Genomic DNA, 126,856 nt, shown 5'->3' with positions numbered 1-126,856 from the left:
GAATTTTTGACCTTGCACACGTCTGAGCAAAACCGCTCTACTATTTTGTAAGTTATCGTGTATACAACGAAAATTAAAAATTTTCACGACGATCGCTATACTTTCCTTCACACTTCGTGTGTGGAAAAGTAAAAACATATATATCCGGAGCCATTGAAGTATAATATTTCATGTTGAAAGGAAATAACCAATTCAACGAACGATGTACTTACCTATATAATATCGAATTAAACGATTTCCACCGACTAAACGTACTGTTGGACCGTTCGAAGATTTTGGTTTTTGAGTTGGGGTTTTGGGTTGGAAACTTCTAAATGTGTGAGTGTTGCCTTTAATCCCGACAAATATGTTAAGGCGCGAGCGACTTTTCACAAACAAGATTTACTGTATCAACGAAATGCAATTTCAATGGGGTCACGTGTCTAACAAACTGAACAGGTACATGGTACAAATAGAGAAAGAAAGAAGGGAAGCAAAAAAAAAGAAAGCAAGAGACGTAAAACGTATGTGCTTCACTACACATTCTTTCACGTTTCTTCACGTCCCATTGCCTTGTTATACAAAATGATAGTACTTAAAGCTTCGAAGAAAAATTTAATGAAAAGAAGCAAACAAGAATTGGAGGATCAGTGAAAATACACATTACTTGCTTTGAAAAATAGTGATTCGCCGGTACGAGCCACGATGATGACGACGACGACGACGACGACGACGACGACGACGACGACGACGACGACGACGACGACAACGACAACGACGATGGCTACAGCAGTAATGAATCTGAAGGTAAAATCATGACGAGCTGTATTGCGCTTTATGAACTGACAACTGAAGTGCCAAAAATGTAATTTCATTTCTTCCAGTCGGTTGCGCACAAATAATAACCGATATATCTAATATCATTATGCCCGAAAACATTGTAAAGCACCGATAAAGTACACTTCGAATGTGAATCACAATCAGCATCGGAATCCAGTTGGATGGAAAATTTCATTTTTTTTACTTTTTACTCCGCGGCTGGTAGCAACACCACCACTACCAACACCGCATGGTTGTATACATGTTCCTGACACTCGTCATTGATCTTGTTTTACTATTGTGGTTATTTTTGAGCGCCAAATGAGTGTATGCGCTAAAGGGCGCGCTTTGATTCGTGCAAAAGAGAAACAGACAGAGAGAAATGGAAAAAGAGAACCGGAGTATTGATGTCGAACGATGCTAATCTATTTATGCTTCAAAAACCACTGATAATAAACAAATGAACTTTATATTTGCATTTTGATCAGATTTCTTTCACTTTCCTGCTCCCACATAATCAACATCCAATCTGTGCACACACTTTTCTCGCTCATGCAAGCTAATTCATTTTCCGTTGTTCGATTAAGAAAATGTGCAGAGAGAGAGAGAGAGAGAGAGAGAGAAGAGGAAAAAAGAAATGTGTATATTGTCCAAACACCGAATAAACTGATGATTGTCACCACACACTTGCGCTGCAAAACATTTTCGGCGTGAAAAGTTAATTTATTTCTTTTGTAATATCCAATTAGAAAAACAGACATTTTTTAGCGCAACCGCCATAAATTTTGTCAACTTCGGTTGTCGCTTGTCGCTGAACTTGTAAAAATAATTTATCTGCCGACAAGCGCCAAGCTGTAAGTATATGGTCGCCAACAACAAAAAGCGCTGACTCCGAAATCAACGTCTTTGGTAAAGTTTATTGTCGCAGTAATGTTCAGTGTGTGTGTACGTGTGCAAAGCCAAAAAGCTAACGCCTTTGCTTCGCCTGCACATTACTGTATTATGTACTGTACACATACACAAGTTAACGGTCTGCTCGGTGCTCATATGCTTGTTATGCGAGACAAAAAGCCAGCGAATGCATACCGATATTCGTATTGTTATTAGAAAGAGAATTTTCCCATATGTGTCTCAAAAGGAAAATTTACAAAATTCAACATAATTGCAACATGTTGGGATGAAATAATTTCACCGCTCAATATTTTTGCGTTGAACCATTCGCTCATTGCGAATCACTTACACCAGTCTCGAGATCTCTCTCTCTCTCTCTCTCTTTTTCTCTCTTTCTCTCTTTCTCTCTCTCTCTCTCTCTCTCTCTCTCTCTCTCTCTCGCTCTCTTTTTCACCATGTGTGTTAATCTCTTCAGCGACACATTCATGCATGGAATTTAATGTTGTTTGAGCGAGAAGAACAAAACAATAAGATGAAGAGGAACAACCAGCACTTCTAACGGATGGTAAGGAGTTGTGAGTCAGTGTTTCATGTACAAATTCAAATCTGTGTGCTCATAAAATATACGTGCACGAATTATGGCCAACGGATTCGCTGGATTTCGTTTCGTTTGGTTCGGTTCTTTTTGTAAGTGCGATGAAATACGACATTTTGCCCTATTTTTATCGATTTTCGGTATTTTACCGCAGCACATTTGGTATTTCAATGTCTCTTGCAAAACTATGCATGTACAAAATAAAGAACACCAACTCACATAAATTACAACACAAAACATCCGAAAAGCTTAGGCTTGATCAGCGAAAATGTCGGATGGCAAAGATTGGTGTGGCTTATCCAGCAGCAGTAGCAGTAGCAACAGCATACCATCCCATATTTTCGGTTCGGCCCATATAAACCGTCAACTTGAGTTTTAATTGAATATTATGCCAGAAATTTTCCACATTAAACGATTTCTTATTAAATAAATATCAAACAGTGAAATACTCCAACGAAAATAGCCGAATAGCTCTTCAAACAATCGATTGTATTTATGTTTGACTTTATTGACAATCGTTTATTATTTATTGTTTATTGGTTGGCTTTGTTGTGGACGACACTCGGAGTAGCCGTAAATGTCATCGAATGATTGCATGTATACACACCATAAATAGCTTCAGGTCAAAATGAGATACCGAGTGCCAATAACGATCGGACTTTTTGGAATTGCATGTGCTTTAATTTATGGATTATTTTGTTGTTCGGTCGCATAAACCAGGACATAACATATGCCAATAATCATAATCTAATGACTTTATGTCGACTCACACACGATAAACGTTGATGAGCAGCAACCCGTGACAACATTTTATGATGTGCTCTTTGATTCGCCCAGCATGGAGCGGGTCGGGTCGCATATGCGTTCGCTCGCTCACTCGGTGTGCGGTCAATGATAAACTTTTGCAAACTACATTTTAAATATGTTTCATCAAATTAATGTTTTAATCTTCTTCGAATACTTTTGCCATTTACATTTTCTTAATGGGAGCATTGAGATTCCCATTTCACTATCACAGCATTGATCTGCTCTTCTCTGCTCTGCTAATGCCCGGAAATTTAAGTTTGTTATTTTGAAGGAAAACAACTTTAATTAAATAATTGTTTGATCAACCATGAAATGGTTAAAATGGCTTTATGTGACTCGTAGGTTGTTTCTTCGGATGACTTGTCATTGGTCCCACAAATTCCATCCCGTTCCGGTTCCGTATGTTCAATATTTTGATTTGTTGAAGAGCTACACGATGAAAAGTTCTTACATTTTGTTCTACAATTCTTATTTACAATAAATCAATTTGAAAATGGCAAAAACTATGTTTCAAATTTATTGACCATCTCAATAAAAAAAACTACGCTACAAATATACCGCGTGTATTCCCTGCGCACGCTACGTTTATACCATTTTCACGCTTACGCTTATTTTTTTTACATATTTTAATACAGAGTCGAAGGTATATTTAAGGCATATTTTTAGCGTGAACCGCATGCAAAGCATACGGATAGAATACGCCAAGTCAAAGTATTCTATCCGTATGCTTTGCATGCGGTTCACGCTAAAAATATGCCTTAAATATACCTTCGACTCTGTATTAAACTATATATAAAATAAGCGTAAGCGTGAAAATGGTATAAACGTTGCGTGCGCAGGGAATACACGCGGTATATTTGTAGCGTAGTTTTTTTTATTGAGATATTCGACATCAATTTGTTGTTTTGTTTCGTTGTATTTTATTGTTTACATTGTATTTGATTTAATCAAATAATGATGAAGAATTGATAACAAGAATGAATTTCTAATGTGTATTTTTCCAAAAAATAAAATAAGCATAGAATATTTTTTAAAAAATGGAATACTACAATCCAAATCCTGTGAATCCATGGATCAGCCAAAGCGATTCAATGGCAGTGAAATATGTAGCCAAAACTGTAAATGAATTATCGGAATAACGAAATCACAAAACCGACACACAACGGAACGGAATTTATGCGACTAATGATAGTCCGCGTACAGCTCATTCGGAACATACACGCTGAAATCAATGCCACATCAATGGTATTGTTGTTGTAGTTTGCATTATTTCAACTTTTGGTCAAATACAATCCCATTGGTTTTGAAGCAGAGCTAGTGTTTCAGATTACTGAATGCACATAACACAGCAAACTCAACGCAACGTATGCCTTGTGATGCGACTATTTCCTCGGAATTTTGGAAATGAATCTACAAAGCATCTACCCACACCTTTTTATAAAAACCAATTTCATTTTGCGGAGAAAAACACCATTCATTTAAATCATGTTGATGCGTTGGTCGAAAAATTAACGACGCAATAAATGTATACCGGCGACGCAATCAAATTCATCGATCGCAAAAAGGATCCCAATTGGATGGTTTGTGTGTAAATATGTACATGTGCGTGCGAGCGAGTATGATGCAATGGCCACCGATGCAACCATATTATTCCAAATGCAATGGATGAGAGTAACAAATTAATATTTCATACGATGAGCCCGGAGATAGACGAATGATACTTACGAAATATATGTACATAAATCATGATAAACAATTGTTGGAGTTGAAATTATATACATTGGGAGATTCGGAGATTCCACGTTGAATACATCATTAAGTGAATGCTTTTCTCTGAGCTGTGGCTAACAGTCCAGATTTTATGTTTCGTACATGATAATCGCAAGCTTTGATTTGATGGAGGTGCATAGACTGAGAGATGTGTTGATAGATAGAAAGTAATTTCGAGGTTGTCCAAGATGGATTTTATGTCATTGAATCCGATTCATTATTTTTTTTATTACATCAATAATATTTTCGAATCGAATTTAATTCGACTAGACTGAAGGCATTGCAAATGTTATGATATTTCAGTCACATATGAATAGGTCATTTCATAATTTCGATGGATGTTGATAACGGCAACGCTGTTGATTTCATCATGGCCAATCCATCAATTATATGAAATATGATAGTTGTTTCCTTGGTTAGCAATTTTGATTCACTCTCTTGATATTTTTAATACAAACCCATGATGAAACACGAAACTGTACTCTCCAACTAATTATTTTCGTCTAGTACAATTAATCATTTGTTATCTGAAATACATATTGATGCACAGGGAGGCAGGAAGGACGGTAAGCCAGGTTTACCGCCCCACTAAATTTGTGATTCTCTTTTCTGAAGAGCCATTTCTACACTAGATAAAATCGAAAGTGAGGATCTTTTCTAGGTATTTTCCCAAGCTATGAACCGCCCCTTATAGGTTCTAACCGTGCATCAATATGCTGAAATATCAATCAAAGAGCACATTAGGTTTGTGTGAGTGTTTTTTTTTCCACATACGTATGATTTGTAATTCTATAAATATTTATTTTTTTTAATAATAATAATATCATAGTAATTTTTTTTTGCTGTCGCCAAATACATATTTGATTAGATGTAAAACAGTAGGTATATGTTGTGCCATAAAAAATCAATTAAAAACAACGGCTATTTAAAAAAAGAAGAAACAAGTTTCGTATCGATAAAAAATAAATATCTAATGTTCTACAAAGGATTCATGTTGTTGTTGATGTTTTCATTTTTGTTTTCATTTTTGTTTTTGTTTTTGTTTTTGTTCAATTCAATAGCATTTGTTTCGAGAAACTTGGATTATTAATTAAGCTAAATTAACAACTTCTTATCTAAAACATTCAGCGTAGCGTTGGGAGTGGCGATAGTCCCAAACACAGCTATTTGCTACTTGTTCTCGTTTATCAAATTTCTGCTAAAAAAAGGTGCATTCCGTCATCAGTTTAGCTGGCAAAAAAGTGATTGATGCTATTCTGATATCCTTTCATATTTCGTCGGTTACTTTATCGCTCTTGTGTTTCATTTCTTTACTAAACATCAGATGCAAAAAATATGAAATGCCGTTTAATATCATGTAACATAGCTATACCTATTCATTGATAATTTTTAATTTTTAATTCTTGTTTTTTTTTTGTTTCGTCTAGCTAAATATCTGTTCGTTTTTTTTTTAATTTAATTCAAGTTTGTCGTTTTTTTTATTCTGCTTGTATCCTGCTTCAATTTGTCCAATTCAATTTATTTTTGTGTCATCATCGTAACTGTTTCTGCTGTTATTTTCTCAATTTATCCAATCCTTTTGAAATCAGATGCACTTGCAATCAATGCATGAATAGTCAGACGAATGTTCCACTTTCAAATGTTCACTACCGTTTTCTATCTAACAAATGTTATTTTTAGTTGCTTTTTTCCCACAAGAAGTTTGCTGTTAACTTAGAAGTGACTGTAGCTTAACAGTGAAGTGTCACAGTCACAGTGAGCATACTAACGAGCATAACGCATACATACACGCACACTCAATAGCTTACTACGTGTACGTGTATGTATGTGTGCGTTATACCCGTTCGCATGCTCACTGTGACTGTGACACTTTACTGTTAAGCTATAGTGACTGCTAAGTTAACAGTGAATTTTATTGTGGGTTGTTTCTCTTTTTTTGCTTGCTTTTTTTCCCTTTGAATTCGGGTTCATGTGTGCAGATTGAGAGTACTAGATATATAAACCGTTGTGTATACTTTATAAAATTGATTCCGAACTACAAATTGGTTTAAGGGGGGGAGACTTTGTGGTGTGTTTTTTGTGTGTAACTGTAGTTGTTGGTTTTTTTTCCTTCAATTTTTTGAGAATTAGATTTAAATTGGATATTAAGACAATCATTGAAAGAGAATATAATATTTGCTCGTTTTTTTTTGTTGGGTTGTATATATTTTGGTTTCTATGTTATGCACGTGGATTTAAACTTCGCTTACTTGAGTGTTAACAAACAGAAAAAGCACATTCATAGTGTTGTGTGTTCTGGGTGTGTGTGTGTGTGTGTGTGTATGTGTGTATGTCGTTCACACTGTTGTGAGTATAATGCCGGGCTCATTGATCGAAGAACGAAACAATGGGGAAAAACCGTTTGCAGGCATTGATGAAAAACAAATGAATCAGAAATAGACAAATGGAGCCGGGCAATTTCTATGGAATATATATCAAAAGGTGCATATTTTCATGCACAATCACCTAAAAAGTCTATTTCTAACTAGGGGTTTTCACTGTTTTATTGTTTTCTTTAGTGATTTTGGTGGCAATGAAACGTTTAATCACTAGCGCAAATACTGTGAAATTGTATATCGTGTTCAGTAATTGCAACTAGTGGCTGCTGCTAGGTTTCTGTTGTTGTTTAATTATTTGTTATTTAATTCAAAGATGGCTCTTTGGAAAAAGAAAACTTGTACGATCTTACAAAAAGCATTCTAGAGAAAAATACGATTTAACATAGTGTTCGAATTTAATTGAATGGACTCGATTTTGTTATCTGATCTTTGGTTTCTGTTCGCTACACATTTGTTGTTGAAACTTGGTTTATGATTTGAACGAAATTTGTCGTCGTCTGTCTATTCGTGTTCCCTATGCTTACGGTAATATAATTCTTAGTTTATCTACCATATAAAAATGGAATGGATTTTCTGTGTGAATGCCCATGATTTAATGTCATTTTTGTTGTTGTTGTTGTTGTTGTTGTTGTTGTTTGTTTTGTTCGTTAATTGGAAAGCTTGTTAAACATTATGTTTCTCTCTAAACGCAAAAAATGATTCGCATTCGGTGTTTCACACTCTGTGTGTTTTTCCCTTTTCTCGCACTCTTCCTTCTTATTTTGGCTAATTTCCTTCCTGTCACAGCACAGTGACAGTGTTTCTCGGACGATTGTTTCAATGTATGACCGAAAAAAAATCGTATGGAAAATAACTACATTTATCCTCTTGAGTAAAGTATTCAAAAAAGCTGAATATAAGTGAGACGGCGATGATAATCTAATTATAGTCTTTAGCATCTGTATCGGTTTTTGTATCTAAACACGGTTTAGCTTGATAAAATTGGTTTTCTTTGAATCTATCGGACATTTTGAGAGATTAACATGCTTGTTAAATAATTTTACTTTGAGACTATGCCAAATTCACAATTGTGTATTGTTATCGTGAGTGGTTTGCGTGTGCAGATTGGACGGCAAGCCGGAATCCAGTGTTGTTGTTGTTGCTTTTTTTGTTCTTTTGTTATGTATTTTATTTTTATTTTAAATTTTAATAAATCGTTGAAGCCATAAATGGTGATCGAAGATGATTAACCGTGCATAAATTCATATTAAACACATAAAATTGACAATGCAACGAAAGACAAAACACTTTGGATTATATTCGTCTAAAAATAAAGCACGTATATGTTTTTTGTGTGTGTCTTGTATTTGAAAGCGATTATGATATGACCATACATCAAGCGATTTGGCATTTGAATTGCAACATTGCCAGCGTGTGGGTGAAAAAAAAGTATGAGTTCAAAGCAAATGTCATTGCTAAATTCATTTGAGTATTTTGTATGTGAGAGGCAAATTGAAAATGAAATATAATCAAGAAGAATTCACACTCCTATAGTATTCCGTTATAAATTCTTATACGTTTACGGAAGCAGCAGTTATTGGCATTTATGTCATTTTATAAATATAACAACACTGTTGAATCAAACGTAAAAAAAACTATTGTGGAAAAAAAGTATCAAAATCACAAAATCTCTCAACACACGTGAAGTGAAAACTCGTTGAAAAAAAAAATGATAACGATTGAACGAAATCGGATCGCTTTTGATCTTGTTGGTGAAAACAAAAACCAAACGTATGGATGAAGCACCAACAGTGCTCAAGATCTTATTCGCCCAAATGTTCGAAGAGTTCTTATTGCATATGGCTATATGGAATGCAAATCCCGAGCTGATGATGATTTTGGTTTTGGTATTTTGTATTAAGCCATCTCATTTGCATCGGCCGTGGCAATGGCGATCGCTTTGAACATACATCAAAATATCAAGTGTGAAACTGTCCATAATTATTTATGTTGTGGCTTGTTTCATTGTCTAAACGTTCACCGCTACGAATATCATTTCTTGTTTGCTTTGTATGTTTAGCTGCTTTAATTGTTTTTTTTTTGGTTTGTTTAAATTATTATAGCATTGAATACGTGATGATATAAATTCAACAACGTCGCATAGTTATGTTTGTTTATTTTTCTTTTCGTTTATCTCATCTACCCTGTTTGTGTGTTGCACGTTATGGAATTTAGATTTTCTCCTCTTCTTTGTCTTTGTTGCAACCCCAGAAGCGATCGAAGCGGTCACGGGCTTCATTAAGATCGTCGGTAGCGGCAGGGCGTTCTTTAAGTGTTGCCGCCGTAACATCTAGTGCTGTATCGAATACTGGATCGTCCAAACGACGTAATGTCGAGCCTGGTATTGGTTTGTCATACGGCGCAGCCGATATAATGCTTGTCGTATGCGCTGGCTCTTTTATCGGAAGTGTTTCCTCAAGCTTTTCATTTTTCCATGCTGTGAAAATTAAATTTATATTTTTTTTATCTTTATCATAATGTATCAAACACAGATGATGTTACACTATCCACCTAAATTTATACTGGTTAACATATTGTGGGTACAACAAAGAGAGAAGGGGGAGTCAAAGTGTTTTTATTTTACAAATCTAATAGATACAATACCTTCCATTTTAGCTTGTTCAATAACATTTGGTGGTGCTGAAAACGGAGCCGATGGTGGCTTATCGACCGGTGTTGAGACTTTGAATTCACTTTGTGGTCGTGCAATTGGATCGCCTACGATTCGAGAATACACATATTGTTTTTTTCTTGTTGGTTGGTTGGTTGATTGGTTGGTTTGTTTGTTTATGTTCAGGGTGGATGGGTGGTTTGGAAACAAAATGTGGATGCAAAAACAAAAACTGTTATCTACTCACCGTTGCGAATGTTTTGTGTAACAGTAAACGTTTTGCCAGTATCCAAGGGAACCACCCAGTTCACTGGATCTGGTGAACGCATTAGAATTTGTTCAGGCGATTTAACGCGAGTCGGCTCTGGCGGAGATTTAACTATATGTTCGTAAATTTCGTGAGCTGGAATTGGACTGGCACTTGATAGAGATGTAACGCCATCTTTATCCGTGTCATCTTCATCTAAATTGGTGGGAAAATCAATCAAAAGAAAAACACAAATTTTCAATAGAATCATTTTGCGCGCCGGGAGAGATAAAAAAAAACAAATAAAAGATTCGTTTCACGTCGCGTCAAATGTATGTATGATGAATCCATGCACTTGGATGGAACAAATCAAATAAAACCAAGAAAACTAAAATTTTGAAACACATCGTCTTTGCCACATAATTCGCAGTCTTTGGTTTTTGTGTTGTATTGTATTGTGGATGTATGTCGTCAATGTGTGTATTATTCATTTTCATTGTTTACTCTATTGATGTGTAGTATGTGTTTTGGGTGTGTATGTATATGTATATGTTAGATGAGAAGCGACAATATGTCCAGATAACCGATAAGATGCTAGTATTTGATGCATGTAATGTGTGTTTAATGTGTGTTGATTCGTTTCCTACTAGACAAACCATTTGCTCCTTGGATAGTAGAACAAGTTACATCATTCGGAATATAAGGTAGAGGTCGAAGGGATTGAAGCGAATTCTAACGAAAAGCCAAAAATCATTCTGTTTCTGTAAGCTATGAGTGTTGATGAAAATGACGAGAAAAACCAAATCGATATTTACGCAATACGTCCACGGAATTCAATGAGAATGTAATAGAAATTTATTGCTGCCCGAGCTCCTTATTTTCCTCACCTCAAAATCAACTCCGTTCAACGCTAACTATTTCAAATAAAATAAATACCTACCAAAATACGCGTGCAAAAATCGTGAAAACAGACGCACATTTTCCCAGCTATTGCCTTTCTCTCCCCCTCCCCTCACACACTTCCGACTCTCGTCTGTTTTGCGAAACGATTTTTGCAATTTAATTTTTTTTTTTTTTTTTCATTGACATCATATCGCAATGCATGAGAATGAATGAATCTGTTGCAATGCAATGTTTACGTAAGTAAATTAAGAAAAAAAAGAACAAATTGTGTCAAAGTATGAGTGCAATGAAACTAAATGACAAAATTCTAGAGTAATATATATTTAATTGAATTTCAATATTATTTTGTACATGATTTTAAATGCGTAAAACAAATTTGTGTTATTTTTGTTGTTGTTGGTTGGTTGGTTCGTTTTTATTTCTTATATATTTATATTTTATAAACATTATGCTAAAAAAAATTGCAATTTTTACCGAAAATGTTTATAAAAGAGAAATATACAATGTTTTAATTTTAATGTTCAGCTTAAAAATGATGGTTAAAAATGGCATTTAAAACAAAACAACAGAAAGCAATGTCGTTATTTAGCTTATGCTATGCAATTTGCGTAATGAAAATGTTAAACTTTTTTTTTTGTTAATTTTCTTTCCTCTTGAAGAAAGTTTCAAGCACATTTTCATGGAGGGAAAACGAAGCTTCGCAGAAATCTACAAATTAAAGCGTGTGTGGTATTTTATTTATATAGACTAAATGAGAAGTAGAAACAAGAAGATGAATAAACGAACGAAAACGGTTCTAAAAAGAAAACACACGTGGTCCACGATTTATGACTTGGTCATCATGGTTTCTTTTTTCTCAAAATTATACCGCGGTTGGTTTTGGTTTCGCATTGGATTTAGCTGTTTGGGGCCGTATCCGCGCACTGTCTACACTTTTATTTGTTGCTGTGGCACTTTTCAAACTCTGGCTATTTCGCCCATTTGAATGCAGTGGATTCGAAGTAATGGACGTGGGCTTTTTCGTTGGAGGAGTTAATTTCGATCTGTCCGTACCTAAACGTGGTGTTGCATTTCTACTACGTATGCCACTATTGTGCGTTATCGGTAAACTTGGTTGAAACCTTGGGCAAATTTCTCTCACGAATGGTTTCGGTTTTGGTCTTTCTTTCTTTGCTGCCAAACCTACTCTATTGCCAATTCTAGTCGCGTTTGTATTGCTCATCGCTTGCGGTCCTAAATTAACAAATTTGTTTTTTTTTTAGTTTACACAAAAAATTATTATATTGACCAGGACACAGAAAAAAAAAATCAATAAATATTCAATTGAAAATGATTTTTAATTGAAAAAAAATAGAGAGACTTTTTTGCCACTATGACAAATAACGTTCACAAATAAATTATGCGATTTTTGGCTGATTCATTTTATTTCAATTGTTTTCTCTTGTTATTTTTGTTATTGTTTAGTTGCCATGTATGAATGAATGATGTGAATTGAAATGGAACTGAAAAAAAAAATTCAAATTAGACCGAACAAAAACTGTGTTCTACTTTCCATAAAAAAGCAATACCAGAACTTAAAACAAATTTGTCTAGTCATGTTTGTGTGTGTGAGTGTGTGGGTGTGTCGTGAGTATGAGTGTGTTGGTTTGTGGAAAAGAATCCTTGAATTTGGATTGATTGAGTTGCGATTACATTTCTAAAGAGTGTGTTACGATTGTTTTGTGATAAAAAAGAACAGATAAAACCATGAGAACAGTTCCGATTGAAGAACATATATTTTTCTTTTTCTCTCAAATAAAATATAATGCCAATTCCGATTGCGTAAGGGTGCAGTCACATTGATGACTGTGATAAATACCAACATTTTTGGGGTTGCTGTTTTGTTTTTGTTTTTGTTTTTGCAACTACAGAATATTCATTGTGTTTGTGATCATCATGTTGATGTTCGTTTCTTCAATGGCAACTAGCTCATGAGATTAGTACAGTGAAGTAAATATTTATAGACAGTAAGCGAAAGAAAATACAAGCAACTTATAATTAATTGGTTGTTGTTTTATTTTTGTCTATGTTCAAGACCATATTACGAAATGTGTATGTGTGTGTGGATTTTTGATCTTGCTACACATCTATATAGTTGTGATCAATATATGTGTAGTTGATCGCTTCATGAGACTGATTTAAGCCAATCGTGTGAATCGAATGAGTTTTGATGTGTGTTTGTTTTGGAAGAAAAAAAAAACTCAGTTGTAACTAAATAAAACTGTCGAAAAGTAAGTAGTTTTCATTGATTTTTTTTACGATTTAATTTCTTTTCTTTTTTTCATCTGGTTGATTCAATCAATTGAAATTATGTCCTTTTGATCTGTACATTGTGTACGCGGTGTTCAAAAATTGATTAGTGTAATGAGCAAAATAAATAAATGCATGAACGAAGTGAAAAACAGAAAGCTAAATGAAGAGATAGAGCACGAAAAAAACTAAAACGAGTAAAAATATGGCGGCGACCGTGGTTGAAAATCGACGAAATGTCTGACATACACAGAAAAAAAAAAGTCAAACATAGACAAGAAATTCGATGGAAATGAAACATTGATTTCCTCGTGAAAAGAAAAAAAAGACAACAAAAACGCCATGACTCTTTGTTTGATTCCACACAAAATGATATTTGGTTTCATTTTCCTTCTATTTTCTAATTGATGAAATTGCTCTACAAAATTCAATGCGATCGAACAAATGCACTTGGACAAAAAAGCTTTCATATGCGTAAATTACAAACAAATTTACACATAAAACAGAATGAAAAAAATAACAAGACACATCGATTCGAGAGACAAAACCAAAGACAAATGAAATTCAAATAAAGAAATGTCGCTTTGCAGTTTATTTGTACACTATCAGTGCAACCGGGAGCCGAATGGAAGATGCAATGAAACATCCTTGCAATTCAAAATTCTCATTCGAGCAAAAAACAAATGCAAGTAATTCGTGTTTGATTGCTCCATCGTGGCTCCACATCGCACAAACAGAAGCGTGAAACAAATGACTAACAAATTTGGTAAAGCTAAAATGTGTCACAACACCAAACACCGATTTCATTTTTCTTTCTTTTTTTTTTGAATTGGAATGAAAATGACTGATAAGCAAAACTTAGAAACAACGCAAACAAAACAAAATTCAAAACGAATGGAAAAACCGAAAACAATTCCCTATCCAGGTTCGTTTTTTTTCCTGTCATATGTTCTTTTGTAATTTTTTTGTTGTTGTTGTTGATTTGATTGTTTTTTTTTTTTGGTTTTTGTAACGGGAGAGTAAATTTGATCTAATTGGAATTACTTACTTCTCGCAGTTTTCTTGTCCTGATTTGTGACCTTTTGTGAATCGTTAAATATAATAGTCGATGCAGTCATTGGGTCGAATGTACCCATCACAATAGCCGATTGAGGTCTCTGTTTTGTGGTTTTTGAGGGGATTCTCTGATTGGGATTTGATGGATCAACGGGTATTGTGTTTTGGGATGGTGATGAGAGTTTTTGTGTATTGTTTGGCGCAAAATTTTGAGTTTGATGAGAGCCAGGAGTAGTTGAATGAGCTCTACCGGTAGGCGGTAGGGAACTACTTTTAGAGCGATAATGATTGGATGTGGAAAGGGTTGCTAGAAATATTTTCAGAAATTAATGTAATTCATCTACCAATACAAACATAAATATTAAGTTGTTGTTGTTGTTTTTGAAACATTTTTTTTCTTTTCACTACAAAAAAAAATGGAAATTTAATTTGATCAGCCTGTTTAGCGTGTTGAATGTGTGTCGAATTAAACTTCCATTTGGTATATTTCTCATTTTCGTTGCTTATCTGTTTTAATTTTCTATTCTTTTTTTTTCACTTGGAACAAATGGGTTGGTATTTAGGTCATTTTAAAACAATTACTATGGGCTAAAACTTTTGTATGAATGTTGTAAAAAAGCATTTGAGACGGAATTTACACGAATTGCCAAACACTTTGAAGAGCTTCGGCTGAATGCTTAATTGAATGTATCGAATGTTAACCAATCGGTTCAAAGCTATTATTTTGGAAAATAGAAAACATTTTGATTTACCCAATATTTATTCCAATTTATTTGTCGAAAAATAAACGATACCCGATGATTTGTTTTTCTTTTCGTCTCTGTTCGGTGTTCAGCTCTTCTTAAGTAAAATCCAATTTAGTGGATTCACGTAAAATGTAAATATTAGTTTTACTTGATAAATTGATCCAATTTACAACTGAAAGCGAAGTAGAATTCAACAGGAAAGAATATTTACATAAAAGAATTCAAAAGTTTTAGCCCAAATTCGGAAAGCCCGAATGTGTATGTATGTGGTGAGCGTGTGTGCGCTCGTGTGTAGCACACTATATTACCAAAATTTTTTTATACACAAATAGTATTTACAAACAATTTGACATTGCTTTATGACCACACCAATTAACCTTTTCACATTTGCTAAATGATTTCATTTGGCACTTTTTGCGTGCACAGCGATTCGAACGAAAACGAAAAATCCAATTTCAATTATTGATCTAATTCAAGTAAATATATCGAATGCACATAGATATTTATATATAAAATAAAATGAAAATGGAACACAAATCGTTCTGAATATGCTAAAACATTGATTTTAAATATGGCGTCTAGTCTGCGACTATTTGAACCCTAAGTTATTATCATTGTTTGCTGCCATAATTAATAAATTTTTAATTGGTCGAAATCATGCGTTTCGTAGCATGCTCTGCATATCAAATAGTAATTAATACACAGATAAATGCACACATTTTTGTTTTGTTTTTTTCATTTCAACAGTATATGAATGGCCCAATAACTACGAACAATTTGTTTTCTTCAAATATAAATGACGGCAAACACAGTGTATGCTCGTGTACGAATATTTAAATTGAAAAAGTTCAAGTTTTGGCTGCAATATGCAATGAGTAAGTTTGTCAATGCGATTGTTAAACCAGAGCAACCAAAGTGAGAAAGAGAGATAAAGAAAAAAAAATTAGCATTGAATGCAGAAAAGTTCAAGTGAATTTTTTCCCATTTTAATAAATGTTAATGAGATAATGCTGTAGAACGTTTAAAACTCTTTGTATTTGACAAACTATTTATGTGTTTTTTTCTCGATGTATTTAATGTTGAGGGTCGAAAATTTTGGAACTTAATGCCCAAAAAGCGAATAAGCCGTTTTGTTTTTAATGGAAATTTCTATTCGAAAATTGTACACAATGTCTATGAAGATGCTAATACAGTAGACTTTCGGAATCATCAAGTTTTCGACCATCATTAAACGCATTTAAGCGTTTTTTTTTCTTCTTCTCCTTAGCAGCGTTCGCATATTTCATGTCATTCAAAGTTACATATAGCCCAGAATACAGAAAACATTTCGTTTTTTTTTTTGCCTTATGCCAACATGTTGTTCTACGGGTCTTATAATATAAACATATGATGCGACATAAATATTAATAGATATGTATATATCAATCAATCATTTAAAAAAAACGAATAAATTAAGCAACCCATACCAATTACTTTCCAAGATGCAGAGCAAACTTATCGTTTAAGATAATGAAAATAAAAACAAACAAACAGAAAAATCCTGCGTTTGATGTTCAAAGAGATTACTCAACAGTTTGTTTTGAATAGAGTATTTTTTTTTGTGGTTGTACGCGGTTAGATCCGAGCATCTACTGTATATATTCATACATGTTTGTGTCATTCATATAAGAAAATAAATTGGTCTGTACGAGTAATTATTGTTAAAAGTGTGGATTAATTAAAGAATTTCGTTATGACAAAATGAAAAGAGAATGTATTGTAAGCGTGTTAAGTGTCTGAAAGAAAGTATTTATCCACATTGTTGGATAGAATGCCAGTGTCTGTGTTGGGATATTTATATTTATATAATAATGATTCAGCCAATTCGATCGTTTTGTTGTTTTTTTTTTCGTTTATTTTCGATTGTGACATTTGTGCGGAGATGACTTACTTGGTCGAGGGCGTCGTTCCACTATTGTTGGTGTAGAAATGGGAGTTTTCTTGGCTACTTTGGTGCTAGCAGTGGTGGCTGGTGCAGCGCTACTTGATCGAACCTGTCGCTTTGGAGAACCATCGACATTGGGCCCAACCGATTGCGATCGATCTGCTACATTGGGAAAAATGATGAAATTGTTTTTTTTTATGTATTTCATTTACTAGCCTCGAAGCAACCGCTACTTATTATTCAATTCATTCGAATTGGGCACTTACTTTGTTTTATTGTCTTCTTCTGCATCTTCTGGGGCGATCCTTTTTGTGGGCTTCCATGACGCGATATAGCACTCTTTTTCGGGCTGCCGCGTTGCGAATTGTAGCTTTCATCATCTTTTGATTTTGGAATTGTTGGCATAAGCTTATCGCGTGTTGGTGATGGCAAAAGTGCACCATCCTCCATGTCTGAAACCATTTCAAGTGTCAATTAACATGCACAACAGAATGAGAAGGTAACGCATATGGAAAACGAAAGAAGAAGAAAAAAAAACACTCACCCAATCCGGTGGTGCGTCCCAAATGATGACGAATATAAAGAGCACGAGCTGGTATTGCGGCATCGTGAATCAATTTATTGTCAATGAAATGAATTTGGCTCACATTTTTGACCGAAACATTTTTGATGGGTGATTTGGCCGAAACATTCTTGTTGTTGGCCGCTTCCTTTTCTTCCTTGGTGATTGGTTTATGTACGGCAGATGCCAACGATAGTGCCGATAAGGAGCTACGGCGCGAGACCTGATCCCATAAATCTTTTTGCTTTTTATAAAGATCTGGATTGATTTCGGTACCCCAGCCACGATTCTAAATCCATGAAAATAAACGTACCAACGAATGAATAACCTTTTTCAAATGAGTTATCATGAATAATTTCGTGGCAATAATACACACACACTCGTGCATAACAAACCTTATACTCTTCCGCTTTTTTACGCAATTCAACCACATCACGGTACCATGTTTGTGCTACGTGTCCACCATTGAATAAAGTCTTGTTATCAATTTTATTTTCATCGTCGCCAGCAAAGCCAAAGTTCTCCTTTTCGGTACGGCCATGCTTAAACTTGGTATCGTATGCATACTGCGAAAATGGTCGTACCGATTTCTTGGCTGGAAATTCGCTTTTCCTACATAATACAAGCAAATAATTAGTTGAAATGTTACGCATTGTGATCGGTTTAGATAAAGGTATGTAAAAAAAAGTAAATGATGCATACTTTTCGGGTTTCTCTTCGGGACACAACGGTTCCAGCTCTTGCGTGGATGCTGTTAAAATAATGGGAAAAAAAACACACACATACATTCATGAATATCGACCGTTTCATTTTGCTCATTGTCTTTTGCAAACATTTGTTATTGATCAAAGCTAAAGTTTAACTATTATTATTATCATTGCTAGAAATCTATTTACAAATAAAAACTTCAAAAAACCAACCAAAGAACAAATATACGTGAGTCACTGTATTTATAATAATAGTATTAGTGTGAACGACAAACGAAAATAGCGTTAGAAATGAACGGAAAAACAAAATAAAGAAAATTTTGGTACTTTGTATTGTGAACTATTGTCAAATGAAGTCACAGACAATGTAAAATAGTGGAACCAATTGCATGTAGTTAGTAATCGTCTTGTAGATCAGAGGCTTATATTGTTTTTAATAAAATATTTTATATATATATATATATACTTTTGATATAATATGTTTGCATGCAAGGAGACATAGTAAAGAAATATGTATTTATATATGTATGATTGGATAATAACATTCGAATATTTTCCCAGCAAAAAAAAGAAGAAGAAAATGTAATACCAATGCCTGCTTGCCTGCATGCACAAACTCTGTCGGCTTTTCGCCAAATCTGCCATTCATCTCTGATCGCTTTACCTCATTCGATCGAACAAAAGAAAAAATGAATGAATTTTGCTCTTGTTTTTGTACATTGAACCTTCGGATAGTGTTGAAAGTGTAATGAAATGCGTATTTGAATTCGATACATCACATTTCAATGAGTGTATACTATAAATGTGTGATTGGATCATAAGTAATGCATACACTCTCTGAGGAGAAGGTGATTTATTGAAAAGTGGGCGAAATCGAGAGGAGGAGAGAAGAAAAGTAGTAGCAATGCGCTATCATTTGAAATATTGATGCGGAAAATGTGCATGTTTGTGTAGAATATTATTGTTTTGCTCGACATTATAAATTGAACCAACAACAGAAAAGCTGCGAATGATTGGATTTGTTGTGTATTTAAAAGCTTTGCTGTGTTTTTTTTTACATTGAATTCGTTTTTTCTGTTTCAATTTTGTGTTGTGTTCGTGGTAGTTTCGTGTTGTCTTTTCCGACCAACAGAACATGTGTGTATGCTATTTACTTTTGTTTTTATTTGCAGCGATTCCAGTCTGAAATTTGCAAAAGCAAGATTCAGTATTGGCGTTAACACATGCTAAAAATTGACAAATGTCATGCACATGATTCGGTTTGTATGCGAAACATAGAGAGAGAGGAGAGAGGAGTGAGAGAAAGAGAGCGTGTGAAAGTTGACAAAGAAAAGAAAAACGAGCAGAGAGAAAGAGATAAAGAGAGAGAGAGAGAGCAGGGAATGAGACGAAAAGATATATTAATGCACTGAAAGATATGTATGGCTGTTGTATTTTATGATATAAAAATAGAAGAGGGGAACGTAACCATGCAATCCTTATTTCATACTCATAGTTCTATATTCAGTGGAACATAATCCAAACAGAAGAGAGAAAGAGAGAGAGACATAGCTTTTGACATGTAAATGACTTTTAAGTGTTTTTTTTTTGTTCTGATGAAAGTTAAATGTGGGTTAATTTTGGTTGTTACTGGTTATTGGTACATCAATCAAATCAAACTGTGTAACAATAACAAGGAAAATATAGTGTAGTTTATGAATGATATATGTAAATTGATTTTAAAAACATTAAACAATATCAAAAATGAATAAAACCTTTGAGCTACGCATTTCGATAAAAACGATTTCGATACAGAAAACGGTCTCTTTTTTCGTTTTGCTTTTTCATGGTAATTTTTTCTTTGTTTCAAGTGATAAAAGTAAAATTCACGTATAAAATCAATTTGGGGTTTCTTTTTTTAGTAATCGTTTTTTTTCTTCTAAGAGTGAAAATACTTTCAGATGCAAGAATTTCATCTGAAAGGGGAACAAAAGAGTAGAAATTCCCGATCACAATTGTTGTTGTCAAATTTTTTTTTTCTTTCTAGTGGAAATAAAATGTCGTTTTTCAATTGGGTTCGAACGTAAAAAAAATCGAATTTTCAAATTGGAAACGGAAATCATACGAAATCATTTAAAAAAAACAAATGAAGAGAAACGAAAACCGTAATTTAATAAAAAAATCAAAAACCAAATAAAAGCGACGTTAAGTCGCACCTTCTTTTTCGTAGATTGTTCGCTTTTTATGTACGGTAGGCATCGCATTTGAGTGTGCTGCCTTAATAGCACCCATTGATAAGGATTTTTTCGGAATATCGATTTCGTCATCGCCTCTCTTTCGATCTTTTCGCGTGTGCGGCCAAATGAATTGTATTCGATATTCTGTGCTCAATTTTGATATTGTTTTTCTGAAAAGTCCGTTAGACTCACCCGCCTGCAAATAAAATGTTGGAAAGAAAATTAAAATGATGATCACACTTTGAGATACAACTAACTAAGCTAATCTATATTTCTTTTTTGTTCATGGAAATGAATAAAACGAAATCGATCAGATTTATCATGTTGGTATTTAGAGAAAAAAAATTGTTGTTATTTCATGAGAATTTATTAGCATAAGTGTTTTCTTTTGTTTGGTTCAGTTTATGCAGAGAAGTGCATGCCTGGATTGGCGCCTGGATTTTTCAGAAAATCATTTTGAATGAAATGTGTAAAATGTATGGTAATCGATTGGTTATTGCGATTGCATACCTTACTTCCTGTTTTCGGATGACCATTTGGCTTATCCACCGTATCGCCAATGGGATAAGCTTCACCATTCGGAATTCGATAGGGACCTTCTGACTTACTTCTTCGTGACGGTGTTCCTCCTCGCTCTTCCGACTACAAATATAACAACGATTCAGTACTTTGCGTTCCATCGTAAAGCTTCGATTTGTTCTAAACAAGACAAATGTCCACTTGAATTTGGAACACAGTTTTGTTGTAGTACAATGTGGAGTACCATTCGGTGTGCGTTTTCATTAGATTTTCGTTCACGCTTTCCGATTCAACTCATAATGATTTTTTGAAAAGTGAAAATACACAACGCAAGAGCAAAAAAGAAAGACAGAGAAAAAACGACAACGATTGTTACGGTCAGTTGAGTGACCGCATCACACTTACCCTTGCCCGGCCGCTATACGTGCTGGCGTTTATATCATTTTTGGTTCTTGTCTCACCAGTTATGAATTCATGAGTTCTATATGCTAATTCAGGACACTTTTTACGTCTTGGCAATGGAGGTTCGTTGATTACACCTGGAACGGGAATGAATGAATGAAACCAGCAACAACGGTAATTAATCAATAAGAATGAACAAGTTGAAGTGGATTAGTTTTGTTGTTGGTGTTGCGTGGAATGGTTGTAATGAACAGTCACGAAGAGTGAAATAGAGAGAGAGAGAGAGAGAGAGAGAGAGAGAGGGAGAGAGAGAGAGAGACAGAATGAAAGGAAGCATTTACACGATTTGCAGCTTTTCTGCGGCGCGTTTAAAGTAATGCGAACAAAAGTAAAATCAGAGAGAGAGAGAGAGAGAGAGAGAGATAGCCGACTCCAATTCGAAACCATAAATATTTACGATTTTTGTTGTTGCTGCTGTTGCTGTTGTTCTCGTTTTATTTGAGCAACGCAAAGATTTCAACATTTTCAATGGAAAATAGGGTTTCCATTCAATTATTTAGCATGGATTCTTAGATATAAAATTTAGTATTAACAAGCTTGTTATGGGCGAGTATGTGTATAATATATACATCGGTGCATTGAATTTCTTGCGAATGTACTGCCATTCGGAGGTTTATTCTTATTTTCGCAAGAAATACTTCCACCACCTTGAGCACCAATATCATTTCGTATGTAATCAAATATGCGATAGTCTTTTTATGTGCAATGTTCATAGGAGGAAAAAAAATGACATCTAGTAAAAATGTTGCGCGATAATGATGATCGATTTTGATTTTGGCTGTTTCATTTTTTGTACGGATTAAAATCACCTTCAACATGACGCTCTTCCTCCGTCGACTTGGAGAAAAAATGATCTGCAGAGCTGGCTGTTAATCGGTGCATGTTATCGATTCACAAATAAGGTAAAAATGGTTATAAATTAAAAAATAACCTTGATTTCAATCAAGAAATAATGCGATAATGAACTCCATATCGCAAAGTGGGAAATTTGACGTGAACAAAAATTCCGAACTATTTTCAATTTTCGAAAATTTTCAACAAAGAAACAAATTGATCCGGATTTAAATTTGTGTCTGTATTGCTTGTTGTCAAAGCCATCAAAAATCCCACAAAACATCGACAATCCATCGAATGTAAAGAAGAGAAGAAATAAGAAGAAAAACACAAGGGAGAAACACATTAATTATTAACTTACCAAATTGATTAGTTGCTGGCGGCTTTTTAATGACTTCCGCTCGATTGTTACCTGTATACTCATGCCAACGATAAGTACTACGGTATTCCGAATGGAGCTGAAAGACAAAGACAAAGAGAGAGAATTTTGAATGAATGAATGAATGAACGAGGAGAAAAAAATTGAATGAAAATCAAACACAAATTGAATGTGTCACTTTTAAATGGTTCTAATCGAATTTAATTCCACCAAAAGTGGATGAAATAGACTGGAATGAAATAAAAATCAAAGGATGGAAAATGAAATGAAGAAAGTACTTGGCGGTGCTCGTTTTATTTTCTGTGGAAAATTTTATAAAGTTACTTCGCCATTCCGGTCGATAGTTCCGTTCTGAATGGGATACATGCATTTCCTGCGTCCTATGTTTATTTCATTTTCACCTATTCGCCCCGAATAAACACATACACACACCGACACATACAGAGAGGTAAACCATACGCCGCACATTTCGAAGCGGCAATTTATGTAAATGGCCCGTCGAATATAAACACGAAATACCACATGAAATGCAGTCCTTTCAATTAATTTTCATGCTTAACACACATATACACATACACATACATACAGCCCGTGTGCTTAGCGTATGTATGCCTTCGTTTTGAGATAACTTATGGTTGCCTTTGCCATAATCATTAATGGAAGTTTATTTGGTTTGTCCTCGTAATGCGGTATTTTTTTTTATGGCTAGTTTATTTTTTCCCGCGATACACGCCGCTGTTGTATTTTATTTCATGCATTACATCATTTTGCTTTCCCCACACCATTCACACAACGGCGAAACGGAAAGAAATCGTTTCACGATTCTCGACGCTGACATGGAGACTAATTGGCGAGACATCAATCAATCCCATGCGGATGAAGTAGTGAAAAATTAATCAAAACGATTGATATATTTCGATGCAATGAACAATAAAAAAAGAATTAAATTGGTTTCATTGCAAAATTGACGTATGAATTGTTGTAATTGGCCCCACGGAAATGGCAACGACCAATTCAGGCAAATTATATTCCGCAACACATTAGATCATCGACCGGATTGGCATATAAACTTTGTCAAGCCTCCAAAAAAAATTGAAAACGAACGAGAGAGAGAGAGAAAGAGACGCTTAAGGGACAACGGCAATTTGTTGCAACAAATCGATTTGTTGTTGCCTCATCGAGATAGCCCTCAACATACGACAAACATACTAAATGAATTGCGAAATAGAACCTTATTTTGCTCAAATAATAATTTTAGATTTATGGATTTTACAGACATTAATTTGAATGACTCTTCTGTTTTTTTTTTTCTTTTACCCGAAATAATTCTGCCAACATTGAAAATAACATATGGCGAAATCAAACTAACACGAAAAACGACCAGAAACACAATTGCCTGCCAGGGGCAACGCTCAGTTCTATTCCTGATTCTAGGTTCTATTTTCAAGGGTTCTTACATATTAACGCGCTGTCTATTTCTAATTTAGTTACAAGTCGTCATCAAACTTCCTATTTATGGACATGAATAATGAAAATCGGCAAACAAAGCAAATGGAAATGAAAATGCAAAGCAAAGAAAGGAACAAAGAAAGAACAAAAGGCAATGAACTTCCGTTCAAGAAAAATGCTGCGGTTACCTTGTCTTCAGGCATCGATGGGCACGCTCTACACAAATTCCAAAATGATCCAATCATAAGGATGTTTTATTTTCACTATATCACTCACACACAAATATAAATAATTTAATTTTTTTTCTTCTAATTGATGTGAAAATTTAAAAAAAAACAAACGACGATTTAGGCGTTACAAACAACAACTTTGGAATTCTATTTAGACTTTTTCCTTATGCATACAAAATTTTTATTTTCTCCTGGTATATATATTCAAGGCGTTCACGGATCGTAACTGTGTGTTCTGTAAAATAAAATAAAAAGAAGAGAAAAAATCTAGTTGATTATGTTTCCTTGAGCACACGAAATATAAGAGTGGAGCCGGTTCAATGTAAAAAAAAAAAAAAATATCGATATTCGTAGTAATACTCTGGTCAATTTCTCTTTCTGTCGGACAAGAAATTTTTCCAAACGAAAAATTCACACCGTGAACAATGTTTTTCCAGTCCCGGAATCGGATTGAGCACACGATTCACTGAATATTCCGCGGAAAATTTTCGAATTTATCCGAAATGTGGAAATTTCCCAAAAAATTTCATATTGAATTCGATAAATGACAACGAAAATATAAAACCCCAAAGAAAGAATCGTTCACCGAGTAAATTATTTTACGTCTGACCTTTTGTGAAAAGTCTATTTGTTTGAAAATAGGGGAAATCAATATTTGTGACTTTTATCGAGGGTAGTTTCACGACGAGTAGCGGTTATTTTTTTGTATGCGTATGCGTACAGAGCAGTGTTTGGTGGAAAATGACATTTTCCAAATGGTTTATCGATAGCCAGCTGTCGCCTCTTTTCCTACTCAATATTACACATCATGTCTGCAAATTGCCACACCAAATACACGGCTCTCAATCCACTGATTTTTTTTCGGTTGTCATTTTGACCAATTTTGACCACAAAAATTGGAATTTTTCATTAAAATTTCGATAAATTTTATGATGAATCTAAACCCCGCTTTTCCGCATTTTCCACGTATAGAGTCGATGCAGCTTTCGAAAATCGAACGCTCTCTCGTTTTTACAATCGATTTTATGTAAACAGCTGATAAATTTAATGGCCCCGAGATGTCGCTAGCAACAAATTGCAAACCAAATACATTGATTGACCAAAATTCCATTCAAATATTCGATTTTTTTCTCTAGAATATTAGAAATAAAACTATTTCCATTCCATTCAATTCATTCAAGTTTTGATGCAGTAAAAAATCGACGAAATGAACATTTCTTGAGAATTCGCATTGAATAAGGTTGTGACCGTTTGTGCGCTATGTATACACAACACAATTTCGAACTGTCAAACTTTTATAACACACAAAAACAAAACACAAACCAACTGGCAGTGCCAGTGTGTATTTTGTCATCATCAAATCAAAATAAATGCATAAACCACTTGAAGCATTTCGGCGAGCGTTTGTTGGCTTTTAAATTTTTATTTTCTTTTTACTTGTAAATAGCTTACAAAAAGCCACATACACGAGCGCGTACACACAACTATGTCGAAACGCTGCTGTGCTGAAATGTGTTTCAATTCGCAGACGATAAACAAAAATGTTTCCTACTTTGGTTTCCCCAAATACGAAGAATTGTAAGTAACCGATAATTTTCAATGGAAATGCATTCGCAGAAGAAAATCTCTCTTAATCAAATGTTGGAACATTCATTTACAGTGCTGTTAAATGGGCGAATGCCGCCAATCGAGCTGATCTCCTTGAGAAAAAACTGAGCTGTATCACCAAGTACTATTTATGTTCAGAGCATTTCAGCGATGACTGTTTCATCGATCCACCACAAAATACACGTCTGAAAAAGACATTTTATCCCCTCAGTATACCCGTGCCAACGATATTCAAGTCTAACATTGAAAAGTATATTCCGATCGTAAAGAGGAATGCTAGTGGCATTGAGTCTTTTGCCGAAGATATGGAACGATCAAAGCGAACACCAAACTATGGACCAATCAATGATTTCTCACTGATGAACCGAAGTTCCAAAGAGGGCATATCAATGGAAAGTCTATCGGTGTTTCATGATCATTACAATTACCCGGACATATCCGGTTCGGCATCGTTTTTCAATGACATTGCGGTCAGTATAAATGATTTTTCCAACGAGAACTCATTTGATAACATCGCTGACTGCCCATTACCCGATATAACCGAAGAGATTCAGCACTCGTTTCTGTTGTGCAGACTATGCGCAAAAACATTCTCATCCGGTGAGCATCTCAAAGAATTTTCTACAGAACCAGGCATATACGAAACACTGGACACCATCTTACCAAATCAAGTGAGTCAATTGATAACGGCTCATATGAATGTCGCGTATATTGAAAACTATGAACTAATGAAAAACTAACGTTTTTTTTTCTCTTTCTCTCTCCATTTTCCAGATAAAAAGTGACGATAATCTATCTCAATTAGCTTGTACAAATTGCCTAGACAAATTGAATACGTGTATAAATATAATAAATTCATTCAAAGAGGCTCAATTACAAATACAGATCGGAATCAATTGAATTCCATCCACGAAACTGAATACAGATTTATTTTTTGAATAAAAAAAAAACGGAAAACGAAAAAAAATCGTTTTATTTTGATCAAAAAGAGTTTTTCGATGTTTTGCATTCGTATTAACAGAGTTCGTTCGAATAACAAATCTCAAATGCAGTGTGTATGCTGTTCGAAAAAAATTCGAACGTCGAAAAAAATTCGAACGTCGAAAAACAAAAATTGGTTTCGTTGTTATGACTTTCGAACATCGAATTCGATGTTACATTTTGACACATCCCAGTGGCAAGCGAAATTTGTACATACTTGCATTTCTCATTTGATTTTTTTTGGAATTTCTTTTTATTTGTAATAATATTTGATTGTTTTTGTCGGATTCACGACTAAAACATTTTGCTAGCCGTCGATTTGTGTGGTCAATGCAACAATTTCGGGAGTAGATTCATTGTGTCGGTCATTTGAATGGGAAAATAGCAAAAATACAATTAACAAATAATGGAATTACATAGACTAGATTAGAACATAACAAATGAGTGCAATGCAAAAGACAAGCAGTTATGGAAGGCCGAGGAACACTTTTTCGTGAAATTCACAAAAACACATGGTTGAAGCGAGTGATTGCTGACAATCGAAAGATTCCCGTTGGCATTAAGGTATTTTTACTTCCGTTCGCTCGTTTCTTTCCCTTTTCCCTCTTCTTCTTCTTCTTCTTTTTCTACCTATTCCAATTTAGTAAATAAATTGAGTCATGCACACGATTTCATGATTTGGTGTGTGATGTAAGGCGTTGCAATTATGAAATTTAAACATTTCGCAATGGCAATTATTCAAAATGTAAACAAAAAAACAAAGGCACATCGAACGTTTTGAATTGCAACAAATTCGCATGCTATAATTTTTATATTAAAAAAATAAAATAAACCGAAATAATTCGGTCGATTGGAGAGCTATTACAGGCAGTCAGTGTATCTAATGTGTAGTAAATTTTCTCTTTTTTTTTCTTTTCTTCCATTTTTGCTTTGTTTGGCGTGTAGAAACCCGAGAAATATTGGGTAGTTTTTTGCGTTCACGATGATGCCGAAGGTAATTGACGCAATGAATTTTTATTTCAATTCTATGTTTTAAATTGCTAACAAAATATGCATTTATGATCGGTGTAGCATTGTTGGAAGGTTATGCGGAGCCAAGAGCCGCTGCTTCGCATTCGCCCGACTGGACGGTATCGCTACAAACTACAATTCATATCACACAAACGTTAGTGCCATCCGAAAATGAGTACGAATTTGTAATTGCGCTCGCCGGCGAGACACTTCGATTCAACGCATCTTCATGGTAAGCCCTTCACTTTGATTGAGATTTTGTATTGTTCACCGTGGCTAATCATGCATTTTAACATTGTCATTGAAAAAAAACAACAGGGAAATAATGCAGGAATGGGTGGATACGTTGCGCTTGAAATTGCGCGAAATGAAAATTTTGTCGCCGAAAGAGAATCTGTATAGTAAACTGCCCGAAGTTCGACAACCTCTGCTGCCAACAAGAGATCCGACCAGAGATCCGCTACCTGCCACACCACCTGTGCCAGCCGCCCTCGTACCAGGAGTGGAGCGAATTGTAAATACAACACAAACTAGTCGAACTACAGCTTTGCCTATGGCCGTCACCGCATCCAGTACGTCTTTGAACAGCAACGCTTTGCATGTGGCTGGCAGTCAACCATCGCAGCCAATTGCAAGCACCGCCGAAGCAAGCGAACGAAATCAAAATCGTCGAAATACACCGCCGTTACGAAACCCACTCGAAAACGAGAACGATGAAGGCAGTGAAGATGGTTTCGCCGTTGAGACGGCAAACACTACGTCCACACCATTGTCGTCGACATCAAACACACTTTCACAGAATTTGATCAAAATGCTGTATCCGCTCCCAAATTTCAGCCATCCAACCAACGATACCATTGTTTTGCCGAACGATTTGGAAAGCGACGAATCATTTGTTTCCGAAAATGTAACACCCGAAAACATCAGCGCAACAAATAATGATGAGGCAACGGATGAAAACCTACACTCTTTGGCACGTACATTCGCTGCTAACGTTTTATTCGATCCAAACACTAGCTCAAGCTCGAAACGAAGTCAAAATTCTGCATCCAATTCGACCGCAACACAATCTGCTGCGCTGCCCAAAAACAATCGTGATGTGGCCGAAGGTAATTGATGCAATGAATTTCATATCAATTTTATGTTTCAAATTTCTAACCAAATATGCATTCACTTCGTAGACTCGATCAGTGTCGATTCATCCGTTTATGAAACATATCCAACACCTGAACCAATCGTCATTCCGAGGTAAGTTTTGATCTTTAGCTCAACTTTAGTTTTAATGCTATGTTCACTCATAAACGAAATTAACCATTCCGTATTTTTCAGGCCGCACACAACACGCGGTTCGACTGCAAAGCCGAAGAAGGTTGAACCGACTGAAACTCAACCGAACGATGCTTCGGCTGATGCTGGTCCAACAAACATAACAATAATTCAAGTATCCAGTGCAAGTGTGAAGGAGAAATTGAATGCACAAAATGAATGTGTTGAGAAACCTGAACTAAACTACATGAATAACGTCCAAATTATACCGTCCAATTATGCACCGATCGATCAAAATGCCGTCACTACCGTTCAAGTAACGAATGAAACGAATACTCCAAGCCAAAATAAAGAACCAGCTGGATTAGCGTCGGCCAATAAAAGCATTATGCCCACGCCACTTGAGCCCCATGACGATGTGCAGACTCAGGCTGCACGTCAATTTGGTGCAGTGACGAATATATCGATTGGTGCCAATGAGAAACAAGCCTTTCAACCAGAGCAATTGCATTATGAGCAAGTGTTTATTACACACACGCCATCCGGAACGTCTATTTCAACTGGCGACACAGAGCCGAATGAAACTCAACCCAAGATAAATCGAATTAAAGTCGGTTCAGCCCAGAGGCTGACAGATGATCCAGAGATTCGTCCATCGACGTCGACATCAAGCACAGTAACATTCTCGGTGGCTGCTGCTGCCGCCTCCGCTGCCACTTCCGATGCAAACATATCAACTTCAGTAACAAAATCAAAAGACGCGACCAAGATTAGAAACGTATTAGAAAATAATCATGAAAATGATATGCTTTCATCGCGGCGACCGCTTTTATCAAGAGGTGTAACCGAAGCTGTCATTATGAGACCCAGTCGAAAAGATGTTAACATGCTACTGAATCGAATCAATCCCCAAGGAAATCATGTAAGTTGCTTCTGCTTTTTTTTTCTCGCTCAAGAATGTAATAGACGTATTTCAATATGTTCTTTGTGTTGCCTTGTTTGTCAGTGTTCGCCTTCTGAATTTCACACCAATTCACAACAACGTGATCCGGCCGAACAACGGAAACGCAGCTCATCCACATCTGATACACAAAGAAATCGAACTCGATCGAACAATAACAACGTGACTCCCAGTGGAAATGCTTACAACAATAACAACAGTGTGAACAATAATTCCGGTGCGGTTTGGTTTGGTTTTTTTTTTCTATTTCAAATTTTAAATGTCTGTTTTCGTAGGCCCTACTGACTTTATTTCTTTCCACTTCGATTCGCAGAGTTTCGTCGGCCAACGCCACAGCAACCGAATCAATCGTTTCGGCAACCAAATGTAGATATTTCGTTGCGTGCTTCGGGTCGATTAACGTTGCGCGAACAGCAAGTAATGCAATTGAGAAGGGAAATGATGCATCCGGGTGGAGTTCGAATTCAATTACGCAGAAAAGACTGTACTAGCTCAATTGCGTTCGTTGATGCGTTTGGTGCCGCTTGGTAAGTTAAAAAAAAAACACCATGCCATGACGAGGCAATTTCGTTTACATGTAAATGATAATGAATTGTGTGTTGCGCTTGCTTAGGATATCTGGTTGGAAACAGAAAGAGCACCCAATGCTGTATAATGCGCTGCATATCGGTGATCAAATCATATCAATTGGCGGTGTTACTGTCACCAATGCCAAAGAAGCGAACAAAATCATCAACAGTTCCACTGGACAATTTGTAAGTGTCTATTTCCTGGAATTGTTGACGATGTGAAACTAACGCATTTCGAATGCATGTCTTTAAACACACATTTTCAGATTGAGTTCATAATCAGACGTGTTCCATTCGGTCGAGTGTATGCGATTCGGAGAGAGATTGATCGACAATGCCTTGGTTTGATAAGAGATGGAAACACTGCTACTATAGTTGATGTTGTGCCAAACAGTTTGTCAGCAAGACATGGACTACCACCTAAGGTACGTATGCAATATTCGTTGAAATAAAACCAAATTCGCATTTGTATCATACACTTTTCAAATACTCAAAATAAATTTGTTTTGAATTTTGTTTCCAAAAAAAAAACGAACAGGCTCAATCATGTGATGGCCTTTCATTAACCTTCTGGGTTCTAACGGAGATCAACGGAAGGCCGCTCAATCTGTTTTTCAAGGAAAATGAAGTGAGGGATCGGCTAAATGCCGTTGGTCGTGACATTTCCATTTTGGTTCAGCCGTCCGATCTTATATCGAAACTGAAGAAACAATTGAAATCCTTGCGACATTTTAAGGAATACATAGTGCAATAAAATATCTAGAGATATGCATATAGTCTATAACATTTCCCTTGCATGTTATCATTTTCGAACGATAGGTCATGTTTTTTTTATATCCGCATACATAATAATATAATGAGCAAATCCAAGTAGTTTGTAATTAGCATTCCAATTTAAATGGCATCGTCAGAACTGGCAATGGCTATTCTTTCATTCCAATAAAATGTACCTCGTTGACTGTCACCAGCCAGCCGGTTGATATTATTTTCTAAAAAGAAAACGCGAAGTGAACTAATTAGATGCAGTCGAATGGACGGAATATCAATTTTTGAGTGGATTTTATACAATTTGCAAATGAAACAAAACAAAAAAAAAGGAAATACACAAAACACGATATTTTTATAGATACAATTTGGAAACGCTGGATCAATATTACTTTTGGACAAATATATATATACAGCACGCTAGTGTCGATTGAACGACTAACGGCGACGAGTTTTTCACGTACATTCATACATTTTAGATTTCGATACAGATTTAAGTCATTTAGTCACAAAATTGATTAGCGCATATATATATATACCTTTTTTCTGATGAACAGAACAGTTTTTCTTGTGTATAGGTAGGTAAAATTTTATGAAATGGTGAACTGACAAAGAGAGCGACGTGATTGAAAGATATAGCAAATTTTGTGATTTCTAGATTTTGTTTTATTTTTTTCCCATGCGTAAAATTATTGTATTTTTTCCTGTTTTTTTATTTCTTTCTATTTTCCTTCGGTCGTAAGTTATTAGTTTATTCCAATTTATTGATTGCTCCATTATTTAATTTATTGACAATATTAAATTCAAAATTCTTGATAATATAGGAAAAAAAATGTAAAGAATAAAAAAATAAAAATCTCAAACCAAAAATCTATGGCATTTCATTTTTTTCGTGTGATTGAGTCATTCAGAATGACTAAGAAAAGGAACAACATTTTCGCTGGGGCAGTATTCGATCAGTGATGTTAGTAGTGGTGGTGCCCACTGCCTCGTGACTCACTACATGGAGTATTTCTTACGAGATCATTTACATTTCCACGCCAAAGCCGGAAGTTGTATTCGTTCCAGTTCATTTGAGAATAGATCCACCTTGGCAATTCATTGGTGTACATCCATAAATTTCCGTCACGGTCGATCTGAAAGAAACGTTTCTACTTCAATTGCCCTCAACAACAAACCTCTTGCTTTAACTCACAGTTAGATCACTTGGATAAATCATGGTTCGATTGTTCCCGGTCAAAAAGTGGAAATTTTGCGGTGTATATGGTTTGTTTGAATTCCAACAGCCCACACCATTTCGATTGATTTGTGTGTAGAAAATGACTCCTGATCGATCAATATCATGCATTGATGACTGTGTGGCTGGTCCTCTCTGACCCAGGAACTGTTAATTAATTATTATCACATTCAAGATTTAAATTGAATTCGTTTGAAATTCAGCTTTGATTTTTTATTCGTCAAGAAATATTGAACAAAAGATAAAACACAAGAAAAGTTGTACCTGGAAATCGATTCCATGATTTGAACGTCCTGCGTTTTGTTCATTCTGCAAGACTTTTGTTGATACTGCAAATTCGGAAGTACTGTAAAAACCAACAAAGAAAAATTAAATTTTACTGTGGGAGTAAAGTGAAAAAAAACTGGTCGTTACCTCGCCATTGGGTGGAAGAATGCGGTACGATAGCCGTCGGATTTTCGGTTGCCTAATGTAATTGAAAAAATACCATCGTTCCATTGGAAGGGAATGCCATCAATACTGAAATCACCTTGCAATGGATCAAAATGGAAATAGTTGTGGTGGAAGCTCCAGATACGATTTTGGCTCAAACTGAAAAGATAATGGTATTGATACTGTTATCATATTTGTTTTTTTTTTCATATTTGAATAGTAAAATTGAGTTTCGTTATCGTATCAAACCTGTAAACATATAAGCGATATTGAGCCAAATCGGGAATATATGCATAGGCATTTTGACAGTTGTTTGGATCGACATCAATGGTGATACTGGCCAAGCCATTTCCTCTATCCACTATACTTTGCGGAATTTCAAAGCGATGAACAACGACATCTCTTTCCAGATCATAAGCCCAAATCGAAGGTCTTTGAACTTGGGTCGCGTTATCTAAAACAAATGCGGTGCTAAATCACATCGGATGTAAATTTATTCAAATCTTCTACTCACTTGGATACTCAAGTAAACCTGTTGAAATTTAAATTTATTTCAGTAAATCGGTCATTAGTGTCATATCACTGCTATCTATACTTTAATTCGATTTTAATATATTACTTACCAGTATCAATCCACCAGAGCCGGTTGCAATCATCTACACGTGTTCGATAAACTGAAATAATTCGATTTGGATCCGCTTGCTGATTTGGCTGTGAGCAGATTAAATAGTTTCAATCAAAGTTTGAAAAAAAAACTATATGCAATTGTGGATATGAATTGAGGTAGTTACATGTAAATGATTCATTTCAATGCTTGGAAATGGCTTATAGCTTGGGCTAGATCCTTTGGCCAATTTTGTGGACACGAAGTTAAGTGTTGAAGGAACGCCGACGCGACGCCGAGGAACAGTTAAAAAGACTCTGCCCTTGTAGTGAGAGGCCCCAATTGGTATGTTATTCTGGGCGATATAATTCTGGGAATTTGGTCGGTTATTTTGCTGAGTGTTTTGTTGTGGATTAAATTGGCCATTAAATTGACCATTCATCATCGTCTGGTCACCATACTGTGGATTGTATTGCCGTTGAACTCTGCCTTGTTCTCGATTCGTTCTAGCTTCAGAATCGGGAAACAGAATATCGTCTGGATCTGGAATGGTTCAAGATTATGTGTATGTAAAAAAAAGAGAATGAACAAAGTAATTGTGCCGATTTCATGACCCAATTTGATGAGTGTAGGGAAAAAGTGTGAAATCAGCGTATTTTTCTGGCGACAAACTGTGGTCAAAAATAAATTAATGTTGTTTTTTTCTTATTTGAATGACAATTTTTATTTTTCGTTTTAATCTGTTTATGACTCATCTTTCTGTATGAAGCTGATTATTGAAGAACACTTTGAATGAGGGGTCTTAAACCGGTTTAACAAAAAAAAAATAAAGTACATTTACTACAGTTTATTTGAAGATGCTTCACTTCACAAAAACAAAACACTTTTGAAAACAAAACATAATCTTTAAACTCATTTTTTGTGTTTCTTCCATAAATTGCAGTCATAAACGAATCAAACCTTCACCTATGAACGTTTCCGGTTTGGACTAAAACCGCGATGACCAATAAAGCAAAGCTTCCTCATTGCTATTAAAAATAGAAATTTTTTTTTGCTTATTATTACCCACAATTACCTTGATCAATCGACGCAAAAGCAATTTGCTTCCATTTGAAGTATTCTTCTAATTCACAATCAGCAAAAGTCACGGCACTGATAATAACAATTAACAAAGTGATAGAAAATCGTAGTGAACCCATTTTGACTGGTGGCGGTTGACCGCTCAACTGATGTGAATTTAGGATTTTGAATGGTTTTTAAACCTTGATGCAAATTCTGTATCGCGCACGCCAAGTGCTTTTATAAGTGTGAGTGGTTGTGACAGTGGCCATAGTACACACACGTAGCACGCTGAGCTGCAGAATTGAACAAGTTCAATTAGTCGATGATTATTTTGAATGACATGGAGCATATCAGTTATCAAAGTTGTTTTCGGCGAATGAATCAGACGTAATCGACTTTGCAGCTGAGTAATAAACAGATGATAGGAGATCACTTCAAGTGATTTATTTCTCATTTTCAAGCTGAAAATACTTGTTTTTGGTTTGTTTTACACCATAGAGATAACCGAAGAATTTTGTTTACATAAGCTCCGAAATACACATTTGAACTGTCCATTGATAAAGGATTAACCACAATATTTGAGTCGAAGAAAAAAAAAATCAACGCAACAACGATTTAATATTATTGGCACGGCTGAGTGCTTGAATACATTTTGTATAAGTATGAATATAGAATGTAAACAATGTGAGCAATTATCACAGCACCTAATTGGAAACAGTTTACAATATATTTATTTGCAGTTGTGCTTGTATTTGTATATTCACCAATGTGTGATATGAATGCAACAAAATGCTGGACAACAAAGAATATTAGCATTTCATGGTGTTGCTTGCTTAGCGCTTAAGTGGATGTGTCTATGATGTGTGTATGACTTTGTTTTTGCCTTTTTGTTATTTTTTTTTTCTTTTTCCCTTCAAGTGTGTTGTGCCTATCTTGACATCATTTATTCACCGCAAAGTGTTCCTGCAATCGCTCGTTCAACTGGGGCTTTCCAGATTCTATAATTAAATTCATTCGGATCAACTGATGCGTAGTTATAAAGTGGCAGACCGTTGGTCATCATCCAGATTATCCCATCAGAATCAATCTAGATTTGAGATCGGTTGTTGATATGTTTTGTTATAAATAATTTCCAAGTGGTCAAAAAAATTGAATTTTTATCAAATTGTGACATACATTTATGTCCGATGGATAGATCATGGTTGTGTTATCTTGTGCAATCAAGTGGAAATTATCTGGATTTAATGGCAGTGTTGTGTCCCAACAACCGACTCCATTCAATGCGACCTGCGAGTAGAATATTAGACCGGTGTTTTTGTCATACACGTGCATGGCCGATTGACCACGTTCATTTCTTTGACCAATGTACTAAAATTTAATGGAATAACAATTATCACCGTGTTATTTACATCTTTTTTCTCAACGAAAACTATTTTTTGGCAAGTTTATTCCCTTACTTTGAAGTCGCTACCATGACTTGATCGCGTGGACGCCGTTTGATTTTTGAGAACGGCAGTTGAAACTTCGAATTCAGACGTACTGTAAAAGTCAATGGACAAACAAATTCGTCGAATTTTATTAGCAAAGTGCAAAAAAAAAATTCACCTGGCCATGGCATGGAAGTAGGCTGTTTTGAATCCGTTAGCATTTCGTTCGCTCAATGCTATGGAAAAAATACCATCATTCCATTGGAATTGAACGCCGGCTACATTAAAGTCACCTCGAATGGGGTCGTAACCCAAATAATTATGTGTAAAAGACCAAAACTGATTGGAACGCAAACTGAAACAAATAAAAATAAAAATAAAACCAATTATTTGGTTGTTTGTTTGTTTCCGTCGTGCACGAATAGTTAAACAACTGAGTGTACCGTACCTATATACATGCAATCGATAATTCACGAGATCCGGTAAATATGCATAAGCATCATCACATCGATTGTCGTCAATATCAACTGTTAGCGAAGCTAGGCCATGACCTGCGATAACATTGGCCGTGGGTATTTCAAAGCGTCGTACCAGTAGGTCAGTGTTCAAATCGAATATCCATATTGATGGCGGTTGAACTTGGATTCTATTGTCCGGGTATTCTAATGCACCGGTGTCAACGAACCAAAGGCGATTACAAGCATCCACGCGTGATCGATACACTGAAACGATTCGATTACGATCGGGTTCATTTTGTGGCTGGAAAATTTAAAAAGATGTCAAATTTTACTATGATCTGATTTAACTGATTCACTCTCTGTTTCTTACATGCAATTCATTTGTTCTGAAATTCGGATATGCCTGTAATGATGGGCTCGATCCATGTGCTCCATTGGAACTTACATACGTAAGTGTAGCTGGCATGCCCAGTCGTCTTCGCGGCAATGTAATAAATATCCGATTTTTATGGTGCAACACACCCATCGGCATATTATTGTAGGCGATGTAATTCTCTCTGATATCACTTGCCGTTAAATCGTTTCTCCTTCTGTCTGGCAGACCGAATATTATGGAATCTATGGAAATAAGTGAGGTATGGCCATTTGATAGATATTTTTATTCGATTACCTACCATTATCAAGTGGTGTGTACGTCATTTGCTTCCATCGGTAGACCTCTTCAAAACGAGATTTTCCATAGTCCAGTGATGTGGTTTTTGGATACGGTTTCATCGAGTATGAACTTTGATGTTGATTCTGCAGCTGACTTTGGTATTTTCCAGGTGGCCTGTACGAGTTGTATGAGCCACCGTTTGCAGAAATGAAAACAGCAGCCACCGTTAAACTAAATAAAATTATTGCACTCATTGCCGATGCAGTTTCCACAGATGATTGAACACAAATGAATTCCTACAGCACTCCAGCACAGGTATTTAAAACGTTTACCGATTACTTCGACGATCGCCTATTCAATTCTGTTCTGACCTCTAATCCATGTGTTTATTTATTTTTAAATCAAACACAACGTACCGCATCGATGGAAACCTGAAGAAATAAAAACAGGAATTACCAGTGATTTGTTAAGAGAGCTTGCGTTCTTCATTCTCGGGTCGACTACATAGTTTGGTCTGTCTCTCCTTTTCTCTCTGCCTCTCTCAATCAGTTTTCCAATGAGCATACATTGTGTACGCACGTATCACCTCACCACTTACATACAGGGTGATAAAAAGTTCTTACAGTGTGAACGCATATAGTTATTTAAAGATCATTGCTCACGCTAAACGCTTGCACGCATCGTTCATGGTGCTCATTACCTCAATAAAGGTACATAATTATGGTTGATTCTGACAAGCGCTGAGAAAGAAGAAGATTGATTACACGACAAAAAGAATACCAATAGATTGGACAACAAAATGTGATTTATCATTTATATAAAAGAAGCATCGTTTCTAATGATTCATGTAATTGTAATTACTCGATTAATTTTCCTAAAACGTAGTAATTACAATTATTTTAGGTAGTGTTTATAATCAAAAGAAGATAAGAATATTTATTTGGTTTCAAACGCCTAATAATGGTTCTAAATTAGCGTTTATTTTCGTTGAACTATTCATTTGTTTCACCCGAATCTATGCCATTGTTTGATTGGACGTGCTGCCAAAAATGTCACATATATAATCTTTGAAGTGGCATTAATCATCTGAGCCCACATTTTTTCTTACTTATAAATTTGCACATAGCAGCATTGAATTAAATTAGCAATGTGTTAGAAGTCACAGAGAAATCACATAATACATGTCACAAATATATCCGACCGATAGAATAACAAATCATTTCAATTGACTGTATGGCAACTAACTCAGCAGCAATATATGTATATGTACGAAAGTGTATAAAGAAAAAAACGGGAATTTCCAGTAATTATCAAAACTGTTTATTTTTTTATCTTCCTGTCAACATCGTCTCACTTACGTACAACTGAATGGGCAAGCGGAATAATGAAACGTAATTCTGTTTTTAAATGAAGTGCCTCTGAGAAAAATTTTCAGTAAAAAAGCCCCACAAAAATATTGTCTGAATAAGATTTTCATACAAATTTTTATCAGACAATATTTTTGTGGGGCTTTTTAACTGAAAAATTTTCTCAGAGGCACTTCATTTGAAAACAGAATTACGTTTCATTATTCCGCTTGCCCATTCAACTGAGAGAATACATGTTTTAACTTAACATTTCAATTATTATTTGCCTATTTAAATTTAAAACAGTTTCATTTATGTTTGCGTTTACCACCGACTTGACTCTTGACGGATTCGCCTCGCCGATTTTTGCCTTGTGAACGATTCCGTTTTGGTTTCGGATTTCGTCTGAAGTTACCACAGCCGGAATTTTTAAGACGTTTGCTTTCCCATGCCAATTGCTTTTCAGATGATTTGTCTTTATTGAAGATTTCACCAAGTGTTCCGTGTTTACTTGATTTGCCCGTCTCCTCCAACATCTCCGAAAAGTCTTCAGCTGCGGCAAACAGCGAGTTCATATCTGTTGATGATAAAGAAGTATTGAATTATTAACTGAGCGAATTGAATTGGGATTTGATAAATCAAGTAAAATTTTGTAACGATTCTTACTGGTTGTATTCTTCAGTTTCTTTTGGAAGTCTTTGCTGGTGACTGCCCTTATTCGCTTAGCCTTTGGTTCATCATCTTCCGGATCAGAAACAGCGTCTGGGTCGATATCGCTATGTTCCGCCTCTTCGTCATCACTTTCAAAGATATCAGAACCGTCCTCATGATCTTCGTCAAGTGATATCGAACCACCATCGCTGTCGTCATTGAACTCATCTCTGCAAATTACATGTGAAATTTATTAAATCATGAATACCTCTTGAATTAGCGTCTTTTTAGGATGAATTTAAATTTCGAACTTTTGTTCCACGGTTTTTTTTGCATAGCAACAGTGCACTTACCCATCATCCATTGGTTCATTGTCATCGCCATCATCGTCTTCATCATCATCATCGCCATCGCTCTCCCAATCCTCACCACCGTCATCCTCTCCGGTGTTGCTCTTTCCTTCACCAAAGTCTCCGGCCAAATCGAATTCTTCATCGTCCAGACCGTCTTTATTCTTCTTTCCACCGAGACTGTCTAAGTATGCATCGAATTCATCGTCATCAACCGATTCGAAACGTTCACTTCGTTCACCATTCAAACCGAGTGCCGCTTGACGAGCTCGTTTCTTGTCCAAATATTCGAAGATGAATTTCTCATCCTCGGTACAATTGGCTGAACTCAATTGTTTCACCGGTTTGCCACGACTTCCATGCGGTGTATAGTGTTTGTGATGGAAGGTAGCCACAACAGACTCTGGCTTATTGTCATCTTTCTTTGGATTCTTGAAAGCAAAACGATCCAAGAAATGCGTAAGCGAGAAATCCACCAGCGGATCTCCGTAAAACTTGATTGGTGTATCTAAAAAAAGGTGAAATAAATCAGTTACATTACTCAACAATTTTAATTGGCTTCTAAATAGAAGGATGTGAAAATGAAGAATGAACTCACTTTCAAGAATGTTCTGTGCAAATACCCGCACCGTTGGATGGTAATGATGTAGCAATGCCACAAGTTCGGTTCGCATGGCATATTCAGCACCCGCATATTCCGGTGCACGATGATATGGATCGTAGGCCGTGGCCTTTCCATGATTTTCATTGACAGACGCTTCAGCTGTATCAGCATCATCTTCAGTTTTTAGCACCACTGGCAATGGGACTTCAATTCGATTCAGTTCACTTCGTGCTCGGACAATTTTACTTATGATTATCAAGCAGCCGCATGCAATTGGAGCCGGCAAATGCAATGCAACCTGCAATATACGCTTGACAAAGGCTTGTGCTCTCGACTTATTTCTATCCACGTGAATGGCACGATGAACGATATGCAGGAATAGAGCCGAATATTTCGATCCACATGTTCCCAATTCAGGGTCTAATAACTTTTTGTACAATGCATTATAAAAGCGATTGTGTTGATGTTCGGCACCCATTGCAGTTATCATTTGAAGAATCAGTGCCAATGTTTGCAGTGACACTTTGATATTTGCAAAATGAACCAATCGATAAATTGTATCTTGGGTGTCTTTGCTCATCAAACCACTATCACTGCCCGGTTTCGTTTTGTTTGCCTCCACCACATCAGTGATTGAATGCTTGAGACAAAGTAAAATTGCCTGCATTATCTTACTGTTGATGAGCCCTTTGTTGACCACCACTTTGAAAAATGACAGACAAATGTTCACCAGTTTCGTGCACACATCCACATTGCCATGTGGCGCCAATTGCGATAGGAAACACAAAGCAAAGTGTTGTGCATGTTCTGTGATATTGTTTCGGAATAGGAATTTCTCCGTTTCATTGGCAATGACACCGCACATGGCCGGATGCTTAAATGACACTTCGGTCAAATGATGCAATGCTTTGGATGCAATCATCTTTGATGGATCACCCAACTTATTGACCAACATTGACAATAACATTTGCTCCTTTTCTGGGGCATACGACAACAACTTGGATGCACAAATGATTGCTTGCTTTTTGTTTGCCTCCTGACCACCTTGGATCGCATTCTGAACGTTACGCAAAAATTCTAAATCGAAAAAATGAAAAAAACAGAAAACATTTGGCATGAGTTAGTATGTGAATGGATTGGAAAATTGTTTACACTAAAAAAAAACTCAATACCAAAATACTGATCCTTGATAATAGTTTCAACGTGCCAATATGCAAAAATTTGATCTTTTTTCGCCTTGTCAACGCCCTCGTTCTTCTTTAACGCCTTCCAATCGGCGCCACGCAGTGAAAAGGACAGTAACTTTCGGTCCGGTGGCAGAAGTGCATTGATAAACAAATCTGTTGCTACATCTATTTGCGGAAATTAAAAGTGTGAGTTGGAGTTCTTCTGAAAAACCGAAGTTATGTTCCACTTACCCACTGAATCGGTACTATTTTTGTTTGTAATTTTCGTAAAACATATAAGCGATTCGAGCGTTTCTAAATTGGCCAATGGATTTGACTGCACCAACAATGCTCCAGCATTGGCACGATCTCGTGAGGTACCCTTATGCAAGGCAGTCTTAAGCCATTTCACATCGGAAGGATTACCTAAAAATACAAATGAATTCATTCCTTAATTTTATTGCGCTCATTGAGTTTATCATCACATTTTATTTGACTTACGTTTTTCAAACGCCGATTTTTGTTCCTCATAACATTTCTGACAGTAATTTGTGAGCTCCTCAATTTCATTGTTTTTCATCTCGACAAGTTCACCAGATGTGTTGAATTCGGCAAACTGTAATTAAAATTGTACCAAATTCAGTTTGTTTCTTTGCTCCGTGTGATCATTGGATGACAATGGTGATTGCCTACCGTTTGATACCATAATGTTCCAATGTCCATTGCATCCTTGCGACTCTTTTCACCCTTTTTCGACGCTTTCTGCTTCTTGTCCGGAACATCTTGCTTCTTCTCTGGAATATCTTGCTGTTTCTCAACAACAATTTCACCGTCATTCTCATCATCATCAAAAATTATGTGTTTACTTTTGGCCGCACCTCCATCTGACGAAATGGATTCGGCTGATTTCACCGATTTATCACCGGTAAATTTCACTTTTGTTGATTTTGTTTTCAGAGCCATCGTGCCTAACAAGCATGCATGCACACGGTATGTATTCTAACACGATATGTTATTGTCTAGACTTTTTGTTTCAACAAACGGCGACACACGTGCACTTTGACAGACGTCAATATTCGAATTTCGAAAGTTCAACAATGGTCTATTGCATGAAAATAAATTTATTTAAAAAAATATTATTGATGTGATTTGATACATTAATTGTAAATTGTCTCCATATAAATTGAAATGCAATTTTTTCTTCACTTTTCATACAATTTCTTTTTTTTATTTTCTTTCAAATTTCCAATGAGTTGAAAATCGAATGTGAGTTGAAATTTATTCTGTTAGTGTCTAGTGTCAATAGTAATCAAATGCATACAGCGCAAAAAAAAAAAATCGCTACACTCTCGTTGGCAGCACTGTCGAAATTCAAAATGGCGAAAACTACTGTGTAACAACATAAGAAAGTGGAAAATTGCTCGTAAAAACAATTTGTTAGTTGTACCACTAAAAAAATTACAGTACAATCGCATACTAGGCGAAGCATTTTTATTTTCGTTTCCAATCAAATGCAAAAAACAAATCCGTTTGAAATAAAAGCGCTCCGAAATCAACCTAAGCAATATGTAAATACCGAAGCGATAATAATGAAAATAAAATAGAATTTCATCGATGTACATAACTGTTTTTTGTTTCGGACCGAAAAGTGTGAAAGAAAGAAGTATTTGTACGATTCATACGTATATATATGTATATATATATATGCACACAGAGGCAGAAGAGAAAGAATCGAGACGAGGAAATATTCATGTGCGAAATAAAGTGTACTCGATTTGTGTAAATATCATAACATCATATACAGAAAAAGAAAAAACGAACGAATAAAAATAAGAACGAGAATTTGTGTTTCGGTGAATCGAAACATTCGGATTTATTGTTTGCATCAAATTAAAAACATCACATTATGGACAACAATGAATCTGGCGGAGTTTATGCGGCGGAAAAAATCATTAGAAAACGATATAAAAAGGTAATGAAACAAACAAGAGAGAGAAAACCGAAAACCCGACGTCGAAAATTGGTTTGGCATTTTGAGGCCATCCGATCAATTGAAAATCAAAGGTGCAATTGTTTATGTTTTCAATATCAACCCAGTGTACATACATGGGTGCATTGTCGCCATCTTTGTTTGATAAAAGGTTTTTAAAGCAAAAATGTTAGCCTTTCCATCTGTTTTCCAATGAAAATCCGTTCGATTCGATGCATGTCCACAATTTAATCGAATCGTTGAGTGCAAAATTGTGTCGATATTTGACGAAAAAGAAAATTATATTACTCTGTTAAATTCCCGTCAAAACAAATCGAAACGATTCATGGCATGTAATTTGCCTTTCAGTTGCGCTGAGTTCCAATGCAATTGTCACACAGCATGCGTAAATATTTGCCATGGACTTTGTGGCAAGATTATTTTTGCGATTGTCCAACACATATTTCTGACTTGTTGTGGCAATCGTAGTGGAATTTTGTGGATTTTCGGGCAGACAGACTTATTCAGTGAGATTCAAAAGATACAGAAAATATATTTGCTTTGAAGTTGATGTAAAATGTTATTTATTTGTGAATCGATACATATTTGAGTGTTAACATTTTCCATTGTGTTCTTTTCTTTTCATTTTATTTCGTATTGAACAGGGTAAAGTGGAGTATCTAGTGAAGTGGCAGGGATGGACGCCGCGATATAATACGTGGGAGCCAGAGGAGAATATTTTGGATACACGTTTAATTCAAATATTCGAACGAACAAATGATTCAATAGTGTCACGGAAACGACCAAAGAAACGCGAACGCATTTTACAACCCGAACCAGACACCGAGGAAGAGGAGGAAGACGACGATGATGACGAGACAATCGGTGATCGTCTCAATAATTCATTTACAATTTCGAATCATTCGGAAAGGGATCGATCGTTCAAGACGAAAAGTACAGCTATTCGTACAGTTATTCCACCGATAAAAGTGAATTCGCTGTCAAGTAAGCAATTAACCGAATCGAAAGCCAGACAACAGCAACAACAGTATAATAATTCCAATGGCAGTACATCAATTGATATTCGACTAAAATCGGACACCAGTTCGAGTCACATAAAAAAGTCGTCGTCAGTGTCACAGCGGAATGCCCGAATAGGTTCAACATCATCGTCAATTCTCAATGACGATATGGTTGACACGAATTCCAGTAGCAGCGATGATCAGCCATTGAGTCAGTCGAGCGCTGGAAGCAAAAAACGTTCAAAGACTTTCATAAGCACCGTCACAACAACACCGACCACCAAACGAAAAGTTGAAGTGCTGTCGAAGGAATCGGGTAAAATTGGTGTTACCATTAAAACGTCACCCGAACCTGGACCACCATCTAATAAATTATTATGTACAAATGTGTCGGCCACACCGATCACCGTTCCGATCAAAACGGAGCCAGCTCCGCTTTCACCTGAAACGCCTGCCTCTCATCCCGAATCAAATACACCACCGGAAAAGCCATCAACATCGACCACCATCAAAAATGAGGCGCCCACAGATTCGCATCTGGGCTCATTCAAGTCAATTGAAGAACCAGTTCAAAGTAATCGCATTGAAAATAATTCAGAGAGTGTAAATAGTAGTAAAATAGCAAATGATTTCAAAATAGTTAAACGTGCGCCGCCAATACCAACATCACCGCGACCGGCACCGCCACGGCTCTGGTTGCCCAAAACGAATCTATCTGACCAAGTGATCATTACGGATGTGACCGTCAACAAGGAAACGGTCACGATTCGAGAGTGCAAAAAAGGCTTTTTTCAGCAATAAATGAAAAAAAAAACAATGACGTCGACGACGATGACGATAATGATGATGGATGAGTTCAGTGAACGCCCATCACAGGTCATCAAGATCAACATAGTATTGCATGAAAGACAAGAGTAGGAAGGAATACAAACAAAAACCCAAACAAACATAGAGAAACACAGACAGAACAGGCATCATCGTATATTTTGAATATATCAATCCATGCATTAACCAGTATTTATTCTAATCGTAATCAAACATCGTTATCAAATATTCGGTCAACATTTGACAATACAAGGATGAAATTTACAAGAAAAAAAAACAAAAACAAAAACAAAGGATCAAACCGATCAAAAGCAGAGTATGAAATGGCATGAACAATGCAACGTTTGATAGACGACACAAAACAGTTGAAACGAATGTAACTGACAAATGCAAAATGAACAAAATGATATGAAGCTCAACGTCTCGCAGAAAAGTGGTGTCAATGGCTAATTTACCAGGTAGTTAAATGTAGCCGACAGCTAGCACGGATTTTTTTTTCTGTTTCGCTTCACTCACTAAGTAGTTAAACAAATGAAATGAAATGAAATGAATATACGGAGTTTTGAACGGTTGAAAACCGTTTCCAATTTGTTAATTTCATCAATCATAATATATGCACCCGCAACAAACAAACAGACAAACAAACAAAAATGATAATGACAAAATATTGTAATTTTATTATATTATTATTATCAATTATTATTATTATTATTGATTTATGGTGAAAAAAAAGAGAACTGGACTACTTGAGCGACGAGATGAAGAGAAAAAGCTGAAACATTTAACAAACAAAAAGGAAGTAAATGAACGTACAGAATAGAAACGAAGTGAATGGAAAAAAAAACTAATTTATTTTAGTTGTTTAAGTTTAAAATTAGTAATTATTAAATGTAAATATTTGAATGTAAATCATACAAGTAATAAATTTAAAACTATGCACAATTTTGATGTTGTGGCCAGTTTTTTTTTTTTTGTTTAGAATTCCCATTTCATAGCTTATAGCCATGTTTGGTGTGTATTTCATATAAATATCTATATCTATAACTATATCTACATATATGTGTATGTCGATTGGGCAGTCCATAAATAAAGTAGGTATCAAACATATTTGCAGAAGACGCAATTTAATTTTCACATTAACTATCAAATTGAATGAGTTCGTATTTCATTCATTGAAAAAATTAAACATTATTTGAACGCGCAATACACGACTACGGCGACGACGACGAGGTGGTGGAGAAAAGGTGTAAATGGCATCCAACCACAGTCGAGTGCTAAATCATGTCAATCAACTCACTCGTGCACGCTACATTATTCCTTCGTCTATGATTTTCACGCAAGACATAACAAAGAAGAATGTAGTGAACAATTGACACCGAAGAGATGGTCTCAAAATTTAGAAGAAACAACAACAAGAAAAAAAAACAGCCTAGATCAAAAAACTATCGACAAAAAAAAAATCTCTCAATTTTCCAAGAATTTCATTATGCCATTCATTCAGCAGATCGGCATTCGGCAGTCGTACTATACAACAGTTGTGTGTTCATTTTTTTTCTTTCTCTCGCCCTGTTCGCTCTCTCGGTTTGTTTGTTTCAAATAATTCGGCTTTTTCGAAATTGGTGAATAGACAGTGTTTCCCTCCATTTGCGCAAAACGCCATCGAACTCAAAGAATTCACGTGAACGTCGCTTCGCACACAACATACACACCACTACAAACGAAAGCGTCACTTTGACAGTTCAGTCTTTATTGCTGTGTGTTCGCCATATTTATGAGCCATTCATAAGAGTGCTACAACAGAGAAAAATCATATTGTGTTTTTTTTTATTAAAAAAAAGTTTTTTTCTTACGCCGATTTAGTGCTTATTCCGATTTGTTTATGCGATTTTCAATTGGTAGCTAATCAAAATAGTATCATTGATTACGCATAATTGGAGCGCTATGTCATTTTTTGAGAAAAACCCGTATTCGTCAAGCTATATTGACAAAAAGGAAAGCATTTCAGAACAAGATTCGCCTCGACGTCTCAAAGTGGCTTTGAAGAAATTTCTTTCGGATGAAAAATTTCACAACGATGGAATGCCCACGGATGCTAGTACAACAACAGCAGCAGCAGCAGCAACAGCAACAAACAATCACATCGAGCCAACATTGAATGAAGCATCAGCATCAACAGCAGCAGCAACAGAAGCAGCAGCAGCCGCTGTTGAAGAATCAGTTAAATCGCCCGATGGGATCGTGCCTAAGGTTAGACAAAAAACAAATGCACCTTCAAAAAAGTGATTTGTATATACATCAGGCGAACATGGTTCACAATGCAAATAACAGATGAAAAAGAATGTGTTGTGTATCTCCACAGCACGCACATCGCATCACTCATACACAACGAAATCTGAGCACGATTCCAATTTCCGAATGTTTATATCACTCTCTCTCTCTCACTCTCTCTTTTCATCGTGATTCGATTCAATTGTCGAATGTGCTTCCTTGTGAATGTGCTTCAATAAAAGTTACGTCGCATTGTGTTTTTCGGTTGTTTTCCTCGCCCTCTCATTCGTTCAATTTTCTTATTTATTTGGTTTTTCTTTTTCTCAATGCATTCTCTCTTTCTTTTTTCTCCGTGTGTGCTCTATCTACGCTGGTATCATCACAACAACAATGACAGGATGATGACGACAGATTCTGTTTTGATACGGAGATTTTTCGCGTCTATTGTAAATGTACCGAATGTTTACAGTATCGTGAAGTTTTGATTCAATTAGTGCTTGAGGATCATGAATATAATACGTTGTGGGATCGTTTGAAGGCTCTCATTCGAGAATTCTATGATGTTATTCCACAGTAAGTAAAGCGTGCCAAAAGCAAAAAAGTAAACCGTGTTGGAAAAATCAGCGCCAAAGTAATTCAAATCCGCTATTTTGTTTGCTTTGCAGAAATCCAGTGCCGTATGAATGTTCAATGGATGCCAAGTACGAGGAGTTAATTAATTCGCAAGCGAGATGGTTCACCGATGGACACATCGACAAGCAGAAAAATATACAATTGTCGTTAAGTTCTCAGTTGCCGCTTACAAATGAAATGACGTTCATACTTGTGTTCACAATGTAAGTGGTAACGCAACCTCTCCGAGATTTGGCCCATTATAATTCTAAATATCAAGCAGTTGTACGATGTTTTGTGTGTGTGTGTGTGTTAATGTTTGTGTTCTTAAAAACAGGTTATACACGCGTGATCCTCATCAATTGTTCGAGCTGCTGTGTATTCAATTGCGGTGCATTTCGATTTCGTACAGCGATGGACTGAAACAGATGCTAAAAACGAACGGAGACGATGAAACTCCGACCTATAATCCTGTTGAACTACTTACATGTATGTGTCTCATCGGACCGAACCTTTGAAAATATACCAAATGTCTTTGGTGGACATTGATCTCATTTATGTGAATTTCATTTCATTTTAGTCATCTTGGATGGATATGATAAGTTCTGTAGCACGGCAAAGAAATTATCCTCACTGTTGTTCGAATTGCAACGTGATCATTTGCAGCAGTTTCTATTGACATGGACAATATTGAATAAGCGCATGTATCAACGGTACGTTTATATGGAAATTCAGGAGTTGATACCCGAGTGTATACTGAAATTGAAGGATCTACTGGAACCGGAGGAGTATAGCACAATGGCGCACAGACTGATCCGATTTGATGAGGATATGACATCCATCACAAAGAGCTGGTCAGATGTATGGTCATTGCTGCAGGAATATCATATGGGAAGTGAGGATACGGAACGGCGAAATCGAATAAGTTGCATTCAAGATCTTCTCAAAGCGATTCGTGACTGTGAGTTTGACTTTTCGCCTTATGAGAAACTGCTGAAGCGGGAGAATTCCGCGAAAATGCAGTGGATGAAAATGGAAAATCGAGATGAAGCCTGGGTTTTGACCGTCGACTATCTCAAGCGTGTGTGGCTGGAGAAGGATGACTCTCGGCTCTATGCCAGCGTTCGCAACGAACGATGTATAACGTGTGATTTTGCATTAGCGAGTCACTATGCGTACGTATCATGATTTTTCCAATCGAAATGCAATTTCGGGCTGATTTATTCATTTTAATGTCCTTTTTGTTTGTTCGTGTAGCGATTGTGATTGTGTGACCTGCTTGTTTGCCGGCGGCCCTTGTAGTAACCAAGGGAAAGAGGTGCTTGAGAAGTACTACTGTACGAAGTGTTCATTTTATGAGAAACTCGACAGGGACTACATGGATTACATAAAAAAAGACATAACACGACGGCTAGAAGAGACATCGGACAAATCACTGCCAAATACAGATGACGATGATAACGATGACCTGGATATCGATGAACTAACGGACACAATGCTGGAAAATCATTGCTATCATCTATCGTGGGCTGTCTTCAAACATTTGCCATGTAATTAAAATAAAATAGATTAACTAGGATTTTAAGGTTTTTTTCCTTCATTCACTGCTTTATTTCGATCCGCTATTGCACCATAATTTCCATCCAAATTCATCCATTGTGTCTTAAGTAAGGTTAATCTAATCTCTCTCACACACACACCCACACATTCTCTCTCTATCTTCCCAATCTAATAGTGCGAAAGGTTTACAGTGCAACGAAATTCGATGCGCGACATTTTTGTCCATTTCAAGAGCCACCGTGCATGCGAAACGAATGTCGCGTGGCCACACATATCATCGCCGGCCTTTACCCATTGAACTTTTCCAAGTTTTTGATAAAAGCCTATCAGCCGCTGAAAGAAGAAGAGCGCAAAGAGCTAATGAACATTCAAAAGCTGTATTTTTCGTATTTAATGCAAAAAATCAGCGATGATAAATCGCAAAAGGTGGATATGCTACAGCAAATGGACCTACTGTGGAACATTGATGACGCTGAGTATACACTGTTCTGTGACATTGGATCGGCGTTTGCCGAATGTTATTTGATTGATATGCCGATTCCCGTTCAGGAGCTACTCGATTCATGTTTCATTCCCGACAACGGCGACATTGAACTGAACACATGTTGGCTCGAATGTATTTATATGTTCAAAGAAAGTGATAATTCTCCCCTTAAGAAAATCGAAAACGATCCCAAAGTGCTGGAATTTCAATTACGCATGCAAATGGACCAAATTAGCAGTATGAATGATGTGGGTAAATTTTCAACGGCGGCAACCACCAAACTGATGACGGCCACCACATCTTCCGAAAAATTGATTCCACTCTTCCAACTACCGGCCGACGAAATGGAAAAGGATGACCATGAACTGACTACGAAAAAGAAATTCAAACCGGAACAGTATGAAAAACTACGAGCACTGCTCGATGTGGTGAAAAATGAATCGAAAACGGAGAAAAAAGATGAGGAAAATGAATCAAAAGAGTGTGCACATAGTTCAGCGAGCGCTGCTAGTTCGAAATCGAAGAAACCGAACAGTTCAAAGAAAATTACTGGTGAAACCACATCGCCAACACCATTTCGTGAAACAAAATGCAAAAAACATGATTTATGTGATAAAGACAATGCAACGGAAAAAGATGTGACTTTGGCTGATGCTGTCAAAATCGCCGTCAAACAACAATTGAATCAGTAAGTTGAACGACTTAATCAGTAAGTACGGTTGACATCTCTGTACTGTCTTGACAACAACAAACACTGATCAACACTGTAAATGCATAATAGATATCATAACCACAAAAATGTGCCGGTTTACAAAGCGAATGATTAGTCCAGTATAAATGAACAGATGAATGGCATTCAAAAGAGTGTTTTAATCGATTGTCACACAACTAAAAAACATCATAGCCATGCCAATCATCACAGTGTACATAAAAACAATCATTTGAATTCATTGAAATTTTTCTAATTTGCTATTTGATTCGAGCAATTCGACAAAAACAATTATCAAATATTTGTCGTTGTTGACGTTTCGGTGTTGTCAACCATATTTCTATTTTTTTTTCGTTTGAAATTTAAGATGAATCATATCATTCGGTTACATTTGAAACTAATTGATTCGTTTATCAGCACAAAGTGTGAAATTAATAATGAATTTTTCTTCAACATTTTCGCAGGAAACTAGAAGCAGAGTTGAAGAGTTTGAAAAAAGAGCACAGGTTAGTGGAAAGAAACAAGATGAAAAAAACATGAATTTCGTGTTACTGCAAACAATGTCATGTTTTGTGCGCGTTGTTTGTGATGCACACAATCAAAAACCACATGTTGTCACAACGAATCGTTTTTTGTTTTCCAACTTTTGCAGTGTACTTAAGGATATGGTCCGTGATCTCGAACAGATCAAAGAGAACGATGAAAGCCAATTAATAACGAAAAAAGAGAAGGCAAACAGCTCGGCTAACAATGGCGGACATCATTGTGAGTGACATAAACAAATTTTTCCGCACACAAATCAACACACAATCCAAAAGAGGTGATGAACGTTTTTTTTGTTGATTGGCTATTTTTTGTTTGATTTTTTGCAGGTTGCTCGGAACACTCGGACATGTTGGAGAATCAGCAAAACCATCCGAAAATGTGTCATCGTGGTGACGGCCAATGCACCTGCTACTATTGCACAATATTTGGTCACACAGTAAGAAAAATGCGTTTCCAAAGCAGAAACGTGCTCTCTGTATATTTTGTTTTGTAGTTCTCGTTTCTCGTTGCCCATTTTCTTTCATTCTGTTTTGTGTGCGAGCTGTTGCTTGATTGGTGTTCGTTGATAAATATAAACAATCAGAGATAAAATAAACACATACTCGCCAATCGTTAGAACCAACTCGCAGAGTGGTCGCACATTCAGCAAGCAACGACATTTCAAATGAAATCCAAAGTGTTTTTCCAAAGATGTACAATTGTTGGTTTAGCGTACACATTTGCCCAGTAATTTTAATTTTGATTTTTTATGCGTTGACAACACATGATTGTTTATTCGATTTGTTCATTTATTTTCACACACAGTTTCAAAGCGATATTCTTTTTCAAACTCAATGAAATTGAAGTGAAGTAGATATTTACCATCACCCATGAATATCGTTGTGTGTTTGAATGATTCAATTGGAAGTTTTGTAATCGATATTGAAATGTGTGAATGATGCATTTTATTCTGTGTACTTTTTTCTGCAGGAATGCAATCACGGTCGATCAAATGAGACGCGTGACCGGTTGAGAAAGCGTTTGCATCAGATTCACAGCAAGAGTTCGACAAAAACGCTCACCACAAAGACCATCAAAAATCAACCGGGTGCTTTGAAGAAAATGCTCGCATCGAAAGTGCAGACACCGGCCAACAGTGCAGCCAGTGCAGCAAGTGCAGGTGCAAGTAGCACACAAGGTTTTGACATCATACCACTGAAGCAGCAACAACCATCAAAGCCAGTTGTCGAACAAAAAGACAACAGCACAAATGAAATTCTCGAAGCGGCGCTACAGGACAATTTCACGAAGATCACCACCGGTGCCAATACTGCAAAGGGTGCATGTTCAAAGGCGTCAGCGACCAATCAAACCACTGCCAACAGTACAATCAATGCAACCGATCCGAAAAATGCCAAGAAACGAAAGATATTGACGGCCACCACCACCACCACCACCACCACGGCCAAATCGGAGCATGTAAACGATTGCGAATCTGGAATGTGTAAGTCGTGTGATGGGAAACACAAGCATCGATCGGAGACCACCACATCAAATTCCGATGCCGATACGAGTGTAACGCGTAAAACAAAAACGGCACAAGCATTTACCAACGATGATGCATCACTCGATGACATTCTCGATTTCATCGAAGGCAACAACACCAATAAAAAAGACTCACAGAAAAAAGCCGCCAAGAAGGCGAAGCAGAAGCAAAAGAAGGAGGATATTAAACGAATCGAGGAATTGGAGCAACACCGTGATCAATTTCATGAGGCCTTTTTCAAGGAATTAGATGTTAAAAACGATTTGAAAAACCTGCGCAGTATGAAAAAACGTGATAAAAAGAAAATCGCCGAACTTGAAACGAGTATCAAGAAGTATGGCAAATTCAAATCCAAAATTGAATCGAATATCTTGGAATTGATTGGCATGCTGAAGGCAAACAATCCCGACTTCAAATTCGCCTACTTACCGACCAAGGAACAGCAGCTCGAAAAACAACAGCAGCAACAGACACAAGGCACACCGCCCGTCATTGCCGAACTGATCGGTTTGTATTTCAATGAGTTCATTCATCATTCAGTTATTCACACCCCTTTTCAATTTCATTCATTTAATTTGTGCTTTGTTTGTCGTTTTCTTTGGGGGCGCCCCCCCCCCCCTCTCTCTCTCTCTCTCTAGGTGACCAAGTGAAGAGTCAGCAGGATAAGAGCAACAATGTGCGATTGATTCAGAATGATCAGCGACAAGAGACATGTGAGATTTCGCTTGATCAATCCAAGCGAATGGTGACCATTCGACGAATAAATGTGCCGCATGCTGAACCACAAGTCACTGTCACTGCAAAGGGCATTTCACCCGATAAAGATAAACTCCTCTACACATTCATCAACGGTCAATTAATTCCGAGCGCAAACGTTCCAAATACACCACCATCTGCGAATGTTAATGCAACAAACAGTGCCGCTAAATCGAAGCAGCAAAATGCTAAAGTTGAGCCATCGTCGATCGCTAAATCATCGGCCAAAAAATCGGCCGTCGAGCCCGTGTTGCCTGACAAAAATGCAAAGAAGAATGCAAAAGAGAAGCCAACAGAGAAAAGTACTAAGGCCAATGAAAAAACCAATGGCCGCAAAGTATCGCCAGAAAATTCCAAGGCGTCGACATCAAAATCGACCAAAGCCACCGCAAATACTGCCTCCACAATAAAAGAGAAGGAAAAAGACAAGGAGAAGGATAAAAAACAGAAGAAGGGCAAAAAGGATGTTGAATCCGACGTTGACACAATTATCAATTCCACAAAGGAGCTGACGATCAACGATGAGAAGCCGAAAAAGGAAAAGAAGAAGGTGAAAGCCGTGAAATTCGAGTATGCCGATCCCAATTACAAAGTGAATCAGTTCGATTTATTGGATATGGACGAAGATGATGATTACTATATTGAATCGTCGTCAGAGGAATCGAGCGATGATGAATCTGCACCACCACCGCCGCCACCTGTAACCAAACCAGCCACAGTTACAAAACAACAAACGCCTCCACTGTCAAATCAGTCTTCGATAGAATCACAATCCACCGTACAATCCGCACAAAGTAACAAAAATACCAAAAACCAACCGGCAGCAAAGAATGCCAAGGCTGTTGAAACCACCAAGAAGGGTAAGAATGATACTAGCGCAAAGACGCATTCGCAAAAAAGTGATAAGAAACCATTGGCCGAGAGTAACATCGCTCCGCCGACCAAATCACAGAAGCCGCAAAACAATCAAGCGCAACAAGCGACTGCATCTGCAGCTAAACAAAGCAACACCACTGACGATTCCAATTTGTCAAAAAAACAAAAGAAAAAATTGGAAAAGAAACAGAACACAGCTCAAACGCAGCACCAACAGCCAAACGCAACCAGATCATCTTCAAGAGCGGTAAGTTGAGCTAGTACACCATTTTTAATTGAACCAACAAATATTGCGAAAAAATGCTGCGCACTGAGACTGTTGAATTGTCTTTTTCAATTGATTTGAAATTGATCGTTCGACGGATACATGACTTGAGCAGATAATGAAACTTTATTCAATTACTCAACGCAAAATGTTCTTTTTCGCATATCTTCTGCAGGACCCCGAATTCTATTCGATGAACTCGTCAATGCAACGAATGCGTCTCGATTCGGATACAAGCGATGCGATGAAAAATCAATCACCGAATAAGGTAAGTGTCAATTTAATGTGAAATTGGATGGAATGCGAGTTCTAATTCACTTCCATGCTTGTAGGGTTCTCCAAATGTAAGCATCATGGATCAATTGAATCGTGGTGTCAAAGTTGAAGGGCTCACACTTCCACCAGGCATAACTTTAACGCGTGTTGATCCACTTTCGGCCGAAGGCATGCGTGCTAAAAAAGAAGCGATCTCACGCGTAAGTAATAACAAAATTAGTCCAAAGAAAAATAACCAACAAATCTGACAAACAATTTTGACAACCATTTCCATCATTAACATACCATAATCACAATCAACGTTTCGATTCGTTTTACCATTTCAGATTTCTCAACCGGCTCCAACACAATACCAACAGCCGTTGGAATATCAACGACCACCGCCATTTATGGCTGGCATGCAAATGCCAACGAATGGTTTGATAATGGTTGACCCAATGCAGAATATTGCATCGGCCGATCCAAAGGCGCAATCGCAGCCAGGCTCGAAGAAAAACCGTAAGAATCGAAAGAAAAACAAGAACAAACCGGAAGAGGAGAATGTGAGTGAGCAAAATGGTCAGCCAAAGATTGTAACACTGCGAAATCCCCTATTCCAAGGAACAAGTGATCCGAGTCGAACGCAACCACCGATGCCATTGCAGCAGCGGAATCAGGTGCCATTGAATATAAATCAACCGGCGTCGATAATCAAGAACGACAATGGAATGTTCACCATTCGTAATACGGCCCTGCACCAAGCTCTGTCCAATGGTGTGGCACAAAACTATCGACCATACTCGAGCGAAGTGATGTATCAACCACAGGAAAATAAACAACAACAACAACAACAGCAGCAGCAGCACGATAATTACTCATACTTCTCCGGCAATTCGAATAATACGACCGCTACTAATTCGACCAACGGTAGCTCAACGGCAATTGCTCAAGATGCGTTGCGATCGACAAGCGCACCAAAACCCTCACTCATGGCCATCGGCAGCGAGCTACAGCAACGAAAGCAACAACAGTCGTCATACGCTGGCATGAACGGCGGTGACATGTTCAACAGCATGCACATGGACACAAAACGACCATATTCAGCATTCGATGTTAGTTCCAATTATGGTTTCAACAGTGATTTCATCGGATCCGCTCCGAATAATGCATCGATTCCAACCACAATGCAAAATCAATACTATAACGTCAACGGTGGTTTTCCATTCAACAATCAAGCACACAGCGACAATACGAACAGTTTATTTGGTAGTCGAACGCCAAATTCATTGACAAACTCGCATTGCTGTGACGATTCTCCACCCAGCCACGATCCATACGGTACCAAAACCACGGACGATAACTCCTTCTTCAAAAAATTCGATGATGATTCATTTTTACATGGATTGCATCCGGGACAGCGGCTGAACAGCGAGGTAATTATTGATTACAATGCAACTGTTATGTGAAACTGTAACTCGAATTTTTATTTGATTTAGGTGACCATTCACAATATAAACGATCCGAAATTCAACCGAAAGCCAGCACCAGTCAATTTAAGAGACGGTGTTGAAATAACACGGATTAACGGTCCCGATGGTTTCAGCGCCAATCCAAATCTGGCCGTTGGCAGTCGACCAATCAGCCGACCAACTGCTGTCAACGATGATTTGAACAACAGTGCAAGTTCCGAATTCGGAGGTAAGTTCAAGTTTAATGAAATTCTTCCAACTTTTTTTTCCCCGTTTGTTCTGACACTAATCAATGCCTTGCTATTTCATTTCTATTGAAGAAAATGTGTTCGTTCCAAACTCTGCGGTAAATCTCAACGAGCTCGAGACTGATGAGCGTGAAATTGAATCGTTCAAGCGTTTCAACTACTATTACGAACCTCCAAAAAATAAACCGAAAGTAAATCTCGACGTGAAAGGAATCGTGGTGGCCAAGAAGCAACCCGCATCGAATAATTCTTCGCCATACTTTGGTGAATTGGCCGGCTCATCACTGAGCAACACTCCGCGTCTCGAAGACGACCTCTATCCCGAACTAAATGCATTTAAATCGAATAATTGTGATCATACAACGATTAATCGAATTCATTTGGATAATTTTTTACATGGTATCATTGGTGATGAGCTAAAAACCGATCACAACTAAACTTCGTACTGCATGTCATGATATGAAACATTGAAATTTCAAACCAACAACAATAACATCAACAAAAAAAAAACAGAACCACAATAAAAAAAGAAGATAAAAGAAAACAAAAATCATTATGTAAAAAACAAACTTAAGGGAAAGAAAAATCGAAATAAAAACAAATAAATCAATTATTCACTTGAATTTTTCGTTTTTTCAAACCAAACAAAAACAACCTTGTCTTATATTTCTAGAATATAAAACAGATGTGATCACTGAAATGGATTGAATGTCAATGTCACCCCGAAAATAAATAATTCCATTTACGTCAAGTCAATGCGTTCATCTAAATAGCAAGTTACATTGATATTCACGACATTTCTCGGTCGTGTTGTTGTGTAAACGTTAAAGTGATGTTAGATCTGTGAACGCCCATTTGCCAAATTTCACTTCAATTGCTGTGGATATGGTCGTTTTCAGTTTGATATTCATATACATTTGCTTACCTTTCTCTTATTGCAAAATGAAGTGATTCCTAATCCAAAAATTTACTCGGATATTTTCCAAACCAGAAGTAAATTGGTGTTTTGAGACAAAGGTCGGTATTTTGAGTTCTGGTAAAAACAGTCGAAACAGGAAGAATAATTGAATAAAAAATGACAACCAATTTTAATTAAATATTTCTTATAATTTTTTTTTATTATTTTCATGTAAATTTTTTTATCACAAATATCATGTAGATTTTTTTTTTGTTGCTGTTCTATTCGTTTTTTTTTTCTTTTATATCTTACGTTACCATTTCGGTTCTCCAATCAACAATAATGAAAAGTCGAAACGTTACAGGCATTTGTTATTTTTCGTCACCTAACTTGCATTGTGATACAACAATAGGGATAATAAAATTTATAGAAATCTCATCAACAGATTCATTCGGTTTCACCATTTTCTCACAGTATGCAAATATCTAAAAAAAAGAAGAAGTCTGTAACCAATTTTATACATAAAATAGGCTGTTCATCTGTCCGATTAAGGAGAATCGAATAGAATTTTCCACCAAAAACATATCCTAATTTGTTTGGTTTTCTCTTTCTTTTTTGACAAGAAACAATACAATTTCAAAATCTTTGTAAATCATTTTCATTCCATTTTGACTGAATCAAAAATGCTATACGCAAAAGTCTATATATGTTGACAATTTCATCGATAGTTTTCGTTAAATTTTTCTTTCTTTTTTGTCTCACCAAATGGCATTCACTATACGTTAAATACTTAAACATATTCATCGGTGAATTCTAAAATGTCTTGCCTCTAATACAAAAAAAAAATCATGAATTTTGGAAGTGTTATCTTTGTGTGAAAAACGTGTAAATTTTTTTTTAATAAATTAACCTTAGTTTGCATATCGTACATGTCAAATTCGCTGTATGTGTGCGATCTAAGTGTCGAAAAGTCCCCGGGGATCGTATTGAATTAGTAATTAACCGACATTGTCGGAACGAGGGGCACAGAAAAATTTATTTCACCTATATTAATATGTATCACATCATGGTTACACTATTATTTAAAAAAAAAAAGAGAATTGAATTTGTAATTGGAAATGAATTACTAGTTGGGCAATGATCGCACATTTGAATTTTTCCCAAACAAAAAAATCAAACTGGATTTTTAACCGGTTTTTTAATAGACTCAGCAGTTTTTTTTCATCATTTTTCGCTAGTTTTTTTTCCTTTTTTTTGGTTAGCTCTTCTCTAATAATTACCACTTATTTGGCTAAATTCGATGTTTTTTTTAATTAGTTTTTTTTGTGTTTTATGAAATTACATTCATTTGAGAAAGAAATCATCAAAACTAAAAAAAAATAGAAATTAGCTGGCAAATTGTTCTTTGATGCAGATTTTTTTTTTTTTTGGTTTTGTTTTGTTCGAATTGTGATTATCTGAATTGGACGCGTAAAATGCGTAATTATTCTCATCATCATTTCGTGCATAACAAAACAACGCAAATTTTTTCTTCATACACACTTCTAAACTCAATATGAAACGTTCATAAATCGAAAAATTTACAAAATTAAAAATGTATCCAACACAGTTTTTTTTTTTTGGTAAATGCTCCAAAATCGAAGCAAAATGAAATTATTTGATTGACGCATAATTTGAGAATAATTTGACAGTTAGTTAGAATTTGCTCATTTTTTTTCTTCTTTTGATTCGATTATACTATTTGTAATTTTTTTTCTGTTCTCATGATTTCTTCTATCTATGTTTTTTTTTCTGTGGGCTAACGGAGATTTGTGTGTTTTTTGTCCCTTTTCGAAGTTTTTTGTTTTGTGTTTTTTTGTTGTTGTTGTTTGTTTATTTTACTTTTAGTTTTGGGATGTTACGTCGTTACTTCTGTATATCTCGTTATACGTATTGCAAATCGTTTGAATTGAGCTCTTTCTCATTAAATGGAACGAATCAAATTTTATAAAATGAACGTGTCAGCTTAAGATCGATTGACTTCACTTAAGCCTGCCCGACGATGGGAAAAACTCTTGAGCTAACGGATTCAATGTTGAATTTTCAATATCATGTGGTGTTACTTCAAATTTCGATAGTTCATGATCACTGTACTGAATATTCATCGTCCTAATGGAAAAGAAGAGAGCAATTGATGGAAGGCATTTAAGTTGCATTGTAATAATTTTGTTTTCTTCAAAAATTCAAATTAAGTTTAAACTTACTCGCTTTGTGATGGCCAAAGACCGTTGTCACTGTCAACCATTTCGTCATTATCGTATCCATCCTCTTGCATATTTTCCATGCATTCTCTCATCAGTGCTTCTTCTTCAAGACGCTGCAATTCGGTCTTATCGAATTCCTCCTCATTTTCCATCCAAAGGTATTCCTCAAAGCTCGTTTCAGCATTCTCACTGCCGATGTCATCTTGGTTCTCTGTGTCGAAATCGTCCTGATCGAACGACGCCTCGTGATAGCTATTGCCACCTCCACTGACGGAAAATACAAACGGTAATTTCATCTTTTTTCTGCTACTGTTGCTGTAACCAAACAAATGAAAAAAGAAATGTTTCCAATGAAAACGATCGTCTTATACTATTTTTATACATTAATATCAGCAATATTTATTTGAATATTCCGCAGCTGGAAACGATTTATGAAAAATGGTTTGTTTTATCTGCTGTAACGAGGCGAATGACTTATTAAATTACCGTTTTAGGCCGTGTCTCGTGTTTCACCCAATCAATGAATGTGTGCATTGGTCTTTGTAAAATGTGTAACTGAAACTCAGCGAATATTGAAAACATACGTTTAGTCAAATTTTTTGTGCATGTGCAATCAATGTCGTTGCATTTTAATGCAGTTTCCCATCGTTTGCATAAACTTCCGAACGGCCATCATTTATTGTGAATGCATTGATCAGCGGTAAACCGTTGCAATGGCTTCATTTATTTGATTTTGCCATATATTTTTTTCCCTTGGTTTGCGTTGCATTTGTGTGTTTTTGTTATGTCTGCGTAATTTAAATACGATTGTCTTGAACAAATAAAACGACTTCAATTGCCGTTTGATACTGGAGTTGATGCGGATGTGATTCTGAACTATTATGCCTCTATGTGACAACACAAAAATAATCTACTGCGCATCGATGGGTTCGCTTTATTTTCTTCTCTCTACTTGTTTCATTCAAACAAACCACTCATTTTTTACGTGTCTCTTGATCTAAATCAAACAAATTGCATATCCAATCGGTTGTGATGACACTGAATCATGCAAATCACTATCGTTTGGAGTTCAATGTATCGTAAAGTGAAACAAGAAAAAAAAAAAGCTAAATGTTCAATACACTCTGGTTTTCAGAATATGCTTTCATATGTTAAGTATTGCGTATGCGTCGAACACTAAAATGATCAACAAGGTCACCACCATGCGAAAGAAACTGTGTTGAAGACGTAGCGCGACTGTACAGCAGAAAATAAAGTAGTGAAGAAGAAGAAGAGAGAGAAAAAAACAATCAAAACAAAACAAAAACAGAAATGAGTCCCTGTTCGACGAGACTGCTTGATATATATTTTTTTTCTGTTTCGCACACAATTAAAGTTTCATTTATATAACCATCACAGTTGTCAGTGCAAACAAATAACAAAATTAAAATGGGACCGTCGACGAGCTTTGCTGATGTGCAAAAAAATCACACTAGAGCAACGAAAATTCTTCGTATTTTTTTTTGTTCGTCTCTTGTTTCGTGCTGTCCATGATACGTAGAGTCGAAAAGTAGAAAGAAAAATAAAATTGAACATTTTGTACGTAGAAAAGTGAACAAGCTACTGTGCCATTGACAAAAGGTAAATTTGGTCATTCATTTCATAATATTATCGATATGAATGCGTCAATAGACAGCTGGAGATATATCTTATGCGAGCAAATTATCAAACTAATTAATGGAGTTGTTTTGAATTCTTGAAACTTCTAAATAAAACTGCTTACCGTGCTATGTTATCTGCTGCTTACAATAACGTCGGCTTCACTTGAACTTATTATTTCTTTATTTGTCGCTTACTTTGACTTTATTTGTCGCGTTAGTTTTGGTTGTTTGTCTTGTCTTGTCTTGTTTTTGTATTTGTTCTTTTTTGTTCAATCAATTTTTGCTTGTCAATCAAATTTTTTTTTTCTCACAATCTGCAAAATGATAGAAAGAGTTAAAAATTGGATTCGCATCAAATGATATCGACTAACAAAAGTATAAAACAATCGAATCATTGACACTCGAGAAGAAAAAAAAAATCACGTACAATTTGATTTTCAAGAAGACGAAAAATTGTTACAAGCGAAATTGCCAAAATTTTTGTACCGTTTTGTGTTCAGCTGATGACAAAAAACCCAGAAAAAATAAATAAGATGGATTCACAATATATACATATATACTATATTTTCTCTCGCTCTTCACACGAAAATAATTTACTGAAATAATACACACAACCTACTAAGCTGTGCGATTGAATAAAAGGCTTTCAACTCTAGACAAACAAGTACAAAAAAGCAACAACAACAACAACAACACACAACCAGAAGCGAAATGAAAGACCAAAAAGAAAAAAGAAGAAGCAGAAAACGACGGAGGAGGAGAAGGAGAAAAAACAAAAACAAAGACGTACAACAAACGGTGTGTTTGTATGTATATACGAATGATATGATGCGCTTCAGCACGTACATTCGTATAAACTACCGCAAAATTGTCAATCACACTGAAGTTGGCTATTGACAATGCGGTGCGGTGTTTTATGCTGCAGCGCCACATTTCAAATTGATGATTCGGTTGAAAATACAAACACATTTAAAACATTTAGACGCAACCGTTTTTAATCTATATGTTTGAAATCATCAAAAAATAAATCGAATCCAATGTTACCATCCATTCATTTGGAAAGTAAGCTGTATAATATTCATTCGAATTCGATTAGCGTCTACGTCACATAGAGCATTTTTCGGATATTACGTCAATTTTATTCGATCAATATCATTGGATAACGTTTTTTTTTTATCAATCATTGATTATTATACCGAGCACTTTCAAATCAAATTAATATTATAACGATATATATTGCGTTACCATCGTTGGTATAACCATTTTTATCGGCTTTGTTTCTAGGAACGTTTTTTTTTCCACACACCTCTCAAATTACATGCGTGTCTGACATTTTTTTGTTTCTTCCCCACTACATATTATATGGTCAATAGAACGATGAATGGACACAACATTCCGCCTCAAATGACGTACAACACATGAATTTTGAATACAGCATACGTTGGAATTGATTTGTCATTCGTCTTGCAATTATTATCAACGATGTCGAAATGGAACATAGTTTCTGGGTAACAACACGCTCCATTACGATTACGTACATATGGGAATATAGGGTGTTTAGAGATTTCCATAATTATATATCGTTCGATTGATCTGAGAGCGGATAAATATAGATTTTATAAACAATCGAGCAAATCCATCGATGCAAATATTAAATGTAACTTTGCTACTTTTCAATTGAATATCGATTGACAAGTTAAATTTTCATAAATCGTCATAGCAATTACAAAAAACTGTCATAAATTCATCGGGATTCTCAATTTACTTCCAGATAAATCGTTATTTTAAGAGATTTGATTGTTATATGAAAATTAAATGGAATTTAATATTAGATGAGTTGAAGCGGATTGACAAAAAAAATTGAAGAAGAATTCGCTCAACCAAATTCACAGGTCAAAAGAATACGAAAGGGTTCATTTCTTCTGTGACACCCGTTAAAAATATGTCCAACATTTTGTATGACAAAGCGTTGCCACTCGTTAAATTTTATCAGATTACACAAACAAAGTCAACACCTTTACCATTCCATTACATATGGATACAGTTCAAAACATCAAATATTTGAGAGTCGTGTAAAAAAAAAACTTGAAAAAATCCCGTTGAAAATTCCACCACGTTGGAATTGTGACTGTTTATGGAATGAAGCATAAGAACGAAGGTATATCGCACGGCATTGTGATTAAAAAACCTTTTCGAACTGGTGTAAACTCTATCCGATTCACAACAATTTTTCGTTTTGTTGATTTTTATCATTTTGGCATGGAAAAACGTTATGAATACATAATTTCGTTTAGCACGTCTGTCATGCAGAATGTAGTGGCCTTTGTTTTCCGAGGCGCCAAAATCCGAAAGACCTTAATACATATTTTAACGTGTTTGTTTTCGTGGGAAAAAAAATACACGGCATTTCTTCATTTTTAATTCCTCAATTCATCGATTGAGTAAGAACTATTTAGTCCTTGTAACAATCACAAAGTATTGTACAGTCGGGCTAGACATTTGATTAGAAAAAAAATTGGGCTAACTGAAGAAAACCTCGAAAAATACTGAGTCAGAATTATATACTTGTATCTAAAAAAAAAGAAGGTGAAAATAAACGTTAACTATGATCAACGCAATCGATACGGAACTCAAAATATATCCATCGGTTGAGTGCTTACCATCAAATTAAGTCGATGTGTATTTGTTCACTTATCATCCGATACATCGATTGATTTTCTAATGTTAAATGTTGAATGTTATGTCGAAAAACGGAATTGAGTCATCGACACATAAATAATTAAATCACTCGACACAACTCAAATTCGAAAACAAAAATCCATTTTTTACAAATTGTAAAGTGCATTTGTCGCATTTGTAATCTATTGTCATTGTGTCGATTAGCGTTACCACTGTTTTTGCCGTATTTCATGTCATTTTCTTCACTGTCAGTTGCTCCATTCATTGGTCAATATTACGTTCGATTTCAATGATTTTCTACTATTTGAGCAGTAAATTTGAGTGTGTTCCCGGTGTGTGCAATTGCATTTGTCCCTTCATGTGAATAATTATCAGAGTACTGTTAGTAATATTGTGTCCAATGAACATTAATCATCCAAATTAAAGGTTTATTTTGAATTTTCACATAAAACCATTGAATTTGTTCGGTCCAGTAAAAAAAAGAAATAAAAGTTCAGTGTTGAAGGTGTGAAAATTAGTTTTTTTTTTGTTCTGTGCTCAGGAAATTTTACGTGTATTTTGCACACTCCAGCTGAACTAAGACATTAAGGTTGGAATTGAAATATGTGAAAGAAAATCGCGCGCGTTGCATACAACATACATATACGGATATTGCTCACTTCGCTTTTTTTGGTTGGCCCAAATTGGACATTTCACCGCTATTCACTTGTTCACTTCTTCAGGTCGCTGTAACGCGTTCATATGTGAACAATCACACCAACACACATCATATGCGAGTATGGGTGAGTACATACATAACCTGCTATTCTCTCTCTCTCTCTCTCTCTCATTCACTCTCTCTCTCTCGCTTTTTCTCACACACACTCTCTTCATACATATCGAAAATAACAAAACTATTAAACTATTGCGCCGACACACATTTGCATGTTAGCATTGTTCCAGTGTCGTCGTGGTAATTTATTTGGCCACATGAAGTGTATCATATCTATCAATCAAACGTGGTGGCGGAGGCAACAAACGTGTGAATTTCAGCTTTGACAGAACATTCCAAAAAGCCCAAGTCAAGTAGAAAACAAAATCTTATCACTTCATTAGTGTTTTGACGGTGTATGTGTGGTCGAGGCAAAAAGTCTCGTTGAATTAACGTTTTTTGCATTTAGAATATCGAACAATCGTTTGTCGGCGACAGTTTTCCAAAACCGTGTGAGTGTGGGGTTGTTCAAATTTAGTCTGGACATTGTTTTTTTTGGCGGTTAAACGTAAGGTGATTCACAAATCTAATCCAAATCCGAAAAATAGAAAAAAGAACGAATGGGAAAAAACAACAAGAATAATTTATATTTAGCACATAAGAGCGATTTCCCGACCAGTTTTCGGCAGCCATACCAGTCGAACGATACGTGTTAAATGCTTTTCAAAATGTCTGAACAAGTGAATAAGAAAAATCATTACATTCAAATTGATGGAAATTTTGTTTTTGTTGTTGTTTCTGTTAATTTGTTTTTGCATTGCAACGTTTTGTTCTTTGGAGCGATCTAAACACGGCTTGCGATTCGGTTTAGTTTGTGGTTGAATGCAGTTGTGCTTATAACCGTTTAACGATAAAAAGGCTGGAAAATGAGAGTCGGCTAATCAATATTCGTATGTTGCGCCTAACATATACACAAACATATATTCAATACCATAAAAAAAATCGTTACACAATATGTGCACGGGAGAATAAACTGTAACAATTATCCATCGCACATAAAATACGAGCGCTTTTTGTTTCTCTCTTTGTACCGCCGTTTCTTTGTATCGCTTACTCTCTCTCTCTCTGTCTGTCTTTCTCTCCCTTTCTCTATGTGTCATTTGGGGTTGAATTGGTTTGGCTATTGTCGCCGTTTGTATCCGCGCTTTTGAATGTCGGTCGTGGTGAGGGCTATCACAAGAACGATACGAATTACAACAACAACAACAAAAACAACAGTAATAATAGAAAAAGCGGAGAAGAGAATGAAAATCAACGAGAATATAATCTTCGAGCTTCGACAAATATTCTCTCAGGTACATGCACACTTATCATACAGGTAAACGGGAGGGAGCAAGCGAGCGGGCGAGCGAGCGAATGAGAAAACAAACAAACATACAAAATCAAATGTTCGGCTCGTTCGATTCGGACTATTGCTTGTGTGAATGAAAAGTTATTAATTGGAAAGAGAAAAAAAATATCATAGAAAATATATGTGGTGTGCTTGCTCAACATGAATATTGTGCCCTATGTTTATGATTATCATTGTTGATATCCATATTTCTCGAAGTGGTTATTTTCTTTTACAATGTTGCGGTCGTTGCTGTGTTTCCGTTAGTTCATTTCACTCGTATATTACGGCATAACATACACATATTCGTGCGCAAATACATTAAAATAATAAATATATATAAAAAAAAGAGACACAGTGTGTGATGGACGATATGTTGAAATTTAAAGTGTGTGTACGTGTTTGCAAACGCAAAACGCATTAAATCCAAAAGAAGCGGAAAAAAACACAACGCGAATATTTATTCGATCCTTTGTGTGTGTGTGTGTGAACGCAAGATAAAACAAAAAAGACCGAATTAATGCATTAAAATGAAGTAAATTAATTACAGTAAGTGCTGCACTATTTTGTTTCTCTCTATTTCGTTGTTATTGTTTTTGTTTTTTTTTTTTGTTCTTTCGATGGAACAAAACAACACCGGAGCTTCCCTCTTGAACGAATTCAGTAAATGATAAAACTTGGAAAATAACAGACCTAGTTGAAAGTCGTTAACATAAACTACGTTGCAATCCAGGAAGAGAATAATCGTGGTCATTCTATTTGATTCCTGTTTTTCTAGTTTTGTTTTGTTTTTCTCTTTCAAAATAATCGATAACGTTTAGTTTGCCCATATTCATTCACACTGAAACGAAATTTTCAAACTTTTCCATCCAGTACGTGTACTCTTCAGTACGTGTACTGTTTCACTCCATTCGGTACGTGTACTGTTCAGTTTCAAAATGATCAATGATGAATCGTAGCTTAAATTTTTCAATAAGCGCACATCAAGTGTAAGAGTAGAAAAGTAACTTCGAATGAACATCCAAGAGAGGGAGAGAAAGGGAGAGTGAGCATATAAATAACATTTTTGGTTGTTTCATCCAGTTTTAAGTGCAAATTATTCATCATGGTTGTGAAATTGGAAAATTGAGTTTGCAAACTAGCCAAATGTAGTCATTTTTCAAACCAGTAACCAACTCAATTTAACAATGAATGAAAATGTACGAATTTCCTATGTATGACATTTCAACTGCATGGATTCTAAATGCCACACAGCACACATACCAACAAAGTTTAAAAATGAAAAAAAAAATCATCTAAAAATGACTTTGTATCGCATTGACATTTGTATCCTTCTTTAAGCCATTCAATTATATTCAAACGGCTGCTTTGCAAAATTACAACAGGTATTTTCTGCATTTGATTCCTAATTGTATTCGGATCGCTGCATGAGTATTCAAATTTGCCGTGTTCCAACATTGTTTGTAATTCATGTAGAAGAATACCAACGGCGATTTTCGATGTGAAATGTGTTAGGGCACAAACAAAAGTGACGAACTGAAGAGCCGAATAATCGGCACAAAACGTAAAATTCACATGAATTTATAATTGGTTGATTAACCCAAATTGTCGAGAGAAGTTGTAGTTTGGTAAAATGAAGTGACATGCTCTATTTTGCTTGAATTTGTTTTTTCTTTGTGCCTTAAGCTAAGTACACAGTTCCTCGTGAAATGAAAAAATTTCTCCGGTGAAATTTTCACAGGTGATATTCGTATGGCGTTTTTTATTTTTGAATTGCAAGCATAATGATTTTTGATGTATAAAACAGCTAACTCATTCCAATGTCAACACGACACATGAACAAAGTTTGTTTTTGAGTTCATTCTTCTATGTGTTTTGTCTGAACAAATTTTTTTCACAGTCGTGAAAAATATTTCGCGTACAAAATGTACGCGAATTTTTTTCACGGCCATTAAAAAATAAGAAAGATCAAAATACATTAAAGAATGAATTCAAAATTCAAATTTGTTCCTGTGTTGTGTTGATATTGGAGGGAGTTAACTGTTTTATACATCAAAAATCATTATGCTTGCAATTCAAAAATAAAAAACATCATACAAATATCACCTGTGACAATTTCACCGGAGAAATTTTTTCATTTCACGAGGAACTGTTTACTTAGCTTTAGGCTGAAGTGGAAAGTATGAACTGAAGAAATCACTTCACACAAACATCCGGAGAACTTTTAACAATCGAATTGTGCATTAGAAATATTCTCAGTATTACCCGTCAATTGACTCATTTTTTTTGGCATGTGATATGTGGGTCCGGAATATTAAATTGCATTGAATGAAATGGAATCCGATTGATAAATTTCACCACTTCGAATGGTTCATTTCGTTTATTCATTTTAGATGCTTGTAATTGAAATGTCGATTTAAATGGATACAGTAACAATTCCAGTCAACTCAGGCAAAAAAAAAATGTTTTGCATGACCCACCCTCCCCATGAACAAGGGCTTTTTAGCCAAGAGTTCCAAAAAAAATGGAATTAGTTCAGATGAATTATTTTCGGTTATTTTCAATTGTTTTTACAAGACACCATTCAATTTTGTGTCGTTAAACACGTACAAATTAGAAACGCTTGTTATCGTCGATGTACACACGCCACTTTTTCGTAAATATTTTATTAACAAATAAAATGTATTTTTTTTTTGTTATCATTATATCAATAAACTAAAACATGTAAATAAATATTCAGGGAAAAAATGGTAAAAAACGGGAAGACCATTGTAACCCAATTGACATGAAAGCATGAATGGCATGCGGTATTTTCATTGTTGTGTGCACACATTTGTATTGCTCATGTTCATGACGAGCAGGAAGAAGAAGAAGTATAGAAATAAACGTAGTGGCAAACCGTGTCTCTGGTCTAACGAAAATGTGTTTGTTGTATTTAAGGTTTTGCTGTGTGCTTCGTGCGTTCGACTAGTGTAATGACAAGAACGGACATTTATTTATGCTTGGTGCTTCGATGTCATTGCAAAATTAAAGGGATAAGGAGTTATGCTTGCATTCCGTGGCATTTTTGTCGTTAATAATGGTCGATGGTGACGAGGCTACTTGAGCACAGAAAATAAAACCATTTCAATATTGCATTCGGCTGGATCATTTGAAATGCAACGGTATTCTTGAGCGACTTTTGATCGGTTTATTAATTTTATTGTTACTGTTGTTGTCGTCGTTGTCATTTATTTTTGTTATTCACGCCAATCAAATGTATGTGCCCTGTAACGAGAAGCAGGTGGGAAAGAGAGAGAGAGAGAGAGAGAGAGAGAGAGAGAGAGAGAGAGAGAGAGATAGAGTGTGTGTGTATCTGTTTGTTATTATGCGGAACAAAACTACATGAAATGGGTAACGGATTATTTGTACGGCGGCAGCGATGGCGGCGACGACGGCCATGTGGGCCGTTTCGTATTTTATTCATTGAAAAGGGATGAAAATATCAGATATGAGCGCAACACCTTCTGACTATTTCATCGCATTCACAACTCGCATGACATTTTCACATCTGCTCGAAAAGCACAGATAAAAATAGAATTATCGAAATATTCTAGGTCAATCAATAGCATTATTTAAAACAACAAAGGACCATACAATATCAGCCATGCTCACGTCGAAAGCGAAATTGATGAAACAAGATACACCACCAGTGTGCCGTACAACAAACTCACAACCCCAAATGCACACACAAGCAAGCAAAAGCGAGCGTTAAAATTCCGAAATGAAGTGGCTATCGCGTGTTTTTTTTCCATTTATTGGCCGTTACAATCATTCATAAATATGGGTAATATTGCGTAATTATGAGTCTTCCGAAAAGTATCCAATTTGAGCGAATCAAGTGCATAAAATACCGAGTGTAAATTGGAAACAACACGTTCTTTACATTTACTAAGTCGTACCACTTTAGAATTTGGAAAAATGTTAATTTTTTAGAATGCTTTTAAATTATTTCGATGTGTGTTCCGAACTCCCCCACCTTCCCCTAGTATATTTATGATTGTTTTTTTTCGTACTTGTATTTATATTTGAAGTTTGCCTCGGGCACTGTATGCCCAATACACGGAGTTAGGGTTAACCCTTTGATGCACAATTTTTTGTTTTTGAATCATTTTGATATATGTTTTGTGCCACGATAAATAGAGAAAAATCTTATACTTAGATTTTTGAAAAATTGCGTATTTGTCGAGAAAATCGGAAAAGTGTCAAAAGTGTCAAATAAAAGCTTGAAAAAATTAAATTTCATAAAACTAATGATGCAGAAAGCTAAATTGATGTGTTTTGATCCTTCGAGTCCTAGTTTGACAATTGAAAAGAATGTACAAACCCACAAGATAAGAGGAGGAAAAATGAGGAATTCTGCTATAATTTCGCATTTTTTTTACAGCAGTACATGAACAGAAAAAACTTTCCATTCAGCCAACCATTTGTAGCCTGTAAAGTATCAAATGAAAGCTAGTCCCTTCATTTGTTTCCAAACAAGAATGCAAAAATGTTCAGTGGTTTCATAGCTATAGCGTCTGTCGTATCTGGTTACTTTAGGAACCGATATGTGATAAAGGGTTAAGGAAGCTGGTGTCTAATTTGACAAATATTTGAATCAATATGGAAAAAACATTTGTTGCGAAAAACTCAACATGTGTTGGAATTTGGCACTTTCAAACATTTTTCTACGTAAAAATCAACTCAGTTTTCTCTGTGTAGTTTTTTACTTCGGGGATTTTTATACATTTGATCAGACTTCAAGTCTATTCGAATAAATTCGAATTTCGAAATAACTTAGAATTTCAATATTAGGCTCAAAAAACATTATTCGAAAATTATTTTTTTAGAGAAGGACGCAATGAGTGATTCTCCCTTACAATATAAATAAATGCATAGTTCAATTTCTTCATCAGCGACTTTCGGTGTTCTTCCGATAATCCAGGTTGGGTCCGATTTGGTCCAAAAATTATAAATATTTAAAAAAAAACGCTAGAGTGTAGACATCCAGTAGATATTCGTATTTTTTCGATTTTCCGACTGCCATGCACCACAGTTTTCAGAAAAGTTGTGAAAAACATTGACACGTTCCAGCAACTCGCAATATTTTATGCAGAAAAACACATTTTGCATCGAAAATGTAAATCTTCCTTTTTTACCATTGATCGTTCACTTCGAATAATTTTCGAATATTTGATGAATGTTCTCTTTTGATTTGAGTTGAAAAAAACTAACAGTCAAGGTGCGTAAATGAAATTCAGTTCAACTCCTTACATTTGTTAACAAACAAACATGTAAATTTTTTTTAGTGGATTCGTAACTGCAGCATTATCACTATCTAGACTAATGACTACACACTAAATCTAATCCTTTTCTGCTTACTATTACCGCTAATATGTCCTGTATAATTTCAAATGATTATTTTCGAAACTGAGTTGCAATTTCGAAATGACGATTTTCGAAAGAAAATTTGTTCGAAATGGAGTTCCAAGTAAAAAAATTGCATTTTTGGAAATAATTTCGAATATCAAAAGCAAAAGTACAGATTAACCGTAGCACTAACAATCTGTGTCATTTTTCTTAAGGTGTCTCCACTCGTATTAACTTTTTATTATGAATGTTAAGTTGCGTGCAACGCCCTTCAATGTAAAAACAATACAAGTGGAGGATGATATACGGGATTTATCTGTACTTTCCCGAAAATGAATTCTAGATCGAACTATGAATTCTCGAAAATGGGTTCGAATTTCGAAATGATAATTTACGAAATTCAAATTGAAAAATATATTTAAAATTTCAATATTGATCCCAAAGAACATTATTCAAAAATTGTTTCAAAAATTTGATTTCACATTTGATTTCAGTGCAAGTACACTTCAAATTTCGAAGTATGTAAGTGGTACACATCTGTTTACAGAAAAATCGTAATTTGGATCTGTACCTTAAAGAAAAGGCATTTAAGGTGGTGAGAAGTATGGTACACTTGATTTAAAACATGCGAATCATCAATTCTTGAGGTCACAATTGATTTCAGTGCAAGTACACTTCAAATTTCGATTTATTGTAAGTGGTACACATCTGTTCACAGAAAAATCGTAATTTGGATCTGTACCTTAAAGAAAATGAGTTTGAGATAGGTACGATTCGCGGAACAATTAGTATTTTTCATTTTAAGAGGAGTACATTTAATTTCAATACATCATACTTAATTTCAACGCAGTCAAAATTGTTGGTACAATTATTGTTACGAAAATCCGTAAGAGATATATGTACCTCGAACTAATTCTTGTTTTCTTACACAATCTGCCAAACCAGGAAGGTACAGCTGTTATACTGATTGGTTTCGTTCATTTCCAGAGTAGTACAATTCATATCAATCCACCAATTTTTATTCAAAAGCTGTTGCCACGGTCTGGTACGCATTTCGTTAAGAAAAATCGTAAAACGGATTTGTACTTTGAGCCAAATCTTGGTTCGAGCGATAACTCGCCAAATAAGACCGATATTGCTATCAATTATATTTTTAATTTATAGTACACATTTGGTACAATAACACTAATCCCATTTCGACCGTGGATTTGTTCAAATTGCATACTTTACCGTATACCTCGTAATTTTGAAAATGCTCAAATCTAGACCCTCCAATTACTCGAAATCTTGATAAGTACACTTTTTTTGAAATGCGGTACGTTTTAGTACACATTAAGTACAATCGATTTAGTTTGGTTTACCCCCCATTACGACGATGTCGTCGTAATTTTGAGTATGCATCCGATATTCATCGTTATTTTTTTATGAGTTTTCATAATCAAATTGTAATTTATTTTAACACATTTTCTTAGAAACCGAAAAAAAGACATAAGCAATCGTGAATGATTCAGCTTATTCGAAATTTGAATTTGGATCCGCAATTGATATAAACGTGGGTAGAATAATGCCACTAGAAAGAAATTCTATTCAAATAATCAATCGTTTAATTTACGTCAATCAGTTATGGGTTAATGAATCGATCTACACTACCGTGCAAAAGTTTGGAACCACTAGGTATTCTTCATACAAATTGACCATTTTTGGTGGACTCATTAACATATTTCGGAAACACCTGCACTCTTGATATTTTGTGCATAGTTTCTAAAACTTTTCAATAGTAAATCATAAAGGTTTCATCAAAAAATATTCATGAATTTCAAAAATATAGCAATTTGAATTTGTACTGTGTAAAAAATGATCAAATTTTTATGAAGATTAAAACAGATCAAATTCAAATTGATATATTTTTTAAATTCATGAATATTTTTTGATGAAACCTCTGTGATTTACTATTGAAACGTTGTAGAAACTATGCACAAAATATCAAGAGTGCAGGTGTTTCCGAAATATGTTAATGAGTCCACCAAAAATGGTCAATTTGTATGAAAAATACCTAGTGGTTCCAAACTTTTGCACGGTAGTATATACACGTTCGATGCTTCCAATGGCATGTCTCTGCGCCCACGTCTGGTTAAAGAACTAAACATGCTTTCCTGAAAATTGCTCAACATAACATTTCGATTGTCCGAATTATCATTGTTATCGGACTAAACGTTCGTTTTTCTGGTTTTTTCAATTTGAATTTAGAGTACCACTATGTTCGATGAATGCCGAGATCCAGAAAACCAATGAGTTCTTATGCTTTCCGGAGATCAAGGTAATGGTTATGTTAGCGAATTGGCTGAAGGACACACATACATTCGGGGCCGTTGTAAACAGCTAGGCAATTTGTACAGTCCGAGTCGAGATGATGGCCGCTACTTTTCTAATTCCGATTACGAATTTTTATTACACACCGATGAATTTGGATCGCCAGTAGATGCTATCGAAAAACAATCTGAGGACTTATGTCGTCGGGTGTCAATGAGTACGTACTTTATGTGGCTATTGACATTGTTTACGTTTATCGAAATGTTAACATATGTTTTCCGTTGTTTGATCTCGTTTTTCCTGTTGTTATTTTTGAATGGATTATTGTGTAGCACCTGGCGATGTAAGCACTGATCACGCTTGTAAAACGCCTACCAATGAAACGTCAACACCATTGCCCAGTGCCAGTACCGATTCCAGTGCAAGCGATAGACGATCATCGCGTGACATTGGTATACAGGCATTCAGTATTGAAATCGAAGAGGAGAAAAAGAAATTAATCGATGGCAAGAATGCGAAAGCATCGCCGCTACCACCGCCGTCACAAGCCAAAACCGGCGACAATAAACGCAGAGAATTTCGCACTTGTGAGTAAATGCATGCTATTTTATGCCCTAGTCGGTTATACTTAATTATCATAATAATTCAATCTGTTGTTCAATTTCCTAAATGTAGGCTCAATTCCGAGTGAACCATACTTTTTCCGTGAACATCGACCGTCGATTCTGTTGCGGAGAGATTCGTGCCATTTTCATAAGCTAATTTCGCCACGAAATGAAATAATAGTCGGTGAGTTAAAGTCGATAAAATTTAAAACATACACGAGATTACATCTGGGTTTCTAAAATGAATTCGTTTTGAAATTGACAGCACATTGCCCGGGAACGACCCCATTAATGGAATACGCAGACAGTTTTGAAACATACAAGTCTCATGATGGTAAGGATCAACAAATGTGTCCTTAAAATCGAACGCTATTTGACATCTACACCCAAAATAAACGAATTTCGATCAAAGCTTAATGCCATAATCGTCAATCAACGTGTGGTGAAAGTCCAAATGGCTTACGATTCACACATCCTCCCCCTTTCTCCATTAAATTTGATCTCTAACTACAAAAAATACTAATGTAAATTTATTTTTAGGATCGAGTTCCATTGAAATGTCCAGCGACGAATTTCAAAAGCCATGCTACTGTTTTGATCACTGTCATGATAGCATGGACAGTGCCAAAGCAGGTAAATTACCCATATCTGATTACATGTTATTGACGATATTGACATTATTGTACCAACGATTTATGAAAATAATATGCTTCTAATATTACACACAGCACATCGGCACAGTACAAGTTCGTCAGATAGTTCAACCATAACCAAAATTGCAGTCGAAAATGCTGAGGCGTTAGCAGCGGCAGCGGCCGCAACCGCACCAACAGTGCGTCGTCCAAGTAAATGGAAATCCAGTTTGGTGTATTTTATGGATCCATGCATCGAAGATTGTACGTTAGCAAAGTGTTGTTTTCATTGTTGCTGTTAAATTGCACACAAATGACTATAAACTCAGCACTAAATCACCACTTCAATTTGGGCCCATCAACAATAATACCAATCATCTTAATATGCTTGAAGAAAAAAAACCAACGCGATTCCTTCCATAATGATTTCATTTTATTCGAACTAATATTCGATAGAAAGTGTGGAAAAGTCATGCATTTCTTTTTGTCCACGCAAAATTATCCACATTCGTAATGATGTTCCTATGAAATTGACGAAAAAAATTTCTATGAAAATAATGATGGGCGAACAGACCCAATGCCCAATAAAGTGGCATTCTTTTCGTCTAAACGTTTATTTTATCCGAATTCGCTTGCTTTAATAACGAAAAATTTGTAATGACCCCCCATGTATGAGTTGTCCGTCATAAAAAAAAGCGCTCAAGTTGGTAGGAAGATCGAAAATTTCAGGTCATGTGTTTCAAAATCTATTCAAAATCGCATAAAAATGATCTAAAACTGGTGATAAGTTGATGCAATCAGTCGATGCAACAATGTATCATCGATGGGAACAGTGCTGTTTTTATTGCATTGATTCATATGTGCTACAAAAATTTCACCATATTTTGCGTTTACTGTTTTCCTCTTCCATTTCCGAAACGATTCTATTTAGCAGCGGAAAATACGGCCGAAGGAGAGTATCATGAAAGCGAACAAGAGAAACCGTTGCTGAAACAACATGACAAACGGACCGAGGCTACCGTAACTACTTCATTTGAAAAACGTTCAAATTTTCGCAAGAAAAGTGTTGACGATTCAAAGAGTCGATCTGTGGAGGGTTCTACCGCACGAAATGTTGAAGGTATTGAACTAGCAAGTGAAGTGTGTCCATTTGGTTTAGCCAAAAATTTAGAAAAGCAAATTTGTATTATACCATCACGAAAGAAAAGTAAGTGTCTAACATCACGCTTTAAAAATGCAAACAAATACCATATTTCGACATCAAATCGTTTTGATTTTTTTTTTTTTTTGGTTTTGTGTTTCTATATGTATTTTTGCCTTTTGGATATGATGCTTTTGAGTGTAAAAATTGAAAAAGGAGCGAAAAACTGTTTGAAATGAAATGAGAGAGGAAAAGATGTAAAGCCATTGTTTGATTGTAATCAGTACACATCAATTCAATGTAATATTCATTTACACACCATCACACAGTTAGAATGGTTCGTTCTCGTTCGTCCTCTTAGCAAAGCGATTTATGCAGTCAACTCAAATGTATTACGTAGTGTTCGCTTTAGGAACGAAAATGAACCACGAAAATCATATTTTTTGTGTGCTTTCAAATGAATGATAACGTATTTTTCATTGCCGTTTTTTTTTCGTACACAATCATATCAATTTGTCTTGGGGATAGCTAATAAATAGCCTTTTTTTAAAAAAATAATTGTTGATTTTTTTCTTGGTTTCTTCCAACTTTTACACATTGTTTTTCATAAAATTTCTTTCATTTTTTTCCAACTTTCCGTTTTGCAGAATCTTCCGGCCGACCAAGCTTTCTGAAACTTGTGACATTTATCCTTATAGGCTCAGCAATATTAATAACGAGTGCAGCAATAAAAGAAGCTTATTATTAACAATCACACACGAAATATTTATTTTAAATTTAATTACTATGTACGCGATTTAATGCTGTCATTATAAAGTAAAATGAACAATTAAAATAGAACACAAATATCGGTCATTATGCGATTTATAATTAATATCATGGGTCATAAGCAATGAAGGATGAATAAAAATACACACACAATTACATTCATCATAAATATTCAAAGATTACTTTCTCTCTCTCTCTCTCTCTCTCTCTCTCTCTCTCTCTCTCTCTCTCTATCTCTTTATCTCTTTCTTTCTATTCTGAACTTAGTTCAATTTGGCGAAATAAAGTCAAACACATTGCAATAAAATGTACGAATTAAGTTTCTTTGTGTAATATATATCAAATCTTGATAATTATAGTGATAGTTACTATTAAAAGAAAAACGAAGCGAAACGGAACAAAAAAAAAACAAAAAATTTCATTTCTCTCATTGTTGAATCCAATGTTAATTGTTTGTTTTAGTTGTGCAAAAAATAATTGTTCGGCTTCGTTTCAATTATCACCACAAAAAATCGATTTAGATTTTAAACAAAAAAAAACCACCATAAGAGTTTCATTATTATCAACAAACACATCAGCTATTGTAAATAAAGATTCTTTCAAATAAAACAGCGGAAAAAACAGATTCATTGACTTTTCTTCTCTTTTGAAGATTCACTGATTTCAGGAACTGTAATTCTATGGAGAAGGTGAATGCGGAGGAAGAGACGGCTGACGACTCTCTTCCTCAAATGAGAATCGAAACTTCATCAGACACATTGTTAATTGAAAATGAAGCGATTGTCATATTTTGGGTGTTTGCGATCTTATTCTTATTGTGAAATTCATTTTTTGGTTCAAAGAACGATTTTCAATAAGCTTTCAAATCTTTTTCAACGTAAAATAGTTTGATGAAACCAAAACCCCTCCTCCTTGCCCACTTCTGCTTTTAGTTATTTTTTCTTTGTGATTTACCGTTTTTGATCTGCTTTGAGCAACAAATCTTTTTGTTTCACTGTGTTGCGATCGCACATTTTGAAACCAGTCTGATTTCAAATGAATTAAATTGAACATTTTTACAACACAGAATTCGAAAAGCAGTCCAATAAATAATTGTTCTAATGACAGTTTCAAGAATTCTTATTGTTTGACGTTGATCTGTGATTGATATACAAAGTAGTATCATGACTGATTCGATCATGCTCTTGAATGATAAGATCCAATCATGTTTTGTTTCAATCGGTACTCAAAGAATAATATTTCAAACTTGAATATGCATTAACCAGATAAACTCGAAAATCAAGAATTCCCCTACTTTATTCTTGAAAATTAAATCATGTTTTTTTTTTCACTTGCGATCGACTGATATAAATACTAATTCACTCCTTAGATGTTAGTATATATAAATAAACGTTTGTGTTGGACAGAATTGCCGTAGACGAAAGAGTTAATTGCGGTCGACTAAACGCAAATTGTAATTTATATAAATAGATTATGCATTGCTGTGAAATAAATTCACAGCGAATAGACGTGGTAAATACAGTTGAATTTATAGTGTGTTGCAAATAGGTAATTGCAAAATTTGCGAAACGAATTCAATCAATATAATGGAAGTGATTGAATAGTCGGTATTTGCATAGCTAAAAAAGAACAGCAAAGCTATTTATTTCGATTAGAAACGTGGACTCTTGTTAAAGAATAATAGGTGCTTTTTCAAAACAGTGCGAAGAAAAATAACGGTGTGCATTGAAACTCAACACATTTGGACGTTTCTTTCAACATTGTTACAAAATTGGTTGCATACCTCATTGAAAGCTTATCAAACATCACGAAAAAAAAAAAGACGCAAGAAATGACCACCGTTCTGTAATTCAAAAGAATGAGCTCCTTTCTTTGGGTCGTTTTGTTTGTGTGTAGAAATTTTGAAGGATATTTTCGAATAGGCATTACCCCATGAAAACCATTGATTTCATTTTAAATACCGAATATTTGTTGGAGTTCTTTTTTCTTTCTCTGTCCGGCGAGTCTTAAGCCACTTAACAATAAATAATAATAAATGGTTCTTTGCATTCATTTTTAATTACCATCGCAATCTGGAGTCGAGTTGGTAAAGAAACAATGAATCGAATAAGGGCATTTTGCAAGCTTCAATGAGAAAGGTAAAGGTCATCCATATGCAAGTTTCGTTTTTTCTTTTCTTTTCGGTTTGTGTTCGTTTGGCCATATTTTCTTTTGTGCTCCACTCTCTCCTTCTCTCTCCGACCGATTTGCAAAGTGAACACAAAAATAAAAACGGCGAATAAAGAATGGAGCCCGTAAGCCGCCATTAATCTTTTCCATGATGTGGTTTTGTTTGTGTATTGTGGTTCAAGCTTAACATTTGCATACCTATAATTTATTCACTTACTAATTTCAATTTGTAAACAAAGAACGATTTTCAAATGAAATTCAAAACAAATTGCTATTTAAATTAAACGAACAAATAAAATGCGAGCCCAAACACGCGTCTTGCATTTCGTTTTATAATGCAACTGACCATTGCAAAAGATACGCTGATCAATTATGTAAAGTGATAATGCTTCAATTGGCAGTGACTTTTGAAAAAGCAGGAAGACGAAGAAGACGAAGGTGGGAAACGAAGTGAATTTGCAGGAGTGTGATTTTGTTTACCCATTCGATGACTTTCTGTATGCATATGTGATTTGAGGAGTTAGTCGGTCAAAATGCAATGGGCCACGCTTGTCGATATTAATACCTCCAACTGCTAGTAGCACGTTTGAAGTTGGCTTTGTTGTGAAGGTGCTTGAATGCGTCATTGCTTTACTACCAGTTTTTTTCTGTTTCATGGCGTAAGCAAATGACGCACATCAAACGATTATTCTGGCATCAATCTGAGGTCAAGCACTTTCTTTTGGAGCGGTAGACGCACATTTTATTTGTGCGAAAATTTTGTGCGGTCATCCGGCCCGGTCCGGAGTTTTATTAATTACATGCAAACAAATAATTTGGCTTAGCATGCACTTGTCAAACGAGTGAAATGCTGAAATTGTCGCTAAAATTAAGCGAACCAACAATTAATCAACAATTAAAACTCCAACCGAAAAAAAAACAACTGTACACTGATCACGAAATATCTTGGTAACGTTTCGTTAGAAATGTTCATGAGTAAAAGTGTGTCATTGTTATGGATTCGTTCGGAATTTTCACCCTCGCTCGTCGCAATTAAAGTTTAAAATCAAAATGCTGGTCAATATTGACGGTCAATCGGAATTCGTAACGGAAATTATTATCTGTAACAAACTTGACCTGGCAACTGGGCGCGTGTGCGGAAGTGCTACGTTGAGACCATCAACCAGCCACCGTTTCTTAGGGAAAATGCTTACGTCACTAGTTGCGTGTTTTAAATTTGTTTTCAAGTCGAGAGAGAGAGAAAGAAGAAAAATACAAAGAGAAAGTGAGAGTTGTAAACATGTTGAAATAGCTCAAATGAGCTCCCGAGAACACGACTTGGCTTTCCTGTGAGCTGTGTCCAATTGGCTGTTGGCCGCCTTAGATTTACACAAAAGATAAAAAAAAGCAGGAACCAAAATATATGTGTGTTTTGATTTCAATGCGAATAAATACACAGTTGAAATGAAAAAGGGGAGAAAAAAAGTGGTTCTCGAAATGAAATCGAAATGAAACGATTTGTGCGCACGGAACGTACAATTTCCAAGAGCCAACACTCTACAGTTACGATCAAAACAGCGAGATTTATCGAAAATCTATGCAAATTTCAGCGAAATAATTAAAAGCACTGTAAAATTATCTTCTTCACATGCACCGATTTCGTTCTCCCTTTTTTTTTGGTGTACCTATTTAAATTGGATCTCGTGTCATTGGCTATCATATGCACGGGCCGAAGAAAAAAATGAACTGAAATTTTTCCACTAAAAATGACACACTTGGTGATTCTTCAGAATTTGCTGCTTATTTTAAAATGACTGTGTTTAAGGTCGCTTATCTAATCCTCAGTGCGATCGAAGTTCCAAAAAGAAAGTGTAATTTTCGCTTGCATTAGCATTCAGCGTTGTTCCATCTTCTTACCATTTACAACGTCGTATGGAACAGTGCCGCCATTCAACAGATTGCCGTTAACCGTGTGCGCCACTTGAGCCAAGCTACTTTACATTGGGATTGAATGCGTGGCATTGAAATGGGTTGCACTTGAAAGTGTGGCAAACAATTTCCGAAACAACAGAAAACACCAAATTCCCGGATAATTCGATTTATAATCAACGTTGCAAGCCATTCAAAGTTATTCCAATTTGAAATTCAAACAAACAAACACGTTCAATCCCAAAAGAGAACGAAAAAACGAACAAATTCGATCGAAGCATTAATTGAAATATCGGGCGTTCGTGCCAAAGGCCTGGGTACCTTTAGCACAAGGAATATGCACGTATCAGCAGGAATGTCTCCAGATCACATTAATAAACAACTACCAAAATCGAAACTAGTATATAGATTACAAATCGCAAAAGTTCGTTCAAAATCATGATTGTAATAAAAAAAAAACGAGAAAATATTAGTTTCGTATTTGCGATCGGATTTTATGTTAGTTGTTGGCGAGCAACGAATATAAGAGCGTATTCGTATTATAATATACATATATACATATATTTATACGAATTCATTGTTTTATACCCATATACGTACAGAAATATGGCAAAAGCCAAAATCTGAACTCATTATTATTAATCGCCTACGGTACGAATAACGTATAAAAATAAAGTGAACGTTTGAAGAAAATACATTATTTGCACGAACATAGTTCTTTTTTCGCGTTTCGTTGCTTTTTTTTCCTCTTCTTTCTCTTGTTTTTGTTTTCTTGTTCTCGACAATTTTTCCCCACATCGTACGATGAAAAATAACAGACAAAGCTCCCCCTTCTGCATACTATGCCAATGTGAGCTTATTTACCAGCTTTCTTAAACTCACGTGTGTTTGTGTTTGTGTGTGCAAAACATGTTGGTATTTTATTTTCTTCTCTGGATTTCCTTCATCGTTGCTACCGTTTCATTCGTTTTCACTTTATTTACAAATTTCATTTTTATTCGACTCCAGGAGTGTTGCTATTTTACCACTCTTTGCTCGAGACTCTCTCGATTAATACGCATGCGTTTTTTTATGGTAATTTATTTATTGGTTTTTAACATTATTTTTCTTTTCTCTCTGATTACTTAGATCACGTTCTCTTTCGTTTCTGCGATTTAATTTCACTTTTCTCGTAGTTTTCCATTAAGACGGATGTGTTTTTAATACTCGTTGCAAAATACACACAGTTTTTAAATCGCGTTTTCTAACCGAAACCACTCAAAGCAAAAGGCAGCTCAAAACGTAACGGTTTTTCTTGGTCTCATGCTCACTCTGAATCATTTAAATTGAACAAACATTTGGAATAAATTGCAGTTACAGTTTTACCTTTTTATTTCGGGTATTCGTTTGTCTGGTTTTTGCGAGAAAACGAAAATCATGTGGATTTTTATGGAAAAATAATTGATTTTGGTGCATTATTATCGAAATAAACGATCATAAAACTACCGTGAATCATTTTTTTTTAGTTTGAGCCCTTGACGGATTAACTCAAAGACGAACATTTTCCAATCAGTGATTTACAATAGGAATAAAGTAAATTTTCATTCGCATATCGAGAAGAAAAAAAAAAGAAAAAAAAAACCAATAAAAATGGAACCACTTAAAAGATTCACACAATGCGGGAGTTTGACTATGCTATTTGCCGTTTTCATAGTGTTGTTCGGTGTAAGCTCAACAGCATTAACTACGTTCGGTAAAAGTCCACAATCACCACCGCCGCCTCCACCACCGCCCACAGGTTTGAAATAAATCCAACCGAGTTATTGTTTATTTTCTTTTGTTTATTTAAATTTTGCTTTTGTTACTTTTGTTATGCGTCTATTTTTAAAGTAATAATCAAATTGAGTTTATATGAATAAAAACGGAATAAACGCTACGCGCATTCTACTTTCCCTTTCGACCGGCCTTGAGAATTGTGTACGGTCGATCCTCAATAATATCCTGGATGGAAATATCGAATGTTTCGAATATTTCGTTTTGAACAACATTGAGAATATGATTTACAGCAATTTTCAAGGAGGTTTCACCTCCCACTCGACATAGATGCAACAGAAGGCGAACTGAAATTTCTCTAACCTTCGTTTACATTTTTATTGAGTCATTATCTAAACGCATTTTCATTTTTTTTTTCGAACGGTTTGTTTTGTTTATTTAGCTAGAGCACGTGAATGTCAAACACACAATGATTGCGGCTCGATACAACACACCAGCTGCGTGCGTGACGGCGCGGAAAAAACGATGAGATGTCTATGCGGTAATAACAAAGTACCGCAAAATGGAGCCTGCAAGGATACGGTAAAACGTAAGTTGATTTACGGGATGTATACCCAAACTGTTGATTTACGCTCTTGTTTTTCTTAATCAAGTGAATTTGTTTATGATACACTCCCGTTCGACTCAAATAGACGACTGATTGCATGATATCGATTTGAGTGAAAATTGATGATCTTCGAAAAATTATGAAAATACTACTAAAAAAAACGAGTAAATTCATTGTCCACCGATCAAATGGCACTGATAAACGATTCGAATATGTTCAGTAAGAAATTTCTGCAATTCCCATTGGATAACACTTACTGCGCATTTCATTCAAGCGACATTTATTTCATTTCAAACAATATTAAATTGCTACTCACCCTCTCTATGTATTCAGTCACTATTTGCATCGAAATGTCCGTTGATATCAACGATCTTATCTGCTTTTCACGGAAAAAGTGAAGCGGCACTCAAATTTCCTTTTCCGAAACTTCAAATTTAACGCAATTTAACAGTTGATTCTGCGAGTAAAAAAAACCAATATGCTTCCTTTATGGCAAATTTTTCTTGTACATTTCCCTATTTATGAATTCATTTCTTTTTGATGTGCGAAGCGTGTATGTGTGTGTGTGTAGAATACACGGCCATTTTTAAAGTACGAATTAATTTTATGCTATTAAGTACTTAGCATCTGTTTGAGAATTTGCATAAAATTTATTACACGTATTCCTGCTAATGTCGCGCTCTGCGCCCAGCACCCGATTCTAGCCATTTGAAATAATGTACAGGCATCGAATGAAAGAAAAACGGGCACATTCAATACAAGTGGCAAAGCAAAAATTGACCAGACGGTCAAATTGAAGTTTGAATCGAGTTTTACATGAATCGACAGGTTATATGCGAATGAATCGAAATGGCAAAATATTGCGTGTCTGGTTTTAAGTATCATATGAAAATAAAATAAAAACCGCACTAATATGGTCTGGGTCTCATAACGAACTCTATGCCAACGGTCAAATCGTTTTCCGCCTGAAGAAAAAAAATACCAATGCGAAAAATGCGGACAAAAAACCTCCAAAATTACTGGTATATGAGGCAATAAATTTCACCAATCATTCTGCCTGGCCAAAAAAAAAATGTGTGGCCATTTACACACAATCTCGAAAAAAATTGAGGTGTACAATCCGCCGTTCCTAAATACACATATCACACAGTTGCGATCAAAAAACGAAAAAGGAAACGTGTCGAATACCATAGAAAATCGTATGAAAAGAAATGAACGCAAAAGGCAGAGCAAATTGTAGCCGGCAATGTTGAGACGCATTTATTTGGCGAATATTTGCCACTTGTTTGGTTGAACGCGAGTCGTGCGCGATAAAGGTGTACCACAATCATTCAATCCGTATGGTGTATATATTAACGACTTCAGAATTATGTAAATTGGAAATAATAAAAGTATAAAGAAAAGTCGACGGTTACGTTTTTTTTTGCTCGCTCTCTTTCTCCCTCTCCGTTTCACCAGCAGCCACAACTGCTCATTGTGCTTAATTCAAACGCTTTATTAAAATATCAAGTCAATTGTGAGAACAAGGATCGAACCATACACACCAAACACTGAGTACAGTAAAAATTATAACAGAAGAAAAGAGAAACACACATGGAATCTTTTTAATCCATATTGGCTTCGACGTTGGTTTTTTTGTTTTCTTCATCACTTATTGTACACATATTAAATGTTCATACGGAAATACAAAACCGGACTGCATAGTGTTTGCGTTACAATAGTTAATAGAGTTGTCAAAATTCGAGCGATTCTCTTGACTTGTGTCTTAATCAGTTTGGAAATCGAAAGCTTGCCACCAGATTGACCTATAAAACGTGACCACCTTATCAAACGAAGGAAATAAAAACAAATGGATGGATGATTGGATGAAGAAAATTCACACAGAAACAACAATCGTTTTGATGGAAACGTGAATGAGAAAGCTCAATCAAACATAAGCGATTAAAAGTTTAATAGAATTATGAGAATGGTAATTAGGTGAAGAAAGAGATGAGGAGAGAAAGAGCAACTACCTGCCCTGTTGATTTCATATTGTGAAACTTTGCACTGGACAAAGTCAAGAAACAAACTCACCTCCATCTGATATGATTGTTATGTTTTCCATTCTTTTTCTTCTTCTTCGTCCATTCTTCTTGAACAAATGTTTATTGGTGTGTTTTTTTTCCTATGGCTTCCAATATCGAATTAATTGTTCAACAAAATCTACATTAGACCACGGCCCAACCAATCACATACAAACATATACAAACACACAAATTATATAATTATTTCGCGTGAATTTAATTCATCGACAACTTTTCTTTCCATCGTCGAATATTTTGCAGTATTTATTTTTCTTCTTGTTGTTATTCTGAAAGTCAAAGTCATTTTCTATGAAAATTTACGCAGTTTATTGAGTGTATTTTCCCTTCGAATATTTTAATTGATGCAAGTTTAGCAGTGATTTCAATGTCATTTGGTGACATTTGCTGTGTTCATCCATGCATTTATTTTGTAAATCTTAAATAAATAAATACCCGCTGATGATTCATTCATGGCGAATGCATACATTGAACAGTTATAATTAACCCAATTGAAAAATGTTTGTTTGTTTTTTTTTGTCTTTCCGCTTTATTTTAGAATTACGTCATCAGTGCACAGACGATGCGTCATGCGGCGATGAGCTGATTTGTGGACTAGAAAATCCTAACAAAACGACCGGATTTACTCGAAATCCAAGTGCAATCGTACCACAGAAGATTTGCTTGTGTGACGAAAGCTCCGGATTCACGGAAGATGTCGAAGATAATACCTGCAATGGTAAATAAATATATATTTCATTCACAAGCGTCAATGCCATCGTTGTTTTTATCAAATTGATGCATCAGCCATAATCCAGCTTACGAATTGAGAACAAAGTTGAAATGAATTAGCATGTAGATCGTAAAACATTTAGAATGGGGTTGATATTACTACTTATACCCTTTTTTGAAAACTCGATCGTGCATTTTAGCAGACAAATTGAATTACTGTTTGTGTGGTTTTGACATTTCATTGAAGATAAGCAAATTTTTTCTTTACCCTTGTGTTCTATCGGCGCTATTCTAAGAGTGCAGCGCCTTTATTCGCGCTATCCATTATTCCTCTTTGAACATTTTCTAAAACTATCACAGCAATATACAAGAGCGCAAATCTGTTTGTCTGCGCTCTCGCATATTCCTCTTTGCTGCTATACGAAACAATGAACACAGTGCAATGGTTACTAGATGTTGTTTCGTATAGCAGCAAAGAGGAATATGCGAGAGCGCAGACAAGCAGATTTGCGCTCTTGTATATTGCTGTGATAGTTTTAGAAAATGTTCAAAGCGGAATAATGAATAGCGCGAATAAAGGCGCTGCTCTCTTGGAAGAGCGCCGAAATAGCACAAGGGTACTAGGACGATTTCAAAGGTGGATTTTTTCAAATTTTCAACAAAAATTTAATTTACGACTTTCAATATTGTAATTGAGCAACGCCGATTTGCAACATAAAATGGAAACAATACAAAAACTCTTCAAATGAAGCTTTACGTTTAAATGATGACAGTTAAAATCTAGGATCACACATACATTTCAACTGTTATTCAACTATTTCTTATTTGATTTTATTTGATTTACAGATTCCGGTCGTCTTATAGCGGGTATTTTCATACCATTGACATCACTTATCCTGGGAGTTGTTGCATCAAGACGACAATCGATATATTAATGCTAATCGCAGCATTCGCAAAATGAAAAAAAGAAACAAGAGAAAAAATGTTAGCAATAAATTTTATCAACTTAATCTATTGTTTTCCAAGCGCTGCTCAGTATAATTCAACAACAACAACAACATCCAAGTACCTTATTCGAATACTATTCCCACTAAATCACGAACAACTTGAATCAACAACAACAACAACAACAACAAAAGCAACCACAACAAATATATCGATAAGAATTCGATGATTAAATCTTTATTATTGCTCACAATCAAATTATTTCTGCGTTATTACTGAGCTAAGTGCACCGTTTTAAATCTAGATTGTACATTTTATTATACTTTGTATAAAACTTCTAAAAACTGCTGCATCGCTGAATTGAATTTTCGAAATAAATTCAAAGTACATAAAAATGGTGCGGTGATAAAGCGTTTATAGAATTTGAAGAAAAAACATAATCTTTTTTTCGCTTGTGCACCAGTTAATCAAAGAAGGTAAAAAAAAAGTTATGGAAGCAACCAAAAAAAAGCGGTTCCATAGTTACCATTCCATAAAAACTTAAGCTTAGAAATGACATGACTTTGCGATTATAATAGCTGATTATCAGTGATTCAATTTCACTTTGCCATCGTACTTGAACCAGGACTAGATTAAGTTTCACACTTTATGACACAATCAGTTGAAATTTACCCAAATCAAATGAACATCGTTAGCAAAACATTTGCACAATATTGTAGACAATTAAATTCCAACTTAATCTCCTATTTACGAAGGAAGAAATGCAAAATTTTGGCATAAGCACAAGATTTTTTTCTTCAATTCACTTGAGCAAGCTACATTCAAAGCAAATAAACATGTAGAAACCAAAATCAAAGCTTGACGTGAAAATTCAGTTTGAACATATATTTTAACCATAAGTGCTAATGGCTTGCCACATTTAAGAGTATATATATCACATTCAACATTCTTAAATATTTGAAGCTATCTGAATCAATCAGTTGGAATAAACAAGCGAATGAAATGTGCTATTAATTGCCATTGCACATGAAATGCAGCCGAGCAGTTTATCAAAATGGAACGTAAAGAAATTATCCCATAAGTTAAAATTCAATTGTGCACTTATAAATTCATAATGATTTCTGTAAAACACAAATCAATTGCATATGGTATAGTGTGAATAAAAACTTTTTTGTCATTTATCTTATTTAAACCAATAAATCTGTAGAGAAGTTTTATTTTCACAAACAACAAAATTGTGCGATTATTTCTAAGGATATTCAATATGAGCTTAAAATAGCATTATTCGATCAAGAGGCCTCCCTTAAATCCAACAAGCTTTGATGAACTTCGAAAGATGAACTTCAAAGTAAAAGCTCAAAGCTAGCAAATGACGTGCTGGTATCATTTCAGCCAAACAGATGTAGCTGTTGTAAATGAACTCGACGAATAAATTAAGACATCATAGCATTTCGAATGCAAATATAATTTGTTATTTATACTATGAAAGCAGGCATTAAATCAAAAATCAAGGTGGTGATTTTTCGAAATTTCTTCAAATTCATTAAAATTCATTTGAATAAATCCATAATAATGAATTTAAATAGAAAAGAACGATACAAACGACAACGCTAGTTTGATCAAGAAACTTGAATTAAGATTGTGGTCGAATGGTTTGCGTTAAATAATGCCATTACTTTTTTCACACGCCTCCTTCCAAAACTAGAAGAGAATTGATAGATTTTTGGCTCAGGTAGGGCTGAAATCAGTGAACTTTCAAAGCATGCATTTCGATCTTCATTTTTTTTTTTCAATTTTGAATGGTCGAAATATCCATTAAAAAAAACTGTCAGTCTCGAGATAGTTTGTTTTTTTCCATACAATGATAAGACATACATGCAGCCCAACTGAACTTCGTGTCCTTATGTTCTAGTTGTTTTAGCACTTTGCATGTGAAAATAACGAAGCGCCAGTCGATTCGTTCGTCTCTCACTCATATACCGCACATTTTTCCTAACATTTTAGTTGGTTGATTAATTTCAATTGGGGAAAGTTTATTGGGAGCGGCACAGCGGGTGTATCGTACTCAATGCATGGCTTCGTTCCGTCTATCTCATTCTTTAGCTGTTTTCCATACGTGCAAGACATTCTCGCTAATTTTCAAGCGAGAACGCGCGCGCGATTATTTTTTTATGGCCATAAGAATCCGTGTAAACAGTAGTATTCCGTATAGAAAATAGCTTTTCATGCACGAAACATTATTTATGTGAAGAGATGAGAATAAATGTACGACTTTGTCGAACGACGAAAGAAAGAAATCGCCCACGAAAATGGTTTACTAAGCAAGGAGACACTTGAAGTTCCTACTCACTGTGTGAAAAGCGTTTCACCTGTATATCGACATAAATGACTGTCTGAGCCTAATCAATAGTTCATGTGATATACCATTTTTGTTCTTGGTGCTTCATCGTCATTACGCATTCACGTATAATAATTATAAGAAAGGAAAAGAATATAACGCCAATATGAATATGTGCGATAGCACACACAATGTGAGCATATGCTTACACTGCGCAATTTTTTTTCCGCTATGACTCCAAAGTCTCGCATTCGATGTCTGCAAGTTCGAGCCTTTCCTTTATTTGAAAATTGATAATTTTGGTGTCGTCTTGTGCAGCTCACTCTCTCACTCTGTTTGGATTGGGCGCTACGGTCCGAAACTTCATTTGAAATTTTTGGTGCTATTTTGAATTGTGCGAATAAGTTTCGTTTCCATTTTATTTCACTTCTTCCCCGGAGTTCAAACATCAAAGGGATTCTTCAAATAAAACAATGGGCAATAAAATTGCAACGTTCACCGAGCAACAGTTGGACGATTATCAAGTGAGTTGAAATGAAAGAAAAAGAGAGAAGAAGAGAAGGCAAAAACAAAAAATACATACAATGTTTGTAAATTATTTTGTGTGGGATTATCACAGTTACTAATAATTTTCATGGTTATACATTTTCTTTCATCTATTTTTAGGATTGTACATTTTTTACGCGTAAAGAAATATTAAGGTAACTAAAATGTTGCAAAATGATTCGATTATAGGTGTCTATCCTGAGTAAATCGATTATAAGTGTCTATATCAATGTTCCGACTGTGTGTGTGTGTGTGTGTGTGTTTGAGTGCGCGCCAGCGCAACAACCAAATAGTAAATGAAGAATTCATAACAATTTTGATTATATTTTCCAACGATTATTCATAATTACTGAAATTGTAAACATTTACATTTACCTCACTTTGTGTTTCTCTCTCTTTTTTTCGATTTGGTTTTTGGAATCGGTTTGTTTACCATTTTGATGTTGATAAACAAAAAATGAAAACCAAAAATCAACGTGAAATCACCGAAAAACGTGCAGAGTTTATAAACATTTTCGTGATTTACGGCCGGATTTAGTGCCAAAGCGAATGACTGAAGGTCAAGCATCCAGTATTCGACTGTCGCATCAAGACATTACCGTTCTTGAGGAACTGCGCGAGAATCCATTCAAACAACGGATATGCGAAGCATTTTCACGTGATGGAAAGGGCAATTTAACGTTTGAAGATTTTCTGGATCTATTGTCAGTATTCAGCGAGCATTGCCCTCGTGATATCAAAGTGTTTTATGCGTTTAAAATTTACGGTAGTTTCCAAAGACACGTTTCTCTCATAAGCCACTTGTTTTGTGCTATTCTTGATCCGAATTTTGCTTTTTTTCCCTCTCTGTTTTGTTGCTGCTGTGTTTCGTGTTCTTTTCTTTAGATTATGATAAGGATGGATTCATTGGACAATCGGATTTGAAATCGGTCATTGAAGCGTTAACACGAAATGAATTGACGCCCGAAGAGCACCAGCAAATTGCCGACAAAGGTATGCGTTCACTCAACGATATAATGTCATTTTCTTTTCAATACATTTTTCCTTTCTTTCTTTCGCTTAACGCATCTGTACTTCTTCATCTTTGTCGCCGAATAAGTTATCGAGGAGGCGGATGTTGATGGCGATGGAAAGCTGTCTTTTTTGGAATTTGACCATGTCGTAACCAGAGCACCAGACTTTTTAAACACATTCCACATTCGTCTTTAATCTTTGATTTTATTCTATTTATACCCATACATTGTGTGTGTGTGTGTGTGTGTGTGTGTTTTTTTTTTTTTTATGTGCATTCAATTTTTTGTATTCATATCAAAATGGCAACGCACAAATCCGGCTAACAAAATAAAAAATACAATTTATTCTTAGAATGAGTCAGCTCGGCGCCATTTGTAAACGTTTATGATTTGTCGGTCAAAGATCATTTGGCATGTGAACTGCAGGTGGTGACTGTCACTGTTGCCCTTTCCCATGGAATCCTTAGATACAACTGGAAAAAAAACAAACAAACAAACATCATTTAAACCGATTAACACTCTTTGTACAATTTTCTTTTCTTTTTTTTTGGTAACCCAATTTTTCGTTTATCCACCACATGCCTTTTCCAATGATTTTGTCAAATTTATCAAGTAGCATTTTAGTCCTTAAGCTCTGTTAATAAGAAACCAACAAAAATATCGATATTATTATCCGAATTGAGAATGAAAATAAAAGAGAAATTGTAGCGTTGACAGAAAATGCGAATAACCTTGTGCACATTTTTTTTCGTCAAGTAATTCAGTCATCATGGGCAATCGTACCACTCGAATTCATTTGAATGAATGCTTCGCATAATAAATAGAACGATGAATGAAAGTCATCGTTTCATTTAATTCAATCAGTAGCAAATAACAACGGATCTTCAGCTAACGAATGAAAATAAACACGAAATAAATAGTTAAGACTTAACCAAATACCAATGGTAAACAACAAAATATTTTATCTTGATGATAATCCAAACAAAAATAAAACAACAAAACAAGACGCCATAACTGAATCAAAACAAAATACGGAAATTTCGCCATACACACTCTTACACATATACGCACACGCACACACAACGCAAGTACGGTTCAGTTCGGTCTACAAGAGAAAGGAAAAGCCAGAGCGAAATGAAATACCCAACAAAATAAGAGCACAACACCAGCTTCTAGATTACAATGGATCAAATACCTATTAGTCACTATTTACACGAATCAATTTCGTTTGCATACACAATTGATCAATAAAAGAAATCGGATACATTCAACATGCATAGATAACAATTCGTCTTTTTGTTCTGCATTGAAATGTATATTTGTGTAAACACGAAATATAGAAAATGAAAATAACGAAAGCAATAATCTCATCAATGACATTCGTTTGGTCGATTCAAATATATATAGCACAGACACACGTGTTTTTAATTTTAAGTCTCAAGACATTTAGCAGAACACGAGCATTTTCAGGCTGCAGCAAAGACGGTGGAATAATAGGAAAAGACATCGCCAACGACAACGACGACGACGACGACGACGACGACGACAACGACAACGACGACGACGACGAAGACAACGACAACGACGACGACGACGACGATAACGAAGACGATATTCTTTCTATTCATAACGACCTCTGAAATTGACCCACTTTCGATAACGCTGCGTAATTGCGAAAATCACTGTGAAAGCAGCCAAAATGAAAAAGGTATGCGCTATACTCAGCATTTTAATATTTTATTCAATACATTCTTTTTCTTTTCACTTGATTTTCTTTTTCATGCATGACTTTTTGTCATCTTTATCGCCAACGACAAAAAAAAAACACAAATTCCATGTCATTTTTTGGTCTGAATAACATCAGACATCCAATTCCAATGATCTGCTCGAACGTTTTGAACAGAAGGCGACACAAAGTAAGTTTATTACTGAAATGTCTATCTGTGTATACAATACGCTTATTTGCCAAAGCAAATCATGATAAATTCTTAATGCGTTCGTGTGTTTTTCTTCTTCTTTTTTTTGGCATTCAGGTGTAACTGCCGAGTATGGTAACAATGAGCTGCTTTTCGTCTATAAAAATTTAATTGGAAACCGAAACGCTTCGAGTCCAATTGGAATTTTCGAACAACGTCGCAGTTCAGGCGATACGGATAGTCTGAAAAAATCGCCAATTTTAGACGAAATCTCCAAATGAAATTATATTTTTTTCTCCTTTTCCAAGTTTTTATTTTCGCAAAATATTCTCCAATGTTATTCCATTTCTATTGATATTGCGTTTGTTCAGTTAATCATTTATGTCATTGAAAGACCATTCAGAAAAATAAGAAGAAACTAAAATAAACAACCTCAATTTTAAATCTGAAACAATGTTCCGTTTTTAAATAGAATAAACATTGAAAAATGTATGGAATAGCTTTTGATCATGTGATACTTGGACTGAGAGAGCAGGGAGAGAGAGAGAGAGAGAGAAATAACAATGGGATCGATCGCATCGAAGACGCATATTTTCATTTGAGTTTGCATAATAAAACGATGTTACGCGCCACCATATGTGTGTTTCTGTACACATTCCAAGTCAAAAATGCAAACAAGCACACCTAAGCTCACCGCACAAAATTATCAATAACAACAACAACCAAAACGGTAGAAGTAACAGCAGCCAAAAATAAGAATCGATAGCGCAATGCCAACACACAAACCACAATCACAAAGATAAATATTGCAAGAATGTATTCTCGATACCGTCATATGTTGCAAATTTAAATTTCATTTTGTTCGATAATGCTGTCTGTTCAGAATTGGAGCAAAGAGACTTCTCGAACGAAACACGCCACCATGGTCGAGTCAGCATCATGTGAGCATCATAACCAACATTGAGAAAGTGCGAGAAAGGAAAGGGAAAAAAAGATTAATATGTGAATTGACTTAAACGCTTGGTGTCTGCATGTACGATAGGTTTTGTTTGAAAGCGCACACTTTGTTTCATGCAACACAGTTAAGAAGTTTACTAAATATCATTAAATAATCATGACCGCGCATGAAAATTTGTGTCCTGGTTTTTTTTTTTCTCTGTGTCTATTCTATGGCAAAATATTTGCAGGATAACGGTGGGATGCGTTATTAAATGTCGTTTGTTGATTTTGTGCATGTGTATGTCTCCCATGTGACATTTTCTTGATTGAGTATCCAATCCATACAAAATCCCGAATTTCTTTTGACTATCTGTGAATTGGAATTTTTTTTTGATCGATTTAAGCAGCCAGTCAAAATATTTTCACATGGGATGTATGTGTGGGAAATGTGAGCAATAACCGGGATTATTCGATTTAAATTGCCCCACAAATACAAATATTTGCATCTCATGTATCTTGACGGCAATACTGTTGAGCAATTTGCCAATATAAAAATATAATGATGGAAAATGCGACGAATACGGGCACACAACAATCCAAAACTGTTCAGTAGCACATTTATACTGCTATCGATGCCCAGACATTTTTAATACGCTTACGGCTCATTTTGTACATTTACAAGACGTTTTATTGTGTGGGAGAGAGAGAGAGAGAAAAATGCCATATAAATCACGATCGAAGGCCCGAGAGGCTTTAGCCTCGCTCCCTCCATTTGTACATGTCCATGGTTATCCTAATAAAATCTAAATATTTGATAATTCATTGGTCGCTGAAACGTTGGAATTGGATTAGTTTGGTTGGTTTGGCTGGCTGTTACATAATTGTGTCTGGAACATCGTCTTTGGTTGGGCTTTCATCAGCACAGTCGCCACCGCGCTGCACGCAATACCGAGGAAAATTCCTAGAAATTTTGGATTTACGAAAGAAAATTCGACTGAATCCATATACTAACGTACATTGGTTTGATGAGGAAAAGGTTTTTTGGCTTTCTGGAATCGAAGCCACTTTCCAAACTACATTACATGATCAATCACAATGGGTGATTTATTATTTGACCTTGTAAATTCAGTAAATTCTTAATCAGAACAAAATTGCCTCATGGGTGGAAACCATATAATACCGGATGAAAACGTCGTCAATACCGAGGAAGATCGTGCATAATTTCATAAAGAGTGGGGCATAAATCATTTGGTATTCGTCCATATTTGCGATGATGGCTTGTAATATTTCTCTCTATTCACAAGCGGATATTGACCTATAAATAATGATTATTTATCGATGAGATCGTTACATTGTCTATTCAACAGTTTGTGCAACAACAGTTTGGGCACACACGCGCGCGTACGCATACACACAATTGACACACAGAATATTTTGGCATGGCTTCGCGTGTGTATGTGCCATTAACAAGCTACCATCGTACTTAGCGATGAAAGTTTTTCGTCGTTTGGCCGACGAATGTGTCAGACAACCCAATTTTACATAACCGAAAATCCGTTTATTTTTCGATTGGCTTTGTCGTTTATCCCGACTAATGACAGAGAATTCGGTAGACATGACTGTAACTGTTGTATGTTTTGAACTACAATTTTATCAAAGCTAACTCGATGTGCAATAGTAACTAACTCAATCCATACTTGAACATTTCGAACGAGGTTTGAATGTGGTGGAAGTGTATGCTCTTTTTTTGCTCTGGTGCACACACAAACAACTTTGATTTCACTTCGCCGTCGCCAATGATAATGCGTGAATAACGAATAGAAGAGAAGAGTGCGTCAATCTTTGACTTTATATGTTTAGATGTGATTGAACTGAATTATTAACAATAACATTAATCGACCTAGTGAAAATATATTAAATGTCATAAATATAGATAAGATGACACACACACACACACACACACACACACACACACACACGATCTCACACATAAACAAAAACACAAACACAATAATACGATGGTGGCGATTGTTGCAAACGATTAAACGTCAAGCGCACCATAAATGTCATAAACTATTCAAACATAAACACCCTACTAGAATAGAACTCTGTTATAGATATATGCGTTCGATATAAAGTTGCTTATGTCATCGACGCCTCGCCGATGAAAAATGACTTATTTATACAGAGAGTTAATTCAACAGTTTTCTTTCTTTCTTCCTTTCTTTCTCTCTGTCTGCTTCTCTATCACCGCATGACTCTAGTAGTGTAAACAATGCAAAGCCAGCGAACAATTGCGTCAACTCCAATGTACATAGAGATACTTGGAAGATGAAAGAAAATTTCACGATTGCTTACGTTTTTATGTATTCATCATCTTCTTGTTGTCTCTGCCTCTTAGTGGAAAAAAGGCATTCGGATCAAGTGTATTGGGTATTTCAAAAGGCTGTTAAAATGCTAAAAACGACCCAAAAGTGGCTAAAATGAAATGGTTCAATGGAAATTACAAGCCAAAAACAATTTTGTCTGAAAAAAAATATCATTTAGGTCATACAATATCTATGATTCAATCAAAAAGTTCTACACTCTCCGACTCTTAACAAAGAAATGAAAAGAATAAAGGCAAAAAAAGGGTAAGATGAAATTAAGTAGAATTGAATACCAGATAGAGAGAAAAGAAACACTGTATTGAGCATGGGTCAAATTATGGTTATGCCAAAACTGTAATGAATGTCATGCAAATGAGTATTTTCTGACATATTCGTACACGAACCATTTTGTGTGGGTAGAAATGGGCTATATCGTTTCGATGATGTTTGTCGATGTTCGTCTTTTTACAGTGGCAAACGAAAATCATTAGCACTATTAATTGAAAGAAATATATATATATATTATACACCATGGTATTGACGCAAAAATAAGAACAAATATCAAATAATGTGGATCCCTCTAATGACTTTGGTCTTTGATAGCAGAAAAAGAATGATAATAATGGATCCGTATCCATTTCCCGAAGCGCGACACTATATATGGGAATTTGCATGAAAACTAAACACACACGCGCCCCCTTTTGGACATTTTATCATTGAAACCCAAGTAATACATGCGAACCAATTGCAACACATATAATACATAGTAATTTGACATGTTTCGTTACTATTGCCAACATGAGAGAAAATAATTTTTCTGAAATATTCTGTTTATTTTCTAAATCGTAGTTTTTTGAACATTATTTTGGAGGCATGCAGTTAGATTCATATTTTAAAATATTTTGAATAATTGTACACTGCATTCATGAATGATTGCAAAATTTAAAATTTAATTCAGCTCATATTTTTTCTCTCTAAAACTCATAAAAATGTCTGTGGTTAATGTCATCGCTGCTATAATTATGGACACGTTTTGTTGTTGTCATATGATTTCACAACATTCCATATTGTGAAATTGTGAAATATTGCGAAATCATATTAAAAACCAAACATTAGCGATTTTTCTATCACTAGACATTTGTTCGATTTCATCTTTTGAATTCTTTTCTATTATTTTATCATTAATGCAAATATAAACATGTCGGTGTGAACACGAAGAAATATGAAATGAAGAAGAATTTTTTATTTACATATTGGGATGCGCATGTACACAGCGCCCTCATGCAGTATTTATTCTGATGCAGTAATGCCAACTTTCTGCATAGAAAACTATAGATCCCCAAAAGGGTGCGCTGTTTTTTTAGGGAGCCCAATAGAGTCGCGCTACGCCATTTCCTCATACATATATTTTGTCGACAATTCATTGTAAGAATTCACTTTGAACCGCAGCATTTTATATATGCAGTCATCTGTTTAGTTTCATCAATATATAAATGATTTCTTTTTTTCGATGTGTGGTGTATTGACTCGGCGCATATGAAACGAAAGTACTTGCCTATTCGGCGCTATCGCTACTTTTTTCTTCCTTTCGGTTTGTTTGAAAATACTTTGCGCACGGAAAATCAGAATCGTAGTATGAAGGCGCTATTTGTAATATATGTTTTTAGTTAGAAACATATGTGCCGAACACGAGAGTGTGTTCAACGAAATGTGTGTAGAGAGTAAGCGAAACCTCAAACTGAGTAAGATAAAACGGCAAACAAACATAGTTAAAATATCGATTGATCTTTCGTTTTTTTTCGGTTTTTGCTCGCAGCTCTCTCAATAGTTAAAGTTTGTATTCTAATTTCCGTCATAATTTTGCAAACAAATATCAAGCGCTGGCAAAATAGGTAGCAGCAGCAGCAGAAGCAGTGGAAATTGTAGCCAATTTGATAATGTATTTGACATTTGTTGAACCTATTGGCATATTGTTTGTTCACTGACGAAAGCAATGACGATGGTGTCAACGTTGGATTTTTTTTTCCTATTATTGGTAAAAACTTTCTTGGAATATCCAATTTTGAAATTGACGTGCATATACATGCACTTTGTTTTGTACACTTGCATCCATATTAATTGAATCCATTTCCAGTGTTTTTACCGTTACATGAAACGTACATTGTACAATGTACATTGAATGTAACTTCGTTTTTTTTCTTCGTCGGGGTTCAAAACTTTGAATTTTTTTAATTCCAAAACAGATTCTGTTTTTATGTTTAATTATTATTTGTGACTAACTACAAAATTTGATTAAAACCTAATTACCAATACGATATTTGAACATTTTGATTCATACATTGTAATGTAGTAGTATATTTCATGTAACGCCTGAATTATCGTTTGTTATGCAATATCAAACTAGACCCAAAATGAGTCCTTTTGTGGGTTCTAACAGACTCATAGCGTAGAGTGAGATTGTGAAGCTAGGTGAAATTTCTTGTTTTTTCGTTATTCGCTCAAAAAGCAAACATATGAATATGTCTAATGAGCCAATTAAAATCGTACATTTACATGCGTATCAATATAGTGCTGGTGATGATGCTGCCACTGCTATTTCATATACGCTAGACGGATCGGAGACGCGGCAAATCTCGAAAAGTGAATGACTTTAGCATTTGATGTGAATGTGATGCGCCGATCGAAATCTTGATCAATTTAATGGGCAATAATTTTTGAAATGTTCTTATTTAACGAAACATTCTATTTACGATTTAATATCGAAATTCCGCATTCGTAGCCATTGGCATTCATCGGAAGGTCTCAAAGAGTGAAATTGCCCAGAACAATAAACACAACTTGGATCGAATCAAAAGTTGTACACAACTTGGCGCTAGAATAGCAGGCCGAGAAGAAAAAAACACACACACACTCACACATACACAATTGTGTTTATCTTAATTCTGTGTTTTGGTCCACAAATCATCATAGCAGACGTCGTGTGGGTTTAGCGAAAAATAATACCCTCTCGTTCGTTCATTCATCCGCTTGACTGTAAAATCCTTACATATTTTGCGTTGCATTGTGCGACATGAGTATCTATGAATTCAATCGTATGCTCGTACACATTCCAATGCGTGGCATACTATATATGTTCGAGAGGCACTACTTATCTGTATGGATGGCGGGCTACATGGTGATGGAGCGCTAAAACAAATCACATCCGCCGACTCAGGAGTATCATTTCGTTTCTTTCGCTGATATACGTGTGTGGGATTTCGTCATATAAATTATTAACAAACAGCGAAAACAATGGCACCGTCAAACCAATCAGCCAAATCTTATTTCAACAACCAAATGATCGGAAAATAACATCAACAACAACAACAAACCGATTTGAATACAGCCCAATGCAATCATAACTTATGTTATCAAAACGAAAACACGAAAGAAAGCGCAAACAAAATTGCACTTATATTGCGGTTTACACTGCACAGTGTACATTGATCGAAAATGGTATTTTGTAACCGATGGAAAAATGGCATGGAAAAATAAAGATGAAGAAAAATAGAATGTTAATCAAAAACGTCCAACAATTGCGTTTTGATGCGAAAACCAAAGGGACGACACGTTTTGACGAAGTCTACGGCGAACTCATGAACTATCGAAAAGTCAATACAAAATGATACGAGAGTTCGTGGCGCTGCGAGCGCTCAAATGATGTTTGCACTGAAGTGTCGTCAGCTTGGCGAAAACCATGTAAAAAATGTTCGCCACAATGAAAATGTTGTTGAGGTCGTAGCTAAATCAGTCGTCGGAGAGAAAGTACGGGCAAAGTATTGTCGCGACAATGTATTCTGTTGTCGGTATGCGTGCAACAACCGCACATTTTTTTCTTCACTGGATGATTAAATCGATGAATGAACCAACCGCCGGAATGTTGAACGTGTTTGTTGTTGTTGTCACCAATCTCATGTGTCAGACTGTTTAATTAGCCAAAAGTGATATGATTCCCCTTCATATTTATAACGTTGCCTGACCGATGTAGCAGCAGAGGGAATGAGAGTGCGAAAGATCCGTATTTGAAAGGCCGAGACCAAAAGGAAAAACGTCGGTTATTTGCATATTACACATATAAATCACATTATATTTCAATTCAAGTGCAAACGACTGTCTTTCCCATGCATAGTATGTATACGCATACATGCCCGGGCATCGCCATCAGGGTGTCGAAACAATAGACGAGAGAGAGAGAGAGAAGGAGAGAGAGAGAAAGAGAAAGAGAACAACTGACAACGACCCCACCAATATACAAAGGGAGCGCTCGTTTCCCTTTTCGCCGTATAACTTTTCATAAAAGACTGTTGATGTTGTTGATTTGTGTATGTGTAATTTGTGCGCTCTTTTCAAAACAGTAATGACAATTCAAATTGAAGGATTATTTGCAAATACTAAAGCAACATTGTGTGAGCGCTGTCGAAAAAGGCAATCAGTTTGACTTTCGGCTTTCAGTTCAAGTGTTTCGGTTGCTCATGTATAGCATATCGCACTGGTTTTACCATACGATTCAAGCTTCTAAATCTGGTAGTACTTGAATGGCTACAAGCTCAAAATTGTGCAAAATTCGTACGTATGAACGCTCAATCTCATGGAGATTTTTCTTTGGTCGTTGCATTGACTCCCTGTTTGTTTCGACCGTCGTACATTTTTCTTCTACCGTCTCTTCATTCTGCCTTTATCCTTTCTTCTACGGAGAGACTTTGGCTTTATCGCAAGCCATATGAAGAGGAGCGATAGGATTACGGTTATCTTACATTGGCAAAATGTTTTACGTTCCAATTTTTGATGCGGTGCATTTGTCGATCGAAATGTTGGTTGACGGAGAAAAATGCGTACACAACACACCAAACATAGCTTCGGAAAGTTAAGTTTTAAAATGTTTTATCGATGGCCGAAGGCTTTGTGTGATGGGGTACGAACGATAAATGTGCTATATGCAAAGAAACCAGGCAGCAAACGGAAGTTGCGAACATTTAAGACGAGAATAAAAAGAGAGAGAGATAGAAATTCAAATAAGTTTTAAACGCTAATAGGGGAATGGAGCATCGTACACCATTATCGGTCATTCGACGGGGCAATTGTCGGTGAATTGAATGCATTTTAGAGTTGTTTCATCGGTGTCTTGATCAAATGGATTTTGGAAAAAAAATGGACGCACCCATTTCTCAAATGAAGAGCATAAGAATAATAGGATCATTGAAATACGCTTTGTTTGATTCATTTGTTCCATCACTTGATTATTATGTTGGAATACAGTGGCACACAAAAGCTAATCGTGCACTGTGACCTTTTGCATATTTCGTAATTGATTATTTATACATCTTTGGTATGATTACGTGGCAAACGCTTAGTTTGATTATCCCATGGCATTTATTACTTTAAGTATTCATTAGTATAGATCAAAGCTTTCGCTCTACTAACAACGGTTCATCCGCCGTTTGTTCTGTTGAATGTCTGAATAAGGCTTTTCGATGACGCTGCGACTTGTAATCACATTGTTTTACCTGAAACTTCCAAAATAAATAAGCAACGAGAGCATATCGGTTCACGACGACAACAATTATGATATCAACAACCACATAGCTGAATGTGACGTTTTTGAAATGGTTTGTCATGCTGGCAAACATGTGAGCTACAACATTGAATTCAGTGTGTTTACGTGCGATTTAATAATTCTCATCTATATATAATTAAGCAATTTTCGTATAAATAAAATGATAATCGACGATGGATCACATTGCGTCTAATCGAAATCAATTGACAATTGGAGCGAGAGAAATTTAATTCGATATTTTGGCTTTATTTTAAATGGGTCGCTGCTGAATTGTGTAATACAATTGCTGAAATGAGAGCTGTAATGTGTTTTCGCATCCGAACAATGCTCCTTATCGATTTGTTTGTTTAAATCGACCAAACCTTTTGTTGTTGTTCTAAGCTATTTATTCCACAACATTCCCGTTTTGCCCTCGTTCTTTTTTAAATTTCAAATGTTGCCTATTTCTCAAGCTTAAATCCCATTGGAAGTTAGCCGGTTTTGCCAATCGAAACGGTCCCAGTATTTGCATCAATATCACACAATTTGTGTTAAAATTGTTGTAAAAAATCCAAATGATATGGATCCATAGTTTGTAACATTTTGACAGATGGTCAAATAAAAAGATGAAGAAAAAAAAATAAGTGTAAATTCCTTACAAGAAAAATACTAGTAGTCAATTTGAATGAGATGACTTTTATTCCTTATGTTTCGATTCTCAACAATAACATTAACAACAAAAAACGCCTTACATGACATTTCTCTGCAGAACTGTTCGAGAAGAAAAAAAATTGTTTACATTGTATAAATTGATTGTTCATGGCTGCAGTTTCGTTATTCCAACGACTGAATGTGCAGATTGGAAATTGAAAATAAAGAAGAAAAATGAAAGTGGCCACTCATTTTCTTTGTGTGGATTTTTTCTTCATTGGGACATTGATTGGATGAAAATCTATGAATAATTTATCATTAGTTGTGTTTTTATTCGCATTTCATCGTCTTTTCCATTGGATCATGAACGAATGTTCAACACAATGTTAAGCAAAGTCATTATGTTATTTTACATGTTAATCCATTTTTCATGAGAAAAGCTCGTCAAAACATTAGACTCTATGTGAGTGTATGTGTTTGCCGTAGCCGCTGAAATTCGTCTTACATTTTGACATCAAGTTTCGCAGTTCGAGAGGAAAATGAGTAAAATAAATTTAAATTCAAACATGCGCTATACGTACTTCCATTCAATTCTGGCATTCGTTCGTTCTGCTCTTCCTGGAGAGTTTTTTCTGCTTCTCTGTCTGTGAAGAGTTGAGTTCATTCTTTCCAACTTACGCGATCGTTCCTGCGTAATCTCTATAACGTTGAACTTTCGGCTTAAGTTGTGTATATAGTGAATAGCATGACATTTTCCGCAAATATAATATATCATCTCACGAATATCCACCTCTATTCGCAAACATTTGCCTTACTATTTTGTATGGCTATAAATATAAATCATATTGTTGTGTTATTGCTTTTTTAGTTGGAATTTTGGTTCTTCGACTTAATTTCTTAACAAAAAAAATAAAGAAATGACAATTTCCGCGGTTATTTATATGCAATAAACGTATTGGAACAGACGTATTCACCTGCAGCGGATGCCACAAGCGCGACATTGTTAAGCTTTTGTAAAATTGTTGAAGTGGAATGTGTGTATGTGTGTAGGGGAGTTCAATGCCAAAAAAAACCGAAGAGGCAGATTTGAGTCGTTAGCGTTGCACGGAAAAAGGTCGTAAAACACGTGAATTGCTCAAGTTTTGTCTTTAATAAAGAAATTTCAGACGGTAATTTTCTGTAATATTCTCATTATTATAATTTACCACTTTGTATCAACAGTAAGAGTAAGTGTACTAGCAAAGCGAATGCGAATGTTGCCGCAACCGGGCGGACGATTATGGTTCAAGCAATACAATTTACCGTCATATTTAACAGGTAGCTGTTAGATGAGCATTCGGTTCGTTTCTAGGGGATAGTTACCAATTTCTAGTATAGCTAGTTTGTTCAAATCGGTTCAAATATGCGTTTAGTTTCTTCTAAAGTTTTTCTAGTATACAAGCAGAAACGCAAATATTCTGCTAGTATTTCTAGTATCAATGGAATAAAATAAGACGATGTCTTTGAGCTGATGCTACATAATTCATTAATTTATTTATCGCAACGTTTGGGGTCTTTTCGACTCCATCATCAGACGAAACTACAAAGAAAAAACAATATATATAAACAACTGAACTCAGTGAATCAGTTTTGGTTTCAAATCACATACAATTTCTCTTCAATTCAGTCAAACATTCGATAGCGATAAATCGCTTGGTATCACAGTATTCATTCCGATTATCCGAGTGTGTTTTATCACAATTAGTTACTTTTTGGTTGAAAACTTATGAAATTATATATAAAATTGACTGACTTCAACTAAAATTTTATTGGATGAATATTGGAACATTTTTTGACGATACAATCTGCACAAATTTACTGGTATGCACGTCAATCTCAAATATCTATGTATATTTAATAATATTCATTAGACTGTAATGTCAAAAAATGTTCCATTATTCACCGTTATCTACCAAAATCAATCAAATTTACGGTTGAAGGATTGATTCACTATTATTTTTATTTTTCATTCGTATACACGTAAATTTGACATATCTATGTATATTCAGTAATATTCATTTGTCGTTCACGATGAATATTGTTGAATATACATGGATATTTCGGATTTACATGCATACCATTGAATTTCTAAGTTATTACTTGATGCGTGCGGATATAAAAGATGAAAAAAATGATTTTTCCCCCTAGTAAAAACCACTGGCAATGCTATTCTTATGGAAGAGGCATCACTCGATTTTTTCACAAATATTCTTCTAGTAACTTCTAGTATGCTCAATTTTTGCAGTTTTCTTCTAGTGTTATTTCGTGTCTACCCCCTAGGTTCGTTTGGTTGTCTGTTTTCCATTTCACGCAAACGAACGAGGCGCACGAAATAGAGAGACGGCGCTTAATATTTTTCAGCCAGCACTCAGCCACGCGCCTGTAGTGTATAAATTGTACGAGTGGCCTGGAGTGTATTGTTTATATCGACGATACGCCAACAGTACGCTAATTTAGAGGGCCAATAGAATGGCGCAGAAAAACACTGCCGTCGTTCAAATTGGTTTCCATTCTTTTGTCAACAACATATTTTTCCCCATTCTGTTGGGCCAGCACATGCATCTATCATTTCACATTCAAATCATCGGCATTCGAACGCACAAGACCTGTTAGAAACTTAATTGCGATTCGAGCAACACGCTTCTCTCCCTTCATCCTTCACATTGTTTTCAAAAACATTGTTCACACTTGGTATTCGTTACGTAAATATATTTTTTTAAACCAAGTTCATTGCCAAATCTGTATGAGAAGTTACTCGAAACATAAAATTGAGCTGTAATACGGCACGTTGATATATAAATAAAATGAAGTTGGATTCAACAACATTAAGTGGTCGAATGAGACAGACTTTCTACGAACAATCACTTGTTGTTGATGTTTTTTTAAGAACCATTCGAAACTACACACATAAGGAAGAGTGATTAAGAGTGGGTCGCTTGGCGATAATAAAGTGAATTCACTCGATCAAATAGCCAGTATCATTGGAATTGCCCAGGGCTCTAGGAAAAAAACAATATATTTTTATTTTGCGTACTTTTCTTTATGTGCATTGCGTAACTTTTCGCACCCAGATATACAAGACAAATATAAATCAACAGATCTAGTGGTGAACGTAAGCGGGAGATAGCGCATAAGAAAGCGCGAGAGAAAGCGAAAAGAGAATAAAAAACGGTTTGTTTGTTTTGTGGGATTTGGTCACTGTGCCCTGTCACACGCATTTTCTGCTCAAGATAATTGCAGCGTCCTTATTTTTTTATGCAATCAACGAATCCTAAATTTTTTTAATTAAATAAATAAGAGCTCTTGTAATTATAGATTGTATTACGCTAGCCTCAAAATAGACAAAAGAAACATGGAAACACTTCTGGCATTTCACATAAAGATTTTATTTCTCGTGGCATTGTACCAATTTGAATTTCATGTAGGCAGAGCAACGAAAAATGACCAGCCGAAAAAGAAACACAGAGAAATAACGAGATCGTTGGTCCGGTTTCGATAGCGGCACAACACGCTAGAATATCGACTCTTCAACATCACCACCCGACAAATTGGCCAGGCTTATCAATTTTCGTGTCGGCTAACCAAAAACCAGCCCAATTATTTTGCAAACACGATCAAAGCGATGCCAATAAACGGTTCATAGCGTCTCGAGTAGCAGATGCCGGGCAGACATCTCAAAATGCAGGAATGTCAAAGCATGCACTTTCATTTGCTGTGCTATTCGGATCGAGAGAGAGAGAGAGAGAGAGAGAGAGAGAGAGAGAGAGAGAGAGAAGGAGGAGGGAGAGACAATATAATGACACAAATAAATAGATGGAACCGCAGTCTTCATTCAGACGTGTATTCGCAGTGTCTCGATGGAATTAATGAAAACTTTTACATAATGCATATTTGTGCACAGAGATGAAACTCAACAGTAAATCTGTATCAATGTCTCGATGAGCTGCGCTGTGTGAATGAGAAAGCTTTTATCATAAATTTGATTATATTACTGTATCAGTGTGCCGGTTGCTTTGATGCGATTGCCGATGATTTTCTTCAGTGATAAAATTTCATCATTTTCCCTGCACTTGTGCATTCAAATTGATTTCAGTATACGTATCAAACGACAACGCTGTGCATAATTAATAAAATGAAATTTCAAGGCAAAAACCCATTTGAACAACGAAAACATGTGAATTCGATAAGCAGCAAAATCGTATGACAGCAGCAATAGCAAACATATTGGAAACGCTTTCAAAGTCAATGTGCATGCATGGTTGCGCCATTGATCGCATTTTTTTTCTGAAAATATATTCCACAGGTGCCCACACAGCGCACACTTCTGATTCATTATCACTCTTGCACGATGAGAGTAAGCCAAATTTCCTGGAATTTTATGAGTTATTCATACGCATGGCTCTGTCAGGCAAATCCAATAAAATCCATTTTGATCCCCACATCTTCTCCATACATGATTCCTATTTTTTGCGCTATCTTCGTATCGAACAAACCCACTTGATTTAGTATATCGATGTTTCGAAGCGATATATAATAAAAACCAATTCGCCATAAAAATTAATCGCGCAACGCATTTTTGCCCCTCACATTTTTCCGCACTCAGTTTCGCTTCCCATGACATCCTTGAAATTGAATTATTAGTTGTTCCCATGCTCATACATAAAGGAACTCGTGTTCTATTTCCTGCCACTAAATTGCATTGCAAAATACTGCTCATAAAATATAGTAAAATTCGTACGGTACATTTTGTACCCGAAAGGTTGTGTCACCTAAAAAAGAGAGCATGAGTGTTATGTGTGCTATTAGGGTTTTTAAAAGCTTCATTATGTTCATTGATATTACAGTAAGAAAAATCTATTATGAGACTATTTTACAGAATAATCGGTTTAAATGCATCACAGTTTTGACGTTTAATTATTAACAATAGAAAAGCATTTTAATTTGGATGCAGTTCATTTTGCAAAATACAAAAGAAGCCAGTTTGGACCAAAAAGCTTTGAGTCATTTTCATCTAATGAGCGATTTTGATGTGATCGCAAAAGAGAGAGAGAGAGAGAGAGAGAAAGCGGGAACTTTCGGCAAAAGCCAAATTAACAGAAGTCAATACCGAACAATATGCTATAAATACAGTTATATCGAAGGCAAACGATCAATTTGCTGGCAAACAACAATTATTCTAGCCATCCTATTGTATCGATGGCCGCCCAAAAGTCAGAAGCGATGTGGAAAATATCAATCTCATTTCGAGGAAAAATGTCTATGCGATGTGCGTATACGATAGCGCATCCACATACCTAAGTCACTCTAAGTCCGAGGCATTTCGTTTCGGTGTTCACTCATTTTCATTCTTCGAATGTTGTTGCGTTTTATGGGAGCAAAGGAAGGAGAGGCACACCGAGCGGCATACAGAAATGAATCAGAGGCAGAGAGCAAGAGAGAGAGAGAGAGAGAGAGAGAGAGAGAGAGAGTGAGCTCGCGGGAGTAGCAAACTGAGTCGCCTCTGCGTGTAGCTGCCGTATTCGTGTTCATTCATTTGTATTATTTGTACTTAGCCGTGGTAACCGAGTAAAAAACGTTCGTTTGCTCCAAAGAATGTTGTATGTCGTACTGTACTGTGTTCTGTTTGTGCTGTGTGTTGTGCTAAGCTGTGCTATGAGAACTCGCTCTCCCTCTCTGCCTGCCTCGCATTGCCACACGGTTCACATTGCTACACAGCGAACGGCATTCACACAGAATCTGCATGAATGGTGGAAAATAGCAAACAAAATTTCTGCCGTTCGACAGAATTACAACGACGGTCCTAGTCTCCATTCGCTCATCTACGATTGAAGCGTACGGCATTAAAATCGGTGCTTTCCCATAGATTTCTTTCGGTTGGTGGGCAATTTTTTTTTCTTTTTTTATACTTTTAATTGAGTCGGTCAGATAAAATTCGATTACCATAGCCACTTGTGAAATCTGTGTTTCCACATCAGCGAATTTATTTTTCCTCCAACAGGAAAATAAGTGAATCCGGTCACACGAATCGCAATCAAAGAAATAAAATTAATAAAATATCAAGAAAAAAAAACCATTATCAGCGGCGCCAATTCATAACGATATTTACGTGTTCAAATTGAACCAGATCTCTTTGATGATCGTATGGAAATGATAAAAGGAAGTGATTGAATTTTTTAAATGAATTTTCAAAGAAAATGATAGTTTGAACAATTTTATTGAGAACTCGATAAAACCGGTCAAGTGATCACAAAGAAAACAACAACGGAAAAAAAACTATTGACAACTTAAAAGGGAAAAAGAATAATGACTAGTGCATTTACGTCAATTCATTTTGCTAATTGATTCGGACAAATAAAGGCCAGGGTGAAAATTAAAAGAGGTGGAATATATTGAAGAAGAAAAAACTAAAACTTACTTCCTTCAGTTTTATGCAATCAAATTGGTGTGTTCCGCTGAGCATTATACGCCGATCAAATCGGAATTTGGCTGCATTTATCTGTCTAAATAACCGAAAAGTGATTATGTGGTTTATGTGTGTGTAGTGTGTAAGAGTAAAATTACAATTGTGTGAGAAAGCAGCAGCAGCAGTCGAAAGGGGAAAGAACACAAAACACCCATTTCAAAATTACCGTCAATAAACAGAACAAACATTTTCTAATAAGTAATCTACAACGGCACGTGTAAGTATTTTAAAAAGAAACTTCGTTCGAGCGCTTTTACTCCCGAAAAAAAGAAAGAAAGTATGGGGAAAGAAAAAGCAAAATACAAAAAGTTGAACGTATGTTACAAGCTTTATCGAGTATTCACAAATACGGTTGACTTCGGGAATTAAATTATCTTTCAATGAATTTGCTTGGTGGAATTGGTTAAAATGCATGGTTTCAGCTCTATCGTTCTGTTGATTTGATATCCGTTTTTAATGATGGTGTACGTGTACGTATACAGATGCTACCGTGTCAAAAAGTACACGCTTTTTATATACTTTTGGGCACTTTTTCTTAATCGTGGCCCGTCAGTTCGGTGGTGGTGTGGTTACTGCTTCTGAGCCTCTGCTAAGCGCCACATCAAACCAATGACGCACAAATTAGTGGAAATGTAGAAACCAATTAATTAAGCACCTGCATACACGAATTACAGGTCACATACTCTTAAGTCTCTCTCTCTCTATCTCCCTCTGTTTCTTTAGCACCCAATATGAGGCTAAAAGATACCAAGCTAACGATTCCTTGGCAAGTGAGCGTAGAAAGCAAATAGACGAAAGCGCACTCAAGCTTAAGAAAACAGCACAAAAATAATTATCCCGAAGAAAGACGTCGGAACTTATCGGCGAACGATTAAATTATAGTTGCTATAACAGTATGTAATTATTCTTTCTTCTAATCCGACGTTAAATAAATACGAATTTCGGGCCATATTGCTTTGTTTGTTGGTTTTTCTGTGCTTCGTTTGTGCCGCATCTCTGTTGCTCTGTCTCGATATCGCTCGCTTGTTCGCTCGTATCAGCCAATTGTGCGGTCGAGCGTTTCCTTTTTTCATGCATTGTTATCTCTTATGCGATCAACACTCGAAAAAAAACGCTTATTCGCCTTACTTTCAACCTACGGAAAAGTTGTACATATTGTACGACATCAACAAGCGGCGGCACAAGATCCTGCAGAAAAAGTATTGTGTCAAAATGAAGAGTATAGTAAAATTTACCGAACAAGATAGGAGATAGAGCGGGTGAGACGAAAGAAGCAAAGTGCCGAATTAAAGAGTTCATCCCGTTTCACATTTTGTTGACAGCATCGTATCGAGTACACAATGCGCGGCGGAAAAACTTGAGATGAAAAATAAACTTGAACGCACACGATTAAAATGCAAAAGTTTGGTTTACTTGCGTCCCCTCACGAAGGTATTCGATGCCAAATGCAAGAAAAAAAATTTGCTTAGCAAATGAAAGTGAGAGAGAATGAGAATGAATGATCCAACGTCGAATTCGATTGTGTTCGCATATCTTTGGTAAAATTAAAGTGCCCAAGACTTGTCGACGACAACGTCAAACACGCCGTAGACATAATTTCAGTCGATTGGAGCGGAAGGTGTTGGTTTTTGGGGGCTGGTGTTTTTTATCATCTAATTTCCGCCCATTCGTCAAAATTTAATTTTACTGTATGCAGACATACATGAAGGGGTGCGACGTTGCACACCAGCAGTTGAATTATGTGTTTCGCGATTTCATTTTTCTTTTGGCTGCTATTGTTCTCTCTGCCGAACTGCACTCCTCTCTGTCTATCTCTTGTTCTCTCTATTCATTGTTGCTTCACTTTTCTTTCCTTATTAGATATTAGATACTGTTGAATAGAACGGTTTCGCTTGCATCTTTCGTTCAATTTTGTTTGCTACAACTTTTCAACTCGTTCAGCTATTTTATCTGCCGACAATATAACTTCTTCTCTCTTTTTTTTCTCGCTCGTTCGTTCGTTTCTTTCTCTACTTTGTTTTAAATGTTTTGTTTTGTAACTTTTTGGCGATGGCAAGAGACGTGTAAATGATAAAGTTTCATTGAGTCTATTGTATTTTATGTTCGAATATGGTGCGTTTGTTTTGGTGGCAGACGAAGGTAAAGTTCTGATATCACAGTGCCAAAGTCAGGGCGAACAAAAAAAAATGCGAAGAAGAACAAGAACAAGAAGAAGAAAAAAAAAACAAATGAATTGCCTGCATACGCAAATTTCAAACAAAAATCAACCGCCGAACAAGTCTTGCGAACAGATGAGAACGAAAATAAGATTTGCGACAGTAGCAACATCAACCAAACAAAAACCCAACAAAACTAAATTTTCTCGCATATTATTATTCTTTTTTTCTCTCTGTGGCGTGAATAATGTTGGTGTGGAAGAATTTGATGTAGTCTTGTTATTAAATATCACCGCACACATAATTGGTTGAGGATAACGGATGAGACAATTAAATTTCAAAATTGAATTCATCTAATCAGATTACTTTTTTGGGGAGAGAGAGAGAGAGAGAGAGAGAGATGGGAGGGGAAGAAAAAAAAGTCGAAATGCTATAAACCACAGTCAACCGAATGCCAAACACCGAAACGAAAAACGATGCACCCCCCAAAAAAAACACTGATTCGAAAGCGAGCAGAAAAAAAGAATGTACGAAGAATGAAAACAAAGCAAACACACGCTGGTAAACAAAGCGCACACAGCAACTTGCAGAACATTTGATGACATTTAATAAAGCGTACACGTTCAGCACACCCAACGAAAAAAAGAAGGAACCTGTATTCCGTGCTGTATGCTGTAACGGGTAGACATTACTGTCTCGCTCATATGCACCCATACCTTCGGTAGAGAGAAACAAGAACGGAAAAAAATGCCGAAGGAACACGTTGCAAAATATCGCATTTTATGAAATGGAAAGATGTGTCTTGTTTCTTTTTTTCATTCTTTCTTTCTTTTTCGTTTGACATGGATTACGCTCCGGTTGTCGGCATCGCCGACGACGATTGGTGTTATGCTCAAAGTTCAAAGCGGTTATAGGTGAGCTAGAAGGAAAAGCACACTTGGTTCGATACATATGGAACCATAAACAGTTTGCGAAATGACTTTTTATTTTCGCACCTCATTCACTGCACCAAATCATGAATGCCACTCGGTTTGTAAATTTGTGGTAATTTTTCATTTCGAGTATATAAAACACCATTTATGTCGTCGCAACAATTGCAAACGCAATCTTTTCTCCGTCTCCATCTCGCTCTCTCTGTCTTTCTGTCTCGCTTTGTAGTTTTCCGTTGCATATAACCAATAACGTTCTTATATCTTTTTTTCGAACGGAAACCTGGGTTCAATATCACGCCGTTGGTTTTTTTGGTTTCGCGTGCTCTTCATTCGTTTTTTCCTCTGAAAAAATATTTAGTTATCCGATTTCAATAATATTTTCATATCAAAAGAATCTGCGTACAACGTTAAAACAAATTACGATATGCACACAGAGAGGGAGAGAGAGAAAGAAAGATCGCACACTTGGCGGTATAGTTGAAAGTATTGTGTGTGTGTGTGTGTGTGTGTGTATGAACAAGAGAGAAAAAAGAGAGAGAAAATAAAGAAAATGAGCATGCCACACAATCGAAGAGAATACGATAATCCAAACCATCCAAATAGATAATGCAAACAAGCTTTGTTTGATTTTATTATTATCGCCGTTTGAATTGTTGTTGGTTGCGCGTGTCTGTTGGTTGCGCTCAACTGAACTCAACTAAAACGATCCGATCCCTGTTTAAACAGCATAAAAATGGTTCACTTTAAGAACGAAAAAAAAGAGACGTACGTAGATAAAGAGAGAGAAAAAATGGAGAATGCCCGTGAGTGTGTGTCGATATATTCCATGATATGTACACATATGTACGTGTGTTTGTGTTACAGTATTCGAATGCCTACTAAAAAATTGCTAACTGAATAATATTTTGTCTGTTGCCCCAAAAATACGTATGCAAATTCAACAAACGAAATGTGATGGCCCTTTAATTAAATGGTAAATATTTTCATTTTTGATCCATGTCTATTCATTATCGAGATAAAAGGCTTACATATTTGTCTCAGTCCGAAATTTGATGATGAATGTGGATGGGGCCCGTCGTCTAGGGTTCATAAGAGGAAGTAATAAGCATATGTCAATGGTAAAAACACGCGTCTGTTGCCCTTTGTTCACATATCGGTATTATTTGAATAATTGATAATAACAGGTCGACAAGATTATCACCGTTAAAAGCGTCAAAGTGTCAATTTTATGATAATTTAATTCACATATAATTTCTTCATTAATTAAATTGTTTACACTGTTTTTGCATATGAGTTGTTTAAACTGTGTGTGTGTGTCTGTGTGTGCTCTTCTTCATCGTCGACACAGTCACCGTTGTCTCTTGTAAAACGATTCGGTTGAAATTCAGCCATTAAGCTGCGATGGCTGTGTCAGCGGCATAAAACACGGCAAAGTAAATTATGTTCTCAAGCAAAAGCCGTAAATCAAGCTGAATTATCGTTGTTGACTGTGACCTCATTTTCAGAATTTTCGTCAAATGATTTCCATGTTCGCAAAGAGAAAAACCATATTTCATGCGGTCGCAGATAACTTTTTGGCTATTCATCCTCATGACTAGACCCTCTTTCCACACACCTACACATGCATCCTCAGTGAACATTGCGCTGCAACACAATGATTCTGGAACACGGGCCGCGAGTTAAGCAATAAAATATATTTTTATAAATATTGAGTAAGTTATTTAGTCAATTTGTGCGCCTTATGATAGACGACGAACAGAAGAAAAAAAAACCGTTGCGCTTTCAATCAACGGCAAGAGGTTCTAGAACAAGAGAACAACGGAAAGGTTATCAGTTTGAAAATGATTAGTGACAGTGGAATGAGTTAGATATGGAAAAAAATAACAAATTATGTTGGCGCGCCGCGGTTTTCATGAGACATCGTCTACCAAACGACAAAAAAATATGACATTCATTTCATTAGGTCTTTCACAAAATGTGGCGAATTAAGAGCGTGAATTGACACGAAAAGTGTTTTCTTTTGGGCGGTTCTTGTTTCTTTCTATTTTTCGCTTCTCTCAAACCAACTACGTGGCTGCGTTTCGTTTGCATACACACTTGTTGTTGGAGTGTGTGCATGTGAAACAAAGACATCGATTGTAGTGGCTCGAAAACGATACGAAAAAAAAATTTGTATTAAAAGCGTACTTATAACTCATTCAGCGAATGTGGTATACCTTTTTTCTCTGTGTTGCCTCTTCAGTGGATCTAGTGCGGTGCCGTCATTTTTAGTTAGAGTCAATCAGCAGCAACAATGTAAATCAGATGTAAATTAAATTAAGAACACTTAATAAGAATAATTTTAAAAGATTAACCAGCGTCTGAATCGGTGCTAGCGCTCGAGTATGTGTACATGAGTATTTTTTTTTTCGCGTATTAATTAGCATTGAATTAGTTATCTGCAGAGATGCGATCAATCAATTGTTGTGATTCTGTCACCTCGCGTAAATTATACGTTCACTGAATGGAACAAACGAAAAAAGACACGAAAAAAGAAAACAAAAAAAACCAAATCCACCTGATTTGAAAACGTGCACTAACAATCATTTTTTGGCGACAGTCTAATTTTCAGGCATTATAAATAGTGTTTTTTTTGTCTTCTCCGTATGCCCTCCGCAAAATGTTGAGAGAGAGAGAGAGAGAGAAACCAAGAACTCTGGATTTGCACGAGAGCACTTTAATCTTTGGTCATAAATTCAACCGGAGAATTGCATAATGCGCACAATTCTTTTTTGAACGGTATAAATGTGCGATACCGGATATCATTGTACTCGAAATTACCTGGAAATATCGAATTTTGCGACGCTACACAAAAACAAATACTCACAGAAATAATCACAGTATCTAGGAAAAATCTAGACTTATCATGCTGTATCATTGAGATAAAATATGTATGGAACACACATTAGTCTCCGTTCTACTCTGCTCAAGGTAAATGCTCTAATAATACTCCGGCATTAGGTTTGCAATTGCTTAGATTTAGTTTGTATACACACATATACATGGATAAATTATATGCGATAATGTTTGCTCGATTCCCATTAGCTCTCGCATTATTTTGAATGCATTATCTATCTGTTAATACTCCAATCGGCTGGGGGTATCCGTTCGACATTCTTCGGAGCTCTTATTATTACTGTGTATTAAAACAATTAGAGCCATGGTAATAATTAATAGATCAAAGCGAATGATAATCGATGTTATCGTCCAAAAGATGTGCGTTTAACGCAGACTGCCAAACAGACTACACGACTTATCAATCTCGTTGGCCCGATTTGACGCGAATGATGGATGTATCACGAGTAGGTGAATTAAACAGTGGATTGTTGATAAAGTGTTCACAATCACTGTTTGGCTTAACTCATTTTAATAAATAAATCATCCGGTTTCGCCAAATACTAGTCCAAATTTTTTCGAACATCTTCAAAACAAAATGAACCATTTAAATTTCGTGAGCAGATCGAAAGGATGGGCAAGTGTCTGGTAATGTTAATGTCATCTTTCTAAGTCGTTCAGACGATGGTTGTTATTGTACTTTGGTAGAATTACCATTAATCCTGTTCTCAGGCTGGCCCACAAGGCGACGAAAAAAAAACAACAACAACAACAACCAACAGCCATACGACCACATTTCGAATCGTTAGTAAACAGCAACACTAGCACTGTATTAAAAATGCATGTAAAAAACCTTTTAAACAGAATGGGTATCACTTAGTCCATTCTCTCTTCGCTCCAACTCGTCATATCTCGAATCGATGAACGAATTCTCAGTGGCTCACCGAAAAAAGGAAATCATTTGGCAGATGAAGTATGCAATACATGGGAAAGGTCCATGATGCGTCTGACTGATAAAGTGCCCAATAAGCAATTTGTAATTATCACCAAAATCTGTAGGGGTTTTTCTGAGCGGTTGGCCGGCTTTTTCTTAAGCTATACCTATATTTGCGCAATCGGCATAGCCATTCGTTTTTCGCTTTTTAACCCAACACCAGCATCGGTTATTACACTTATAAGCAGATTGTAAACAAAACATAATGACCATTTCTCATCGACTGAAAATGAAAATGTAAACTACTAAAAGTTGACGGGGTGGCCTGGTGAATTTCATTCAAATCTATTTATCTTGTTAAAATGATACACATAAATGTCGTTGCCCAAAATGCTTTTGCCTCTATCCTTCTCTCCCTCGTTCTTTCTGTGTATTCACTGTGCACATCGAAACTCTGAATTACACAGCGTTTTCATCTCTGTATAATGACTACAAATCGCAAATGAATTGCATCTGTGAAAGAATATTAATTAATGAATTGGGAGAGGAAAGAAGCGAAACATTGTTTATTTTCATTGGTTACACATATATGCCAGATTATGTATACAGATATATTCCGTTGAAACGCGATTTGATTTGCTGATTTTCGCTCCGTGATTTGTTCAAAGGTCGAGAGCAGCGATGCATTTGATGTTTTCACCGACGAAAATTTTCACCGAAAATCAAATTAATGTCAAAAACTTTCAATCAATTTATGTGAATGAGTGTGTGTATTTTGCGATGGAGCGTATTTGAGCGCATTTAACGTAGATTAATGAGCGTCGAACTCGAAACGACGATGCTTCGATGTTTTATCATGCCATTTTCATTTTCTTCGACGTTTTGTTTTTACGTTCGGTTGCATGGGATTTCGAATTGAGTTGAACTATGTGTTGTGTTGTGCTTTGCTGTACTCGGTTCCATATCTATTATATATAGTCTCGAACTGTCTCTTTCTCTCTCTCCAGAAAATCCATCGAGTAAAATGAACGGTAAGATTTTTGGTCCATGATAGTGTACGAACGGTGTGTGTGTACTGTGTATGCGCTACGTGCACTGGGAATGTTGTTGCACCAAATGTGCCACCAACGATTATATACACATATATATAGAAAAAGGGAATGAGGAGCTCGTCAAGCGTCAGCAATATTATTGGCTGGATAAAGTTTTTGCACGCATTTCGCATTGAACGCAGCGACACGACTAGACATGTTCCACCGAAAAATTCGAATTCAAATACTCAACAACAATTATAATTCAAAAAGGTTTTCAGACAAATTTAATCGCATTAATAAATCTAAGTTTAACATTTGCAGCGAGAGAGAAAGAGAGATATTCACAAATTGGGTCCCATATTTCCCATATTATCGTGGCATAGTCCGAAAGATGGATTTTGCAAACAAACAAACCGATTTGACAAAACCGAACAAGCAGCTCAAAGACAGAGAGTAAAGAAAAAAGCATACACAACATAAACTGGCGATGGAAAACCATGTTTGAAATTTAGCTGATAGCATAGGAAGAAAAAAATAGGACTTCTTTGCCAATACGATAATATACACAGAAGAAAAACAAGTATCAAGCAAATAGATGGATGTAATCCAAATTTGATTATTTGATTCGAAGCATTGGTCGCTTTTGCATTTGCCTCTTTCCTATGACAGTATCTGTACACTAATCATTTTAGTAACGCTGTGCGACGTAAAAAAAACTCTCGCAACCAAATCACCATAGAAAAAAAAAACAACAATGAAAAAAGTCAACATCAGCGCAAAAGCTTCATTCCCATCGACATGAGGCTTTTGGATTTTGGTTGAGATGTTTTATTTTGATTTTTCCAACAGGTCCAATCTCATTTATCATCACATGTTATTCCATTCTGTAATAAATGTGGAAAAACTAGTGAGGCGAAATATTTTCTGCACATGATGATGTATTGTTGCGTCTGCTAAACATGGCAAGAAGAAAATCTGCCGCAATTTCATTTATTTGCCCATAAAATTGATTAGCCGTAAAACACACAAACATGTGTACATTTGTCAAGCCCATTACAAGATCCACTTTATTCGGCGGCCGCAAATCGAATGCGAGATTGATTTTTGAGTGTCGTCGGGTGGTGTACGGAAGCAAACAATAATAATACGCATTGCTTCGATGTTATTGTACTCGCTTGGAAGTTATCTAATATCCACTTTCTTCGTTGATGTTGTGAAGCATGTCGCTTTGTTTAATTTTCATGCTCAATACACTCACTTGAATATATATTTACATTGATTTTGAATCTAAATCTACGATCGAACTAATTTTACTTGCATTTGCTAGTTCTTTTCATGTTCATCGTTAATGCTACCAACTCATTTTCGCGAAAAATCGGTAGTACCTTACCATCTTTTTCAAAAAAATCAGTATGCTGCTCGAAAAATCAGTATAAAAATCAGTATAGGCCAAAAAATAGTTGAATTCAAGTGAAATCCAGATGAAATAGAAATTTTTTATTAAATAAAAGTTCAAAAGGTCTTTAAACTGATGATCTTAGCTATTCGGGATCATCGAAATCATTTAACCGGGACTTTGGTTTGGCTTTGGTTTTGTTTTTTTTTTTGAAATTGTATTTTTCTTGGGTAGAGATTTTATTCAAAACGCGAGTTATCCAATGACGGCGGAATTCGGTGCATATGAATTTCATATTAGATTGATCAATTAAAATTGACTTCAAAGTTTTGATTTGATCAAAGGAGAGTTGAACTTGAATTCGTGCACATCTTGTTTGGATATTTGCTTTGCGGAATATCTCAAAATTGGCGTTCCTGGAAAGAATAGCACATATTTCATTAAATTGGAAACATTTTCAAAAGGGCTCAAAAATCTCTACCCATTTAGATTCTGCAAATAGTTTCTTTACTTTCCATTTATTTACTTTATACTAAAATTTATATTTAAAAAAATCGTTTTTTTCTGTAAATCGCCGAAATTTCGAATAAAATTTGATGGAAAGTTAAAAATCAGTATAAATCAGTACGCAGGTCAAAAAATTAGTATAGATACTGAATTCAGTATACTGATTTTTCTGGTCAAAAATTGGCCAAAAATCAGTACAGTTGGTAGCATTATTCATCGTATATTCTATATTGTATATATAATTTTGCCTTAGTCATCGATTTTATCAACCGGAAAACCCAAACATTGAGTAAACCAGCGCCACAATCAATTGAGTGGCACATTTATTTTCGACGCAAAAATAAACAAACAAAATTATCATGTAACTAGTGTTATTATTATGTACGGTGATACTAATTGGAAATAATATTTCGCGGTTTTCATTGTGTTAATTTGACAATGGGCCAAATTATAAGATTTCGAATGGAATGGTCGACGTATAAGCAAAAGCCAATAAACAAAGCGATTTTTGGGCTGGCTGCTTGTTTGGGCCCATTAAAATTGACTAATTGTTTATGATTTACGAAATGGATCGTTTACCAACACCATGCAGACGAGACATGTTTGATGTTAATAGTTCCATTTATTAAAAATTCACTGCCACACTATTAAACACCGAAAAACTCGATCAGGTGGAAATTTCTTGTTGTTCACATGTGAGTGTATTATATATGTGTTGAAGAAAGGTCGTGCATTGCAACGGAAGAAAATACTTTGTGTGCGGCCTTTTCAAAAATCGATAATGCCCGTCTAAAACGGCGATCAGATAGTGCGGTTTTATTGTCATAAACAATGCGACGGCAGACGATCGATGTAGAGAGCAATGTCATTGATAATCTCCATCAAATGGATATCCAATTTAATGAGAAAATCACAAAATGGTTTGGAATAAATTGATCAATTCACATCGATATGTTGACGACCGACATTCGGTCGCATGTCGCTTTTATCATCGAATTGGATGATTTTGACGAGCTCTTGTATCAATTCCACATGATTTCTTTTGATTCTTCAATAATAATACACCGCCAAAGACTGGCTTGATTCATGATAGGATGATAAGCACTAAAAAAATAAATAAACTTTTTACTGAGAATCAAAATAAAAATACTTTTGTTGTTAACCTTGAACAGAGTCTCGATCTCTTCCTCGGTGTACAAAGGGAGAAGACATCGTCAAATATCGGAGCCGACCCAACATTTCGTTTTCTCTTTAATTCAAATTTCCATTCAAGATAAACATCTTCAAGAAGAATGTTCAGTTCGATATTGAAGCTTTTCAAACCTTTTCTAAGCATCGAATTCGACGAATGGAAACTGACGAACAAACGAATGAACGAACAAGAAACAGAAAGAGAAATGTGTATACATTATGTATGTTCAAACAGTTTGGCGTAATTTAGTGTAAAATTGTAATGCAAGCAGATACAGTGAAGATATTTGATGTGCGATTTGCATATGAGTGTGATTAGTTTGATGGGGCCGGTTTCCATTAAAACCATGTCAATTCGATGCTCTCTGTTACTATTAATATTAACGATGCTTCCGGACATCATTCCCGCACACTTTACAACAAATCCACTTCAAAATCAGTCCAACCATTCGAAAATGTGCCTTCTTGCTCATGTGCTCCACCAAAAGTACATAAAAATTCAATTCACTCTCGCGTAGAATCTATGTGCTCGTGGATAGATTAAAGATATTCACATCCTGAGTATATCTTTATTCAGTAGGGCTACACACATCGACCATTGTTATCTACGGAGAAACAGGAAAAAAAGAGTGTAGGCGCTGGGCTCATTAAAATTGATAGAAAATGCTGACTAGTATAAGAGCTATGCGCAAATGGGATTACCATTACATTTGAGGCATTGTTCGAGAAACTAGACCCTTTTTTCAACTTCAAAACCAAATCGAATCTACTCAAGACAATTCAAAATTAAGACAAATAGAAAGAATTACATTGGTAATCCCGAACTTTTCCGTACCGTTGGCCTGCGTTGTCCGTAGGCACTTTCGGTTATTTTTTGTGAATTTTCTTGAAATAAAGGCAGTGAAAATATAATAATGAAAATAAAGTAAAAAATCGGTCACTTTAACTAAAAATTCGACAATTTTGTATGAGAGGTACCCGTAAACCGATTCTTATTGGCTTTTTTCCAAGGAAATTTCGACAATAATTGAGGACAAAAAATCAAACTTCTGCAAATGCGATCAACATGAAACTTTCAGAATCTTATTTTTTCTCCAAAAAATGAAACCTCAGAAAGTTTGAAGCCAATAAGAATCGGTTTACGGGTACCTCCCATACAAAATTGTCCAAAAGTCGGTAATTTTAGTCAAAATTTCAAAAATTTTGTATGGGAGGTACCCTTAAATCGATTCCGATTGGTTTCAAACTTTCAGAATCTTATTTTTCTCCCAAAAAATGAAATCCCAGAAAGTTTGAAGTTCGATTTACGGGTATCTCCCATACAAAAGTGCCAATTTTTTGAGGTTTTTCTTAGGGCAAGTACCCCAGGATCCGATCGAAAATGGCTCATTTTCGAACTTAAACTAAGTTTTTCGGATACAAAACTTTTGGCATTTCCAGATTTTGATACAACAGTTTTCGGGACCAATTCCTATACTTTCCCTTGACACGGTGTGTACGGAAAAGTAATAAGTGAAATTTCAGCATTATCGTTCAACACAATTTACCATTTCGACAGGGGGAACAAGTCAGAAAATCAATTTATTTTCCACAGCAGAAATCACTTCTAAATTATTCATAGAAACGAAAATAATGCCACCGTGTAGGTGGCCCGGGAGTTTCGTAATCTTCTGATTATTGATGAGGTTCATCATTTCCTGGAATACTTCGAACTCTTATAAACTGCGTCAATTTAAAAAAAAATTGAACAACATCAGCAAATTCTAGCATATTTCCCAGTGATGTAGGCTATTCTGTATTAGCACCTTTGTCACGTTTTCCGGTTGAGATTTATTATGCCTATCTTTTGATCAATATCAATCTATCCCATAGTAAATCCAATGCGACTCTAGGGAGATTAATAATAATCGTTCATTCGACCCATTTTTTCGGACCGCATCAATATTTTAGTAGCTTCTCTCCCAATCATAGTTTTTCACACTAATGATAACACAAAACGAACGATACCAATTATCCAATAAACACCCTCCTGTCACACTTTGTTTGCATCGATAATCATCCCATACGATGTATTATTCCCAGCATACGTCTTCAATGCTGTTAACTGTCTATGTAAATTATCACGTCTATCTCTCGCGTGTCTTCTCATCAAATTTCCATTCATATTAATTCTTAGTGAACTTTCGAAACGTTTTTTGCTAATTTCATTTTAAGTTCAAATAATATAACATTTCTTAGCAAATTTCTCGTACATTCGCATTGCGTCTGTTTCTCATCCATATTTTACGGCGTACGATTCGGAAAATTTGAAAAAAAAACCAAAACTTTGTGCTGTTTTGTTACATAATGGGTGGGAGTTAAGACGCGAAGCCAAAATCATCCTTTCTCTTGTATATCCTTCACTGTGTTCGGCGTACTTAGCTGAAACATACAGTCGATACCGTGTCAACAATTTTTTGTTTACAAATTAGTTAAATCTATATATTGTTAGTAATGGCTCTACACTGTTGTGCCCTGGTGCATTGATTCTATTATCAATCTAAACACACATTTACAGCATCCCTACGTTGACTATCACATTTGATGACATCGCCATAAATGTTATTAACTTTTCTCCGAAAATTTTCGAGGAATTCTGTGAAGATGGCAATTGTTTTCTTCAAATTTAAAGGGCATTTTTTGCTCTAGAAGAAGAAAATAAATTGTTGATTCGGTAGGTCAAGTGGATGCTTGAAATTCTTCCGATAGAGTGAACGTAAGTATGTACGCATTTGTCTCTCAAATCTGAAAAAAAAAACTAACGAGAAGCATGCCCATATTGCCATAGATATCAAAAGGCTTTCGATCCAAATTGCCGTTCGGCCGTCCAACTCAATTAGTATGTCAGATTCCATGCAAATTTTATTGCAGGAAATAATCATTTAAAGAAACATGAAGTTGCTGCGGAATTCGTTTCGTTCGAATTTGTTTTATTTTTCAAAGTGGTTCTAGATGGAAAAAGCACAATAAATGAGTAACATTTTCCACCACAACTTGAATATACATAAAGCGTTAGAGTGTGTAAAAAATGGATGTATTAGAAAATATGGCTCAAACAATTTTCATAATTCATGAAATCTTCGAATATATTTACTCTGGAAGCTCGACAATAATTTACGTATATATACATATGGAAAGAGAACATGTTGCTAGGCATATTTTGCCATGTCTACTGCACACAACATTTGTTTATTCATGGGAACGTGAGTTTAATCAGCGCGAAAATGAGGTCAAATGAGGTCTAGCGATTCATCTTCTTATGATTTTTTTTTAAATATGTTTTTTTTCACTCTATTTTGGAAACGTTTTTTTTTCGAACTTGAACAAAAGTACATCGCTTGGCTTCATTTCGTTTTGCTCCTAAATACAATTCAACTGTATTGCGAAAATATATGTATATGAACGTGCTACGTACAGATATTCATCACCCGGTGAAGTGCTACGAAATACGTTGAATTATTTACGCATTCTTCCATCTTTCGCGATTTTTCTATGGATTACATTTTGCAAATATTAGACCAGCCGTGAGAGTGAATAGCGAAAAAAACAAGAAGAAAAAGAAGAAGCAAAAATTCATACCCAAAGAGAGAGAGAGAGAGAGAGAGAGAGAGAGAGAGAGAGAGAGAGAGAGAGAGAGATTGAGATCGAACGAAAGGGAACCAACGTGAATGCGCAAATATTTTCATATTAATTCAACAGCATTCATGAAATTTTAGCTGTAAATAAGTGTCTTCACTAGGTGGGATTCATTTGTCATTCTATTTTGCCATCTTTCCATTTTGCTGCATTCGCACCGTTGCAAAAGCATCCGTGCCTTAAAGTGAAATTTTGCGTGTGCGTAAATTGATCCCATGTATTTCTTGCGCTTGTCTTTTATTATATTATCATTGCGGCTGGAATAAAAAGATCTAGACAGACAGAAAAGACCATTCGCCCCTTTTTTTTCCTTTCTCTCCACATGCAATGGTTCTCGAAACCGAATTGGTTCGAAAGAAAAATATAACCTTAACCACGTTTCGTTCTTCGGTGTTCTTTTTTTGTGCGTAGAAGAATAGCAGCAATTATTCTTGTTATTATATCATGAAAACGTAAAAAAAGCAGAATTGCAAATTAATCTTTTATCAAACTCCGAGATGAAGCAATCCAAGCATTTAGTAGCGGTATATGTGCGAATTCACTTGCTACGTTCATTCATGGATTTGTTCGCATTTTTTTCTTCTCTCTCTCTCTCTCTCTCTCTCTCTCTTTCTCTCTCGTATCGAAACGAATACATTTGATTTCCTCTTTCTCGTCACTCTCTCCATCTGAATAAACACGCAAAACTCAAGGAAATCGAACCTATGTCCGGTCTATATTTATCTTTATAAAAAAAACATCCTAAAAGCATTAATTCATATTATCCTTTTTTGCGCCATGATGGGGGTTTGACTTCCTCGGTGAAATCGTATGAATATTTTCTGAATTTATGTGTGTGCGCGCTTGATTATTGTCCACAGTTGGCCATTTATTCAGGATTGAATCAAATAAAATTAACGCATTAAGCATGCATGAAGTGTACAGTATATGCTCTTCTAAGCTAACGGTAACTTGTCAATGTCATTGATGATAAAATTGAAACTTATCAAATGAAGCCAATGTGAGTGAAGAATACACAAATTTGTGTACTGGCTGCTGATGTATTACATCCTAAAAACACAAATTCGATCATCGTTCATATAGTAAATTTTATTTAGATACGAGAGAGAGAGAGCGAGAGAGAGAGAGAGGGAGGGGGAAACCTTACAAATTGATTTATTCGATGTTAGCCACCCGAAAATAATAACCAGTAGTAATATGGAAATCAGGTATAATTTATAGTTATGTTTGGTTTTGAAGGCGCTCACATTTTATTATTTCAACCAACTTGTGAGCTTCACTCTTCCTATCACCCTCTCTCCCTCTTTCCCTCTCTTTCCATAATCACAATGAGACCTATTTGAAAGTTCTAGAAATATAACTATTCAAACAATATTCGTTATATATGAACAAATCTAAGCTCCACTATTTCTCGGCCAAGTGAAACGATTCGATTTCCATTTGCTCGTTTTCTGAAACAAAGAAAGAGTTCGACAGAGAGCGAATATGCTAATGGGAAAAGGTGTGCAACAGCCGGTTAGTAAGAGGCACCTTATTCTCCATGATATATGTTGTTATTCATTTCCATTTTTGGTTACCCATTCCCATTGCGAATGAAGGCAATAAAGGCGGAAAACGGTTCACTACGTCAAATAAAAAAGAGTAGCAAAGCAAAGCACAGCAACAACACTATTTACATTTGTATGGACGATCGATATGCTAAATGTGAACATTGGGGCGGTCGTCAGAATTACAAAGTAACCAAATGTGTCGTTCCAAAACTAATTTGTTATTATTTTGATACAAGACTATGCCTTTGATTTTGTGTAGTTTATGGCATGTGTGTGTGTGTTTGAGCGGCCCGAATGAGTCGAACACACTTCAATTTCACACTGTGCGAGTTCCAAAAATCGTAATAGTCGCGTGTTTACGGATGAATTGGCTGCCTCACAACGATATAGGATATCAATGTTTACGTCTTAACAACCTTGAAAACCATCGAAATATAAACGGTGTTTCTCGACATAACAAACCACTTCATGGACAACGAAAAACCCAAAATACGTAACAAGTTCATTGCGAGCGGTGCAAGGAAACAAGAAATCATCGGTTCATTCATAAATTTATGACTTATGCTTACCGATTTTCGCGTGTATTGGGAAAAGTATATCAACAACAACCGTCCCATTGAAACATGATCCAATTGAGTTCTCTTTTTTTCTTCCTTTCCTTCCCTTTCCAAATATATCACGATGTGTGCGCGCGTGTGAATTGTATCGTTTTAAACAGATTCGGTTGTCAATGAGCAGTGGGCGACATCCTTCGGATAGAGTATCGTTTGAAGACATTACTGAGTTTCGTGTGTCGGTTACCATACGGTAATACCACTGTGTGTTGTAAACATGTCCCGTGAATTCTGTGGAAATGTTTTGCTATTGTTTTGTTTTGAGGCACAAACCATGAATCCATCGGTACAAATGATTTTGGAAATTTGATTTTGGAAATCCGTGAATCCAGCTGCAATGTGTATATGTCGAGGCATTAGTGAATTTGGTCTCTCTACTCACGTCTTTAGTCTTTGAGCTTGGGTACCATCGAAGCACTGAAGATTGTGTGCAATTGTTTCTTCTTTCTCTCAGTCCATAGACCGGAGTAATCACACGTCAATGTCAACAAAAGATGAAACAAAACGTCAAACGAGTTACAGAGATGATTTTCATCAATCACGAACCCATAGCAACCGCCTTGAAAGCCCATTTGAATCAGCTTACTCTCTCTCTCTCTCTCTCTCTCTCTCTCTCTCTCTCTCTCTCTCTC

At 35.8% G+C, this 126,856-nt stretch overlaps 12 protein-coding genes across 38 annotated transcripts in view; 8 read left to right on the top strand and 4 right to left on the bottom strand.

Moving 5' to 3' along the window:
• Positions 1 to 7,422: 7,422 nt before the first annotated feature.
• Positions 7,423 to 25,246, bottom strand: LOC129577838 (uncharacterized). Of its 9 annotated transcripts, none has more exons than XM_055465542.1 (16): positions 25,023 to 25,246; positions 24,371 to 24,647; positions 22,716 to 22,812; positions 22,330 to 22,386; positions 21,464 to 21,597; positions 21,050 to 21,181; positions 20,519 to 20,735; positions 18,319 to 18,367; positions 18,012 to 18,228; positions 17,599 to 17,905; positions 17,321 to 17,506; positions 17,061 to 17,216; positions 14,377 to 14,691; positions 10,137 to 10,352; positions 9,883 to 9,996; positions 7,423 to 9,715 (listed from the first exon to the last, which is right to left on the bottom strand). In XM_055465542.1, exons 2-16 carry the CDS (start codon positions 24,425 to 24,427, stop codon positions 9,450 to 9,452), a joined length of 2,520 nt encoding a protein of 839 aa, XP_055321517.1. In that variant the 5' UTR covers positions 24,428 to 24,647; positions 25,023 to 25,246; the 3' UTR covers positions 7,423 to 9,449. The 9 variants fall into 9 exon arrangements, with proteins under 9 accessions (XP_055321517.1, XP_055321516.1, XP_055321518.1 ...); XM_055465541.1 differs by lacking the exon at positions 25,023 to 25,246 and adding an exon at positions 24,773 to 25,014; XM_055465543.1 differs by lacking the exon at positions 25,023 to 25,246 and adding an exon at positions 24,830 to 25,014.
• Positions 25,247 to 25,704: 458 nt separating this feature from the next.
• LOC129577826 (uncharacterized) lies at positions 25,705 to 26,987 on the top strand. Of its 2 annotated transcripts, XM_055465500.1 has the most exons (4): positions 25,711 to 25,990; positions 26,073 to 26,141; positions 26,232 to 26,691; positions 26,795 to 26,987. In XM_055465500.1, exons 1-4 carry the CDS (start codon positions 25,899 to 25,901, stop codon positions 26,918 to 26,920), a joined length of 747 nt encoding a protein of 248 aa, XP_055321475.1. In that variant the 5' UTR covers positions 25,711 to 25,898; the 3' UTR covers positions 26,921 to 26,987. The 2 variants fall into 2 exon arrangements, with proteins under 2 accessions (XP_055321474.1, XP_055321475.1); XM_055465499.1 differs by having other exon boundaries at positions 25,705 to 25,990; positions 26,073 to 26,691.
• Positions 26,988 to 27,145: 158 nt separating this feature from the next.
• Positions 27,146 to 32,443, top strand: LOC129578304 (rho GTPase-activating protein gacK). The gene is made up of 11 exons (XM_055466635.1): positions 27,146 to 27,565; positions 27,947 to 27,995; positions 28,073 to 28,244; positions 28,331 to 29,121; positions 29,194 to 29,260; positions 29,342 to 30,200; positions 30,285 to 30,456; positions 30,553 to 30,766; positions 30,853 to 30,994; positions 31,075 to 31,233; positions 31,347 to 32,443. The coding sequence occupies exons 1-11, from the start codon at positions 27,470 to 27,472 to the stop codon at positions 31,560 to 31,562; spliced, it is 2,937 nt and encodes a 978-aa protein (XP_055322610.1). The 5' UTR covers positions 27,146 to 27,469; the 3' UTR covers positions 31,563 to 32,443.
• Positions 32,293 to 37,702, bottom strand: LOC129579473 (uncharacterized). Its single transcript, XM_055469580.1, has 16 exons — positions 37,468 to 37,702; positions 37,164 to 37,411; positions 36,784 to 37,094; positions 36,514 to 36,690; positions 36,366 to 36,447; positions 36,085 to 36,276; positions 35,855 to 35,995; positions 34,922 to 35,102; positions 34,034 to 34,389; positions 33,866 to 33,953; positions 33,757 to 33,774; positions 33,492 to 33,696; positions 33,225 to 33,401; positions 33,075 to 33,156; positions 32,769 to 32,957; positions 32,293 to 32,709 (listed from the first exon to the last, which is right to left on the bottom strand). The coding sequence occupies exons 1-16, from the start codon at positions 37,700 to 37,702 to the stop codon at positions 32,539 to 32,541; spliced, it is 2,853 nt and encodes a 950-aa protein (XP_055325555.1). The 3' UTR covers positions 32,293 to 32,538.
• A 1,043-nt stretch (positions 37,703 to 38,745) lies between these two features.
• LOC129578305 (CCAAT/enhancer-binding protein zeta) lies at positions 38,746 to 42,528 on the bottom strand. The gene is made up of 8 exons (XM_055466637.1): positions 42,259 to 42,528; positions 42,067 to 42,181; positions 41,818 to 41,991; positions 41,572 to 41,751; positions 40,394 to 41,476; positions 39,799 to 40,303; positions 39,461 to 39,675; positions 38,746 to 39,371 (listed from the first exon to the last, which is right to left on the bottom strand). The coding sequence occupies exons 1-8, from the start codon at positions 42,526 to 42,528 to the stop codon at positions 39,103 to 39,105; spliced, it is 2,811 nt and encodes a 936-aa protein (XP_055322612.1). The 3' UTR covers positions 38,746 to 39,102.
• A 431-nt stretch (positions 42,529 to 42,959) lies between these two features.
• LOC129578307 (polycomb group protein Pc) lies at positions 42,960 to 46,325 on the top strand. Its single transcript, XM_055466644.1, has 2 exons — positions 42,960 to 43,537; positions 44,200 to 46,325. Exons 1-2 carry the CDS (start codon positions 43,472 to 43,474, stop codon positions 45,355 to 45,357), a joined length of 1,224 nt encoding a protein of 407 aa, XP_055322619.1. The 5' UTR covers positions 42,960 to 43,471; the 3' UTR covers positions 45,358 to 46,325.
• Positions 46,326 to 46,651: 326 nt separating this feature from the next.
• LOC129578303 (uncharacterized) lies at positions 46,652 to 57,577 on the top strand. Of its 2 annotated transcripts, XM_055466633.1 has the most exons (17): positions 46,652 to 47,628; positions 48,047 to 48,222; positions 48,315 to 48,485; positions 48,599 to 48,750; positions 48,842 to 49,436; positions 49,519 to 49,811; positions 49,997 to 50,993; positions 51,479 to 51,520; positions 51,667 to 51,779; positions 51,887 to 51,996; positions 52,530 to 53,592; positions 53,724 to 54,964; positions 55,158 to 55,250; positions 55,315 to 55,458; positions 55,585 to 56,670; positions 56,734 to 56,935; positions 57,027 to 57,577. In XM_055466633.1, exons 1-17 carry the CDS (start codon positions 47,323 to 47,325, stop codon positions 57,389 to 57,391), a joined length of 7,149 nt encoding a protein of 2,382 aa, XP_055322608.1. In that variant the 5' UTR covers positions 46,652 to 47,322; the 3' UTR covers positions 57,392 to 57,577. The 2 variants fall into 2 exon arrangements, with proteins under 2 accessions (XP_055322608.1, XP_055322609.1); XM_055466634.1 differs by lacking the exon at positions 55,315 to 55,458.
• A 919-nt stretch (positions 57,578 to 58,496) lies between these two features.
• LOC129578308 (polyadenylate-binding protein-interacting protein 2) lies at positions 58,497 to 62,424 on the bottom strand. 4 transcript variants are annotated; one of them, XM_055466647.1, is made up of 4 exons: positions 62,163 to 62,424; positions 61,858 to 62,049; positions 60,096 to 60,410; positions 58,497 to 60,000 (listed from the first exon to the last, which is right to left on the bottom strand). In XM_055466647.1, exons 3-4 carry the CDS (start codon positions 60,389 to 60,391, stop codon positions 59,874 to 59,876), a joined length of 423 nt encoding a protein of 140 aa, XP_055322622.1. In that variant the 5' UTR covers positions 60,392 to 60,410; positions 61,858 to 62,049; positions 62,163 to 62,424; the 3' UTR covers positions 58,497 to 59,873. The 4 variants fall into 4 exon arrangements, with proteins under 4 accessions (XP_055322622.1, XP_055322623.1, XP_055322621.1 ...); XM_055466648.1 differs by having other exon boundaries at positions 62,222 to 62,424; XM_055466646.1 differs by having other exon boundaries at positions 61,858 to 62,424.
• Positions 61,395 to 77,965, top strand: LOC129578306 (uncharacterized). Of its 6 annotated transcripts, none has more exons than XM_055466643.1 (10): positions 61,395 to 61,715; positions 64,956 to 65,196; positions 74,134 to 74,413; positions 74,529 to 74,783; positions 74,872 to 74,985; positions 75,067 to 75,135; positions 75,342 to 75,434; positions 75,530 to 75,697; positions 76,368 to 76,640; positions 77,222 to 77,965. In XM_055466643.1, the coding sequence occupies exons 3-10, from the start codon at positions 74,185 to 74,187 to the stop codon at positions 77,320 to 77,322; spliced, it is 1,302 nt and encodes a 433-aa protein (XP_055322618.1). In that variant the 5' UTR covers positions 61,395 to 61,715; positions 64,956 to 65,196; positions 74,134 to 74,184; the 3' UTR covers positions 77,323 to 77,965. The 6 variants fall into 6 exon arrangements, with proteins under 6 accessions (XP_055322618.1, XP_055322613.1, XP_055322614.1 ...); XM_055466638.1 differs by having other exon boundaries at positions 61,400 to 61,715; positions 76,365 to 76,640; XM_055466639.1 differs by lacking the exon at positions 64,956 to 65,196 and having other exon boundaries at positions 61,401 to 61,715; positions 76,365 to 76,640.
• Positions 77,966 to 78,716: 751 nt separating this feature from the next.
• LOC129578072 (uncharacterized) lies at positions 78,717 to 88,715 on the top strand. Of its 8 annotated transcripts, none has more exons than XM_055466154.1 (5): positions 78,717 to 78,854; positions 82,925 to 83,196; positions 83,614 to 83,760; positions 86,398 to 86,577; positions 87,417 to 88,715. In XM_055466154.1, exons 2-5 carry the CDS (start codon positions 83,049 to 83,051, stop codon positions 87,503 to 87,505), a joined length of 564 nt encoding a protein of 187 aa, XP_055322129.1. In that variant the 5' UTR covers positions 78,717 to 78,854; positions 82,925 to 83,048; the 3' UTR covers positions 87,506 to 88,715. The 8 variants fall into 8 exon arrangements, with proteins under 8 accessions (XP_055322129.1, XP_055322128.1, XP_055322123.1 ...); XM_055466153.1 differs by having other exon boundaries at positions 78,717 to 78,890; XM_055466148.1 differs by having other exon boundaries at positions 78,734 to 78,795.
• A 1,497-nt stretch (positions 88,716 to 90,212) lies between these two features.
• On the top strand, positions 90,213 to 91,649 carry LOC129578071 (calcium and integrin-binding family member 2). The gene is made up of 5 exons (XM_055466147.1): positions 90,213 to 90,377; positions 90,520 to 90,554; positions 90,900 to 91,165; positions 91,285 to 91,392; positions 91,499 to 91,649. Exons 1-5 carry the CDS (start codon positions 90,327 to 90,329, stop codon positions 91,606 to 91,608), a joined length of 570 nt encoding a protein of 189 aa, XP_055322122.1. The 5' UTR covers positions 90,213 to 90,326; the 3' UTR covers positions 91,609 to 91,649.
• A 17,073-nt stretch (positions 91,650 to 108,722) lies between these two features.
• The window catches only part of LOC129578491 (tachykinin-like peptides receptor 99D), a 41,019-nt gene continuing 22,885 nt past the window's right edge, over positions 108,723 to 126,856 (top strand). Inside the window, exon 1 of one of the 2 annotated variants that reach the window (XM_055467182.1) lies at positions 108,723 to 109,578. The gene's annotated coding sequence lies outside the window, so the exon portion shown is untranslated. Of the gene's footprint in view, positions 109,579 to 110,116; positions 110,255 to 126,856 lie in introns of those variants that run through there. The other variant, XM_055467183.1, reaches the window with a different exon arrangement.

The sequence above is a fragment of the Sitodiplosis mosellana genome, unplaced genomic scaffold, assembly GCF_009176505.1.
Source record: "Sitodiplosis mosellana isolate CC-2019 unplaced genomic scaffold, AAFC_SMos_1.0 Smas_scaffold_6226, whole genome shotgun sequence".
Taxonomy (NCBI): domain Eukaryota; kingdom Metazoa; phylum Arthropoda; class Insecta; order Diptera; family Cecidomyiidae; genus Sitodiplosis; species Sitodiplosis mosellana.
This window is presented reverse-complemented; position numbering and strand designations above follow the sequence as displayed.

What these genes read in the sequence shown, in the direction of transcription:
- LOC129578306 (XM_055466638.1), top strand. Translation starts at nt 74,185, where the DNA reads ATGCTTTCCGGAGATCAAGGTAATGGTTATGTTAGCGAATTGGCTGAA. An exon ending in ATGTCGTCGGGTGTCAATGA is followed by an intron (nt 74,414 to 74,528) that starts GTACGTACTTTA and finishes ATTATTGTGTAG; the next exon opens with CACCTGGCGATGTAAGCACT. An exon ending in TATACCATCACGAAAGAAAA is followed by an intron (nt 76,641 to 77,221) that starts GTAAGTGTCTAA and finishes TCCGTTTTGCAG; the next exon opens with AATCTTCCGGCCGACCAAGC.
- LOC129578308 (XM_055466646.1), bottom strand. Translation starts at nt 60,391, where the DNA reads ATGAAATTACCGTTTGTATTTTCCGTCAGTGGAGGTGGCAATAGCTAT. An exon ending in CTTTGGCCATCACAAAGCGA is followed by an intron (nt 60,001 to 60,095) that starts GTAAGTTTAAAC and finishes CTTTTCCATTAG; the next exon opens with GACGATGAATATTCAGTACA.
- LOC129578072 (XM_055466154.1), top strand. Translation starts at nt 83,049, where the DNA reads ATGGAACCACTTAAAAGATTCACACAATGCGGGAGTTTGACTATGCTA. An exon ending in GCCTCCACCACCGCCCACAG is followed by an intron (nt 83,197 to 83,613) that starts GTTTGAAATAAA and finishes TTGTTTATTTAG; the next exon opens with CTAGAGCACGTGAATGTCAA. An exon ending in CTGCAAGGATACGGTAAAAC is followed by an intron (nt 83,761 to 86,397) that starts GTAAGTTGATTT and finishes GCTTTATTTTAG; the next exon opens with AATTACGTCATCAGTGCACA.
- LOC129579473 (XM_055469580.1), bottom strand. Translation starts at nt 37,702, where the DNA reads ATGAGTGCAATAATTTTATTTAGTTTAACGGTGGCTGCTGTTTTCATT. An exon ending in TCTATCCATCGGACATAAAT is followed by an intron (nt 35,996 to 36,084) that starts GTATGTCACAAT and finishes TCTCAAATCTAG; the next exon opens with ATTGATTCTGATGGGATAAT. An exon ending in TATCGCTTATATGTTTACAG is followed by an intron (nt 33,402 to 33,491) that starts GTTTGATACGAT and finishes TTATCTTTTCAG; the next exon opens with TTTGAGCCAAAATCGTATCT.
- LOC129578071 (XM_055466147.1), top strand. Translation starts at nt 90,327, where the DNA reads ATGGGCAATAAAATTGCAACGTTCACCGAGCAACAGTTGGACGATTAT. An exon ending in ACGCGTAAAGAAATATTAAG is followed by an intron (nt 90,555 to 90,899) that starts GTAACTAAAATG and finishes AAAAACGTGCAG; the next exon opens with AGTTTATAAACATTTTCGTG. An exon ending in CCAGCAAATTGCCGACAAAG is followed by an intron (nt 91,393 to 91,498) that starts GTATGCGTTCAC and finishes TCGCCGAATAAG; the next exon opens with TTATCGAGGAGGCGGATGTT.
- LOC129578307 (XM_055466644.1), top strand. Translation starts at nt 43,472, where the DNA reads ATGGACAACAATGAATCTGGCGGAGTTTATGCGGCGGAAAAAATCATT. An exon ending in TTAGAAAACGATATAAAAAG is followed by an intron (nt 43,538 to 44,199) that starts GTAATGAAACAA and finishes CGTATTGAACAG; the next exon opens with GGTAAAGTGGAGTATCTAGT.
- LOC129578304 (XM_055466635.1), top strand. Translation starts at nt 27,470, where the DNA reads ATGGAAGGCCGAGGAACACTTTTTCGTGAAATTCACAAAAACACATGG. An exon ending in CGTTCACGATGATGCCGAAG is followed by an intron (nt 27,996 to 28,072) that starts GTAATTGACGCA and finishes TGATCGGTGTAG; the next exon opens with CATTGTTGGAAGGTTATGCG. An exon ending in GATGCGTTTGGTGCCGCTTG is followed by an intron (nt 30,767 to 30,852) that starts GTAAGTTAAAAA and finishes GCGCTTGCTTAG; the next exon opens with GATATCTGGTTGGAAACAGA.
- LOC129578305 (XM_055466637.1), bottom strand. Translation starts at nt 42,528, where the DNA reads ATGGCTCTGAAAACAAAATCAACAAAAGTGAAATTTACCGGTGATAAA. An exon ending in GAACATTATGGTATCAAACG is followed by an intron (nt 42,182 to 42,258) that starts GTAGGCAATCAC and finishes TTTTAATTACAG; the next exon opens with TTTGCCGAATTCAACACATC. An exon ending in AAATAGTACCGATTCAGTGG is followed by an intron (nt 41,752 to 41,817) that starts GTAAGTGGAACA and finishes TTCCGCAAATAG; the next exon opens with ATGTAGCAACAGATTTGTTT.
- LOC129578303 (XM_055466633.1), top strand. Translation starts at nt 47,323, where the DNA reads ATGTCATTTTTTGAGAAAAACCCGTATTCGTCAAGCTATATTGACAAA. An exon ending in GCATTAGCGAGTCACTATGC is followed by an intron (nt 49,437 to 49,518) that starts GTACGTATCATG and finishes TTGTTCGTGTAG; the next exon opens with CGATTGTGATTGTGTGACCT. An exon ending in CCAGATCATCTTCAAGAGCG is followed by an intron (nt 54,965 to 55,157) that starts GTAAGTTGAGCT and finishes TATCTTCTGCAG; the next exon opens with GACCCCGAATTCTATTCGAT.
- LOC129577838 (XM_055465542.1), bottom strand. Translation starts at nt 24,427, where the DNA reads ATGATTGGATCATTTTGGAATTTGTGTAGAGCGTGCCCATCGATGCCT. An exon ending in CATCGATGCCTGAAGACAAG is followed by an intron (nt 22,813 to 24,370) that starts GTAACCGCAGCA and finishes TTTGTCTTTCAG; the next exon opens with CTCCATTCGGAATACCGTAG. An exon ending in GGACAAGAAAACTGCGAGAA is followed by an intron (nt 10,353 to 14,376) that starts GTAAGTAATTCC and finishes CCACCAATTTAG; the next exon opens with ATGAAGATGACACGGATAAA.
- LOC129577826 (XM_055465499.1), top strand. Translation starts at nt 25,899, where the DNA reads ATGTCGAAACGCTGCTGTGCTGAAATGTGTTTCAATTCGCAGACGATA. An exon ending in TTCCCCAAATACGAAGAATT is followed by an intron (nt 25,991 to 26,072) that starts GTAAGTAACCGA and finishes ATTCATTTACAG; the next exon opens with TGCTGTTAAATGGGCGAATG. An exon ending in ACACCATCTTACCAAATCAA is followed by an intron (nt 26,692 to 26,794) that starts GTGAGTCAATTG and finishes TCCATTTTCCAG; the next exon opens with ATAAAAAGTGACGATAATCT.